A 144,179-nucleotide genomic window follows, 5' to 3' on the forward strand; every position below is an offset into this window, starting at 1 on the left:
TTAACCTACACATGTTATTTCATTGATTTTTCTACTGAAAAATAATGTCAAACCAAAATATATCAGATGGCATGTTATTATTTCCAAGACATTGCTCTTGTGACTCCATAGAGTTTTAACATAAATAAGAGTCACACTAGATTATGCCATGCAGATTCTCTCATGCATGAATGGCATGGCATGCACACTCTTCCATTAGTTATGAACTAAGGCACGTGTCTGCCTCTGCAAGCAAATAGTACTGCTTGCATAACACATCCAATGTTGTGTATAGACAGCAGTCGATGAGCTCTTAATGTTCAGCTTCCTATATAACCAAGAAAGCTCCAATGTAATGAATTATTCCCAGATAGGTATGTAAAATGGGTGTGATGCAAGTGTTTAAATAATGCTGCAGTTTGCACAGCTCACATACCGTCTATTTTTGTATAAAAACCGCAGCAGTTGACCATATGGCCGCAGCAGAGTGCTATGTGAGGCGAAACGCACAAAAGCAGACCTTTCAGTTGGAAAGAAAAAGAAAAAAAACACTGCATATGACTCCATCCAATCATGGGGCCAAACACTTGCCCCTTGGCCACAGTGCACCACATCAGTGGCCTGTTTTTCCATGACACACAGGCCACACCATTTGGAGTATGGAGAGGGGATGTGCAACGTGCAATAGCTCAGCACAGTGTACATGACAGAGTATTGCTTTTGGGGTCACAACTGTGATGATTGAAGATTATGATGAGTGTCAGATAGTCATCTGAGACTCATCTTATTTAACGAGTTGTTTACTGTGCGTGTGTGGATGGTTTGTTTTCTTTAAAACACTCTACTGCTTCTTTATACACATTGCTGACAGATTGCATGGAAACAATACACGGTTATGATTGGTAGATTACATCTATAAATACATGAACAAGCGAGTCTATATGTGCTCACTATTTATAGCTTAAAACACCAAACAAAAGAAATTACCATTTTTTTCCAGGTGTGCAAAATTAGAAAAAAAAAAAAAAAAAATTATATATATATATATATATATATTCGCAGTGATTTGGGGTCTAGCAAAGAAAAATGTGTTTTTGTTTTTGTTTTTTTTAAACGAGGAAATTTACTTTTTCATTATTGTATGGTACAACAAACGCATGCAGATGCATGCATTTGCATAAAATGATGAGAGTCGCTCCATGCAGAACATAAACTCTTATTAATATAGTTTGAACTATAGCCTGGCTCTCGCTAAAGGTTACAGATGTATTTGTAAAAGCTGTCAACCAGTTATTTTAATAATGAGATTTAAACTATTTAGCTACAAATCTGGAAATTGGGATAATTGTTTTTTTTGTTGTTGCTATTTGTTTAGTGTTGGTTTCCCCATCACAGAGGAATTCCAAGTAGGTCATTAATCAAAATAAATTAAAGTACTTGGAAACCCATTAAAATAGTGGGGCGAAGGGTTCTACTCATGTAAGTCTTCCAGTGGTTTGAATCAAGCGTTAACTTTAAAGTTCACCATCTGATGAAGTTGCTCTTTCAAAACAATTATCAATCAATTTTTCGTCTGCATTATTTATAGTATAACACTGCCAACCCCCCACGGGCATAACAACAATGCTCTAGAGCTGTTAAAAGTACTGATACCATAGACAGGAAGTACACAGAAGTCAATTGCAGTCGATGAGATCACAGGATATCACATTCCTCAAATCAAACCTCTCATGTCAACACACTGCAGAAGCTCCTCCCTGCTACCCAGGGAAGATAGGATTCACAGCACCCAGCCATTATCTGTAATGTGGGAGAAAAATCAATGTGCCCATGGAACGTTGTGAAGGTCATTGGGCCACCATTGTAGCTTGAATTAGACGCAGTGCGTTACTTCAGGCTAGACTCTATGCCTATCAGACAGTATAAGTGAGAGTTAGCTTCATCTGTGATGAAAACAATGAGATCTCATTAAACAATATTTTAGATGTTTTTTTTTTGTTTTACAATAAGTTGTCATATTTCTGTTTTCTGAGCAAATTTTTATTTGCGTGCATAAATCATATTCGCAGGTTACGGGACGCGATTATTAGTCTTAAACTAGACATCACAGCAGCATCAGAAATCATTACATTTTGTTAAACAAGCAAAACATTTTCTTCCACAGTATAGGAATGACTACAGCTGATTTATGAGAATTAAAAAGCAAAACGATTCCTTGCAAAACGGGTTTTTATTTTTCATGATGCAGTATGAAATATTTAAAAAATTTGACTTGAAATACAGATCTGACTCCCTTGCATTCTACAAAGGAGCACTAATATCAATACCGGCTAGATATAGACGGACAGTGACACTTAGCTTTGACTTCAGTAGGTCTTAATCTAATTAACAAGTGTGTTGTTACGGTTAAAAATGAAATTAAAAAAAGACTCACCATGGCCTTTCTAGGCTGTTCTCCAAATTGTAGCTAACACATTCCTCATTTTTTTCTGCATTATCAACATCCATGACTTCTCCCTCAGGTAGATCAACACAACTGGGGCTAATGGACGATAGGCATCAAGTATGCCCTTCTTGGGGATGAGAAGATTCCAGCGGGAGTGTAAAGGGAGGGCAGGCCTCCTTGGAAAATTGATAGTCTGGTGTAAATTCTATTAACAGCAAGAGAATATTGAGTAAAATGAAAAATCAATATCTTCTGGCCAATAATGTATGAAGGATTGGGGCTGAGTGGAAAAGTGAGATGGCATGGCTTTGCCCTGACGTAGATACTGCTTCTGTAACTGGTTAATCGAGTGTTTGTCTGAAATATAGATTACATTTATGCTTCCACCATTACTCATATACTCCCCGTCATTGCATCAAAGATATGCCATCAAATGTAAGTGATTATGATGTAATCAATAATAACAGTTACCCATGTTATATAGCTGCACACCAATAAAAAGATGTGTAAAATTGTGTTTTGATGCACTGTGTTTCACTTCGTCTGCACCACAGGCGTCCACACTCGGAGGTAAACGGCTAAGTGACACGCATTCAAATCTGAAAATGCAAAGCCTTCTGCCAATGGTTTGTTGCCAGTGATGACTCACTTAGTCAACCAACTTAATTTTGCTTTTCCATATTAAAAAAAAATCTGAATTTACAATTAAATAATTTATGAAACTAAAAACGCTAAAATCAGCAAATCCAAAAGGTGGCAATCCATCTTCATCTTGGCGCCTGTTGGCCATTCTTTATTAAGAACGTCGGCTACTAGAAATATTAAATTGGTGGACTGAATTTACACTTTAGTACAGACAGGTGGCAAAAGGAGGCACTACATTTGATCAGATGACGGGTTACACTTCTAACAAACGGCAGATGTGAGATATATCACTGGGATGATATCTAATGCTGGGCTAAAGAGCAGACTTTGTTGAGGTCAAATTAGGTCAAATCTTTGAATTTTTTATTCAAAGATGATTTTGCTGAATATTTTCTGATTCAAAAGCCTCCTGGATATTATGAATCATTTTGATCCCACAATCATTAAACAAAACTGCATGTGTAAGAAACTAAGAAAGTTGATTAATACCATTTGTACATGTTATCATATTATTTGTGATATCTTGCGGCGAAGCGAGCTGAGTAGATATCCTTTTTTGTACCACTTTATCACTATCATTTTTTTATTTATTTTCATTGCTTCTTTTAAATGTGTATTTTATTAACATGTTTTTATGGTGTCCTTGATTGTCAAATGCAACTCCTTGAATAAAATGTATTATTCTTTGTATCATTATTATTGTTGTTATTATTCAGCGCTCTGATGTCAACAGCTTGCCATTCCCAACAAAGTCCCACTCCTTTCATTCCCTTTTATAAACTTGAACTCTTAATGCGAGCATGACTTACAATATAAACACACGGATGCATTGAGAAACCAAAAACAGCATTAAGTTATAAATGCAGTAACACTTGTCATCAATCATATCAATTCACTACGTAAAATTTGAACGATCACCCCACGGTTTTATGGCATGGCTCCACGATCAAAGCCAGCATATTCTTTTCATTTTTATATTGTGATGATTCTTTTTGAATTTAAAAGCAGGATTTAAATTTTGAAATCTCTGATTTTAACAGGATCCCACGCCTGACCTGAAATAAGTCGCTGCTAACCTGGTGTTTTAGCACCATCTAGTGGGCAATCGTGTAAATACCATACCAATGCACAAGACTCGGTGATTATTCACTTCAATTCTGACCAATCCGCAAATTTTGCATATTGTCAGAATTCTGTGCCTCACATATACGTCTCTAGAGAACTGTGTTGTTCCAGTGAAACAGCAACTTAAACACATGCCCATTATATTTTCACTTCATAATTCAAGGCTGTGAACTGACTATTGAAAAACAATTTTGTCATTCAAGAATGTTTTTCCTTGGTGCTTGGAAGTATGTTTTAAATGTCAGAAAAATAACATATTTTAGATGTTGGTCATCTGCTGGAGACTTTGTGATCTAACATTGACTGCCATCTTTTACAAGGGCAGGGGACAGAAGAGTGCCCTCATCCTACCAAGAATGACATAACGGGAAGTGGAGTGAGAATCTGCTGTGAGTCCAAAACCTTGCCGCCTCAAAAGAAGTGGATCAAATACAAAGCCGACTTCTTATCACCACTTCCCCTGTCTGTTTGGTGGACTCTGGTATCTGATGAAACCTTATCGTGGCCATACAGTGCTGGTTCACATGTCATGTTATCACACAGGTCCTTTCCCCAGAGTTCCCACAGGAAGACTCTATTCCCAGGGCACCGCATGCCATGTATCTCAACTACCCTGTGGCAAAGGAAAAACAGCACGGTCAAGGCGGGAGTGAAATGTAAAGAGTTTCTTGGAGTTTGTTCAACACTCAGCACAAGTGAGATATGATTTATAAAATAGAATACATTCTGGTCCCAGAAAGTGCTCTAGCACATCTGATAGAAAAGGACTGGACAGTACTTCCAAAACTGGCCCAAACAATTATATAAACACTGTCCTTGTTACCCTAAACAAACCCAGTTTCAAAATGTTTTTCTGATTAATGATAAATGATTGTGTGACTCCTAAAACTGATTGCATATTCAATATTTATCACTTAACAGCAGGAAGGCTATATAAGATAGATTTTATCCTGCCCTAAAGATACCTCACCTATTGCAACTCTACTGAAGCAATGCTTTCAGAACCAAAAAAAAAAAGGGGGGGGGCAAACAGCCTTAAAAATACTTGATAAATCTAGGTAAAATTTGGAAAGGCAATGTGAAAAACACTGATTTAAAGGAAGTTCAAGTTCCTCTGTTATTTTCTTCCATTTCTCTTGGGCATTTCCCATCTGCACCCTATTGAAACTGCCGTGGCATATATTTCTGGGGGAAAAGAAATATAATGTCCTTACCAGGCAGTTTTCAATGTCAATGAAAACTGAACCTAGGAATCTTGGAGGGAAGCGTCTTTCTCACACCTCCTTATTTTACCTGCATGATTTTGACAGATTTTCCTGGATGAATGTGGTCTCTTTGTTTTCTCTTTGGTGATCCCCACTTCACAGTGCTAGTCTTATGTTTATTCCACCACATACACTGAAAAACCACACACCCACACCCACACACACACCCACACACACGAACACACACAAATATTTGCTGTGGAAATCATTGCAGTGGAATGGCAACCCCTCCGCAAAGATCATATCTTTAATTAAATGAAAAACAAGGGTTATTATAGATGATGTCTTTTTGATAACGACTGCAATAAGAAATGAAATAGAAGTCTACATCCACTTACTGACTCTTCCCTCTAATTGTTATGCGACTCCTTTGTTGAAGTCCGCCCCCACTTTGAAAACCTGTTCGTCTGTCCCCGGTTTATCCCAAGATCTTTGGAGGAAGAAACGCCTCTGGTCCTGAGTCAGAGCAGGGGAGGCGGAGGGGCCCCGGCAGGCGGGCGCGTCTCATCACCGTGACGCGCACAGCGAATCGACTCCTCTTCGTTCCTGTTTAGACTTCATGGCTGAGAGATGAACACCCCTTTCACTTCTTTATCCACTCTCTGATCAGTGTAAGTCGATATGTCCGCCCAAGGCCTGCTAAGCAGCGTGTTCTCATGTTCGCTGAGTCCCAAGATTGTCTCGAAGCGTGGGCTGCGGCAGACCCGGAGTCTGGACCCGGCGCTGATGCGCCACTATGAAGCGGAGGAGACGTCGTTTAAGGTCAGTCACCTGACGGCTTCACACTTAAGACGCATTTTTTCTTGCGCAAAGCAGGCCTTGCTGATGATAAACCATTGCTTCACGTTCATAACTCTGACGCTCTGCGTTTTTATGGGATGATGATAGAGATGGTTGCAAGAGGCTTCAGATCTGTTCTAACCTGATAAGCCTGTTAAGTTGCAGGTTTCCTTCTTCTTCTTCGTCTTCTTCCAATACTACCTATAACCATTAAAATGCTGTGAAACCCGGTGCAGTTATATTTAACTGACTGTCCAAATTTTGGAAGTTGCTGAAAGTTCCTTTGGGAGGATGTGTCCAACTAGATCTGTCACTAAAGAGGGATACATTTCCCTAAACGTATTTTTCAATTCTGAAATCAGAGTGAAAATACATTTATGTTGTTTAATTTTTCACTCAGGATGCTCACTTTTGTTTGAGCTGGTGCTGTGCATGCCAACAAACAAACAAACATAAGTCAATCCATTAACCTATTTATAGATCTAACTTGTAGAGAACAAGGGTGAGTTATAGTACACTACAAATCTTTTAAGTGGTTCCTCAAACTTCTTTTTTTTTATATGTCTGTGGAAACTTTTTTTCAGTCAGCCTTATTTTTAATTGTAGGAATCAATAAATGAATGGATTCCTTCATTATCTGTGGCCTCAAAGAAAGGGTGCAAGTCAAGTAGGTATGTAAATGTCTGTGAAGAGCAGTAGTAGCAGTGCAAGGGATTTGATCACCCTATCACACAGGTTTATGTAAGCATGGCTGACCTTTCTAAGAGAGCCAAACTGTTTGGTATTTTTTTATTGTCAGAATGGAAAGAAAAAAAACTGAAAATGTCATTTCAAGATCCGTGCTGGAGATGTTGCTGTTCAATGTTTGCGTCCCACATTTCTAAGGTTTCAGTTCATTTGAACTTTGTGCTAAAGCCGCTCATGGTAACTCAGGTGACCCCTGACCCCAACATGGTATAGTGCAACATAGATCCATCAACATTGTCAAATTGTAATGGATACCAGGTATCTCTTATAATTATCAGCTAAATTCCTGCCATTCTGCAGTTCATATCCTCTGAAATGCAATAACAGTAAGTATTTAAGAACTTGATAAGTAATGAAGACAACACGGAGTCAGAGCATATTTTTAATGCCATTAATGAATACTGGGAGTTCTTGTTAGACGTTTTTATACAGATGTAACGTCTAAAAAATAAATAATAATTATTGTCCCCACTACAAAGAAAATTGACTTTTGGAACACTAATTGGGAGAAGTCCTAGATTATTTCATTTTAGAAACTCTGGTGTGAGCACACACCATTTGAGATCCCAATCAGCTGATCCTCTCAAGAGATTATGAAGACCACACTGGCAACTTACATTGACAGTAAGTATGCACCCTGTACACAAACCCCACCCAAAATCCTTAATACAAGAATTCTGGATCTGTATGTTCTAAAAGAGGTTTATTTGGAGAGCCAGCATTGTGAAAGAAGTCAGAGTAAGACGGTTGCTCCTTTAACACAAAATATGCCTGCAGTTAAACAGAAAACATCCCTGGCTTTCCAAGACTTTTGTTTTAACGATAAGTTGTATCTTTGGAGAAATTTAAAAACGCAATCATTCACTTCATTGAATTGTTCAAAAAATCATTTTTGATAAAGATATCTACAAGATTAGCTCTTAGGTATGGCTATTGTAATGTGGAATTGTGGAATTAGTCATTTCCACTTATAAATGTTTATATATTTATATATAAATAATTTTTAGGCGATTGTGTTCTGATTTTTAGAAGATGTTTTAATAATACTAAATAACATATTGCTCAGTTTTAAGTTATTTCTTAAATATGTAGTTGTTTTATTCAGATAACAGACTAGATAACACATTGTTCAGCTTTAAGTTAGTTCTTAATTATGATGTTGTTTTAGTCAGATTTTAAAACGTGAGTGCCAATGTAAAGTAGTCATGTCATTTGGCTGGTTTGTGTCTGTGTTTTGTAAGAAAGATAATTTATTACAGTTGGTAACAAAGCAAAACAAACAAAAAAACACACGGAATATCACAGATGACATTTGATATAAAAAGACACTCTTCCCAGCCAACCGATGTCATTTTAATGGAGAGGAGCAGACAGCTGTTTCTTCGATCAGTCATCAGTCATTTGATATTGTCATGAAATATTTACCAAAAATTAAAAGAAACAATTTGTATCTTAATTTGTTCATCCTCACATATATTTTATACTCATATATGGTTCCATATATATATACATATATATATATATAAATTAACCAAAAACTAAAACTAGATAATATTGGGTACTTTTCCCATTTAAGGCATACCTGTGAAAATTAAGGTCACTTAAGTAGAAGAGGCACCTACTGCAGCTCATTGAATTCTAGGGTCACAATTTGATTGAGTTTACTGTCTGATCCATTTTTCTGCCTCATAATGCACAATGTTAAAATTATAGAATAAAATCTGGTGTAGCAACAGCGCTTTATAATACTTCAAGTTATACCATGTCTCTGATAAATGGAAATTTACCACAGTGATGTGTCTAGCCTACTATTTCTATTCAACTATTTTTATTTCTGTCCTATTGTTTACTATAGCACAGAAATAATCACATAATATAAAACATGTGATTGACATGTTTCAAATTATAAGCAAGTGAATGCTTCTTGAAATCACTGTCCGAGCATAAAAAACATGAAATTTTGTCATTTTGCAATTTGTGAAGAAGTGTGATTTGCCTTTGTTGAATATCACTGTGCCTTATAAAGGTGTTCTTACTCAGGGTCTCAGCTGACTGACCTGAGATAGAAAGCACAGGCATCTGGTTTACATAAAGAAATCCTCAACTCTTTTTTTCTCACAGTAGAGCAGCATGACTTGATCCTTGGCTACAGTCCCTCAGGCACATATTTCTTCCCACAGGAGACTGTCCTTTTGCATAGCATGGAACTAAGCCTGCTGGCTCACAGCGGCACAACTATAACATGCAATTTGTATCTGAGAAAAAGGACAAATGCACAGTGGTCAAAATGCAATACGGGGGTATAAAAGTATTGTAATAGCATTTAAAAAAGTTTTTTTTTTATTTATTTACAAACGTTTTTTTACAATATGCCTATATTTTAAGGCAGATATTATTACGGACTTTTATTACTTTACTACGTTTTGAACTTACATTTTCAGCCAGTAATCAAGAAAAAAAGAGGCATTTCATGAAGGAAGATTTTAAATAACAACCAATAATTTATTTTGATGACCTTGAATTCAGTCAACTGATGAAATTACTTTTTAGCATTTTCAAGGATACACAAGGACCCAGAATTAAACTCAGATTAACTGCATTTCAGCATAGCTCAATGACAGTCACAGCTCTCTTTGGAAATGTAGTGTCTGTGATATATCATCATTATACTGACAGCAGAGGTTATGTATTTGCAGTTTATGCATTATTTGGATTCCTCAGCACTTTCTGCATCTGTCAAGTTGCCGATGTATGATAACCAGAAGAAAAACTTATGTCCAATATTAGATCAGAACTCCCCTGAGAGACAGGTTTCCCTGTAATGGATACTCTGTGGGAGACCAAAATGAAGTAGTCAAAGTATTATAGGATTAGGCAGAACTGATTCTGAAGTGTTTTGCACACAACTGGATACACTGACTGAAGGAATGACTGCCAGGAGCAAGGAAGAGATTTAAAACCACTATGGTGATTGTTTTTCTGATCCGCATAATACTGAATGCTTTGACTAGAACAAAGCATAATCTTACAGTTATTATATTGTACAGCCTACTTTATACTGTCATGACTATCATGTGGAGGACAGAGAATTTGAAAGCACAACCTGCCTTTGATAAAGCACAACCCTTTACAGAGTTAAAAATGACTGACTATGGCATAGTCAGTCATTTTTAACTCCTAAGGGAGGAACTAAATATGAGTATGAAATATATCTTAATTAGATCAGGTTTTATATAGGAAACTTGTATATTTAAGGGAATTCTAAACCCACTGGAGACACACTTTCTCTTTTATCTCTTGCTTTCTGAAATCCTACCATTGAAAACTCGGGGAATCCCTGTAGCAGAGACTGAATATGTACAGGGAAAACAATGGAGGACGAAATTAGTCTCATTCTGTGCAGTTACAACTGGGACAGAAAACTTAAGCCCCCAAAGTGGCAAAACTGCTGTAGTTTTGTAGTTTGTTTCTTAAGATAATGGGATCAAAACCAAGTCACTCCAAACAGAACTCCATCCGAAAATGCCCTACAGCAAGAATGACCCGGTGTGGCACACAAAAACACAACATTCTCGAGGTTATAGTCCTCTTTTCTGAAACAGTTTTTTCAACCACTTTTTGATTTTGAGTCAGATTTACCAAAACTACTCTCACGCTTGACACTCTTCGTAATAAAATGGCCTCTCTGGATAAATCCCAAAAGCTTACTTCAGATGCAAAAAGCTGTGAAAGGGTTAAAGAAATTGTTATTTTGTAGGCCTTAATAAACCCTTTTAATGTGTTCGCTGCAAACCAGAAAGTATCTTGACTTTATTTGCATGCACTGTTTGTATTATTTGACTGGGGGAAAATCAAACATATTATATATTTTTCACATTGATTAAATCAAATTACCTGTAGACACAAAGCCCACCATGAATTTGCATGTGATGCAATTCAAATTTGTCAGTATGTATATACCTAGTCTAAATGCAGCACAGGAGAGAGACTGTTACCATTATAACAGACTACAAATGCACACTGTTTTTTAAATAAAGATATCAAATCTAGTGTTAGACTTTAGGGAGGCAATCACTTTTTAATATGACCTTATAGCATTTAAGCATGTCTAATAAACTGTCATCATTCACTCATCATCATCATTCAGATAGTTGGATTTGAAAATTCATTACGTCCAGACAGTTTTCATGTCACTGTTTATGTTAATCATACAGGCAAGGAAGTTTTTTTCCTGGTATAAAGGAGATCACTTTAATGGTTTGTTGTACAAGTTTTGTTTGTCTTGTTTGACAAGACAAACTCTTGCTCTTGCTAGGACACGTTGCAATAATTATATTTACATTTTCTCATGATTTTGTAATGTCATACTGGGGATGGTTAATGTTGTCAGTTTTTTTATTTTGTATTTACCTACCACCGAAATACAACCATAATTGCGTTCATTTTCCAGGCACAAGTAAGAGTAATTCGGTTGAATAGTTTGACTTCAGTCACAATGAAAAACTGACTTGTGTGAAAAATCTGAGTGAAAAGCTAGATTTATTGAGGAACAAACTTTTGAGTGTAGTGTGCTATTAGGTAGCAGTGTAGGAATGTCATTCACATTCCTCTGGGCTTCATGAATAAGGGACAGCCTGAGGGAAAAGCAATTAAGAGGAAAATCACATTAATCTCTTACAGAAAATTGCTTAATACTAGTGCTGATAGATTTTTTTTCATTTTATTTTCAATTAACAAATCAATAAATGAGAGGTTTGTACCACAAAACAGAATTTGCAGATTATCAAATCCTCATATTTCATACATGCTTTGTATTTTCGTCATTGCCTTTTTAGGGTTGTCCATCACCATAGTATCTATCCAACTGATCACTCAATAGAGTCTGGAGAAAGTTAACATAGAGATTTTAAACATGTAAAAACCACTGTCTACTGACCAAGGGATTCTCTCTGAAACTGACATTGCTGACTACCCCCTTAACCTCGAGGTCAAAGGGCACCACCAGAGTTGCAGCTGTAAGCAGTTTTATGAGGAAGTAGATCTCAAACTGTCTATGTGAAAGTGGCTTGTGGATTATATCGAGTTACCTGGGCCTGCTTTCAAGAAACAGATAAGTGATGATTTTTTATGCAATTGTCAATTCATATTGTTAGCTCTACAGGAGAAATTGAGCCACATATTGTTTAAAAAAGGTAGACATCTCTTAGGCTGATACCTCCAAAATCCAGATGCTTACAAAAATATAGCTGTGAATGAAAATGGCTCTACCACATTACTTTAGGATTTTTTCATCACTACTCTTAACAGATATCCATGTTCATCTTACTTTTGTATGCAAAACAAGTCCCTTTTTTGCTCCACAACAGAAAAATATTAATTTCTTTATGATGCTTTATGATGTTCAGTGCTTGGGTGAAAAACTATTGTGGGGAACTTGTTCTTTACAGCTCATAATTTTTTGTATCAAGCAGTGACATCAGTGTTTGTCATAGTCGGTGCAGACAGCAGCCAAAACACAATTTAATCACCACCCCAGCTACAAATATGTGTCTTATAATGCATCTTGACACATAATACATACCTACGTACACAGCATTGGAGAAGTACTGGAATTTGTCCAGCACATTTTATACTATGACAAAAAAGGGCAAATATGAATAAAATATTTTGAGTCTCCAGGGCCCTATAACTAATGTATCCATTCAAAATTGACCTTGCACTTTTGTGATCTGATATGATTCTTCCTCATCACTTGATCTTTTGATAAAAATTAAATCACTTACTGTTATTGTTGTAGCTTAAATGACGTTAGTGGCTGCTTCAAGACATACTTGTCATGCTTGCATGTTCAGTCAAGTTGATTAGTCACTTCACCTCTGGGTGATTTACAGTGCTCGGTATTAGCGATGAGAATTTTTTGAGGGGGGTGAGGGATTAGAATTAAAAGTCAAATTAATTTGTTGTTTTTTGTATTGCTTTTATTGCCCTATAAGGACATCACGACATCTTCATTATTTTTATTCATTCCTTTTCATCGGTTTCCCGCAGTACCCTTGGACTTTGAGAAACAAGACGAAAAAAATTTTCCATGTAAAACTGGCTCATCGTGTATTTACGTGCTTATATGGTCTAACCTTTGGAAGCTTTAGTTCGATTCATCAGATTAGGATATCACAAAAACTACTAATTGTGACACACAAAGTTAAACCTTCCGTTTCCTGGCAAATAGTTCAAACTTTCTTTATGATTTAATTTTTTAGTTTTTATTTATTTTAAAATTTAGAAACAAATTCAGTGAGTTCAAAATGAACTCGTAAATTAGCTTAATTGTTTGATTAGCAAACGGACCGCGCCTCTTGCTAACGTCCGAGACCACTATGGGGGTTATTGAGTTTGAGCGATGAGAGCTTCAGAGAGGAGAAAATACGTAAATATGTAGGTTTATGTGACGACTTTAACGTGTGAGTGAAACTTTCAAAGGTAAGTAGTTGCGAGTTGGGAGTGAATGAGCGCCATGGCAATCTCTTGATTTAGTTCGATGGTGGACGTCACCCTCCTCCGTCCCACCGGATCCATTTATCAGCGGCCACATTATGCACAGGCTCCCATGACGTCTCTCCCTGATATAGAAGCAGTTCCTGAACTCACTTCGCTGTTCCAGGGCGTACTGAGTTTCACACTCGGGGTACGACTGCGAGTATGTGATGGACTGTCTTTTCTTTCAGCGTTTTGTTTAAATGATAAGGGGGCTCGGAGGTGGAGTGAAGGGGGGGGGGTCTTCAAGTTTGAGCGGCGTCAGGTAGTACGGTGACGAGCAGCCTCAGTAATGGAGGACGCGCTCCTGCAGACGAGCATCACATGCGCTGTAAGTAAGACAGCTTATTTAAAATGCATGTATAAGTTCCCCTTTGTTTAGCGCACACCCCATCACTATGGCTTCATCTGCTAATCGTGGTTATCGTTTGCATGTAATTGGATGTATTGTATTTATTTTATATTACAATGCAAAGGAAGGAGCAGCTGTTTGCCCTTGCCCAAGTCTGCAGACTACATTGAAGAATACCAGGATGTGAGTCACTTGATGGGTTGCAGTTTTAGTAATGAATTTCCAAGTGAAAGGGCCCATCAACTTTATATTTGTCTAGGGTTGGGGGGGAGGGGGCACTTTTACCTTTATGTAATTTAATCCAACTAGTGAATGTGTAATCAAGGCTGTAGAGTTTAAACATTTAGACCATTTTTTGGTGAGGTATTCTCATAAGACTCCACTGAATGGTTCCCTGACCAGTGGAGGATATTCATCAACTCATTGGAACTAGTTCAAGTGTGAATGAAGTGTAATCAAAGCCTCGAATCTCACTACATTGTATGAACTACCTTGCAGGTTTCCTCTCATTGTATTCTAGGGAGCGCTGACAAAAGCACTATATGTCAACACAGCTTTTAATTGGAGTTTGATGCACAACTCAAGGACAGTACCACCATTGAAGTGTAATAGTCAATATTAGCTGACCCAATTCGTGATCCAGTTTCTATTGTTAGCTTTTTTTTAGTTTAGTTTAGTTTAATTATGTGTACATTGACCTATAACAGTTCGTGGGCAATATCACATGGATTGACTGAGAAAAAGGCAATAGCTTTTTCTGGAACTTGATTTTGTTCACTGGCTTGTTATTCCAAATGATAGAGAAGAAAAAAAAAGGTTGGTTGGTTGGTTGAAAGAGGTTGACACAAGCCAAGTACAACACTACCTATTTAACGTAACAACTGACAAGTTCCTTGAGTCACTTAATCATGAGTAATTTGAAGTTTAGAGAATATTGGACCAACTGTAAAGTTGCATGGAGTGGAGGTAGATATGATCAGAAAAAAAAATAAATGTGTACTTCCTTCCCTTAAAAACTTCTGCCCTAGATGTGTCCACATCTTGGGACAGGGCAATTAACTGGCACAGCCGAACACAATATCAAACGGAAAGCAAAATGAGATAAGGCACACAAGGAATGTTCATTTTGTAATACTACATAAAATTAACAAAAACAAACAAAACACTGAGTACTTTAAAAAAAAAAGTCAGTGAGTGCAGGAGTTATTAGATCCCCTGGCGGACATAAGGTTGGTTCTGACTTTTCTTTTATGCCAACAATGAGATAAGCACTATAAAAGTTTTCGGAAATCGTTAAAAAAAAAAGAAAATTATCACTTCACTAAATGATTTGATATCTTTTGACTTGTCAATTAATAATAAGCAATGCTGTAAGAATTATTATTCACAAAATTATTTTTTGCGTGTGATTGTGCATCAAGTTTTCAAAGGGTACAGTTAACATGTTAGAAACTCAAGACAACAATTGTTGAACTAATTTACACAAATGGGCAAATGTATAAATAAGGTAAACATTTGCATATATTTTATTCTTTTTTTGTGCTTTTGTCCATGGCTCCGCACAATAAGATAGCACATGCTAATATTTGATTTATTCAAATAAAATTATAACAATATTTATGTGAAGTTTCACATCTATGACTTAAGCCTAACATATTATTATTGGCAGTAGCGAACTCTGATGTTGAGACAACAAAAGGTGCTGTCCCAGTTGTCAAGCCTGAACTTGAAATTTTATTATGTAGTAGCCGAGACTGTTGCAATGACAGACAGACATCAGAGAGTACATAAAGTCATTCTGGGAACTGATTACCCCTTCACATCAGACAAAGAGAAATGATCCTCTCCTATGTAGTCATAGACAAGAAATGTCTCAACAATTTGTGTCCGTAATAGTTCCTAATGGCATTAACATTCTAAATAAACAAATCAATCAAACTTTATTTGAAAGGTGTGCAAACAAGATTAATTATTCCTCTTATTCAAATAGAGTTTATTGAAACATGACTTGGAATCATGAAATATAATGTTATGGACAACTGAACAATGTATTTAGCAATACCTAATGACACATGCTTGCTAGATAAAAAAGGAGCCACTGTGACCTTTATATGTTTTACAGTGTAGGATATTCAAAATGTCTGTTTTTGACAGTTATTTCTGTGTCTGCATGTGTCCTCTGTTTGACCCCTGAAAAGAAGCGTCCGAGGGAAAAAATATATTTCCAGATTAAAAAATACATTTAAAAGGGAATTTACTCTGTGCTCACCCTGATAGCCCATCTTCAGTGTTGGTTAGTTTCATCATCTCCCTCTTAACATGAATTAAAACAAAAAATATCTCAAAGAAAAAAAAAAAAAAAAAAAAAACAAAGGCAGTGGGGGACAAGGAAAAAAGAAGTTGTATTATTAAGGTATAATACAAGACAGGAGTTATTAAACAATTTAGAGGCAACAACTATTGGGATACACCAACCATGGTGAGATCGCTTCATGATTAAGTCTGTATGGTATGATCATCTATAAAGATATAAATTGCAGCAAATGTCACCTCATGATTTGTAGTTGGCATAGAGTACGACAAAGTAAAGTAACGTATGCTACTGTAGCATCGGGCTAATTCTCATTTAATGAGAGCAAACCACTTTAGTGTAAGTCTTATCCTGATAATGAGTTACTAAGCCTCTTTGGAACGTGGCTCATATGATTATCTTGACTGCACTGGATCAAGGCTCGGTAATCTCTAACATGGAGCTGCTCAAAAGGTTGAGGCTTCAGATCAGATTACTTGGCCCATCATAAGAGTGAACCACCAGATTTTTCTGAATGTACAAATTGACTCACAAAATGTTTTTTTGCACAATTTTGGTGAGATTGTATTATATTCAGCATACAGTTCACTGAGTAGACCGTGGATTGCATCAGGACAAAGAATTTTGTTATCCAATATTTATTTTTATGATTTATCATTTGTTTTGCTGCAACAACAGTTCATGTGTTGTTTCACTATTGACATATTTACAGAAGGTAAATACCTTTGTTTTCATGCTGTCTGACATTTTAAGTCATATTCATTGACTGCGTCAGAGACATAAATAGCCAATTCCTACGAACATCAAGAAGTGACTACATCTAGATTGATTCTTTTGTAACATACCAAAATTACAAAATGCTTTTATAGTACAACCTGTCTGTTTTTGATGTGGTAATGGCAAATGATTAATGCTATTATCAAGTAAAAAATGCAAGTAAAGGCATCTGTCAGTTCATGTGTTTAAAGAATCTTAAAAGGTTTTCAAAGTTCATGAACCTTGAAAGTGACAGCCATGATAGATGTGTGTGTGTGTGTGTGTGTGTGTGTGTGTGTGTGTGTGTGTGTGTGTGTGTGTGTGTGTGTGTGTGTGTGTGTGTGTGTGTGTGTGTGCGCGTGTGTATTCACGTGCATGCTTGTGTGTGTTTGTTTATACCTGTGCATGTATGAACCTTAGGGGGGCTTCACCTGGAGCAGCATGTCAGGACGCACCATAGGCCTGAAGCCCGTCCCCCTGCAAAGCCTTTCTGAGTTAGAGAGAGTACGACTCCAGGATGTGGCCTTCAGACGGCTTCTCCGGGACCGTGATTTGGGCTGCCACATCACCATCCCTAAATGTACTTAAACACACACACACACACACACACACACACACACACACACACACACACACACACACACACACACACACACACACACACACACACACACACACACAAGACCTTGAAAAAACGATAAAGCTGTCGTTGAGGCCAGTACCGGTAGTTTTTATTGTCTCATATCATGTTATCTGTCTTGGAAGAGAAATTGTGACAATACAACACAAAACTAAACAACAGAGCGTGGCATTCATAACTAATGATAATTCAATTATGCTGACTTTTAGGAATGTGTCATCAGAAAAAAAAAACATCATTGTCTGAGCATTTCCTGGTCATGTTCTTGCTAGTTGTTACTGATACTTTGCTAGTTATGTACTACTGAATAATGCGAATTCTAGTTTGTTTCTCACTGTGTTAGACATTTAGGTGCTCATTTTGAGACACTCCATTTATTTTTGCCATTTAATGCATGCCATTTTCTTTTGATCTGAAAATAACAATAACCAGATATGCATGGGAGGAATGTCACTGGATTTCTTTTTTCAGTGAAAATCAAAAACAAATCTACATGTTGTCAATGACCATTCCTGATGGGTGTCATGTTTCTATGACAACAATATTGTAAGAACTGTTTGTTTAAACCAATATACACAATTCTATTTTCTTTTCCTGTGTTATTTTGTAATTTTGGAATACTTTTTTACACTTTTTGAATGCAGTAGTAAGAAATATGTGATCGCTCAGTTCACCCTGAGAGGCTGTTTGTGGTTCAAACCATCAGAGATGAAAAACATTCATTGTTCATCTACTGCCACAAACTGGATTTACATCTGAACTCCGACTGTCATTTTGTCAAATTGATACTTCTTCTACATTGTGTTGATTACGACTATGCGACACCTCACCCTCAAGATGGACCCTTATGTTATATCTGGAAAGGAAATGTTAATTAGTTTACCTGTGGTTGTTATCCTAGTGATCATCAGTTTAGGAACACAAGACAAATACTAATTCAAGAAGTAAAACAAGCTCTTGCATCATCAATTTCCAACTTTTTTCAATCCATCATTTATGCCTCTGCTTTTTTTTCAGATGGCCACAAGCAAAGGAAGTCGCTAAGACGAAAGCTGGATTCGTTATCAAAAGACAAGGGTAAAGACAAAGGTAATGAGTCTCAATTGTTTCCATAGATACAGCTTAATGAGTCAAATTTTGCCCTAATTTTCCTTTGTTAGTTTATTAAAAGTTTATTAGTTTATTAAAACATGATTGTATTGCAATTTAGTGGGAATTTGAGTGAAAAATTGTTGCGATAAGAGGCGCTAACACATTTTCAGTGGTGATATTATTGTTAGTCTTTTCAATCCAGTGGAGATAAGCATAGTTCTTTTAAGGTTTGTGGTGGCCCCCAGGGTCCTGTCAGACTTTTATCCCTATCCAGTTTACAGTTTAGCCAGCCTCTGACACTTGAAAGATATTCTGTGATGCTTTAGGATTAGCTCCATAGATGAACTGAAGCAGACTTTCTCAGAGAGATCCTAGTGTTGTAAAGAAGTCTCAGAGGAAGCCAAACACTGCAGTCACTGCAATAGTCTGACAGGAAAGTGATGTTCTGGGTAGTCAAAGGAAATAACAAAAACAATCTTAAATAGTGGGTCATTCATTACAGAGTATCCTCCGGCATAGCCAGCCCACTCTTTCCTCTTTTCCCCTTTTGTTTGGAAAAACACATCAGTATGTGCTCTCCAACATAGAATATTGAATGTGTGCTGCACAACTTCTCTCAAGTATATCTTGAAATATATATTCTGAGCATTGAGTTCAACGTTTGAATCTTAAGGGTGAATGAACACATGTATTGGGCAAAATATTGATTTGGGTGAGAATATGTAATATTTTTACTCCTCTAGAGAATAAATCAAAAATATGAATTTGACATGATACCCATGATGTATGATGGCTCTCTTGTGTCTTGACCTCCGTCTCACAGAGACAGTGCCCAAGGCATTTAGCATACCGTTGCCGCAGGTCATATCCAACGACCTCACACTCAAGCAGCGGCACGATCTTTCGCAGGAGGGGCTCAGTGACCCCACTGAATTTATGCTATCCTTCCTCCACGTCACGTCTAACTTCAAAAGGAGCAACAAAGAGGTCTCCAGCAGCAACTCGTCCCTTAGTTCAACTTCTGAGAACCCTAATGAGTCGCCTCTGCCCAACACACCAGACGCAGCCCCACGGACACAGAGGAGGGTAGGTTTTTTTGTCATTAAAGCTGGCAAACTGATGAGTGTGACCTTTTCAGATATTCATACAGTAGGTGAGCGATGCAGTCATTAAAATGCTGCAGCACTTTTAATCAAACCATGCCCTGGTCATGATGGTTGTCACCGCTGTGCTTTAAAGGGCGGTGTGTCTGTGGATTGCATCACCGACCTTCATGAAAACCAGTCTCAGCTCTTGGAGGCCCTCCAGCTATCTCTGCCAGTAGAAGCAGCTGGCAGCAGGAAGAAGTGCCGTGACAAAAAGCTGAGTCTCAATCCCATTTTCAGACAGGTGCCCAGGGTCGTTGATTTCTGCTGCCAGCACCTGGAGAAATATGGTATACAATATCAAAGTTCAGAAGTTACTCTACTCTAGAGTCTAGAAGTTTGTGAATACATATGTGAATTGCAAACTTTGAGTCTGATTATTATTCACTGCTGTGCTAGTGCTAAGAAAATATATCTTGGTGCAGGTCTGCAGACTGTTGGAATTTTCCGTGTTGGCAGTTCCAAGAAAAGAGTGCGTCAGGTGAGATTTCAGCACATTAGATTTTCTTTGACCTTTATTGTAAAATTATGTGAAGCATTTGCTGTATGGATCATTTTGTATTTCATTTAGCTCCGCAAAGAATTTGATCAGGGATGGGAGGTACATTTGGATGAACAGCACAGTGTCCATGATGTAGCTGCTTTACTGAAAGAATTTCTCCGAGACATGCCTGACCCACTGCTGACAAGAGAGCTCTACACAGCTTTCATCAATACATTATGTGAGGAGTTCACACACCAACAGATATTAAAAATAAACAAACTGCATTTTTTTGGTGTTGGAGTTGTTTTGTCAATTGCTGGACTTTTTCTTCAGTGCTGGATTATTCAGACCAGGAGAGAGCCATCCAGCTCCTGATGTTTCTGCTTCCGCCCTGTAATAGTGACACGCTTCAGCGCCTTCTTTGCTTGTTGTCATCTGTTGCTGCACATGCTGGAGACTTCTTGGACAAGGACGGGCACGAGGTAAAAGACTAATAAAGACCCCAGTCTCGTTTCTCATAGTTGTTCCTTTGCAGGTTTTGACAAAACCAAGGGTCAACCTGTAAGTAAATGCTACTGACTTGGAACCTGAAAATAGAACATCATAGAATCACTGCTTTATATAGCAAAAGTCACTCAGACTCTATAGCTTTGACCCTATTTCAAGGCACTATCCGATGGTCAGTATCGTCAGAAATTCTAGCACATTTCCCATGAAGCCCATCTTCCGTGTTGTGTTATGTTTTTGCAGGATTGTTACTGAATGAAGATTTAAAAACATCTGTTAAAATATGCAAGAATTTCTGGAGTTGACAAGGTTACTATCAGTCATCTGACCGCCTCTGCCTGGAATGTGTAATCGTCATTGTGCAAATGGCCCGACGCTTTACTCTTACCATTAGCATTCTGCTTTTGAACACAGGCCCTGTGCGTTGTAATGATAATATGTAATCTTTTTTGCTTCTTATCATCTTAATGGACTTAAATGGTTTCCCAGGGATGTAAAATTAGTTTATTCTCGCCCTAAGCAATAGAGTTTACAGTATATACTAATGGGGAACAAGAAGACCACTGGGGCTCTTTTGACATAAAAAGGCATGTTGAGCCTTTTTAATGATGACAGGGAGGTGTACATTCTCATCAAAATGTTCCGTAATTACCACCTTAAAATAATTCCCACAGCTGTGTGGAAAGAAGCATATAGGTAAATTCATTCAAAGGAGTTCATTCCCATTTTTCCTGCATTTACCAGTTTTTGACCTGGGTAATAAAAATAATCATTGGTCTGTGATCTAAGATATTTATTTACAAAGCCGCTCGAAAGGATTTTTTTACTTACTTTTTATTTTGTCAGTGTGTTGTTTTTTTTTACAAAGCAAAGTTTTTTTTAAACTTTGCATTGTTGTAATCGATAAACTCAAACATCAAGAGAATGTATTTTGCTGAGACAAATTTCACATCTGTCATTTCTTTTGTTTAGATGACTGGGAACAAGATGACTTCATTGAATTTGGCTACCATTTTTGGTCCCAACCTTTTACACAAGCGAAAAAACTCTGACAAAGAATTTGCGGTCCAGAGTTTAGCCCGTGCCGAGGAAAGTACTGCCATCATCAGCGTGGTCCAAAAGATGATCAATACATACGACTCACTGTTTCTGGTAAGCAATCAGTATTGCAAACAGAAAGGCATTTAAACAAGAGACAGCCCTGGCTTCGTGCAAGCGATCACCTGCTCTTTGTCAAGTGTTTATGTGAAAATCTTTTAAGTTAATAAAGTAGACCCACCTAATTGAATATAAATGTTAACTTTGTAGGTTTAAAAAAAAAACTTTAATAGTTATACAGCATGTTAACTCCGATATCTATACACTATGCTGTAACGTTAAGCACATAAAAGGATATAAATGTCATTCCAGGCCTTGTTTATAGACACTGGTTAAGAGAATCAATATTCATTTAATTGTTTCTGCCCTTTATTGAAACTAAATCGTATGTACTGATCAAGAATATGTGATAAGTACCTGTATTTGAAAGCCCTAAAGCGAAACTGCTATTCTCATCTGCCTTACACCTCTGCCGAAGTGTTGATTTCATTTTGCAACTCAGCAGAGAATGTGCTTTCTCAGCAGCATGTATCATCATTGCTATCACGTAGTGGCTGGAAACCTGCAAATTGTTTGTGTTAATGAGTTATTTGGTTCATGGTGCAAACTTCATTTGCATGATTTGTTTGCAGTCAAAACACAGCAATTAACAACTGTTTACTGTATTTTCTTGTCTGGTTGTTCAGTGAGTATGATACATGGCTAAGGTGTAGTAATGTCATTTTTTTTTCAAATGCAATATTACATTCCCAATTTTTGTAATTAGCCTCATTGAAATGGAGTTCTTTCTCTGTCAGGTTCCACCTGACTTGCAAAATGAGGTGCTGATGAGTTTATTAGAAACTGATCCGGATGTTGTGGATTATTTACTGCGGAGGAAGGATTCTCAATACTCGTGAGTGTCTCCCACTGCCTGTCTGTGTCATTTGTCTTTTCAAATGTCCAAGCAAATTAAATATATCCACAAAAAACACAAGACGATTTTGTACTTCTCTACTATTCATGCTGTTATGATCGGGTTGATATAGCGGTTAAATATTTCTATCTTGAACTAATAAGCAACAATATACTAAATATCAGATATCAGTGATAATGGCCTCAAACAAAGCAAATCAGATTAGGCTTGTAGTTGGAATTGCACGATGTCAAAGTTGTAATTCTAACACAATATTGATTGTATTGATAATGATGAAATATGATAAAATCATTGAAACAAGCATTACATACCTATTTCATTGTATTCCTTTGAGCGGTATGAAAAGAGCTGCGAAAACAATACAAAGAGCAAACAATAAACTTTTTTTTTTTTTTTTTTTTATATCTGCAGTGACTCAAGCCATCATGGATTAGAAAATTCCTGTCTGATGAACAAATATTCATCCAATGACTCTATCAAAGCATCTAGTGGGGAGATGTCTCCGTATGACAACAATTCTCCTGTTCAGTCAGATGGCCTGCTGGATAAATACACTGAAGAAAGGAACCCACTCTTTGACAGGAAGTCTGCATACGCTTACAAACCCAGTGGTGAATCCAAAGAAGGATCTGGAAACACCTCCCCCACATTTTCTCCAGGTGATGTAAATAAACCAAAAAATGGTTTACAGTAAATTAGGGCTCATGTTTTTAATGGCTTCAGAAAATGAAAAAATAAGGAGCATCACTTTTCTTTGTTTTTTTACACAAACGATATATTTGGATTAAGATATTGTTATTAGAAAATGTAACTAATGATCCAGTGAACTTATGAATGTAGCTCTCCCAGATGCTTTCCCTTTGTGCTGGTATAAGGGCATTGAATTCTAGTTTGAGTTCTAGTTCAAGCTGATTGGAAGAATTGAAAATTGTCTGTCCAGATATTTTTCTGCCTTACATGACTATGTAATGTCACATACAATAGGTGAGTGGAGCTTATATGTGTATTTTTTAGATCAGTCAAACTAAACTTTTTTTTTTTTCATTTTTCTGATCATATTAGAGGCCTCTACTGATCATTTCTGGGATACCTGGCATGAACTTTTTAGCAAGGAGTTGTCCAACCGTTACGCCACTGGTAATGAGAATTTCTCAAAGTATTGCTGTGAATGTTCATGAGAGGGTGAATGAAGATTGATGCCATTTTTTTGCAGTGGAATTTGTAAAAATGCTTAATACAATGGTGTCAAGAGTTTTAATTTCTGACTATGCTTAAAGCTATTGATATTTCAAAACATTTCTCTTGTAAATAAAAAAATAAAAGCTGAAAAGGTACTGCTGACTGGAAAAAAAAACTATGGTAGAATTCAGCTAATTTTTGGTCAGATTTGAAGTCACCTAATGTTTTACACATGAAATCTGTTGCATCGAAGGTGATACAATTATCCATAGATACAGTGATTTGTTTTTTTTGGGTTTTTTTTTGGCGCAGGCTCCCTTGGAGACATGTCAGAATGTGAGTCGTGCGGATCATCAGAAGGGCTGAGCAGTCACCAAGGTAACAATAAACTGCCTGTCAGACCAGCACAAACCCCATTGGCCTCCTTAGAATACAGACCACACCTTCCAGTGACTCGCAGCAGCAGCGGCCCTCATGACCACAGACGACAGAGGCAAACAGAATCATTACATCAGGGACTGAGCGGCCAATCAGGAGCCATCAGCTCTGACAACTTGTTGGAAAGGACAGAACACCCTGTTAGTCCATTCTTTAAGGTCAGGAGAGACAGTCTGTCCCTTCTTCACTACTATCGACCTCTCAGGGAGACCCACATATATCATTCTACTCCCTCCATCTGCACATATCAGCCTGATACCCGACCTCTTCAGCAACCCCAGCAGAGCATCTCCACCCAAACTGTAGACACTGCACATGTCTTTGGACAAGACCAGGCCTCTGAAAAGCCCGACATCCCAGTGGAGAGATGGCACATATGGCAGATTCTATCAAAGGAAAATGCAGATGCCCTGCCAGAGACCCTGGTGTGACACAACTGTCACTCTGAGGATTGAAGAAGCCAAGAATGGATTCCCAGTGACAGACTGTTCTCCTGAAGGAAATTTATATCACGTTTCTATAGATGTCTTCACACTGATATTTTAAAAAACACAGAAAAGATGCTTTTATGGATGTATACATTGTAGTGGTTATCTTTCTAACTAATGCTTCCCTTCATGTCACTTTTGATGTGTTTTTGTATTTAATTTCAAGTCGACAATCTCATGCAGTGACATTTTTTAAGAAACATTGTTAATGCTTTATTGTAACCATCAAGGTTTTTTCTTTATTGGAAAGTGAAAAATCCTGTTTAAGTATTTTTTTGTACACCAATTTGTATACTTGTCACTTTAATGTTTTATTTTTCTATAGAATCATTATTATTGTTATGTACTTGTGGAAATGCTACAGTTTGTCTTTGTCACTTACTATTTTTATACATTTTTTCAGTTAAAAACAGGTGTGTGTTTTTCTAATAAATTATTACACTACTATACACTGTTTTAGACAGAGAAATTAGATGTTGGGTCTAGTTTTCAGTTTTTGTGCTGGGCAGTCGTTGATTGCGGAAAAAACCCAAAATGAATTTACGATGATAATAGAATCTTCATGCAACAAAACAAAGGATGCTTTTGTGCTGAATAAAATTTCAATCTCAATTACAATGGCAATTAAGTGATGTTGAATTTATAATCATTCAGCTGTCCTGTCAGACTCCTATCACATCAACCATGAATGACTCAGCCAGACAAAGTGGTACATTTTGGTTTTGATTGTGCCAGGGAAATGTTCATTTTATTTTAGATTATTATTGTTGTTTGTTGGTTGGTTTTACCTGGTGGAAATCACCTAAATTGTACAAAATGAATCAGCGTTTCTAACGAGATATAATAAAAAAGATTAAAAAGATTAAGACATCAAATGAAATCTCAGAAAAATCCCACAAAATTGGCAAAACATGAAAACATGAAACTTTTTCTTAAATAAGAAATATATTTAGGGATGGAATCATGCTGGGTCAGATTCAGAAGTCATTGATGCATGAACATTTAAACTAGTGTCAGAAAATGTCACTTCTTTCATGTAAAATTCAGCCGGGGCACCCTGTGGAGTCCATTGTTAGTCAGGGTCTGTCAGGAGGTCCTTGCAGAAAAGACTTGAAATGCATCAGGACTAATGTTACAACTTGACATCTTGCTCAGCACAGGGCGATGTTTTTTTTTTATCCCAAGCCCTTTTTTAAATGACCAAAGCTTAAGAATTTGAATCAAAGTACCAGCTACGTAGAAAATGAAAGGAAAAGCCCGTAGCTGCATGTTGAGTAGTCATATTCTCAAGCGCAAAACGACAATGGGACATCTCCTTTAGGAATTTTATTCATGAACCCTAATGATGTTAAAATCAAATGGTTACTTAACTGTGCAGTGCAGGGTCTCACATTAATTTCTCATCTCTTGTCAGGAACTGTTACCTCCATTTGCCACATGAGGGAAGCATAACATAAGGAAATGTTTCATAATGCTATCGCTGTCTCAAATGGTACCCATTCATTATAGACATTTAAACTATTCATCACCCATTGAATAGCTGCCTGTAAAGTCCTATTAACATTTTTCACAGTGGTTGTACTTCAAATTTTAAAGCTCTATTTCGTAGTCTGCCTAGGGCTGGTCTCCTTAAAAATAATTTCTTGTCTATTAATACTTGTCTTCCTTAATGTAAAATGAAATCTATACAATTACCACACAGTATGAACTGAAGTAATGGAGGAACATGATATAAACATGCAACAATTCAGAAAAATGGCTGCATCTGAAATGGGTTAGAGATTACAGAGCGATTATAAATATCAGTTTGATTTGTTGTCAAAGTTGTGGAAGTGATTCAAATAATTGCAGCTGCATAAATAATTCGTTATTAATTTATTAGTTTTGATTTAATTTTCCCATTATAATCTGATTAAACGTTTACATCACAATCTCTCTGGAGATGGGAACAGTTAAGCAAAAGCAGGCCTTTACCTCAACACTGCCAAAAGTGCAGTTCATGTTAAAGTCAATATCTGACAACTCGATGTGAGCGGCCTCACAACTAACTGAGTATGACGGGGTGTGTTTTACAGAGACCTTTACTTTGTAACTGCAAAATGCTCAACAAAATGGAACAGTCTGCCTTCTTTCAGTGTTCTGAAAGGCAGTGTATTCTCCTTTTGTGACCTGCATCTTTGAAGGAAAGGACCAAGATTAAATATTCAATTTCACATCTTCTCTTTGCAGCATTGATTGATGTAAGTTGATCCTCTGGCAGAGAGTTGCAACTAGTCCCAGCAGGCGGTCCATCCTGTCTGAATCTGCTCACTGGCATCAGGATCCGCTGCAGGGAGGATAGGGGAAGGTCACAGCCTAAACAGAGGCTGAGTGTCTTGTAACAAAAGCATCTTCCCCACCATGGTGTTTCAAGGTTGAGATTGATATGCAAATCTTCGCAGAGCTAAACTAGAGCTCAGCGGAGCTAATTAAGGTATCGGTTTTGTAAGTGGCATTTTCAAATCACATGCTACGCCGCACAGTCCATTTTGGCTTTTTTGAGTCAAGACAGCTTAAAATGCTGCAGGCTGCAGACGGCTTCTCAAGTATTTGCTACTTTTTCTAAAGTAAGTCCAAACGTGTTTCACAATTTTGTTACAGCATACCCCAAAGGAAAAAGTATCAAATCTGGGTGTGTTCATTTATTCAGATAAACATCTGTTCATAACTCATACAAGTATCTTTATTACCTCCATGTGTTGAATATAAACATTCCAAAGTACTCATTTTGCAATTTTTTTATTCTTTATACTTGTTCCATCTCATCATCATTCAATCCTTAGAAACTAGGACAAATTGTCTTTTTAATGGTTAGAGCATTCACTAATAATTACAAATACGATCGTTATTTCACTAAAGATATGTAAGAGATGGGGCTCATCCAACCCAGCTTCAGCTCTGGCTGCCAATTTCCTTGCTTTGATTGTCTGTTGAACGGGACATCACTGTAAATCAGATCTAGCAAAATATTGCCTGAGGCAGTAAATTTTGGCTGGTGGGCTCAGGCACCCACCACCCTTTAAGTTAGATTTCTATCAAACACGGTAATATATTCAAGTGGCTGGCACAGACATGAAACTAGAACGGGTCAAAGAGCAGTACATAATAAATAACAATTGCTCCTTGGGAACAGGTTAAATGCAGAGACCAAGTTCGACTGGACACGTAGCAGAGTTCTTGTTCTCATGCATTTTTAATGGCGCTCTTTAGTTTGCATCATATTTCCACCGTCTAACAAAACACACAAAAAGATATTGAGATGCCTTGGATCGATTGCTGTTTATCTCTCAGAGATATTGTTATCCGGTAGGCACACAGTGATTTGCAAAAGAAAGCAATAAAACTAACGGAGCACCTCACTCCAGGCTTAGTGTCTCAAACCTGCACAGGACAGTTTAGACTTGCTCCATATGAAAAATGCCCTGATATAAGTCCTCTCATTATATGGCACTAAATGAATTGAACCAAAAATAAATCATCAGAAAGCATCTGTTGTGCTGACTAAAGTCTACTCATTCATCAGCAAAATGGACCACCGCAATCCCCCAGGAGCCTCGGAGAACAGCGAGAGACTGCTGCTTGTCTGTGTTTACAGTAACAGACGTGGGGACATAAAAGCATCACAAAAACTGCAAACCAGCTGGCTCAGCAAACACTCCACTGAGCAGAGGAGCAGAGGAGCAGAGCTCCACTGGTGGCAACCAATGGTGGGTGGCCAACTTTTTCTACATCAACAAGTTATGTTGCTGCAATGTCCTCACTTATCACAAGCAGCCCCCCAAGATGCATTACTCATTGTTGCAAGCGAGGTCAACCATGAAAACTTCAGATGTGTTTCACCAATTTTGCACTATAGGGCAGAAACTATACTTGACACATGGGGAGTGCTGTTGTTTGGGTATTTTCTTTCTTTTATAGGTCAGGATAGTGGAAAAAGAAAGAAATATGAGATGGGGACCAAGAGAGCTAGACTATATGAGAGTGATTGTTTTGTTTTTTTTATTATGTAGGATGCTGTATAGTTTAATGAAGCTCCAAGTAATAGGGGACATAATTACACCACCAACCCCACTTATTACATCATAATGATAACAATCAGATTAGATTTTATCAGTATTTGAAGAGATCAGGTGTACGCATAAATATAATTAAAAGAAAAAAAAATTGTTGTGACGTCAGTTTAGCAGAAACTCAATGCATTATACTTCTGTGCTGTTGTAACTGGATGCAACAGTTACAAAATCCTACAGCTTCCAAGAGACTAGAATTATTATTCCCATAGATACATCAAAATCATCCTTCCCTGTGAAAAATATTGACAGGGTTGTTGTCCCATCACAAACATTCAGCTTCACAAAGTTGTGAAACATAAATAATCACAAGAAAATATGCAATTGCATTCTTTCGTCAAGGACTGGTGTAGATTACTGGCCAGAAAGCAAATGAAAGGGGACTTTATGATCAATTTGGGTTATTTTCAACCTGTATTTTCAGTAGAGCTCTGTCACATCATGTTACTATGGAAACTCTTACTGCAGTCTTTGACCCCCTTGAACTGTAAAAGAATAAAGTAAATAATGTAATCCCAGTTGCTAGTTTGACCAACTCTTGCTCTTTTTTTCTCATTTCTTTTTTGCACCACTAGTATTCATATCTGGATAACTATCTACTTGCAAAAAACAGTGATAGTGAAGGATCTCAGGGCTCTAGTTTGTTTGTTTTCATCATGAAGATAAGACTGTGCAGCGCTGAACTGAAAAGACACCCAGTCCTTTACCACTGTTCCTGGACAGGCAAGAAAGTTTAGTTGTGTGCACAAAAAATATCGCTGCGGACTGTGGCTGCAGACCTTCAGTTGGTTATCCAACCAAAAGTAACATAGATATTCATCGATTAATTCATTCATCATCAATAATACTTATCCTGACGTCAGGGTTATTAGGATAGGGGTGTGGTGGCTGGAGCTTATCGCAGATGTCATTGGGAAAGAGGCGGGCTTCACCGCAGACAAGTCGCCCGTCAATCACAGTGCCTTGTATTGAGACATACATCAATTCACGGTCTCATTCACACGCCTGGGCAATTTAGAGTTTTCAATGAATCTATTGCATATTTTTGAACTGTGGGAGGAAACAGGAGAAACTGGACGAAATTCATGCAGACAAAGGGAGAACATGCATTTCATACCTCTTTTTGAAATGGGGTGCATTGAGTGAATTGTGTCATATCTAGACTAAAATAAATTATTAAATGGGATTTTTTTGGGTGTGACCACTTCTATAAAAAAAAGATGATGATGCCCAACAGGGGTGCTTGAAAAACAAAAATAGAAAAAAAAAACAAGCAAAACCTGCCCTCTTGGGAACATCTCAGAAGGAAGAAAAAACATTATAATGTACTAATATCACTCAGGTTTATACAGCTGATCCCCTTTTTTAAATTTTAATGCCCCCAGCTGCCAAATAGTGAAAGGCTACCAATAATGACCCCAAATTTCAAGAATGAGCATATAAAGTGGCAGTCTCATCCATTTTTATTTTATAAAGTCATTAAAATGTTTCTGTTTACTTTGGATGGTTGAGAGAAGATTAGCAACGATTGCATTCAGCGCCGCATTTAATCATATTTAAGATAAGCTCCCAAATGATAGGGAGAGTCTGAATTATTAGGTTTCATTTTAGACTGTGAACACTCTCTGCTTGAAGCGTTTGCCTTAAAGTGAGATTTCTTAAATTTCATTTTAAGCACTCTCCAAACCAATTTACTTATATCTGATTTAAGATTACCAGAGAAACATTATCTTCCCTCGGCTTTTTTTCCACTAAGAGGTACGATGGTGGAGCGGTAGCAAAACACAAATCCAGTCGCATTCACCTCATCTGACCCTCAACTGCATTTATTTTGATATTGGTCTCTTTTTTGGCACACAGACCACATTGCACTGAGAAAAACAGTCATGAAGAGGAATTTGTAGTTTAAAAAGGAGGCACATGTGGTTGTCTTGACATAAATACAACATGGCTTTTGAGACGAACACTACCTGAAACCCCCAGACCCCTTCTTTTCTCAGGTTCATTTAATGATAAAGCTCCACAGAAAAGTTGCAAGGCTTTGTCTTGGGAGGTGAAAGGGTTCAAGCTCAGTCAATTTCAATGTGTCAGTTGTTTGGCAGGCTGGGTGGTAAATGATTTTCTGTTTTGAATTGTGCACACTACAGGAGAGCCACCAAAGGCCATTTGCATCAGTCAGTTTTGTTCAGCCTTCAAATGTTTGCAGCAGAGAATTATGTAGCCGAGGCCAGTGAAGCGTCAGAAATTACAGCAGCTCCTTGTTATCAGAGTTGTTTTACGTGACAGCTATCCTAAACAAACCCTGATAACATCAAATTCTAAGTTCCCTGTCATTTAGCAGACTATTAGCACAATCAGGGTCAAAACAAATCAATTGGCTGGGCAGTGGTGGGCACTGATGTGAGCATTTAGAGCTCAATTTATGGTGCAAATGAGTTGCTCAATGACACCCTAACCAGCTTCTAAATTTTAAAATAGGAACAAAAATGTTCTCATGTTTGAACACTTGCTTTGAAAACTTGACTTTTTATTTTTTGTATATATATATATATATATATATATATATATACATATATATATGTCCCTAATGTGGTATGATTTCAAGTGTATTCTATTCATTCTATTGTATTCTATACCAATAATAGTGTTCATGTTCCTTGCTTGAGTGAATTCAAGGAAACTGCAGTGCCTTTGACACAAACAACGTTACTTTATTTCCTAATATTGACCAAATAATCAAAATCAAAGGAATAATCGGACCATGATAGACTTGATTTGGTTGTTGTCTTAATGTCTGCAGTACGCAGCTTTTTGGGGCACCTTGACTGCGGTTATTTAAAAAGTTTAATAATGATCTAATGATCATGACATGAAAATGAAAGCTGACTTTTATATACAAACATCATATACTTATATATGCTAGAGGCTAATCCTTCCTAGACATTGCTATCAACAAGTTAAGTTGTAATGGCGCAGAGGTCACCAGCTTTAAAAGAGCAATGGAAGTGAGAATTTATAACTGCAGAGTGAAAATCTATACTGAGGTACAGGCTTCTTCTTTGTTGTGGGGGTATATGTGAATAAATTGCGTCATTTTGTATTAATGCATATATTTGAGAATGAGCAAATACTATCATTTTTATCCCTGATAATATGGGATTGTCCTTGAAGGTGAATCATAAGAATATGAGTTAGAGTAAAAACAGGGTCATTTCAGAATGTCTATATTTTTATAATAATCAGCTTTGCTTTTCTGGATTTTCTCACACACTCCAAATAAAGAATGTGTAAAACCAGGTTGTTCAATAAGATAGGATTAAAAGCATGACATAACGAAATAATTTCAATATTTTAAAATATCATTATAAATGACATTGGGACTGCTATATCCAGCAATAAAATGAGGTTGCTCCTGTGGCTTATTGATAAATTTGGTACTTTGGATGTCATCTGCAGTGCTTCAAAGACTGTTTCGGTGGATGGGAGATGAAATTCAAGCAAGACCAACTCACATTCATGATTGAAGATCCGAGAATAATCTTTGCACTGGAGCTTATCACTGTGATGTCAAGCTGCGTTTCTGATTTAATTTTCCCTTTCATACCAATTTTTTTTTTTTTTTTACCAACCTGTTGGCTTAATAACAATATTTAGAATTTGGGTGTGGCCTCACTCACCGTCTGCAGTGTTTGTCTTTGTGTGACCGCCCTCACGTTCCTCCATCTCAACCAAACATGATCATGATTAGGGGAGGGTCAGCAGGACAGCAGTGTAATAAGATAATTGGAGGAAAATTCAAATATGGGTGAGTTGTTGGTCAGGGACATCACAATTAAGGACATGGGGGACTCTAATGAGTACAAAGTCATGCATATGTACTGTATCTGAAGTTCATTCAGTTCAAGGGAGTGTGTTTTTCCGTTTTCCTACATTCGTAACGCGTCCGAAGTTAAACAGGGTTGTGAGGAGTTCCCTGGAAGGCTTTTGCATGATGCACTAAAACGTAATCTCCCGAGATGATCATCATTTTTACCTTGCTTTTGGTGCACAATGCACATTGCTGAACAGTGGCCATATATGTTGTGTCACTGATACAATTACTCTTTTAAAAGGTGCCGTGTTTGACATGTAATTATTCAAGGTCACTTTGGGTCTGGCTGAAATTCTTGGTAAATGACTTTATTCCTCCCTTAAGGGATGTACACCCAATTCCTCAAATGTGATCTCATTATTGCGAGTATAAAATTGTTTTCAGACTGACTCATTTATCTCACAGGATGAATTCTTATCTGGGAGGAGGAAAATCATTCTCTCTCTCTCTCTCTGAATAACAGGACCTTCTCTATGTTGCTGTCTGCTTGTCGGCTGCGTGGGATTCCTAAGATCGAGTTTTTTTTTCTTGTCTGCTTGCTAACTTATCCCCGTGGCAAAATGACCTTCATTCCTATTATCTGATACTAACTTACAATATATCTTTATCAGTTTCTGCCTTTTTCACGCATGTCTCTGCTCGAGATAGTGAGAAGCAATCATTCCACCATGGTTTCCCTCTCAGTAATTGCATCATTGACTGTGCCACTTACTCTGGCACTGAGAACAAGATCCAATTTCTTGATGATTTAAATGTTCGTAGCAAGAGTGGGTATTGTCTCTCTCTAGATGAATGCCAACCCACCAAAGGGTTAAGCACTTTTCTCAGGAGCTTTCCAGGCTCCTGTGTAAACCTGTAGAGCAGATGACAGGCAGTGCATGTCAGTCAGTTAGGTATGTGTGTGCACACACCCGGATAAATGGAGTGTAGGCAGACAGAACACCTTCAACCCTCTGTCTTTTTTTCTCCTCAGGGAGAGTACTAGCTGAATAACACAATTTATATTCAGTATTAACCCAGAATTCACCAGGGAGAGACATTTACCACCACAGCCATGGGGAAGCAGGTAAGATCTGATAAAGAATCATCTAAAATAATGGCACAGGGTTAAGGCATCTAATAAGTATAAGTTCAAGGTCCTATATTTTTGGAGAAACCAGACAAAGCAATCATCTGAAACAGATCATAGGGAGGACAAAGTGGAAACTATAGTTGAAGTGATTGTGAAGGCATAAATCTTCCAGCAGAAACTTAAATTAGATTCAAAAGTTTTTGTTTTCTTTCTTTTTAAATCCTGTGAATGCTAATGTATGGGACCAAATTCCTGCCATGTAAACAAACTATATATAAACACAAGAATTGCTGGACTTTCTCCATGAGACACTGGAACTGATGAATCCTTATTCAGAGGTCAAATCAGAAAGTTTGCTGTGTTCGTTGTCTTAAAAAACAAGTTCAGTCTTGCGTGCAAATTAGCGGAACATCTGCTGACATTTGAACGTACCTGCACATAAAACTGCGGCGTGGCAAAAAGCTGAGGTTTAATTCAATTTCACAAGATACAGCACAAAATTCAATGAGACTGTGTTCCCTTCTCACTCTTTTCTTTTGGTTAGGTCTGAGCAATGGAATGTTGTTCCAAGACAGAACAGAATGCAAAATTGTGCCAAATAACTTTGGATAGCGAACTCTGGTGAATTACCTTTGGTTTTTCTCCAGCATCTGGTTCTGCTATTTCTCTGAAACAGCATCCTAAACTCGGTCTATAAGGGACAGAACCTCGAGTCCTTTTCGTGTATGAACCCTTTGTGTCTCTGGTACTCTGGTTTTATTTATATTTTCAAATACACAGGAAGATATCAATTCAAATGTAATTTATATTTGACCTCTTTTACATTTTATCCACTGAGCCGTACTCTTCTTCCAATCATACATCTGTTTCCCCATCTTTGTTGTAATTAAAAACAAACGTCTCTATTGGGTCGGTAGATCCGGCTCCATCAGCAGCTGTGACTTCTCTGGCCCCAGTTGTTATGACAGGAAGCAAGCCGATGCAGTCTCCCTGTCAGGGTACATAACTGTGGGTGGAAATGGGATGCCTGCATGTGTCAGCTATGCGTCGAACAAAATATACAGTTATCATTGATTTGCAATTCTCCTCTCTGAATTTGTGTCAGATAAATATTGTTGCTCCAAAAATGTCCTTGTAGTTTGTTGTCATGGAGTAAATCTAATAGATTCCTGGAGCCAGTGCAGACAATTTGGAGAGAAAAAAAAGGGAATAAATTGAGGGTGTTGAGGAAATAAGTAGTTTTAGCAAAACATATTTCAAGAATCAAAGGTACAAGTTCTAATTATATAAAGCATCTTCATTAGTGTATTATTATTGATATCAATTTCTGATCTTTTCATTTGAGTGGGATTTCAATGCTGTGCTAGTCTTACCATTGCCGAGGCCAACTTCATTTTTAATCATTTCAAAGTGTCTGCAGAAACTTGCTTCAAATAAACACACATGGAACTCACTTAAATTCCATACTGACACCAGCATATCCCAGCATAAGCTGTCACAAAGCAATTGCAAATTGTTGGTGGAGAGTGTAGAATAAGATAAGATAAGATAAGATAAGATAAGATAAGATAAGATAAGATAAGATAATTGTAGAATTATAAGAATATCAATCATAGAATTTACATAAAAGGGCAGTGTGGCTCAGGTGGTACAATTTTGAAATATCCTGGTTCAATTCCCAAGCTCCTCCTTGCCTGTCAAACACTGAACCCCTAACTGCTCCCTTGGTGCCTGTCAGCTGCTGCTCAGTGCTCATGGGTCATCCAGGATAAATAAAGTATTAAAATTTCCCCTCAGAAAATAAAAAGAGAAAGTTTTTTTGTTGGTTAAAAGCAGCTGTTACATGTTCTGTACATGTATGATAACTGTGCATCGAATGCAGGGTTATTGGTTTTGGAAGAGGAGAGAAGAATCTTTGACAGCTTCTCTGAGAAAGACATCTTAAATATTTTGTAAGGCCAATTCCTGATAAAAATGTGACACTTTTTTTCACAACTGATCCCCATGAATCTGGAACCAATTACAGACTCCTTTGAGCAGCAAAGAATGTGGCTTGCGTTCACTGCACCCTTTCAAAAGGAGAATGTTGTAGGAAAAAAATAAAAGCCAAGGTTTTGGGTTTGTGGTGTAACTTTTCAAAGTTTCTTTTCTAAAGTGTTCAGTTTTGTACTGGGTTATTTTCAACTTGAGATGAACCTGATTCTTTTTGGTGAATTGTATTTGTTTTTCTTTTTGATCATTTCATTCATTGAATCTTTGTCATGATTTTAATCTTTTAACATAAATTTGACTTTTTTTTTTTGTTTCTCATCAGACTGAAAATTCTTAATGCTTGATGAAAATGAGTACTGGGCAATCATTTGATTTTAATATTGATTTGATTTTGAAGTTAATCATGAATGCATCACTGATATAGATGTGGCATACCGGGAAAGCTCACTTCCAGGTCAGTGCCCACAAAAGTCCTATATGTCCTGCCAACAAATCATTTAGCGCATTAAATGCATGTAGGCAGCACGTGCTTTGAGAGTGCAGTGTGTATTGCACAACAAAGTCTTTCATTCCCCATCCGAGGAGGTTGTGATGAATAATGTTATTAGCTTATCGTTGTATATTTTATGCACACTATCTTCACCACACTGTGTTGAAGGATGGTAATGAATAAATAGATAGTAGGTGTTAACAGGCCTGGCTTTTAACATGTACATTCATACGGACGTTTGGTTTATTTACTACGTCTCGGGGGTGTGAAAAGAGCACGATAACACTTTCATCTCTTTAACTGCCAAATTGAGGAATGGATGTTTTGACTGTAAAAGGTAAGAAAACAACAGCGGCTTAGATAGAGGTTGAAAGAGACACAGCAAGCAGCTGAGCGTGTGTGGTCCGTGAACCAACGTTGGGTGTTTTAGCGAAGAGCTGAAGACAACACGGCGAACAGAATGCACAAAGGCTGCGATCTGTTTGCCCCATCTGTTTGGGGCTTGGTCTCATCAATATGTGGTCTCCTGTATTTATGCAGCCTCCTTTGTCTCTGCATTTGCTACCTCTTTGTCTTATGGTCGAGAGGGTGGGGAGCTTCAGGGAGCCAGGGGCAAGAGCACAACCCCCAGAGCTGGGCTGGGGAGGGGTGGATGGGCCTGGGCGCTAATGGAGACAGCATCCATGCAATGACCCAGTGGAAATGACGCTTCCTGGGCATGTTTTACGCTCGCGTGAGCGTACGGCCGCAGCAGGGCGGGGAGTGCTGGAGATGATCTTGGGAGTTGGGATAGGCACTACGAGGGATGCTTCACATCGTTTTGTTTGGTACCTAATCCACGTGCGTTAGATATGGAGTACTGAGCCTTAGGGAGAGCTACAGCACTTGGGAATGAAACTGGATCACAGCACATAAGTCAGGGTAAGTTTCGTTGGAAGATTTCTGGATCGTGTTGAAAAGTTCTTATTATTATTTCTCAGTGTTTTGATGACCTGCTGATTTAATTGTGACTCATGTAGGAGCAGTCAGAGCATGTCTTCATATACGATGTGTTTATTATTATCTTTATAAGTGATTTTTCACGTATTTGGAAATAATTAAAGGAATCGACAGTTACTAACTGTGAAAGACACAGATTAAGGATAGCCATTTAACGTGATGACATTGCCTCCAGATGTCTGGCCTCTTAATCACCTTTGACAAAATCTTATGCTGTTTTACTCATGCGGATGAACATTAATGGAACATCATATTTCATAGGTGTTGTGTTCCAACTTCTTATTAACTCCTTTAGGGGGACTTCGCTGGCTCTCCTCCAGTGTTTTTCTCCAATTAATATAGCTTGATGTACCAACTGGCGCCAAGAGAATTGCTTCAGGCAGTAAATGGCCTTATTAAGACAGGATGAATATTCATTTGTTTTGAATAATCATTTTGACAGTGCTGTTATGTATTGATAAGGGGATATATATGTTCAATATAATGCAACTTATTTTCCAAAAGTAATTTTAGAAGGATTATACTAAGAATGCCAACATCTTGATTGCCACTTATAATAACAAATGGAAGAAAAATGTAATGATTTTCTCTGCCTCCAATCCTTGGACTTGATTGAATTGAAACTTATTTTATCCATTGGCTTTAAGTGAAGCCAATGGATAAAATTTCTTCTTTGTCACAGTTGATATGTTTTGACACAGGACATGTCAAATATTTGGAATCACACAGTGTATCGTATTTGTTTTCATTTGGATGCTTAATTGCTGCTGTGGCGCGGATATCCACAAAAGTAAAGTTCTGCACAAATTTTCCGGACTTAACGCCAGAGAAATGTTGTGTGCTAGCCTGGATCAAGGATGAGGTTTCCAGCGGGTGAGGTGGGGACAGTTCTTAAAACCGCAAGTTAGTGAAGCCCTTCTCAAGTAAAAATGGCAAAAACACAAACATTTTTCCTCTTAATGTTTATTACAGTCCAGTGTGGGATGTGAATTTAGATCGAATCATTTTCACCTTTTTGAAGCTGTGGCCACAAATGTCAGCCTGACTCTACAATCCATGTAAATGTCAATAGTTATGTGACATTTTATTATTTCGAAATGAATCTCAGTAAGAGAGTATGAACAGGCAGAGTCATTACTTTACGGGCAATTTATGGATATGCATCGCTTTTGGCAGTTGCAGTAACACTTTATTAAGGCCATTTCCCTAAATGATGGCAGGAGTACATGAGTAATGTAGTATTGCTCTTGAGAGAGTGTGTTTAACACACAGAATGGATGTATTTCTTGCTGTTTACAAATCCATGAACTTGCCAGCAATGTGTGCAAAGAGTCAGGCTAAGATTTCGTGCTGGAAACCATGCTTAATTCATCTATTGTTCCGTCTCACTTGTCTGTCGAAGGGTTTAGTCATGGTCACTGGGAGCAGAGTGACCCCTCTCAGGTATTGTTGTTACCCTAAAAGTGTCTTTACAACTCACTTTCTCTGCAAAATGCAGCAGACTTCTTGTTGGCATGGGATTCTGGAAGGAATTGGAGAGTGACAGACAGAAGGAGGCTTGACTGAGAAACAAACAAGCTGCGAAGAGAGAGCTGAAGCTTTGCCAATGAAAAGATTAGAATGGCATTTGGCTCAAGTGCAAAGATGCATCGTTGCTTTGCTACACCACCATGGCAACGGAGGCTTTCTGCTTTTCCTCCCATCCTCACCACCACCCAGCCCCTCCATGCCCCCACAAAGTGGCCAGACTGTACTAGACATTTAAAGAACTTCTAATGACCCTGACATGTCCCTAAATTTGTTGCCTCAGAGAGAAATTACATTTTGATTCACTCTGTTTGGTTCCATTTACACGTGTTTACTCATGCATTCATTTGCATGTTTTTCTTCCCAATGATATGTGTGAAAGCTGCATAAAAGTCCATTATAATGTCAACATACACTGAGCTGTACGTCGCGACAGGCCCATCCATCCCACTGCTCTCATTTGTAATGCATGGCACCTCTGTTCCCTAGTGACCAATCAGGAGTGCCTCTTTGCCACCTCATCGTCACAAGTGATTGACAGCCTCCCACAGGAAGAAGGCTTGTTTTTTTTTTACCTCTTATGTTCTCATGGGAGTAAGTTAATGATCCAAGCCAACAAAATAATACAAAGAGGGAAAGGGAAAAGCCTGAGAAGTCTGTGCCTGGTTGAACCATTTGGAGCAGTTTGGGCTTCCTTTAGAGAGGATTAGAGAAGAAGAGGCTGTGTGTGGAGTGTTTGAGAGATAGGAGGAAGACAGACGAAACAGCGCAGACAGAAGTATTGGAGCTAAAGGGAGGCTTCTGAGACAAGCTGGTGTTTTCAGAAAAATCTCTTCATTTACGTCTTCATCTGTCTGCCACACAAAGGACTGTGTGGTTGATTGACGAACAGAGAGGTAAGAGATATCTGCATTACTAATTAGTTACCCTGCCTTCTTCTGACTTTTATGGTAGCTTCTTGGAAAGTTGTGTCGCACTATTTATTTTTAATTGTGTTTATTATGCTTGATTTGGAATGTATGAAATACTTTGAAACTGGACTTGGATTATTGTAAAATTGAAAACTATTAAGATGCTGCAGTCGGGGACTACTACGCTTCATTTTTAGGGATTTACAAAGATTTGACTTTAAAGGGTATATTTGGGTATTCATTACTATACTATACTATACTGTACTATAACAATTGTTGTTTTTTTTTTTACATGAAGCTGTTATAAACTCATCAACCGGCTTAACTTGCCCGAGTATCTCGCTTCCTTCCACTGTGTCCAAACTCTGCAACTCAACTTCTAAAACTATACTTTAACCACATACTATGAGCAATGTCTTTTACACTGGGATATTATCTCAAAGTGACTCTTGGCTGGCCGTAGGTTTACGTATCATACTTAAACAAGTTCAGAGCTGTGAAATTGCTCAAACTTTGGACGACCAGCAACACCATCAGAATGCCAGCTCTGTCCCCCAGCATATGTTTGAATCGAGAACATTTTCTGCGCCGCCAAAAAGACGGGTGAACAGATGCCAACAATCGGAGAGGGTTCGCTTTCAACAGTTTCAACCATAATGAGCTCCTATGTACTTCCATTTCAGTGAATGCGTGTGCATGGACAAACAAACGCGTGTGATCCCTTTGAGAGGAAAAATGGATGAATATAAGATCCAGCATGTGTGGTTAATGTGCTTGATCCTGATCTGGGCTAATTAATATGTCAATTAACTGCAGAATGTCATTGATCGTAGTCATTATTGGCTTTCCATTCATTCATGTTGGCATTTCAAATGCCTTTGACAATCTCTGACTTCGGGTCAAGGATAGGTCTGTCTTTTTGTTGCTTTTTTTTTTTTTTCTGGTAGACAGGGCCTGGTACTCACAAAATGCTTTGTTTGCTTATGCAGTCTTGCATTCATCTGTCTCTGACTTTGTAAGCAGAATAATTGAATCTTTGTTTACCCAGAATCAATAGCAGCTGTGATTTGGCCTTTTTATGCCTCTTTTTTTTTTTTAGTAATTTTAATATCATTGGATAATGAATGTGCATTACAGTTTCATAGTATGAACGACATAATTTTATGTTCAATATGTAAATGTATGATAACATCTACTAGTATATGATGAAATTAGAACATATAGAACATATTATGTGCATGCAGCACGCACATATACCCACATCTACATATATACTAATATATATATATATACACACACACACACACACACATACACACATACACACATATATACATATATATATGTGTGTGTGTATGTATATATATATACATATATGTATAGTGAGAGAGAGAGAGAGAGAGAGAGAGAGATACTGTGAGAATAGGGTCAGACAGAGGAGGTTGATTTATGTGGTGACCTCTGAAGGGTGGAGCCGAAAGGAAAACATATAGTATACAAACTGCATATACACAGTTATTATATACATACAGTCTATGTATGCATGTATGCATATGAATATGTCTGTGTGTATGTATGTGTGTGTAAGACTCTAACCCTAACCTGACACTTCATACTCTGAGTAACAGAACTACCCATCAGAAGTCCTGCCCCTTTCAATGATTGGCTATTGCAAGTATTTGCTGTCCTGTGTGTCATTACAGTGCTATTTAGGAGTGGGAGGGTAAAAAGTTTTGATCGCCGTGCTGGATGTCAGCAGACCAGAACAAAGCTGGATGGTCAGAATATCACAGTAGAAGGGAGTAAGGAAGAACCGCTCTGCTGAAAGTTCACTCATTTGCAGTGGATCATCTTTGTGGAGTTCAGTTATCAACAGTAACTGATTTTAAAGGTGTCTCCTCCCTCTGTTGTTTATTTATGGATGTAATCATGCGGCGGGTAAGTCAGAAGGTCATACTTAACTTCACTGTTCACACAGGCTTATTTTCCATAACTGGTTTTCGCTGTTTGCAGCCAATTCACAGAGTCATCATGTTTTTACTCCTTCAGACAGGCTTTGAGGTGGTTGGGTCTTGTTGTTTGAACAGATTCCTTCATGTTTTGAGCTGTGTGATTCTTAGGGGAAAGAATGACTAAGTAGGAAGGCTAAAAGGGGTTTTTTATGATTTAAAAGCCTCAAAGAAAGTGGGAGTACCTTTCCAGCATCAAAACAGCTGTGAAGTTTCTGAAAAATATAAAACAACACATTAAAGAAGTGCTTATATAAATTGCCATCTGAAGAAAATGTAGGCAATAGATTTTTTCTTAGATTTGGTCGTTTTTTTCTTTGTCATCTATTTCTTTGACCTCTCTACCTTTTGATTCAAGCTACATGTTTTAGACAGCCAATTTCAGAATTTAGACATCATCTTTTAACCTCTGAGACCCACCAAGAACCATTAAACTCCACTGATAGGATCAAATGTGTGAACATCTCTGTCCTGCCGCTTTGCAATATGCTCTTGCAGAACATCTGGATGTAGTTCTTATTAGTAGAGTCCATAAGTAATTTTACATGAAGCTGTTGAGAGCAGAAATGGGAAATACCAGTCTGTGGATCTCAACTAATCATTATCTTTTCCACATGATAAGAAATTCTAGACATCCTCCCACAGGTTCCCTTTGATCAGCAGGGTGGCCGATGCATATTTTGCTTTGACCTTAGAAACATGTATGTAGAGGATTAAACAGAGCTTCGCTGTTTCAAGGTGGTAAGGTGAAGACCAGTGACATTTGTCCTCCCCCTGTTTGGATATCAGGCACATGATGGCGCTGTTTGACCGTTATCTGAAAGTAGTAAAAAAAGAAAAAACCCTCAGTGTGCAGTGTAGAATTTTGAAAAAGTTTATAGATAAAAAAGAACATTCACACCTTCCTCCCCAAAAATGAAAGAAAATAAATCTTGCCAGTTTTAGGTGCTGAGAGTCAAGACACATCCCCTCTTGCTGGATGTCAAAATAGCGAGAAGGTGAATGTGAGAAAAATCTCAAGTTTTCATTTTCATTGCCTGTTGTCACCTGCCAAACCACACAGAGGAAAATGAGAGCACTGCAACAGTCTGAACTAACACACAGAAAGGAAAAAAAACAAAACAAGCTTGCCTGACCTTTAGACATGGATTTAAAATTCTCGATCAGCATGAAACTCATTCGAGACACACATTGTCAGCTCCATTACGTTCTTCAGCGTAATAGAATCTAATGTGATTCATTTCAAACACTCATTTACAATGTTTATATTTGATTCAGTGAGGTATTGAATTCTCTTATGAGTCTTGAACTGAATAGCAAGATAATGACAGATGTTTTGATATTTAACCCTCCTGATCTGCAGTCATGGGCAGCGGAATATTAAACATTCTGCGACCTCACTGAGAAACATAAAAAACATTGTCAAGAAAGGCAGAAAAGTTATTGGCGACACAAAACTATAATAAACAGAGTTGTGTTCGATCGTGTACACAGTAAAATGGACAGTGAGTCTTCATCTGGAACATTCTGCTCAGGGAAGAGAAAAGGATGAAACACCTGAATACAAAGTAGTAATGCGTCATCCCTTTACCTTAGGAAGTGTTTTCCAACTAGACATGTATTTCTGAAAGAATATTACCCATGAATGCTCTGGTACTGAAATATGTTTTGTTGAGCCACAACTGTGGCTCAACAAAACATAAAAAATATGAACACCCATTTGCGAAAGACTGTTAATTTTTTTTTTTTTAGAATTTCTGATATTTTTATGCTGCTGTCTAACTTATAGTTATGTACTCTACTAGCTCTACTGCACTTTTCTGCTGGGTAAATTGAAATTTCCCACTGTGAGACAAATGAAGACGTATTGTATTCTAATGAAATGTTTAAATATTTAAGTCTACAACTATCTTAATATACTGTATGTGAAATTGCCTGCTTCCCAGCAAGAAGGTAACTGGTTCAATTCCATCAGCTGGACTTATTTTTTAGGATTTGCATGTTGTTCCATGTTAGCAAGGATTTTTTTTTTCCTGAGGACTACAGTCTGAAAATATGCTGTGGGTTCATTGGAGACTCTAAAGATGAGTAAACGGGAGAGTGAATGATTGTATGACCCAAGATTAACTAGCAACCAGTCCAGTGTGAGCCCCGCCTCTCGCCCAATACCCCATCCCCCCGTTACCCTGACTGCAGGATAGATAATCAATGAATATAAATGTCCTGAATGCAACAGTCTTAAGTGTGACTTAAATGTCCTGATGATGCTCTTATAACACCTTAGTAATCTCTCACATTATATTTCACATTATTGATAATTCATATCTTGGTAAACATTTTTTTTTTTTCAATTTCTTGGTGGCCTTTTTCGAGACAATTTTCACATGAACAACAAAATAAACAAAGAGAGTGCGTAAGCAATTGACAGAGAGAGTGAGAGTTTTTAAATGACGATTAGCAACTCACGCATCCTTGACTCTTTCTTGTTTTGATTAATGTTCTCGAAATATTCTTTTGGACACGAAGACATTTAAAACTAGTATGAAACCTCATGAGAATATTTCCTGCGAGCTGCAATGACTTCGTCACGGGCAAAAACATAAAGTTCCCGGTGAAATAAACATTTTGAACTGAGTGGGCCGAAAGTTTATAAGTATAATTACCTGGTGGCCGCTATTATTGAAATAACAGAAATAATGGATGTTGGTCAGGACCGGGGTGTGTGCGGCTAATCTCGCTAATGTGCACAGCTGTAGATCAGGTAGATTTGTCAGTGTAATCAGCTGGCTTGTGCTGCTCCCGTGGTAAATCACATTAGTCCTGAGTGGGTTGCTGCCGAGCAGGGCTGCTTCAGGGAGCAGCAACAGGCCACGCATTGGTCACAGTTACGCTACAGCGACAGGATTACAGATAATTATGTCAGGTGTCTTCCCAAGGAAAGAAGACAAAGAGTACTTATATTCACTCACTCACTAACTGCATGGATCGCAGCCATCATTAGGCAATAAAATACCATAACCAAAAGGATTAGAAGTAGCTTGAGCAATAAATAGTCTTCTTATCTTTGACAGTGCCTATGTTTAATCTCTAAGTGACCCATTATTTCATAATCGAAAACAAATTCGGAATGATGAGTCCATCTTCCGAGAAACTCCCGGGCATTTTCACCGCCAGCGTTTATGGCACACGTTGCACACCTGTCATATCGGCTCACATGCTGCGTTTAATATCCTCATTCATTATTTCTGCCAGCTGCACACACAGGTGGATAAATGCACAACCAAGATGGATCCTAGAAAGTGTGTCAAAGTGTAATGAAGCAAAAACATAAAAATAAAAGCATATATGTATTATTAGATCCATATCTGTTTTTGACCTGGAAGATCAGTAGGATGGATATCTGGATACCATTCCAGCAAAATAATCAGTACGTCAACTGAAATTCTATTTGCATGCTTAAAAGTGTTTCCAGCACTCTATTTAGAAAAAGCACTTTCAATGGAAATGATAAATCTCCATGCCATGACCTTTGAAATAGATTTTTTATTAACCTGAAATTAAAACAATGCTCTCAATTATCTGATATCATACTTGGCACTTGTAGCGCCTCTGTTTTTTATGCTGATTTTTGGTAATTTCCTGCTGAATTACAAATAATTTCATGCTTATATGGTAGGTCTTTGCTCGATTGTAATATTAGTAGTCAGTTTGTAAAATGACGGTCCATTATAAATGATCAAGGGTATTAGTAATAAGTAAAGGTAATAAGCAAAATGGCCCAATTGATGAATGAAAAAGTTGCCCCAAATGTAAATCAAAAAGCAAGAAAATAAATACATTATTGCAGCTTTGTGACGTTGCCTATTTAATATATATTTTCCAGCTAAACTAAAGAGTATATACGACTTTGTAAATTGCAGTATTTTTAATGACTGAACTTTTATGATTCATCAGGAGGCAACATCAATAAGTTGTCAAAACTTGACAAATTTATTTAATAACTTAAAAGATCGGTAGAACCATGTAAGTGCAACAGAGAATGTCAGCATTCTGTGAGCAAAGGAGAGGAAAAACTAAGAGAGATGTCAGACGTTTTTCGAAAAACGCATCTCTGTCAAATTCATTCTCCTTGATCATGCAATGCCAAAATTTGCTGTGAGTTTGGACACATAGAAGACGACTAGTCACATTTCCACATGCGTCTGCCAGCAATGTAGCTCACACCCACCGTTTTGTCTGAACTTGAGCGTGTCTTTAATATTTACTGTCACTGTCTGTCTCTGAAAGAACAGTAACTCTGGGGAATCATGTGATTGACAGGACGATTCAAATGGAGCGTAGCGGGTGTGTGTCTGGGAAGGGAGGCACATGGAAAGCAGATGGTACCTTGGTGATTTCCACTTGAGGGCCAACTAGATCGCAGCAGATGATGTTGCGTGTTGTCTGTCTTCATTTGTCGTCGGGCCTGTCAAAGAAGAGGCTTCAACTTTGGCTTACTGGTGGCTGGTTGGATTTTTGGTTGTCCATGATCTTAATTTTTCAGTTTGAGTCAAGAACTTAATTACAACCTTTACCGAACACATGGGTCCGACCAAATAGGAGGTCGTGATGGATTCCACATCACCTTGTTTAACAGAGTCTCATATCTTTTGCTCACTTCACTGATGGGTCCTGTAACCCCTCAGGCTGCCTCTTGGCTGTTTTCTATCACTGGCTTTTCTCTTTCATTCCCTGGTGGGGAAGCCAAGAAGGGCTCCAATCTACTGGATTGTTTTGCTGGGGGCAGAGGGATAGTCACGCACTCAGGAAAAACCTGAAACCGATCCTCCAGAGGCTTTGAATTTCTGAATGGGATAGACTGAGAGGGCATGAACCTGCCTGTGAGTACATGGGCTGGGTCTCTGTGCCTGCACTCTCTCTCTCTCTCTCTCTCTCTCTCTCTTTCTCTCTCTCTCTCTCTTTCTCACCCTCCTTCCAGTACTGGCCTGTACTCCAGCTGTAGGTGGAGCTGGCTTTCCTGGAATTGTCGGGCAACTTTTCCTGTTGTGCTTACTAACTCTTGCTCAATCTCTTATTCAGCTCTGCTGCAGGACTACTGGGCCATGGAGCGCCACCTAGAATCCCACTGTTACAGCATGGCTGATGCATTTGTAGCCATGAAAGTATTTTCATGATTCAGGTTAAAATTTTTCCTTCTGCAGATATGTCTCGGCAGTGCAAAGTGGGGCGAAATCCATCGGTGGGTAAACTGTATGAATGGACGAGCTTTTTGAGAGTGTGGTATATACTTGAGGCTGTAATGCAGTTAGCAGGCTCTGTGACACGATGTTATTTTTCCAAGCTTTTTGTAACTTAAGCGTACGCTGTGCCACAGACAATGACATTTGAGGATTAGTGTCTCTGTATTGTGTTTACCATACAAAGCATTTTATTCATGTTGAATTTAGGACAGCAAGCTTGAATTAGGTCTTAACAGCTGAACCTGTTTGGCAAGACCTCTGCAAATAATCACCACTACATGTTGTTCTTGACAGAAGGAATGATATGATGTCATCTGTGAATTACAACAACTTTTAGACAAGCTGCATAACTAAGGAATAATGCTCATCTTGTATCTAGAATCTTTTAATTTAGCATGTGAGTACTGTCAAACAATATCCCTCAAAAGGCTTTATTTTTAACGCAGTATGTTTATCATTGTGCGGCTTGAGTCATTGTGCTATCCTGAATAACGCTGGAAGACATCTGAGCACACTGCTTTTGTCCCGATAGAACAAAATAACAGTTGCAACAAAGGCCCACAGATGCATCCCAGTCACAAGAGACATGTGTAACAATTGCCTCTTGTCTGGTACAGTACAGCGGGATGGTTTAATGTCTGTGAGGATTCAAATAGAATGGAAAAATCAAAACCAGGTCCATAGCTCCAAGGTAATTGCGGGATCTTCACAACATCAAAAGGCTACTTGTGCCTGACTATCCTAATAATGAGCTTTTGCCCTCTTCACACATAATGAGTGGGCTAGAAAATTTCACACACACAGACATGCTGTGAGCACAGTGTGTCCACTCACAGCTGGGGTGTCTGACCGGCTTGGAACAAAGGCTTAGTGTCTGTGATAGTGTGGAGACCCAGCCATCAGCAAGCAGGCCAATAGACTTCTGCATGGCTGCGCTGTCAGTCCTTGCTGGCCCGTTGGCCTGTCGACTGCAGGAGAGGGGAACTACTCTTACTACTCTGGCCAAATCAAAACGAGTCACGGCACTCTCTGCATTGAAAGTTCAGTCAGACAGATATGATTTCTGATACATGTCATCCAGAAAGGCATAAATTACATGCAAGATTATTCGTTTTTTGTCTTGATCACTTTTATGAGTTACTGTTAGGAAGTACTGTGACTTTAAGCAAATGGCTATGTGGAGCTAGCCAACATGTTTACATATTCCTAAGTCTCATGCCATATCATGTGTTTTATTGATACCATCTTCATTCAGACCATCATTTAGCTTCATTCAGACCATTAATAATTTGTTAGCTTGAAATTTGATTCTAATTTGCTCAGCTTTTACTTTATAAATTAATATATAATTGTTTTCAACTGCTAGAAGAATCTGGGGGGAAAAAAATCTATAAAATTAACAAGAAATTACTTGTGAATTTACAAAAAATTCATAGATAACTTGAATAAAAAACTCACAAGGAATCAATTATAAATCTTCTAGTAGCACCTTATAAACACTTCAAGTGAGATTTCCTTTTGGTTGCGTTGTGTCACGTGAATTCCCCATACTGTATTAAAAATGTTGATTTACATCAGTATGGAAATGCAGGTGCCTGAATATTGTAAAATATAAGTATCAGACAACTCTCAGTAAAAGTACAGGTCAACATTTTCAAAACTTATAGCCTCCATAATGACAATTAAAATTAATCACCTCTCAAACACATCCCATAAAACAGAACATTATAGTTCTTAATGATGGATTATATGATGCTGTTATTGTTCCACATACTATATTTTTTATTAGCTGCACCAAAGGAATTGTTGATCACTTGTTTCTACCATTTTCCTCAAACTCAAACATGTCAAAGGGGAGCCCGTTCGCTCTCGTCCGAGAAATATTAAAAATCTTAGAGCGTTTTACCTCTGTTATCGTTGTCCACAGTTTGTAATCCATGCCTGTCTCATGTTTTCAGATAGCTGATCAGCTTCCCTGGATTTCGCTGACAACCCCGCTTTGTTTTGCCTGAAGATGGAAACACTGGAGTCAGAGCTGACATGCCCAATTTGTCTGGAGCTGTTTGAGGACCCACTGCTCTTGCCTTGCGCTCACAGCCTTTGTTTCAACTGTGCTCACCGTATCCTGGTCTCCCACTGCACGCCCAGCGAGCCAGTTCAGTCCATCCGAGCCTTTCAGTGCCCGACGTGTCGCCATGTCATCACCCTCACCCAGAGAGGACTAGAGGGACTCAAACGCAACGTAACTCTGCAGAATATCATTGACCGCTATCAGAAGGTTTCCCTGAGCGGACCAAACTCTCCGAGTGAGACCCGGCGGGAGCGAGCCGCCCCTGACAGCGGCGCCATGACGTCTCCAAGTGACAGGGTGCAATGCCAGTTCTGTGAGCAGGACCCTCCCCAGGATGCTGTGAAGACCTGTGTCACCTGTGAGGTATCGTACTGCAATGAGTGCCTGAAGGCCACTCACCCCAACAAAAAGCCCTTCACGGGCCACCGTCTCATCGAGCCCTTGCTGGACTCCCATCTGCGTGGGCTTATGTGTCTGGAGCATGAGGACGAAAAGGTCAATATGTACTGTGTGACAGACGAACAGTTGATCTGTGCCTTATGTAAACTGGTTGGCCGACACCGGGACCACCAAGTTGCAGCTCTGGGTGACAGATATGACAAACTCAAGGTAAGAAATGATCCGCTGCTGTAGAAACACACAACAGACTCGACCATTTTTATTAATTTTTGCCAGAAAATAATGTTTCTAATTATCTAGTTCACTCAATACCAGATGCATCAGCCAGTGACGCATGAGCCTCATACCAATAGATATTCATGCTAAAAACTGCGTATGATTCGATGAAGTAGCACACTGAATCATTGCTCCAAAATATACGTAACGTCATTTTGACATGACAAGAACTGTTTATGCATCTATCCCATTTTTATTGGAAAACAAGAATAGCAATAAATAAATAACTGACAGTATCTTGTTTCGCTTGACTGTGCGATTTGGCCCTATATTTCCTTCGATAACTGATTGAATTGGCTTCATATTGTTCAAAATGACACACGATAATCGATAATTTTTAACTTTAAATCATCAACCTTATTAACTTACAGACATTTTAGAAGACTGAAAATGTAGGAGACTATTTGGAGTATTACAAACACAAGGAATCAAAACTATCTAATGGCTCAGAAAAGCATTTTTATGTATTGCTTATCTAACGTCTTTTTCAGATTTATATATCAAATTCATAAAAATTGCTTCTGAATATAGCATTAGTCATTTTATTGAATATCAATGAGCCAAAGCTGTAATTGTTCAAGATATTCAATTATACACCTCATAACTCAAAACCATATATTTATACAAAGATATGACAACATAATGTTATGCTACGCATATACATTTCTGATTCTACTTACCGTCCATTGTAAATGTGAGCCATTTTCTGACAGAACAGTCTGCGTTTTGGGAACGGAAGTATTTTATGAAAAGACCTCGTATTAGTCATCGGTAATAAAAGGAAACCATGCGATTGAAAAAGTCTTTCATAATTTTGGATTGGACTAAGGTTTCCTGTCACTTCAGTTTTTGTAGTTCCTGTGTGTTCTTGTGGTCAGTAGTGTTTCACTGGTAAATCAGTTTTCGTCATCCCAGCTGTTCCCATTGTTTTTGTCCGCCAGCGTTATTCCAGTCTGTTATTTGTCCCAGTCTTCCTCATATTTCTTCTCCTATGACTGTCTTGCCATTATTTATGCTTTGTGTCCAGAATCCTGGTTTCTGATTAGTTTCCATAACAGTGTCTGTCCAATTAACACAAACGCAAACCTCATTCATTCGAAAATGGAATTGTTCCAATATTTCATAGAATGAATTCTATTTTTGCAATGAGTTGGACATTATTTGTCAAAATCACTCTAGACATGGGTTCTTATGTCTAAGACTTTCAGTCAGATGGATAGAGCTTTTCAGCTTAAGCAAAGTTTGCTAAAGTGCATCCTTCTACCCATGCTGAGGATGGAGAACACCGCAGGAAAATAAAATGAGGTCTGTCCTTGTTTTCATAAACACTCGAGAGTATTTCGTGCATGACTCACAGAAGGGGGATTTACTGTATCACAAGTTTCACTCAAACCCCTTTTGTCCCATTTCGTCTCACACAATGGACGGCCACAGTGGGATATGGTAATCTTTTTTCAACATTTTGGCAAGATAGCTTAACCCATCATCTGTATTTGACCCTAATGTATTGTGCAGAAATCTCTTGGCAACGTTTCTCAGCGTGGGTTGTGATCATTCACACCAACAGATAGGCCGAGCGATTCTCATCATTTTCTTTGCAGTTGTTATAGTTAGACTTGTTTTATTAAACAAAGAAGGCCTGAAAGACACTTGTCAATGACTCTACTTTCCTTTGAAAGTCAAGTTGAAAAACAACAGATTTACTGTGGTCAGCTAGCTTTTTAACAACAAAATTGTTTAATATGATATGATATGATAGCATATGTTTATGGACGTAGTGAGAGAGGATATGAAGGTAGTTGGTGTGAGAGAGGAGGACGCAGAGAATAGGTTTAGATGGAGAAAGTTGGTTCTCTGTGGTGACCCCTGAAAGTAAAAACTGAAAAAAGAAGAAGATGAAGATGATAGGATATGTTTTATAGGCTGTGATGGGAACATATAATATTCTGTTGTACATACAATTAGAATAATCAAAAACAGAGTGAATGGAGATTCCCTCATCATCAATAAAAGGCTAATTTTGTCCAATATTGATCAGTTTCGTCACCAGGAGTTCCTCATGAGTGTAAGGTGTCACTTAAGGTGGCACAACGCTATTGCAAAGGTTGGCACATTTATAATGCTGCCTGTTATACTAGCTGTAAACTGTTTCACTGCTATTAATTTCTGCCTAGCATCAAGTGAAAAGATTGAGTGTATCCCATGGGTGAAAGACAAAAAATTTGTGCTGATTATGTCTCTGACGATCAAATGATGCAAATAATCAGGAAAAAAAAACAAATGTCTCTTATGTCATTGTGTGGACACATTGTCCTTTTCTTATTCTAAAGGGAATCCTCCAGGTTAACTCAAATAAATAAATAAAAAAACATCTCGGATTTATAGATATAGACACTGAATAAAGACCAAGGATCGTTTTTGTTATTATCTGTTTACTGTCGATAAATTATAGAATACAATCTAAAGCATTGAAGACAAGGTGATTAAAAAAATCTGCAAGAATTGAATTCACAATAGAATTACTTTGAATTCTTTAATATGTTTTTTTCATCACTTTATAAAAGGTGACATAAAAATCAGCAGCTTTTTTGCAAAGTGTTTATGTGTTTGTAGCTGAGGATGATTTCCTACACTAATACCTTGGTGGGTATTGTTGTATAAGGTATCACAAAAAAAGCACTTAAAAATCCAATAAAAAATAGGGAAAAAAAAACAGTGTGGTTTCCACTACCTTTGACAAATAAAACCCAATAAGCACAATAAACAAAATAAATCCATCAATAAAAATTATATCTTGTATAGATCCAAAGAATTCTTGGCAAAAAATTCCTCAATTTTTTATTTTGATATTAAAAGAGAGGGGGAAGGGCAGGTGACTTGACACAACGGATTTTGACTCAGTGCACGCAGACTCAGACTCAGACTCAGTCTTTGCAGAATGTCCTACTTCATTTCAATCCATAGAGCTGCTGTTTACATAACTTGGAAAATGACAAGCGTTCCTTGAAGATAATTGCATGTAATTTACCTTACATGTAAAATAAACATTCAAAAACTGTGGGAAATCAAAAGTTATCTGAAAATCTATTAATTTGTATAACCAAACTCTAGAATTACTATGAATACTAAGATAGCTTACACTAATTATAGTATCACCATTTCTTCACTCAAACCTTGATTAAAAAATAGGTCACTTTGGTCACCTTGGCTCTCATATTTGGCAACAACCATGAAAAGAATAGCAATTCAACTTGATAAAATCTGCATTCTGCTCCAAAGTGGCACACTAACAGTCAATTGACTGATATGTGAGGTTTTAAATTAACCATGGCAACCAAAACATCTTTGTTAGGTTGAATGAGAGGGCACAATTTATAATCCCCCTGTAATTAAAGTAATTGGCAATTAAACTCTGCCTTAAATCTGTGCCAGTTTACAGTGACATTTAAGCATGCTATTAAAAAAAAGGAAATTAAGAAAAAAAAATCACAAAAAGCAATAATGGCAGCACTGTTTTACAAGAGTCCCAGTGAGGAATGACAGCGTGCAAGACCCTGGATTCAAGGCCATTTGAGTCCAATTCATCCAGTAAGCTTTCAGTATTATGACATGCTGTCAGATAGTGCTGCAATATGAATGTTGTATACCAGTATTATTGTGTAAATCATATTTATTTAATGTGTGTGTCTGTTTTAAAAGCTTAAACACAAGTGTGTTTCTATACTGCAAGAGCAAATGTGAAATACAATTAAAACTTCAACGTTCCTCCAAACAAGCACAACTGACAGTTGCAGAGTTCGAAGAATAAATCGTCCAACTACTTTGAAAGAAAAAATCTTGCCTGCTGAGACAGTCTAAGTTCCACGCCCTGACAGTGACCTGTCAGAACAGAGAGAGGAAGGAAGAGAGGCTGGCCAAAGCAAAGGTGTGGGACCAGAAGCATTTACATAAAAAAGGAAGCCACTATTCTTTCCTCTCATCCGGTTTAAATGATTTTAGGAAAGAGAACTCCATTAGAGGCGACTGTCTAAACACAAAAAGAGGATTAATTTTGCAGGAGAAGGCATATTTCAGGAGAATGAAGAAATCCACTTTGGCAAAAATGTTAGCTTATACTGACTCACTGTGTCTTCAACCCCCCTCCTTTTTTTTCAATTTGCTGTCTGACTTTTTTATGAGTTACTTAATTTAAAAATTGAATTAAGCATATATTTTGGCTTTATTTAGCATTAGCTGGATTACCACCGTATGTTTTTGGGCATCTATTTTGAATTCAAATCACCTTTACATGGACTTCAGCATAAGGAGTAGTTTTCATCCTCTTCTATGTCAAAGTAAATAAAGGAAAAAAGAGAAAAAACAGCCACCTGAATATAATGTTATTCCCCTCAGCAGTTCTCTTTTATTCAATTGTATATTGTTCCTCTTCTTTGAAGATTTGTAGGGTTTCTTTAATCCGGTATGCTGTCTGAAAAACATTTGAATGTTGCAACTGAGCAGGTATCACAATACACACCAGGATTAAGGACAGATCTAGACCATTTCAACTATGTCGGAATTCAAACATCTGGAAAAAAAAATCTGCAATCACTTCTCTGTGTCATTTGAATCATAACTGCACCATTTAATTGAATTCAATACCCTTAAATCTGTAACTGAAGAGAGATAATGTTTAATAATGGAAAAAAATGGTGTGCTACCACAGTATAGCGTCATTGTGCTACCCTATTACAGTCAGAGATTAGGCTTGAAACATAAGCTTTTGATCTGAGTCAGTGATTAACACAGCCAGAGTTTAGTTGTCCAAATCACTGGCAGATGCTCTGCTAAGCTCCGCGCCCTCAGCAGGCAGTATAATGGGATCTCTGGCACACAGGGACGACTGGTGGCTCCAGACTTATCAGAAACTAAATGTGACCATTCATATCCAGAAGCAGTATAGTGTCTCCTCCTGCTGGGGCAGGATGTGAACCTTATGTTTCCATTCACTTAACCCTCTTCCAAGATTTATTTGACTGTTAACACTTTTATGGGAGCTCGCGTGTGATGAAATATTCCTTTTGAATTTCTGTTTTCAGCAAGCCTTAGATTCCAACCTCAGCAATCTAATTAAGAGGACCAGTGAGTTGGAAACTCTGATGGGCAAACTAATCCAAACCTGCCAACACGTGGAGGTAAGGTTGTTTATCTGTTCCTGCTCAGGTCGGGTTCCTAACCTTGGAGGCATTTCATGGGCAATAACTCATTAAATTATTAACACAGTTTTAAATTGCTGTCTCATTAGTCTGTATCATAATAATTTCTGTTACATGTATGCAACACATGAATTAACACCAAGTACCAATGGATTATTCTGGAAATCAAGTATTAAATAATTCTTCCAAAAGCGCACAATTTATGATAGACTACTAGTCCATGCGACTTTGTGTTCTCACTATTTTCCACCCTGGAATTTTTTTTTTTTTAAAACATCGCTTGAGCAGTTTTGTCTCTGTGAAATTCATGCTGCTGTCTGTGATCCAGCATGGGCTTAGGATGAAAAAGACAAAGTGAACAAGGTCAGCTAATTGCCACTCTGTCCTGCCAGACATGACTTGAAATGACATCAGTTGCACTCTAATGTGGTTTTGCTTTCCCAAGGGATTTTTTTGGACTAATAATGGTGTCTAAAATGCATGGTGAAAACAATTTCATTGAATTTACCTGCTTTCTTTGGCCAAAAAGCATATTGGCAAAACAAATAAATTACAGAAAACACTCCCATTATTGACTGTTACTTATCTATACTTATGTTCTGTCAAGATAAATGCATCGAGACAAGAAAACAAGCTGCTAGAAGAGTGTGACCTGCTGATTAATATCATACAGCAGCGAAGACAAATCATCGCCACCAAGATAAAGGAGGGAAAGGTATTCTTTGTAATCTTTAACATCTTGATAACCTTGCCGCCTTTTACAGCTGACAAGTTAATTTACAGCTCAAACTCGAGCATTTTGTTCTTTTAAGGCTGCAATGACAAATCTGCTCTTTTCTGTATAACCCTTATATCTACAGTATGTTGCCTTCTAAAGCAAGACTATGGAACATCCAACATTTTGCTCTTTTACAAATGAAAGTTAATAGGCAATGAAAAAAACCACCATTGCTAAATGTGGTACCCTCAGGATGCTGTTACACCCTCGTCTGGTTTCTTTATTTTGTTTTCTCATGTTTTTCAAACTGTTTACACAAAATTTGCTAGACCACAGCTTTTATTGTTTTGTTTAGTCCTGTGTCTCGTATCAAACCCCAAATCTGGCATATCTTCCTCTGTGAGTTTGTGCACCACGTTTAATATCAGAATAAGATGAGCTCTGCTTTGTATAATTGCCCTCCCTGGAGGAGGACTTGTTCCTTTCCCGCCCTCTCCTCTAAAGCTGCTATCAGCCTGTATGCCATGGAGGAATCGGTTTATGAAAAAAAATTTTAATTTTCCCTGATCTCTGGATGAGGCTGATACAGTACAACCAAAATGATTGCCTTCGTGCCATCGATCAGGAGACCAATGGATATCTGCAAATGCACCTTCCAAGAAGTTTAATGGCGTAAACCTGAAGGTCAAAGCCTTATGCTCTCATGTTCTTTCCAAAAGATGAGCTAAAAACAGTCGACACAATTGGCAGCCACACTGCCCTCTCGGGAGTTACCAACTTACCATTTCTATGAGGGCAACTCTACCAGGGTGTTTCGGTTCATGCACAGCCTGAAGCCCTGATAGCTCCCGAGACCGGTTGAAATTTTGAATCAGCTTTTCAGCCTAATGCCTTTTGTTATATGAAGTCAACAGCCTCACATGTTGCTTAGATTCTTCGCCAAGTTCTTCATAAAGGGACCTTTCCTGAACATACTTCTTGCTGGAACGGTTTTGGACACAAGCCTACAGCTTCCACCTCAAATTAAAAGGCCAATGTGGATTTTGGTCACAGATGCTTCCAAGGAAAGATATCTGCCAAATACCTTATCTAAACATATGCCTAGCTCTGTCTGTTTAACTGTTTCATAAACAAATTCATGTTTTACTTTATCCACTCTTTTGCGGCTCTGCAGTGCCAAAGAGAGGTGTCCCTCACAGTTGAGCCCACTAGCAGAAGCCTCAGGGAATAGCTCACTGCACAGGCTAAAGCCTGTTGGCTTTTAAATGTACACATGTACAAATCCATCCATCCGTCCATCCATCTTCTGACACTTTTCCTGCACTCAGGATCGTTCGGGGATGCTGGAGCCCATCCCAGCTGTCATCGGGCGAGAGGAGGGGTACACCCTGGACTGGTTGCCAGTCAATTGCAGGGCCACATACAAAGACAGACAATATTCACTTATTCACCCATTCCGGGCAATTTTTCCCAATTTTTTCCAATTAACCTGCTGCGTGTTTTTGGAATGTGGGAGGAAACCGAAACCATTGCAACCTCCACACAGAAAGGTTCCCTTGCCGGAATCAAACCCACATGTATGAATGCCCTCCACAATTTGTGTTTGACATTTGACACTTCATCCATACTGGCTCTAAATTAAAAAAAGGAGGAAGTAATTTGGTATGTCTAATCGATAAGTAAGTGAAATCAAAATTAAAATAGCTTTCATATTTTTGTCCCTCAATAGGCATACATTGAAAGCATTGCATTACATGTCTGACTCTGCCAATGGGCAGGATGAGAGCATGTATGATAACATATCGCTTCAATTATAGGACAATCTCATGCTTGGAATTGCTATCTCCAGTTATAATCATTTCATGATCTCCTTTCATTTATAACAACTATTTGTACATGGTTTGAGGACATGCTCCTTAAATGCAAACTTGGACTTTGATATTTTGCATTAAAGAAGACTGCTAGATTTTTGGGTTTGTTTATTTCTTATCTGATGTGTCTTGATGTGGTTAATGCTCTGTGGTATTTTTCAAATTGCCTCTCAAAAGGAATAAAGCCCAAGTAGGCAGAAATTGCTTTTTGTAATTTTGTTATGTAGTAAAAATGCTCAAATCTAATCGAGCATTAGTCTGGTTTGTGGTAGGGAGACAGTCTGCTGGCATATTTTCTTATTTTAAAATGTTTCAGTCATCATGATCCATTGTATCTCCTTTCTTTGAATGTGTTTCAGTCCATGCGACTGAGAAAACTAGCCCAGCAGATCGCAAGCTGCAAACAGTGCATTGAGAGATCATCCTCTCTCATCACTCAGGCTGATCAATCCCTGAAAGAGACGGACCATACTCGCTTTCTTCAGACGGCTAAAAGTATATGTGAGAGGTGATGCAGCAGTGTATGTCAAATCAAATAAGCCAAATTATATTGCCATAGATAATCTATATAATTGCCACTATCTCATTCTGTCTTTCTTACAGAGTCTCTATGGCAACGGCATCGTCTCAAATCCTGTTGCCTGAAATAAACCCTAGTGACAATTTCGACACTTTTGCTTTGGATTTCTCAAGGGAGAAGAAACTGCTCGAAAGCTTGGATTACCTCACAGGTTGGTACAGTCTAATTGCTGGACACAAAGTTTACCAATATGTGAATCACTATGAAAACCTGCTTGCTTCGTATGTGGCTAAACTGGTTTTGGTTCAACTAGATTTTTTTTACACTTATATTCTTGAAATATGTTAATACAGTTTACATATGTATGAGGGGCTAAATGTGATAAGTCTGAGAAAACAAAGATTTTCCCAATTGGAGCGGAGGATAAACTGCATTTTCTGCTAAATCACACAGGTTTGATTGTTTATGCTTAGCACGGAGTGGATTCACCTCAGCATGGGATAGTTACTTCCATAGCTGGAGGATCTAAAGCCTATCATAATTACACTTGTCAGAGTAAAAACAAAACAGAAAGACATAATGCTAATTACCGCCCTGTACCAAATTGTAAGGTTTTTGTTTTCCATTGTTCAGCAGTACTGAATAGAATTGTCTAGGCTTTTTATCTTTGAGCAGCATTTGTCTTTTGTTTCCTGATTGCAGCACCAAATCCTCCAGTAATCCGTGAGGAATTATGTACAGCTTCATATGACACAATCACAGTCCACTGGACGTCAGATGATGAGTTTTCAGTTGTCTCATATGAACTACAGTATGCCATCTTCACCAGTCAGTCCAATGTTGTCAGTAAGTCTGTTGAATCAAACAAAGTTTGTTTACTATAGAAAACAGAAAAGTCATCAAGGAATTTTGAAGCAGATTTCAAAAGATCTCTAAATTATTTGAGGCTATATTACAGCAGCCAAACATAATGTAGTACTGTTTTGACTGCCAAGGAGAAATCCATGAGATTTTGGCACATTACCCGGACAGTTTTGTATTGTTTTTGGGAGGGACAAATAAACTACAGCACAGTCAAACTCAGTTTATAGCCAGGTGCACACAAAAACTTGCTGTTCTGTTGTGTTTGAAATGTGCAGCATACTTAACAGATTGTTCTACGACATACTTGATCAGACAATCTTTAATAATCCGTGTGCTTAAGCATTCTTAGCCAAGTAGTAATGTGTTGTGATAACAGTATTTGTAAAGAACGGCTTATGATTAAGCTATTTAGTTTTATATTTTAATTCAAACTGTAAACGAGTTATCTCAGCATGTTGTTTATGATGACAAATTGGTTTATTCCTAATTAGTTATGTTTGTTCTTTCTGGTTTGAAGGTTTGTGCAACTCTGCTGACAGCTGGATGATAGTACCAAACATCAAACAGAATCATTACACTGTGCATGGACTCCAGTGTGGTACAAAGTATATTTTTATTGTAAAGGCCATTAACCAGGCTGGAAACCGCAGCAGTGAACCTGGGAGACTGAAAACCAACAGTATGTGAACTTCAGAATTCATACAGAATATAATGTGTTTTACCAACTACAATTTTTTCAAAGTTTGGAATGTCTTTTTTAAAGGTCAGCCTTTTAAGCTTGATCCAAGGTCCGCTCACAGGAAATTAAGGTTGTCCCATGACAATCTGACTGTGGAAAGGGATGAAACATCGTCCAAAAAAAGCCACAGTCAAGACCGATTCACCAGCCACAGCAGTTACGGCGTCACGGGAAATGTCTATATTGACAGTGGGCGCCATTACTGGGAGGCTTTAATAGGAGGAAGCACATGGTAAAATATTAATATCTGTTTCAAATGGGATTATTTTTTTTAAGATTTGCTTTGCTATGGTTATTTCATTTTTTCACGACATTTTCCCCCTTGTCTTATATAAAGGTTCGCAGTTGGTATAGCATATAAGTCAGCGCCGAAACACGAGTGGGTTGGAAAAAACTCTGCTTCCTGGGTTCTGTCCCGCTGCAACAACTCTTGGGTTGTGCGTCACAACAGCAAAGAGATGCCCATTGAACCTTCACCACACCTTCGCCGTCTTGGAATATTATTGGACTATGATGCTGGATTCCTGTCTTTCTATGATGCTGTCAGCTCTCAGCACTTGTACACATTTGACATTACCTTTGCTCAGGCAGTCTGCCCCGTGTTTAATGTGTGGAACAGATGTGTAACAGTCCTAACAGGACTCCCCATTCCAGACCACTTAGAGGGAACAGATTACAACAATTGATCGAAACCTGACAAGCTGAATTTTTAGGACACCTGGACCTCTCTGATATTGATGTTCACATGTGTTGGCAAAAATAAAAATTGAACAAAATGCTCAGGCATGCATTCCCTGTCAGGCTTTGTTGATACTAACTGATATATTTGGAAAAAGTTATTTTCCAGCATTTCCTTGCTTTGCACACTTTTATGTACATTAGCTTGATGGATAATGATATGCATATAGTTTTAAAGTGTGGAGGTATTTAAAATGGGCTATTTTCATGTTTTTTGTGTTTATTCATGAGTCAGAAAAAAATACTGAAAACGATCTTACGAGTCTGGATAATGCATTTGAATCCGATGACTGTTGAGGGTTGTGATATATGATACTTTCACATCTTTTTTTTTTTACATGTTTTAGCACTTTGAACAGCAAAATTTGAAATACTGTCACTATAAAATGTTTCAAACTCCTTGTACCACATTGCAAAATGCCTTCCTGTCCTTTTTGTTTGAAAGACTCAATGAAAAATATGATTTAATATAAATCCACAAATGTTATATGTGTAGAGTTTCAACCTAATCTTAATCCTCTTCAGTAGCATTCTTAAAGCACTTATGTGTAACAAAATTCATTTGCTTTTTACTTTAAAAAGAATAGCAAATCCGGGCCTGACCAGAGTGATCTCCTTGATAATTTGCACCAGTTGTTTGTCTTTAATTCAATACACGTGTTTACACAGATTATCATGTTATCTCTCATTATAGCTTAACTAAACCCTGGCATAGACACAGTGAAAATAAATATAACAAAATGGTACAGACACATGTCCGTCTTGCTCCACAAGACATCATTTGAAACACTGAGCCAAAATATTACCTTTGATAAGATTTGTTCTGACATCTCTTTTTGTACTGGGTTAACGTGGCTTGAACTCCACAGCATCTCTTTTCAACTATAGTAGACAAGAGCAGGGCAATAAATAAAATGAACTTTGTGTGACCTTCCCATGAGACTCCCTGCAGACTTAGCTTTTACTGGGATTTGTGTTTAAAATGTGCATTTTTTTGTATAAACAAATACCAGAGGCCATTGCATGAATTATAATAATGGATAAATATGCTTTAGGATTTAGTGGAATTTTAGCTGGTTGACTGAAAAAATAAACATTTCATTTTTCCAGCATGATTTAGGCACATAAAAGTGAAAAGAATAACTGACAAACAAACAAAAAAACTGATTATAAATAATGCAGCCCAGCATACGCCAGTTAATTCAATTTGAGAGTTTGAGCTGACTTGGTTGGTTTGGTTTGGCTTAGTTCTGGAAATGAAGGGAAAAGTAAAGAAAAAAGGGAAAGAGGGGATATAGACGGAAATTGAATGGTATGTTGAATTTTTACACATACCTCAATTCTTCTTCTTCTTCTTCTTCTTCTTCTTCTTCTTCTTCTTCTTCTTCTTCTTCTTTCGGCTTTTCCCGTCAGGGGTCGCCACAGCGAGTCAACTCTCTCCATCTAACCCTATTCCTCCTCTCTCACACCAACTACCTTCATATCCTCTCTCACTACGTCCATAAATCTTCTCTTTGGTCTTCCTCGAGACCTACATACCTCAATTATCTGCCAAAATTTCTATCCATGGCCTCAGACCTCAGCCAGTGTGTTGGCATCACCGACTGCACCTGTTGTTTTACACTGTGTATTTTTCACAAATGATCTTAAACCATTGATATAACATCAGGAGGAAATCACATGAAAATGACATTGTGTTTATGCGTGTGCGTATGTGTTTAATCTAAACAATTAACTGATCAACTTAAAGAAAATAACCGAAAATGATCAAGCTACTCATCAAACATGTGCAAGAAAGACAATTAAAAAAACAATAACAAGCAAGTTTGGAAGAGTTTTTATCACCATTTTTATGTATTTACTTGGAAGAGGCTTATTTTTAAGAAAAACTGTGGACAAGCAAAAGGGTTAAACTCAAATTCAACTAACCACGCCCATCTTCCCGGAACAGGAAGTACCTGCGCGTTACTGCTGACGTTGTTGCTGTCTGGAGTTACGATGGCTTCCACTGAACAGTCCTTGCTGGACCTAACAGATAAAGAAACCCGAGAGAAACTCTCTTTATGGGATCGACGCCTAGACGCCATGGCTCCCCTCACGGAGAAACAGACGGACTCCGTGCTGGAGATCCGAACTGCCGCTGAGACTTTGTCCATCCCCTCCGAGGTGAGATGTTGTTCCACCGCTAGCTAGCTAGCGAGCTAACACGCTAACATACTTTGCAGCTATTGACAGATGAGTTACACCGTGTATGCACGCCTTTCATCACCTTGTCATGTCATACCTGGTTGATATTAAACTTGTGGGTTTATTACGCAGACCTAACTCTGCCTCCTCAAGCCTTTTCAGACAGTTTAGAAACAGCTAGCATGCTTTGTTTGTTTTGCAGTTACCCATTGAGGACCTGTGCAGCCTTTCGTCTCGCACACTACAGTCACCGTTTACAGCCTCCGTGCCCGCGTCCACGGAAGACGTCCTTCTTAGAGGCTTCCAGACGCTCGAAATGGAGAATGACAGAATAGAAACTGCGCAGCAGGTGACATGATTTTTGGCACAGCGAGAGTTGCTCTTGGTCTCAAATATTGCATAAAAGTAGGCATGGGTTTAACATAACGCCGATTTGCGTTGCAGTTTTTCTCCTGGTTTGCCAAGTTACAGGCGAGCATGGACCAGGGTGAGAGCGCAAAATACAGGTGCCTCAATACAATTTCGTCATATTGTTTTCATGTACATTTATTAGAAAAGGAAATGCAATTCGTTCACGACTGTTAAATAGCATTATATAGTCATATAATGCTCCCAGTTTGCTCCAGTAAGCACTATGGACAAGGGGCACATCCAACAAACACTGAACCACAGGAATGCAGAATCACATTATCAGGCAGTAGTATGTACAAAATTGGAATATAGTAACATCCTAAAAGCAGAATTTGGCTTCCTTTCTTTCAAGGCCAAACAGCCCTTATGTACAAACTCAAGTTTTACAATGACAGCCGGTGCTTTGCCTTCAATATCTAAAGAGATAAATCTGCTACCATGTCTCTGTGTATACTTTGGGTGGAAAAAAAACTCACTCATTTGCCGTTCAAATGTTGTCAGTGCCACTGCAAGGTCTTTCTGTTGGAAAGGTAATAACTGTCATGTCTACTCTGAATTAAGGCAAACCAGGGAGGAACTAAATTGCTACCAAGAACAATGTGATGCTATCCTGAGAGATGTGAGCGCGGCTTTAGAGCAGTTGGAATCCCTTCAGAAGCAGTACCTATTTGTATCCAATAAGACGGGCACGTTACATGAAGCGTGTGAACAACTTCTTAAAGAGCAGGTTTGTAAACTTATTAGTGAATTTAAGTGCACAGTGATGAATGATGGAGAGTGATAAATGATGATCATGAGTGGAGCATACATATGTAGTAATGTCTAATGAATATTTCTCAGTATGAACTTTAGTATGTCTAACATGAATTATATATATTATCCTCTCCAAAATTCCCCCTTTTTTTTTTTTTTTTTAAACAGGAGTCAATAAACTTTAATGTCACCATCATCATTTAGTCATATTAGGTATTTTGTCTCCTTGCAGGCAGAGCTTGTCGACCTGGCAGAGAGCATCCAACAGAAACTCTCCTATTTCAATGAATTAGAAAACATAAACACGGTAGGCATATTGTCTTCTTACAATATTTTTCATTAAATATTCATGGTCGGCAGTGATGCATATCAAATGTTATACTGTGGTATTGTATCGCATGCTTTTTCTATTATATAACTAACTGTGTAATAATTTTAACATCTTATATCTGGAAATTACTTGTAAAGAAAACGAAGTTATTTGTTAATCACCATGTTATTGGAAATCTGCTTTGACAGTGAAATGAAGATTCTGAGAACAAAGATTTTGTCTTTTGACCTCTCATTAGTTGCCATGGCATAAATGGTTCATCGGTTTGCAGAGTCAGAGCATTTCAGATGTTGCGGCGAGAAAGTCCAAGTTGCTATATACAACAGTATAGCCAGCATACAAAAATTAAATGACCAAAAGAATCCCATTATAACCACTATTAATTATGTGTTATTTTATTGGATTACTCAGAGGTCATTACAATACAAATTAACTGGTTTACACAAAGCATGGTAATAGGCCTGTAGTAAGTGACTAAAAAATTAACCTTAGTAACCAGCAAAAAAATTCTTAAAAATTCACGATGAAATTACTAGAAAAATAGCACAGAATAACTTGAAAAGACGGAAAAAATGTTTCCTGTTTTTATATTTTTACCTTATCATCACACTGTTCAAAACAAAGATTAAATTAAATGCGATTCTCATGTTAAAATATTCATCATTAACAACCTTTTGTGATGATCACAATTTAGCTGAAAAAATTCACCATAATGGGTTGAGCATATTTTTCGGTACAAATATAAATAGGATACAGAGAGGTTTTTTGTTAAATGAAAAGGAAAAGAGGTTGTGTAAGGAAAGAAAAAAACAGCATACAACTTTTTCTTCAGATGGAAGAAAAGAGTGCAGCTACAAATATAAGGAGGCATTTGACATTTAACAAAAGCAAAGAGTAAACCAAAAGTACATCACTTAAAAACACTGATGTAGGGAGCCTTGTATAGCTCGGGATTTCAAGCACAGCTACAGGTACTACAGGTACATGGGGCCTGATGGGATTCTTTGTGATTTATCACTCCATGCTGACATTTTTCTACCTTTGCCATCCTTTCTGTCTTCTCAGAAACTGAACTCCCCAACCTTGTCTGTAAATAGCGAAGGCTTCATACCAATGCTGTCCAAATTGGATGACTGCATTGAATATGTTTCTTCACATGTAAGTAGCTCTCGAAAAAATACCATTTTGAAGCCTGATTCAAACATGCTTTTACAAACCTGTTTTGACTTCCCTCTTTCAGATTCTGACACTCTTTAATTGCTTCTCTTACTGTGCTGAATGGATTCTGATTCATGTGGATGATAAAAAATGTCTTGCATTGAATTTGGAAGGCATAAAAAGAAGAATAGGACCATACACAAACAGCTATTTTTTCCCCTTCCACATTTTTGTAATTTTATTTCTTGCTCTGCCTCAGTTTTGATATCTTCCTTCAATTGCATTAAACTTAAATCTAGCCTGACCATAACTGACAATGTCCTATATTTTATGAAGAGGCAAAAGGCAGGACTATTAGCGACTGGAGCTGAAATCTGTAGTTTGGCATGAACAGTATTCTCAGTGATTTACAAGGACCATGTTTGAATATTTAAGTAGCCTTAAGGGTTTTAGGTCTTGAACACGATTCAGAACCTTTTATTGTCATAGCTCTATCGAGGCCTTTTCCACAAACTGCAGACTATTGAGAGAATCTGGCCCAAACCTAAACTGTTGTCATCCTTTTTCCAGTTCAGCACACAGCAAGACAATTCCCATGTCAGACAGTGAGGGGGTGTGTCTTTTTTTTGACAGCCCTTAATGCAAGCATTTTTCCCCAGTTGTTTGATCAACTCTTCAACACACTCACTGACTCTGCTAAAAATAGACCAGAAAGCACTGTTGTGTCACACTACACTAGGGTTTTTTTTTGTAGTTAATTCAGACTTTACACAAGGGAGCCTGCTGGTTTAAGACTGTTGAATGTCAGATCTGACCTATTCTAACTTTTACTTTCACTCATACAGTACAGCCCTTGTGGGTAAAACATAGATTTTCAGAATTGTTTGCATGCTTTCCCCGTGTCTGCATGGGTTTCCGATTCTCCAGTTCTTTCCAGTTCTCCGGTTTCCTCCCACAGTCCAAAAACATGCAGCAGGTTAAATGGAAAAATTGTGGTATTTGTGAAAGTCTGCTTTTCGTGTAGTGTGACCCTAACATTGTTAAAGACATTGATCAGTAGAGTATGTTTTCACTGCTCAAACATGGTAATGTTTTTTTCCGTTTGATTTTTTTCCAGCCCAATTTCAAGGACTATCCAGTTTACCTAGCAAAGTTCAAACAATGTCTTTCTAAGGCTATGCACTTCATGAAGATCCATATTGTAAACACTATGCAGAACCTCACAAGCCAGTTAACAAAAAGGGTAAGCAAGGCATGCAGCCAGCAGCAATAGATGGAGACACTAATTACTTTTTTTGGCATATCCAGTAACTCTACTTAAATATACCTTTCACCTCTTCAGGATCCAATGGGTTTGGCCAATGCGGACAATGCCTTTACACTGTATTATGTCAAGTTTAGGGCAGCTGCACCAAAAGTTAGAGTGAGTACACACTCTTTTTGCTTCAGACACTTTCTTTCCTGAAATATCAGATTATTATTCTATTTTTTTGTTCCGCCTTCAGTCATTGATTGAACAGATAGAACAGCGGGCACAGAAGATTCCAGAGTGAGTATTCCTGTTTATTCTAAATACAATCAAACGTGCACACCTTTTCCTTTATCTCCGTAAGATTCCATTTGGTTAAAGATTTAGTTCCCCTATGCTCTGATATGAACAGATACCATCAGCTCCTTGATGAAATCCATCAGTGCTACCTTGATCAGAGAGAACAGCTCCTCAGTCCCAGCATCTCATCTACCATTACTGAACTGACCAACCAAAACAACAAAGACCACTGTGCCCTGGTAAGACATGACCTGTTCAAAGCAGCACCACACCACAGGCATAGCCTGGTATTATTTGAGCACGCCACAGTACAGAAGTCTTACTCTTTGATATTTCCTGATGCATTTTATTGTGAATCACATGCTAGTTAAGCTATAACCTGTGATTATGTTTTTTTGTTGAAAATTGGGCCTTTTTTTCCCCAAGTATTTTGAAAAGAAAAAAAAAAAGGTAAGTATGTTGAGCATTATTCCTGTTGTGTGTATTCATGCAGGTTCGCAGTGGCTGTGCCTTTATGGTTCATGTTTGCCAGGATGAACATCAGCTGTACAATGAGTTTTTCTGTAAACCTACACCTAAGCTAGAGTAAGTGGACTCTGTTCAATACCCTTTTGTGAGAGCCAAAGGTTACATGACAATCTGTTTTTGTAATTCATGTATTATAACATATTAAGTTAATAGTATTATTTGAAATTTTAAGTTTTAAATTGTGTTAATCTCTGACAGTGAGCTGCTAGAGAAGTTATGTTTGTCCCTGTACGATGTGCTACGGCCTCTAATCATCCACATCATCCATCTGGAGACTCTGTCTGAGCTATGTAGTATCCTTAAGAACGAGATGCTGGAAGACCACGTTCACAACAATGGTGGGTTAAAGGTTTTTGTTGTTCTTTATTGGCACAAGGGGTGTAATTTTAAGTCTCCAACTATGTCTAATGCTACATGTGCTGCATACATGCTGATGACAGACAGCTGTATGTTTGCATTGTATTATTACTTCTGCCCCACATATGACCACATACAATGCATCGTAAACTTAAGAATTGGATGACCAAAGGACAAAAAAAATATTTTTTGTAAGTCTGAGATTCTTTGGGTCCAGAAACCAAAAAGAGATCAGTTCCAAACTGACTGTCATAGGAAGTCCAGGTTTATCGTCAATCAACAATTAATCAAAACATAAATTACATGGATAAGATTTTATCTCCTAGAAAACATCTTGTGTCAGTCAGATAGGGAAAAAGTTGTTCAAGGCCATGCTGTTTTTGTTGCTTTTTTTAAATATTATTTTATATCATATAACAAGTTCACAGCCTACTGAAGTATAGAGAACGACAATAAATACCGAATATGATACTTCAAGTAAAATAATTAATTTTCTTCAAAATACTTGTTTCTATTTACAAATCATGATCAGTAATTGTCAGTGAGGTTATCCCTGAGGGGTTTTTTTTTCCCAAAGACCAAGGCTTCCATTGTAAGTTATTACTATACAGCACATTTTAGACTGCCGTTCCCATAGTGGCTGTTCATTCACATCACCGTCCAACGGCATTGTCATTTTAAGTTAGCTTCTTTAAAATGTGAAACTCCTGTTTACAAAAGAAAAAGGAAATGTGCAGTGACAGAAGATGAAAATGTTGTTGTCCTTGAAGAGTACTGGAAAGCACATGCAAAAAAAAACTCCATAGCCATTATACTCGAGCACAAATGTGATGGAATCAAGTTAGAAATGTGAAAATGTCACAGTGACATTAAGAAAGGAGATACACAGATATTGACGGGAGTGTACAACACCATGTGAAATCGTGAAACTACATAGGCGCGATTAGAGTCTTGTCTCCTAGTTTGATGTTCAAGGACCAGTTTTAAAGTTGAAGAAAACCGGGGCGATCAAGTCTGTTCTCCTTAATAGATAGTGCTTTACTTGCTGCATTTATGTCAGTCTTACTCTAAACTGTACATTGATATCTCATCATCTTCAGCCACCACAGATAATGTTTACTTTATGGAACTAGGTTGAGTCTCTTACACGGTTTCTCATGAAAATGTCTATGAAGTGCCTTGCAGTCCAATGAGTACACACCGATATTTTTGAGGGCATGAATCAAAAAATATAACCATTCCATGGAAAACCATATGATGACTTTATGTGATTCATTTTTATGTTTTTTTTTTCAAAGGAATATTGTGTAAATTTTAGAGCAGCCGTAGCCTAAGTGCTTTTATGTAACAAAATTCATACCTCTCTGACATGCTCAATGTTTTCAAATGCTCCAGAACCCACAGATCATTAGATGCTGCTAAAAGCAGGCTTAAGACCGACGTTTTCTCTCAGGCCTTCGACGAACTGCCTAACAAGTGTTCCCTTCTCACTTGTGTTAATGGTTTGTGTGGGAGGGCAGAGGAAGGTTCCTTTTTTTTATATGTGAGCATAATTGATGCACTTTGCTCTGATGATGTGCTATGAAAAGGTTTGGACATCTCTTGAATTCAACTTTTGATGTGCATAGCTGTCTTTTAAGATTGCATTATTAGTACATTTCACTTCCATTTTGTGATCAAAAGAGAAGTCGTGTCTTTAAACATTAGCAATATTAAAAAATGCAAAGTAGGTAATTTCATAACACTACCCAGCGCTTAAAAAAAGGGATGATTAACATAATGATTTACATAATAACGCATGTAATGTCACTTCCCATCAAATAACAACTCATAACCCCAATGATTATTTGTTCAAATCATTAAAAAAAATATTGCACTAGAAGGAAAGTAACTTGCCCAACCTGTTATTGTTTTAATGGAAAACGGATGAATGTGTGTGTGTGTGTGGATTTTATCTTAATGTGTGTGTGATGTGTGCACCCTTGCAGCTTGTCAGTTGGGGGCCTTTGATGCTGTGGTGAAGCAGATGCTTGAGGATGTCCAGGAGAGGCTGGTCTACAGGACTCACATTTACATTCAGACTGATATCACAGGCTACAACCCTGCTCCGGGGGATCTTGCTTATCCTGAAAAATTGGAGATGATGGAGGTAACTTTATGTTTGAAAGGTATATGTTATATATTTGGAACATGAAAAATAAGTCCAAAGGGAGTTATATCTGCTTAATAAGGTTTACACAGCATACATGTCATGAGGGAAAAAGTAACGTTTTGAATTTGTATGATTCACACATAATCAATATATTATTCAAAACATTCAGCAACTTTAAAAATCTTGAGATAAAGTTTCCCAACCTATTTTTGGAGGTCTGACATAATATTCTAAATATGCCATGAATGCATAAATATATAATGGTGTCATAATTGAAAGAATATTACTAAGTCATCAACCAGGACCTGTGAGTGTTGGTTCATTTAATGACATGTCTCCTCATCGGTCATGCTCCCATTTGGCTTTCTAATACAACAAAAGGAATCATGCAGGCATTGGTTCTTCTCCAAAGAGGACATGTGACTCTTGAATTCGCCTTGCAGTGTTTTTCAGTGTCTTATCTCCTTGTTCGAGGAGGCATATGCTCTGATGTGTACATCATTTTTTCCTGAATATTATTTCTGATAATTTAGCCTCCGAAAACCCCAAGACTTTCCATTAAAGCAGATGACAAAAATATCTTCTGAGCTAACTCCTGCATTTCCTTTTCTTGGAAACAACAGAGAATCGCTCAGAGCTTGAAGGAAGAGCAGATAAAGCAGAAGTCACAGGAATCCATGTTTTGTGATGTTCAGCTTGAAGATGCTGATGGCAGAAGAAAGAGCAATGTGGGTGCGTGTTTCCATATTTTCTACATTGTTTTTAGTATAAAAAAAAAATTTGTGTTACTGTTATTTCCCCGATGGTTACTTTTTTTTCTTCAATGATTGCAGGGAATTTAGATGCATCACGCCTTCAGACGTCTATTTCTCCAGCCGATTTGCACGGCATGTGGTATCCTACTGTCAGGAGAACACTGGTCTGCCTGTCTAAGCTTTACAGATGTATAGATGTGAGTCCTCAATTTCCGTTATTTTGTTGTTAATTCATGTTCTCGTTTCCAAACATTTGGCAAAATGTCTGTTTTTTTTTTCTCTCCCTGTGTTTCTCTTTGTGACTTTGTTTTCTTTTTCCTTTTTTTTTTTTTTTTTTAAATCAGAGAGCAGTCTTCCAGGGTTTATCTCAAGAAGCCTTATCTGCCTGCATCCAGTCCCTGCTTAAAGCCTCTGATATCATCCTCAAAAACAAGGTTGGCACACGTGGCTAAGTCAAGTTTGTATTTCACTGAACTTTTCAGATTTTTATAATTAAAAAAGCTGGAAAGGTGCCTGTCGTTTTGCGTTGTGAATAAGCATTCCCCCCTTAATTAAAATGTGTTATATTTCATTAAGATTTCTTGGGGCAATGGCGTACTTAACCAAAGCAGCTGGGATGTCATTTAAAGTTTATTTTCATGGGTGCTTTATTATGCTCTACACAGTGCTCAGCAGACCATCCTTTATTTATGGGCCTCTTTCACCTTCAAATTTGCTTTTAATATCTGTAGTAACTGGCCCGTTACAACCTAACATTTAGAATTAATGCAGCAACATCAATTTCAGAGAATGAGTATCCTTCTCACGCTGATGATGTCTTTTTCCAATATTTTGGCAGAACAATGAATGGTTTGCAATGTCCTTTTTGTCACAGTAATATGTCCCTTCCCAGCTACGGTTGATCAGCAGTTATTAATTAGACATATGACCTTATCATCTCCAAGCTGCTCCTCTCTGTATTCTCTGTTGCTCGGATAGTCAGCATTTGCCCTTTTGTGTTGGCAGCCCGCAGTGTGGATTTAACAGTGTGCTATCATTTTCTGTAGACACGAATAGATGGGCAACTTTTCCTGATCAAGCACCTGCTGATAATGCGTGAACAGATTGCTCCATTTCACACTGATTTTGCCATCAAGGAAATCTCACTGGACCTGAAGAAAACGCGAGGTAAGATAATTAAGGGTGGAGGGAACATTGGTGTTAAGCTCCATAAAGCCAGTCATTACATTCTCATGCTCATTAAGCAACTTGTGCCTTTCGCATGCACCGGTGGCAACAATTAATGTGGAAATTATAGTGTAATCCAACACCATAATGTACATTAACTGAAGGCTCACAGGACAGATTTGCCCCTCCCATCACCCTTATCTCAGTCAAGGTCATATTTGACTCACAGCACTAGAGGGCACTCTAATTCTACAACCCACCTCTGATTTAATCTCTCTGCTCTTTGTTCAGACGCTGCCTTCAAAATCCTGCACCCTAAGGCTGTTCCCAAATTCTTCCAGCTTAACAGTCACAACGCCATTCTCGAATTCCTGTTGGAGGTTTTTATTTTTTTTTTCTCCTTTTATTAAACACACTATTCACTTGATATACTGAGCACCTACCAAGGGAACCACAGCTTAAAAGTACTAAGCCCGTTTTCTCCGATCCATAGGGAACACCAGAAATAAAGGAGCACTACATCGATTCTAAAAAGGATGTGGACCGACACCTGAAGTTCAGTTGTGAGCAGTTCATCCAGCAGCAGACTCATATCTTTGTGGGGAACCTTGAAGAGTTTCTCACTAAGGTAACTGGGAGAATGAATGCAGACATAGCCTCCGGCACTGACGGCACATCCTGACCTTCAGTTTTCAGCTTGTACCTTTTATAACAACCATTTAGAAAAAAAAAATCATTTTATTCACTGATCATTGAAGGTCTGTGTTCAGTACATTGCCACCCTATTGTGAATTCTTTTCAGAGCAGTACTTCTGCTGAACTAATTTGTTGCCCATCTTTATTTCCACCCACTACACTCCGTTTTCTAGTGTCTTTGTTCCTGATACCGCTATCTGTCTAATATAAGAGTACTGAATTGGCTCTATTGGTACTAAGGCAGTTTGACATCGTTGTATACTCACGTTGATTGGGTTCTCATGCTCCTTTGCTTTGCTCGCAAAAATGCTGTCGAAAACAACAATACAGACACTGTTTTGTTTTGTGTTTTTTGTCTGGTCTCAGGTCGCAGCGCTTAAAACTATGGCAGTTCAAGGGGGTCCAACATACACTCTGTCTCAGCAACCTTGGGCACACCCTGGTAGGTTTTCTCTCTGGAAAGCCCCCTGACATTGCATGGCAATCCATCACCACCTGTACAATGCGTGCTAGAGGGCATGTCAATGTTTTTTTTTTTCCTTAGTGCTTTTTTGTTCTCTTTGCAGTAAAGATCAACGACATAGTGATGGCAACCTACCGGGTGATGAAGAGCAAGCTGCCAAGCACTTTGCAGAGCATGTCCTTGTACTTGGCCAATAGAGACACAGAGTTCATCCTTTTCAAGCCTGTCCGGGTGGGTGTCCAGGAAAAATAGGATATCTCATGAACCAGCTCATTGCCTCGTCATTGTTCGACTCTCCTTTGAGAAATGCTGTGTCCTCGGACATGAAGGTCTATTCTGTGCGTTGTTAAAATAAAGCAATGGACAGGTTAACATGCGTCTTTGAAGAACTAGATTTAGAAAGTCTTTATAAGTCTATTGAGTGTGAAATGCTCAAACAAAGTTCTCATACATGTTATAATATTGTATATTTAGTGTCAAAAATCAACTTGTTGACTTCTACAGAGGAAAAGAAATCAAATTTTCCCAGAAAACTTCCTATTCATTGTGACAAATGATTAAGTTCCCTGCTTTATTTGGCAGTGTCTGCACCGCGTGCGTGCGTGCGTGCGTGCGTGCGTGCACATGTATATATATGTTTGTGTGTGTGTGTGTGTGTGTGTGTGTGCGCGCGCGCGCGCGTGTGTGTGTGTGTGTGTGTGTGTGTGTGTGTGTGTGTGTGTATGTGTGTGTGTGTGTGTGTGTGTGTGTGTGTGTGTACATATGTTGTTCCTTATATTAAGATTGTGCTTCACATTTAAATCATCAAACCGCTGTACAATAGAAGCTCCTTAAAAATCTGACTTTTAGCCATTGGTTGTTAACAAACAAATGAAGGCTGTTATCGCAACCTGTCAACACCTTTGCTGCCCACACCTGCCCTGCCCAAGCTCACTGATGTCACATGCTCGACCGATTTATCTGGAATAATACTTTTATTTTATTTTAGCACAATTTCTAATTGTCTGGGTGCATCTGGACATAGTGCCATATTTTGGGACCTCAGTTTACAAACCCGCTTGAGAATGTCATAGCAACAGTGGAACAAGTTCTGTTGCCTACTTAAGGCTTTTAAAATCAATTCAATATTTTAATCCTAAAGCAGATGTAGTGACCAACAACTCATGTAGGGATTGTGAGAATCAAGTGACATGATCTCTTCCTGCGACATCAGTGAGTCTATCCAGCATATGTAGGTGTGTTCTGAATTCTCCAGATAACATGGAAACAAAAGATGTAAACTGGAATAATTTCATCTGCAGCACAGAGTTAATGGGATGTATTTTTCACAGAATAACATCCAGCAGGTATTCCAAAGACTGCATGTTATGCTTCAGGAGGAATACAGTGGAGAAGACCTCCAAATCATCGCATGTCCATCCATGGAGCAGGTAAAGCACTTGAAGATTAGTTTAGGCAGAAAGAACAATAGCAATCCATTTTCCTATTGAATGTAAAAGTTAGTAAAGAACTGTTGAAAAGACATGGACATAATCATTTGTCATTGTTTTTTCCCCTCGCTTTCTTTTAGATAAACCTACTGTTATCGGTGAATAAGTAATCTCTACATTTGTTGTGGTGATGCTGTTGAAAACCCTCTGGTCAGTAACGTGATGTTGCAAATCCAGGCGACGACCTGTGTGGACTGAGTGGGTGAGATGACCAGAAAACTGCGCATGAGCTACAAAATGAAGTGAGGTCACTGATCAGAGCGCAAATAAGTGAACCAAGCCAAAGATTGCGCGGCAGAGTTTTCAGCAGTTCGAAGTATCTTGAGCAATTCATAACAAACTGACAAGTCAAGTTATTTCTTTTGGGTGCTGGGTTTAGTATTTTGTTCCACTGAAATTGGAGTTGGTGTTGCAATTAGGTTTGTATTTATGTAGGAAAATCCATTTGTGCAGGAGTGGATTTATGATCAGTAGCATCTCCTCCAGCGCTAAACTCTTTGGACTAAAAAAAAAATGAATGTGGTATGTGAGAAAGAGTGTTAGGGGCTGAGGGTGAGGATAAATGATATTGGAGTGTTCAGAACACGGCACATTGGGTGTGCAAATCGAGGGACTAGAGAGCTATTCATCAGTCAGGTAGCTAATGGCCAGTAAAGGAGTGCACATTCTGATGCCTACTTTCCCCTAGATTACTTTTGAAGGATAATAAGAGAAATATAATGCGAAACATTTTATTCAACCGTTTAAAAATCGCAATCTTTGTTTTGTCCCATATAACTCCGCTGTTTATTATCTGCCATTAATACATAAACACTCAGGTCCAACAGGTTCTCCTGATCCTTGCAAAATCCATGTACACCTGTTGTTTTTCTTTTCTTGTATGGCTTCAGTGCTTTGTTCTGTTTCCAAAATGTTCCCTATAATCTGAGGCCATAATGGCTTTTTTAAGACAGTCATGCATTTCCTTTTCCTTGAGACCAGATCCAGCAAGACTCTCATAACTCTTGACTATGCAGTGTTGTCTTTTCCTCTTAAATCAGTCAATTAGGGTTTATTTATATAGCATTGTTAAATGCAGGTAGGATGTAACACTAGTCCTTGCAATGAAATTGACATCATAATCCTCCACTCCATCCCTTCTTCCCGTTGAACAAACAGAAGACAATAAATATAAAGCTAAATAAAACAATAGACAAGCTATAAATAAATTATTAAAAAAAGGAACCAACAACCACCAAACAATAAAGCTCCCCATGGCTGTTGAAGATAAATCAAAGACTTAAGATCATACTATAAAAAAGTAATATTAATTAAATGTAAGGGGAGAAGTAAAATGTTAAAGAGAGCAGTCAGTAAGGATCGAAGTTCAGAGATATTTAATGATCAAATGACTATAAAAATACCCTCAAGCTGAATTCGTAAAACTTTAAAGAGGAAAAATTCGATGGAAGCCAGGCTGAATTGGTAGGACTTCAGTTCCTTTGTCCCCTGACTGTCGGTCTTTCCCCGGGAACGTGCATCCAAAGACAAATGCTATCTGTGGCCAAACTGTTTTGGAATTTAGCCAGAATAGTTCCTCTCTGATACGTACCAGCTCTTTTCCAAAAACCATACACCGTTCACTAACTTGGCTTCGTATGCGCTGCACTTAGTTCTACATAGAGCCCCAAGCAACAAGTCCTTCAAATATTTAACAGACTCAGGTCTTTCCATTGTTGTAGCAGAGTAAATAAAAATCTTAGGTCACAGTACCTTGTAAGATTAACAGTGTGTCAAAAACATTCATGAAACACTGGCTTACATTTTTGGGTTCAATACATTTTTATTACATACATTATACCCATTTCATTCCCTAGCTTGTGAACAGGTTTCATACCATTCAAATCATGAAACCTAGCTTTTATTTTCCTTAATGTAAACATACGTTCGTGTTGGGATAAATGCTCCTGGTTACGAAACACCTGCTCAACATGAGCCAGATGTGAATACACCTAAAGAATGACTTCTGTTTACTAGTTTCAGTTAAATAAAGAGTCAGTTTAATCCAAGATTTTATATGTTTTTTTTCTTTTATACATGTGTTGATTAAAACTTTAACTTGCAAATGATGGCTCTTTGAAGAAAGCAGTTTTGCACTGTGTATGAAAAATATTTGATGTGTACTTTTAGGGTCTTCATGCAGTAACACAGGTAATTGGGGACTACCGTTGTAACATTTGCTTTTATGTTTCCCATGTAAAATGATGTGCACAGTTCTACTATTTATGACCATTCTAATTAAAAAGAAGTTCAGCTTCTCTGCTTAAATGTCTAGTCATTTTGCGACTATTAGGGATTTCTATTTCCCCCAGAAATGAGAAGCTGCCCTTCAAGCTCAGTATTGGCTTGAGGGCGTCTCCCTGGCATCAGCAGTCACCATCTTTCCACCTGTGAGATGAGGTTTTGCAGGGGCTAAACCTTCCATGGATTGACAGTCTTTTGATGGGAAATGAGGGACTGGATGTTCTGGAGCAGGATATTGATCAGTGCACTCTTCTGCTGCAGATACTCCTGGAGCATGTCAGGTTTCACCAGCTCTGCCTTGATTCACCTGCGACAGTAACCCAATGATTTATCCTGCTCCTTGCATATCTATTGTCTTTTTGTAGGTGCTGTAAATGAGTTATTTTGCCTCTACATGATTGAGGAGCAGAGTAATGGAAAAGTTTATCATACAGGAACAAAAACAAGAGAGGGGGATTTTTTTTTCTTCCTACATGGATTCCATAATTCCCAGTGGTTGATATATTTCAGTTATGACATTGACCCATACTTGATTATTTATGATTTATTTTTGCTGCCAAAATAATAAAACTAATCCCTTTTTTTAAAAAAAAAAAAAAGAACTTTGCTTGATCATTTGCCATGTAGGGTCTTTCCACAAAGTATATTTGCTGAAATGATGCATAATTTGTGTTAACTTCTCCCATGTCATGAGATTTACACCGAAATCCGATTTGATTCCATATTTTTCCAAGACAGAACCACAAATGAAATGACAAAACTGAATAAGAAAAGCTCTAATTAATGCACGATAAATTTGCAGCAAAGTATGTAATATGTTGGCAAACTCAGATGTGTAAAAATGCAGAGCAATCCTAGACGCAATTTTGGAAGATTACAAAATATGAAAAGTAAAACGTTTCAGTAACTTTGAAAGAGGAGGGTCTGTGCATTCCTTTGCTATTGTGTTAGGAACAGTTGAAAGAGAATGAACTGGAAAATCATCAGTATTCTGTTCACAGCTTTGAAAATGTTAATTAAGATAGCCATAATCATTACAGAGGCAACGTGTGTAGGAGGTTGAGCAAAGCTGCTTTGGAATCAAACATTCCTGGTTCGATTCCGGATTCCTCCTAGTGTGTCGAAGTGTTGTTGAGCAAAACACTGAACCTCTAACTACTCCCTTGGTTCTGATGGACAGCAGCCTGCTGCTCATGGTTCATCCATGATGGGTTAATTGCAGAGAACGAATTTACCCATGAGGGATTAATAAAGTATAAGTAATTATTATTACAGCCTGTATTGGTTTTGGAGTTCATACATCACTTGAAAAAAAATTAAATTTGAAATCACTGATGCAATTAGTGACATTCATCTGATGCAATTCGGAAGAATGGGAAATGTCCAAGCAAGAAATTTCTTATGATACTACACACTGGTACATGTGCTTTATCGACTGAAAGCCTGGTTTCCACAGTGAGGGAGTCTAGTTATGCAGAATCATTTGTTTTTTGAGTCCATGTAATCATTGGCTCTATGTTTTGGCTGAGAAATTTAACATGGGCATTTTTAGCTGTGTTTTTGCTCTGTCTCATCGAGATGACCGAGATCGTATTTGATGCTGGTTCTGCTGGTTTAAATACATTTGCTTAGTATCTCTTTGTGCATCAGACAGACAAAATTGCTTGGGAGTTTCAGTTAATAATAAATACTGAGCATTGCACGTACTAAAATAGCTGTTAAGTTCTTAAGATTCAAGGACCACTTGTTGTGGACATTATCGTGCAAACGTGTGGGAGGAAAGTTATTGTCGCTAACAAGACCAAACATCACTCTAGTAGCCTGTGCAGGATCCTACATTAAAGCAACGCTTGGTTAAAATTCCAGGGAGTGAATGTCATGTACCTCATTATAACTTCACTGCAGCCCATAGCATTGATTCAAGGCATAAATATAAATCAACCCTGCAAATCACTACAAACTTGTCCTGAGTGATCACATTTTCTATGATGAATTATTTCCATTTGCCCATGACTTATCCACCCAAAGAGCATGAAATGGCTTGTTGAGCATTAAAGTGATAACCATATATAAACCCTGTTGATCAGTCTGTACCCACAGTGCTCTCTGGCATCATAACCAAGATACTAAATGAGGTAATATGTTTTGGTAAATTATATTCAGCCCTCCAGACTTCCAGAAACCTGGGAAATGTAGGTTAGAAAATACCAAATCTGTCATGGCAGTTTACTGAGGCATTTCCAAAACTAGTTATTTCTTTCATAATTATAGTGGTCACTTTGTCCAGACCTGTGTGATGTGTCTCTGTTGCCCACGCCATGTTGTAGGTGTGTTGTGACAATTACAATCAGACAATGGCAGACTTCTTTACTGTAATAGAATATGAACATTATATTTACAAGGCAAGCCGTAACCTTTATTTAAATCTTTTTTTTTGCAGTAATGCTGTTTGGGTGTCAGCTGATTGCACTGGATAATCTGTGCTGCGGGTGAAAGTAATATAGTCAAGGTCTTTAAAAGTTCAATCGAACTGCGAGACTTAAGACCTGACAGGAAATGAATGTGTTAATGTGTTATATGATCAATTAGGTCAGATTCAGGTTATTTTGTTTTATCTTGAGGCCCCATTGTGTCTTACATTTTGTGTAATACCCGAATGAACCGCAAAGGACCTCTGTGCTCGGGAAAAGTCAGAGAGCAGACAATTAGCAGTGCTAATGTAAGCAGTTCTGGCAATGAATGAGCAATCAATATGGATTAAACAGCAACCTGGTGAAGTTCTCTCTCCTGTCTTCGACGAAACGTAAGCGCAAAGCTGATCCTGACCGTGTCAAATGTGGCATCTGCTAACATGTCAACAAGCAGACCTTGAAAAAATAGTTTCACCCGTTTATGTAAAGCAACAAGAGAGGACTGCTTAAAAACAGCCCTGTATTTCATTATTTTCCCTGCTGAGGAGGATGGTTTCCCATGTCATCAGGTCAAATGCGGAAAGAAGCTGCAATGTTTACTTTAGATATGTGACCAACTTTAGATGGTACTTGTTGCCATCAGCCATGACAATCTGTGTTTACAAGGTTTTTTGTCTCTCAACTTGAATTAGTTCTATCATTTCTTGGGTCTTCCAGGGTCCAAGCTTCCCGTTTAAAAAATAAGCTTTTTGAATTCAGTTCAGGGTTGCATATTTTGAGTATCCCAAGGTTGTAGGCCTAAATTTCAGTGACAGGTGAAGACCAGAGCGGGGTTTGATTGCACAGAAAAAAGTATCTAAATCAGCAGTCGGAAACCTATAGCTCCGAGCCATATATGGCTCTTCCGGTGACGGCATATGGCTCAGATAATTTTGAGTTGAGAAAGAAAAATCAGTTCAGAACTGATTTTAAAATACTTGTGATATTTCTTCACAATACTGTGTAATTTTAAAGTAAACAGAAATTAGTTTTGAAGATAAATTTCACGGGTAACCCGTCGGTCGGGTCGGGAATCAATGGCTTCCGAGCACGTCCGGGTCATTGTAAAGGTGAAGAAATGAATTTTATCAGATAGCCAACTAGTTTATCCGCTTCAATCCTTGTTACAGAAAAGATGGCGAAAAGAAAAATAGACGATGATTACTGTGCATTCCAGGTTGCGTGGACAGAGGAATTTGAATTTGGATCTGCGGCGTGTCTAATACGCAAAGATAAAATTGCATCGATGAAATGGTCAAATGTAAAGTGGCACATCGAACAAATCCATGCAGCTCCAGAGGTCACATTAAAAGTAAGACGTATTTACTTTATCATACGTTAAAAATACTACATGGCTCTCAATGAAATATATTTAGAAATATTTGGCTTTTATGGCTCTCCCAGTCAAAAAGGTTCCTACCCCCTGATCTAAATGATCACAAGACAGGCAAGGAAACGATAGATGAGAACTTTGTTCTAGTATAAATGCATACGGACACCAAAGGGTACTTATTTCTGTATCTGTCAGAAATACGCTTCGGGCTATGGTATTGCTGGGACTGGATGTGAACGGTGAGACTGGGGCTTCATGTCAGTCTGACAGGCTTAAAAATGAGCATGGTGCTTATTGTCCAGCTAGATTCAGAGTTCTTTCCCAATAAGAAGAACCTTCGGATGAACAGTTAGCATGTAAGACTTTATCTGGCATCTAAAGTTCACATTGCTTCGCTTAGATATTTTTGTATTTAAAAGTGCAGTTTTGTCTTACAGGCTTGTCATGATGAGTGTTGGAAGACCAGGAATCGGAAAGTAACTGAACAATCAGCTAATTGTTTGCAATTTAATAAGTGTTTCTGATTTTCCTATTGTTTCGTGCATTTTTCAAAATTGAGGATAAGCAATCAAAAAAAAACAAAAAAAACAACAACACTTTTTACAGGAAATTAATATCATAATTCACCACCAGAAACAATTATGTTCAATGTTTAATGAGCTGTTCCTCATTTAAAAAAAGAAGAAAATTATTTATGAGGGGATACTACAGTGTGGAAGCCTCGGGTACTAAAAACAAAGTGCTGTGTGTAAAAACAGAGAATCTTCCACCTTGAAAGAAACCATGTTGTCAGAATCCACTTTTGTTCCGGGGAATGAGATTTCCCACTTGGCAGTTAAAACATCATCTGAAGGTCAATCGTATCGGGTGGCAGATGCTTGTTATTTATGCCCGGTAATGTAGTTAAAAGGTGGCATGGCATCAGCGATCAAAGGGTAAACACAAACTAATGAGATATTTGTCAGTGGTGGATGCAAAGGTTACCATAAACTGCGATATCTCAGTCAGTAACCTGCTTTAGGGTTTTGTAGATTCATGTGCCTTTGAAATTAAAAATGTTTCAACCTGCAGCATATCAAAGAAAATACAGCATCAGAATTTCTACTGCACGGAATTCATTTGAAAACTGTTTAATGATGGGAACTGAAAATAGACAACAGCGACCCTGACCTTTGATCTTTCTACATCGCTGCGTCCCAATCAGTCACGGTTTCCTCAGTTATCGCTGCTGCACCCTGAAGCCAAACCTCTGACAACTGCCATGTCTCCTGTGCCACGGAGAAAAAAAACTGACAGAGAGACAGAAAAAAAAAAGATGTGGGAAAAGCGCAACATTCTAAATCAATGTCAGTTTTAGATTATAATGACACTACTCTATTCAAAATATTTCATATGTGTTATAATCTCATATTTTCCATTTTTAAAGTGTAAGAAAACGTGTACTCGTTACTATGTTTTTATTTATTTTATTGCTGAAGACATTCAAAAAGGTGTTTCAAATGTTCTATAATTAATATATTTAGTGAATGATGTTCTTCAGAAATCTGTAAATCTCTGGATTGTATTTAATTAAACTACCAAGTCAGTAATCCCCCTCATTAGATCGACCGGTGATCACGGGAGACTTGAGGAGATCATGTTCCTTTATCCCTGAATAATGAAGGATGTTCTAACACAAATATGCCAGCAACTTCTTCTTCATTTACAAAATTGTTTAATGAAATACAATCGTCAACAAGTACACTACCATGCAGTAAAACTGCTGTCTTTTTGCTTTAGCTCAAATCCAATAAGGGCTCCAATGTTACTTTCAGCCATATGTTTAATTAACTACAATCTAAAAATAATCAGCAAAGCATTAGCTACAAGAATTGAATTACACATTTACTAATCCATACAAATCAGACTTCATAATAGACAAACAATCATCCAATAACATGCGCTACTTGTTCCGTGTAATCTTATTTTTAAGCAACAGCCTAAACATCGTAATTGCATTACTGAACAATGAAAAACCATTTGATACAGTCAACCGTACATCCATATTCATCAACCCTAGGGGAACACAGAGAGAGGGGATACTTTTTTCATTAATGGGAACATTTTGAAACTGATAATTCAGGCAGAAAAAAAAAAAAGGAACGCGGTGTCTTGCTGCGTGGCTAAGCTGGGATATAATATCCTAGCCAGGCCATAATGTCCTCCACCTACATGTCAGTTGACCGGTCGTCTCAACTGAGGCAACATCCCTGGATGACTCTTCCAAAGTCCAGTCAGCCGAGCCGCTCCATCATTTTAAGGTGCATTGCTTTTCAGGCCCTGTGTTCACCGTGTTTTGCAGCTGTTTTAGGGAAAACAGCTGATTTGTCTTCAGCCTTCTTTCCCCCTAGCCTCGCCTCCAGCCTCTCCCGTACAGCGTGTAAAGAAAAGTGTTCATACCTAAGATCCACCCGAGGTGTTTTCCTGGCAGCTAATGAATCAGAGCCATTGCAATCCCTGAGTGCTGGCTGAGACATCAACCCCCCCCCCCGACACACACACACACACACACACACACACACACACACGCCAATACCGCATCACTGAACTGAATGAACCAAAGAAGCCTCTTGGATGAGGGTTGAAACATCTTCAAGTGAGGAAATCAAAGTCCAGTTGCCAAGACAAGAAGATTTCGACAAGAATTCACCATGACCTGTATGACTGAGAACCTCCACAGACAATACCGCATTACCTTAATATCACATGTCACTCATATGGACATTTATCTCCAATGACCTAATTGATGCATCATCAAAACTCTTTCGTACCTTATCAGTAGATTATCGGGAAGCTAAAAAAATATCACCGATATTGTTGTTTTTGCTAAAATTCACGTTTCCCCCATTCATTCATTCATTTTTTGCCTTGTTTATCCTGCAGGCAAGGTTATTGAAGGCGGTCCCAGCAGACACTGCACGCATGCAGATTTTAGGCACCTTATTAGTAAGACTTTTTTTTTACAATTTTTTTTCCAAACAAATATCTCAACAGTACTAAGCCACTGACACCAAGTAGAGAGCACTTACTAATTGGGAATGTGTGTAGCTTATGAACATGTCATTCCCCTGTAAATTCATGCACAATACTTTAACCTAAGTGACCTTTGTTTTCGTTTATCCACCACTGATATATGAGCAGCGCACAAGATGGTAATCTCTACTTAAAAAAAGGAAAAGAAAAGAACCAGAAAAGAGTTTTGGTTCCAATGTTCCAATTACTATGGCCTAGAGCATCAGCAAGAAAGAGCTTAAGCATTCACAAAGCTCTGGGCTCTTCTCACAATCTTCATCGGCTCAGCTCAACACACCAGCCCCCCCCCCCCCCCCCCCTCCCCAGAAAAAAACAAAAAAGGGCTAAGAAAGATACATTGGGTCTGTTTCTCAAAGCAAGTTCAGTGAGAAGGATATTATTAATGAAAACCAAATGAGCCAGTTAAACTGACCAAGAAAGCAACCGCTGTCACAAGCACACTAATATGGGGGTGGAGGATTAGTAAACGCAACCTTGAATGTGTTAAATGGTGTTTTGTAAAAATGAATAATCAATACAAATCGTAATCTCATGAATTTAACAAGTCTATGATTTCACTGCTTCGAACAATGAAAAGGCTTAAGATTAATTTTTGCCAACAGGCAACAAAATCATTCAGGAAGGGAGGGTTGAGGGTATTGGCGCCCATCCAGCAAGCTCCATGGGGTCTTTTGAGAATGGCAACATCATTTTTGGAGATTACCAACCGATCAGAAGGCAGTGTTGTTTTAGAAATTGCGCTTTCGTATCTTGATCTTAACCTACTACCGAGGTGCTTAGGTCTACAGTATAAGTACGGTAACCATGGTGATACAATCCACAGTAAAGCAAATCACCTCCATTATACTTAGTTTCCTTACTGGAACAGTAATCTTGTTTCAGGGTAAAGGCTCCTGTTACACCAACATGCACAAATACATACACACACACACACACACACACACACACACACACACATGCACAGACACACGCACACACAAGCCAACTGGCCAGACTGTCTCAGATGTGGTCAAGATGTGGTCAAGCCTTTTTAGCTCACTCAATTTACATTTATGACCATATCTAAAGGCGTGTGGGTAACTAGCGAACAAGTGTGAGATTACCGGCTATAAATGAGTTGGATTTCAGTCCTCCATCGCAGTGATGCTGTTGTTTGTCACCTTGTCACCGTACCGATCCAAAAAGAACATCAACACAATCGACCCCATGCTTTTGTTAAACCTCTTTCAGCCACGGGAGTCTTTTTTTTTTTTTTTTTTGTGAAGATACATACTATGATACCGCTACTAAACAGAATTATTCATAACTTCATATCCTCTTTAAATCCTAATACTCCAAATACATTAGCCTACATATTGCGAGTGAACTACATATAAAAACATAAATATGCATTCAACAGTGTTTGTATGTGTGTAATAACTTACATATAGTGTTTGACAGGGGCTGTCATAATTGTGTTCATTGGGGGCAATCATTACACATTACATTTAATCAGATTTTTTTATCCTCTGTCACTTGAGCGGTCTTTGTTCATTTGTGCAATAGTAATTGAAAAAGAGCATATCACTGTATAAGCCATAATGTTCCATGTAAGGTTCCTCTCTCTCCCCTCCTTTAGCTCAAACTCTTCTGGCTAACTGATCACTGATCGCTGGGGGTTTCTCCTGCTGCTGGCAGCTCTCAGAGCAAACACACTGCGGGGACGCCTCTGATGAGCCTGAGCCACTGGAGCCTGGGATCCCCCCAAAAAAAGCTCAGAGCCCACACTTATGTCTTTTACTTTAATCATATTTTCTCTTTCAAATAAGCCACTCTGTCACAAATACATATTAAAACATTTCAGGTTTCGACTGCTATTTTTAAGTTCTGGCATAATTTACTACATGCGGCAGCAGAGGCAAGTTTAGACTATCTAAATGAATTCATGTTTATGCTACAGGGGGAAAGCAGCAGCTTTTGCCCTATAAATTGTCCAGATTAGTTGAAGGCTTCACGGTTTCTTCTCAAAAGGCTGCGTAACTCCCGAGCGAGTCAAGCGCTTCATTATCTGGGGATATCTCAAAGACAGACATCCTGTGTTTTTCTTCCACATATCCCACTGACAAGGAGAAACAAAGACCCTTCACATTTTATTAAATTGCTTGATGTATTATAGTTAAGCGTCTTGAATAAATCAGAATCAGTCTGTGGATATGGGATCATATTGTCTTTTACAAGATTAAAACAGTCTGACAATGTAATATTTAATTCTGTATAAATTTGTTGGAAAAAGACTGATCTGAATCTTTCTACATCTCATCCAGAGTATGAAATACATAACATAATATATAATAGTTTGGTCACATTAAATTATGCAGTCATTCCTAGATAAGCTTTATATTAGTCGATTACAGGGGGAAGGAAAGGGGAATTGTACAGACCAGATTACGCAGTCTCATTGTTATTCTGTAGAAAAACATCTTCTGGGTACGATCTGTTCAGCTACCGGCACTGAATCTGTATGAAAAATGTAGATCTTGCAAATGCAAGCGTAAACAATTCCAATAACACACCGGAAATTCTCATCTGTTCCTGGGAAATGTCAGAGATGTGCAAGTGACACTGAAAAAATATGAAATGCACCTGTGCAATATAACAATGTTACTTAAATTTTATCCTTATGAGGTATATAATCTGAAACACTTTGCAAAAGATGCAAATAACAAAATATATGTACACTACTATCAACCTCACAGATGTTTTATATGCATCGGGCATTGCAATTTTGTTTTTTAGAGTGTAAGAAATGCAGTAACAAGCTTTGCATCACCGTGTGTTTGTGTGTGTGTGTGTGTGTGTATGTATGAAAAAGAGAGAAAAAGAAATTGCCAGTGTTTCATAAGGGTATTGAAACACACACACATTAATATGAAAATTATAAAGCAACTTTCCTGTCTTAACTTTTCAAGACGAGACAACTCCATTTGGGCTCTGTCTGACTTTTTCTGAGTGACATTAGTGGTTCTTCTTTACCGCCCTCTGTGTCTTCCAGAGACCAAGATTTCTTGATGTTTCTCCCAGAGCTTATTTGCCGAGTGAAAAGGAAAAAGGAGAAAGTCAGAGTTTGAATCCTCATCTTAGAAAGCTTCAACTTATTGTGAGACAGAGAAACCGCCGCAAAAGCAAAAGACATTTGAATAAGAGTAAGCAAATAAAAAGGGCATGTTTTGCTCCATGAGTACCATGGCAACCACACAATTGGTTTTGTGGTTTTGTGGATACAAAATGCGAAGAAAACTATTTCTGAGTGCATTCAAAATCATCCTTAATATCTATATTTATAACATCCACCTCCACTCAGATGTCAGATTCATTGCATTTTGCTTAACCTAATTTCACCTAATCTGACATTAAAATCTGCTTTCAATTATTTCTCTCCTCTGTATGATTTCTGAGTCAAAAACCATGAATTTTATATATTTTTTTTCTTTTGTTCACAAAGTAGTTCACAAACTACACTTAATGATGCTCACAACAAATGATACTTTGACTTGAGAGTAACTGAGAGGGAAGAAGATGGAATATTCATTTCTGTTACACTTTCCCTCTATTCAAGTTGCTATAAAAAAAACAAAAAAAAAATGCATCTGTTTGCTTTATGATCAGTGGCCATAGCAACTCAATAATTTAGCGATTGGGGAATAACAGCAACTAAACAGTCTTCCAGAAGTTCACATGAGATAATGAGAGAAATAATACATTCCATTAGTGTGAAATGCATTGGGTTCCAGAGATGATATAAATGTCTCCATGCTGAAATTGAACTGAAGGTGCACTGAAACAAAGATTGGTAAAAGAGTTTGTCTTCAAAGAGAATTTTGATTTAATTCAACTATGTTGCACTGGTGCTTAATATTTCATTGTTGCACCTGTGCCTTTGTCATATTCCTATCCCATTTTTCTTGCCGCTTGCTGTCAGAGAGAGACGCATACCACTGCTGTCACTTAAATTCATCAAAATATAAATGTATTTAATATATAAATATTTAAACGGGTGCTTCAGGGACCTTACAGCTACTGTCTCACTTAGTCTGTTATGACAAACATGATATGCTGATATTGTTAATATCAGATGGCTGCCTTAATGTGTTACTTCTTTGACTTCAATTGTGTTATAAGTGGCGTTGTTGGCAAAGGGTACATTTTTAATTAGATCACCTTTTTCTTTTTTCCACATGTGAGTTTACAGCTTTCTGTTCACATCATGGGCTTTTCCTCCAGGGTTTACGGTTTCCTCCCGCAGTCTAAAAACCTGCAGCAGGTTAATAAGAGACCGTAAATTGCCCAGATGTTTCTGAATTAGAGAGCGAAAGGTTGTTTGTCCCCATATACGGCCATGTGATCACCCGGCTACTGGTCCGTGATGAACCTCACCTCCTGAATAGAGGTTTGAAAAAAATCTCTGTGCTGATTTTTTTCAAACCTCTATTCAGTCGACTTTTTTGATCCGGCACCCATCCCTAACTGGGCAGCGGATGTGCGTGTTTTTTCCTTTTTCTAACCCCACTTCTTGCCCAATGACAGCTGGCATGGGCTCCAGTCTCTGAGTGAAGGATAAGCGGATAGATAATAAATGAATGAATATTCATGTTTGCAATTTGTTGGGAATGCGTTCCCTAACAAACATAAACAAAAGAAACAGTTGAATCCGCAACTCTACAAATGGGGGTCCAGAACGAATGGTATAGAATGCAGTGCTTCTGCCTCACAGCACGACGGATGAAGTTTCCTGGTTGGTTTCCCACAGGGGGCTTTTCTGTGTGCATTTTGCATGTTCTCCCCGTGTCTGCCTGGGTTTCCTGCTGGTTTCCTCCCACAGTCCAAAAACATGAGGTTAATTGGAATAATTGGAAAAAATGACCAGATATGTAAATAAGGGAGTGAATGGTTGTTTGTCTCTAAATGTGGCCCTGCGATCAATTGGTGTCTGTTGTATCCGCCTCTTGTCCAATGACAACTGGGATTGCATCCAACATCCCTGCAAACCTACCTGCAGGATGGATGGATGAATATTTCTAAGGCATCACATCCACCTCTGTCGCACAACTTTCAGCACAATGACCATAAAACGAAAATACGACAAAATAGACCTTCAAAACTTCTGAATGGAAATAATGCTTCTTGTTGCTTTGACAAAGACGAGGAGACAAAGTGTTATAGACTTGGTGCAGTGCAGTCTTTCCACACACACCCGCAACCCCCCTGGCTTCAGTTCATGTTCTGTAGATCACGGTGCACTCAGGTCTCTGGTCTGACAAATTGCTCAGGAATTTCACAGAATTCAATGGGATTGGGAGAAATAAGCCAAATGATGTTTGCGCCCGGTTTCTACACCATGAGGTTGGGAGAAAGAAAATCTGATACACTGCTTGATGTCATGAGTGGCTGTAAAATGGCTGCTAAAATAAAAACAAGCCTCAAGAGACACACTAAGGTAAACATACAAGGTGTACTAGGCTGACTTTCATTAAGCTTCAATAAGTATCAACCTCAGCAACCTGTTGGAAAGAAGCAGGGAAGGAGAAGACAAAGATCGCTCTCTATGATGGGCCTTACATAAAGTTTTTTTTTTTTTTATTTCGTGTTGTTTCTTTTTCTGAAAAAAAGTTTTGGCTCAACCGGTGAGGTGATTTGAACCATGTGGGAAAGAGTAGCAAAACAACACTAGGGTTCTTGAATCAGATTGTGTCACCATTGGGGAAAGTTACATGTGCACAGAGAAAAGAAATGTTATAAGATCATATTTAATATATGAATGATCATTCAAATATTCCAAGTAGGGTAAAATCAGGGCAATATTTCATGGAATGAAAGCAGGCAAAATAATTAATGGCCATTCTTTTAATCACCAGTGGACTCCAAAAAAGGGTAAATGACAATGGACTTTGGCACAGAATTAAGACTGAATTATACCAAGACAGACAAAGGTGTGCTTTCCCCCTGATTTTCAATCTCACATATTGTCTGAGGTGATGTTCACCTTTACTGTTTATCTGCTTAGTCACTGCAGACGGGCCATAAAAGTAATGTGGCTTAACATTGCACTGATTCACAGTGCAGCGTGACAGGCAGTCCTGTATCTTGCCAAGCACAGAGTAGTTCAGTTGTATCTCCACAAAATGTCTCGCTTTTCATGCCTCTCTGGAGCTGCAGAGATATAGCCCACCTTGTTTAAAATTCATTGTGATTTTTTTTTTTTTACTTTTACATTGAAAAGCATTCATATTTATTTCCTTTGTTGCAGGCGGACATTATGGTTTATCTATATACTTCTCGTATAAATAGAGGAATGACTATATATTCCTGTTTATAGTGTATAGTTTATCTGCATGTAAACATTAGATCACATTCATTTCTACCTACAAGGCTCTGACCAAACACTGAACCTCATGCTGTGTTGATAATGTGCAAAGGTGATGTTTGCGTGAGTGTAAGTGCACGAAGAAGGGTGGGAGCTGAGACCTCCGACAGGGGTCACATTCACTCCAGATTCACCAGGGATTTGCGGCACATTCACAGCGACTAGAGGTGTGAGAACAGCAGGTTAAAACCTCTGCGGTCAGCGGGTCATCGAGGAGAACTAAAGGTGATCCATTTCCTTGAAAGAAGTCAAACATTACAGTTGGATTTTTTTCCTAAATTTATTTTACTGGGTAACTGGTTTTAAGAGATTTAAATGAATAGCTATTGCCATGCAATTCCACTGGGATGGCAGCTTGTGAGGTGGCCGTGGTTTATTGAAAATGCCTTTGATGCTAAGTGTTATGTCCTTGTCTCCCTCGATTATGTAAGTGGAGTCAGCAGCCTCCGCTGTTGAGGATATTATTATGGCTACTTTCCCCAGGAGGATAACTTTGTCTATTAAGGCTCATTAACTCTGTGCAAACCTCTTATCAAAGAGAAAAATAATGTTTACCCTCATGAACTACTTTAACTTTGTCTTTGATCGTCTCCACAGTTGGAGAACGTTACCCATTATCCCCGGTCATGGTGAGAAATTGTGTCCCACTTTAGGTGGACCTTTTTAATTTGGTCTTTCTACTTGGTGTGGGACTCATGAAAAAATGAACACAGCTTTTGTTCGCTATTTGAATCACAGAGGCTGCTCTGATATTGATCCAACAGATGTGAGCCTCATTGTGAGAGGAAGGAACTCTGACAGCCAACGCACTTTTATTTTTGATCTTAATTCAGCCTGAGGAGAAGAAAAATGAGTGTAGTTATATTGATAATTTGTCAGTGACGAGCAGGAAATGTGGGACGCATTATATTTTCATCGCTTCTTCAAATGTGTCTTGACAAGTAAGTTCTATGAAACGCAGGGCGTTGTTAAAGTTTCCTTGATGGACAGGTTCAGTATAAAACAGAGATGCAACCCAATTACAAGAGAAATCAAATAATATTTGCTTTATTTTCCTCATGAAGTGTAAGCTGGGGCAAACATTTTCTTTGGTGTGTTCAGTGCAATCAAAGTAGTAAATACTAATTTCATTTTGGACTGTATTATTAAAATGTTAGTAAAGTAAAAAGTGAACCAAAGCACCTATAGGAATATAAGTATTTGCTTATTTCATAACTTGGAAATGCAACAATATCATATCATATCATATCATATCATATCATATCATATCATATCATATCATGTGTGTGTGTGTGTGTGTGTGTGTGTGTGTGTGTGTGTATCGATTGTTCCATCTTGGGTTATTTTGTGCTTAATCTTCCCAACGAGAGGGCAAATATGTTGTTTTAAGTTTATATTAAGAGTTGTTTCGCCAACCAGAAATCCACACTAATGAATGAAATTTGTGGGATTCTGAGTCATTGTGCACTTCGCATACAGTCAAAAAACTACAAAATTCAATCAAAATAATTATGCAAATGAATTAAACTGAATTCATGCATACATTTTCATAGCCCTTTTATATAATTTCATTTCAAGGCAGGAATGTTCTGAGTTTGAATCCACCAGGTGACAGGGGCTTTTCTGTGTGAGGTTGTGTGCTCTCCAAATACCTACATGGTCTCTCCTGCCTCTTCCAAAAGCATGCAGTCACAGGTTACAGGTTAATTGAGAACTGAATTGCCCGCTGATGAAAATGAAACGGGAGAGGGACTGCTTTTGTGTCTTAACATGTGGCCCTGAGATGGTTGTGTAGGACCTGTCTTGCCCAATGATTGCTTTCCTTAAGCCCCTCCCACGGGCCATTAAAGGGGTATTGGTGATGATCAGCTAGTAATAATAGAATTATATATAAGATAAGATAAGATAAGATAAGATAAGATAAGATAAGATAAGATGGACTGGTTTTCTCGTTTGTTGAGTTTCTTTTTCAAAAACAAAAAGAAAAAAAGTGAAAGAGGTATTGGTAATGATAGGAAAAATCATGTTAAAATGTAAATTAAAATAACTTTATAATGGGATATCTTTAAAATTGGGATCCAGGTTACCCTACCACACTTTATTACACACAAACAGTCACCCATTTGGTCTTTTTATTTGTTTCAGAAGTGATTGTTCGGGCCATACCTGTATAGATGTTTGGCTCCTCTTTCACGTAGGTGTAAATGTCCACAGGAGGTGTTCTTTTTTTCAGATTGTCCCTTCATTAAGTGAACGTGTGTGGGTCGGTATGTTCAGCCCCTTTGCTGCATGCGACGCCTCAGTCCTTAAGCTCTCAGTCCTGGAGTGTAAGTGACTTTACAATCACAGATATTCGCTTATTTTCTTTTTACAGTTGCAAAAATACAAGATCAGCAACCGGAAACATCTTGGTGATATGTTTTATCTCCAGCAAGGCCTCTTCTGGAAAGAAAAAGAAAGCATCCACAATTTAAATGAATGCATGTACATTTTCAAAAGCTGATCCAAGAAGGAGAATGGCACATACAGTATGTGACACACCTCTGTATTGCCTATTCTTCTGTAGCTTCTCCCTCTCGCTCATGACAAGGGTTTACATCAATCTTTATAGCAGACTCCCCCTGCACCTATTTCACTTCCTCTGCCAGACTAAGCTCTCTCAATTATCTGTCTTGCACACAACAAAAGAGCAACACAAAGTAAATAAATAAAAATCCTGAGATTACATATTAAAAAAACCAGAACACTGTGATAGTTAATGTTGCCACAAATTCAACTGATTGTGTCTCACTAGAAAGGCCAACTAAAACAGTCATTACGTCTAATGATTTTTCTTTTCTCTCTTCTGCTCTGCTCGTGTTGACATTCACAAGCAAAACTTGTTCCCTCATAGTCAGTTTCATTTTTAAATACTTTGCAGTTGTACAAAAGGGTGACACAACTGCTTCCAGGTACCACGCTGACCAAGCAGTGTTTGTTTACAATTGACCCCTGATAACTACAGCATAGAGCATAGAGACAACCTCCGCAGCAAACTCCCAGCTTCCAATTTTAATGTCCAAATGTACTTCAATTGCACTAGAAGAATGGGAATTGCGAGTGCTGGACTTAACCAAAAGTGCCCTTTCCACATGAGGATTCTGTTTTGGCTCATTACAAAATATAAAACTGATTGGCCCACTTTTGTTGCATCAGCTGCAGCATTTTATTTTTTTGTCTTTTTTTCTATTTGTTTTCTAAAAAAATTGTAATTAAAAAAAAAAAAAAAAAGATTCAGATGGTAGCATTTTCGTATGTTAAAAACAAAGAAGCCTCTAAAAAGAACTTGGCCAATTTGTGTTTCACTAAGGAACTCTGTCCATGCTTATGGTCTCTGTCTGCCACAACCGATGATCTTCAATTTTTGCGTTGAACAGCAAGGGAGAGGAATAATTAATAATTTGACAGATGTCTCAGTCATGAGAGAGGGCAGGAATAGGTGACCTCACTATACCCCATGCTGATGACATAGCATACCTAAACAGCTGAGAGAGAAGCTCTGCTCCTCCTACTCCCAATCTGCCTGGCTCTGAGCACTCAGTATAGTAATAAATCTTCCATCGCTGCACATACTTTCATGAATTCTGGTGAGACTAGACTGTTCAGGACACAAACATAAAAAGACTGACTGAAAAACAACCTGATTTGTACTGAGACATTTTTTGTTTTGGCTTCTCTTGGATTAAAACCATAAGGCAGGCAGAACATACCTTATTTCAACGTATTTATTTGCAAACGGATGCTTCTGTCCTTCGCCAGCAGGGACAGATTGGATGCATTTAACAATTATCTGTTGAGCATTCTTGTCATCAGCCGAGTAAAGTAAAGTGCCAAACAATACAGGGTTGGTATCACAAATAGGTCATCATTTTTTCACCAAGACAGTTCAGGAAGACTCTACTCTGCCTTCTGTTGGTAGATTTGCTCATTTAAACATACCTGCATGTACCAAATGAACCAAAAAGGATTTTATGCTGTAGACCCAACTAATCAGTTCTCTTTGAAAATAACTGCAACATTCCTGGAAGATCCCGAGGAAATATGTGCAACACATTTTTCTGCACACCCCCAAGCTTGCTGGATTTGTTTTGTGTATCGTCAGCTGCAATTAATTTTTTTCTTTTTTCTGTATGACTTTGTAGAACAATTTAAACCTAATGCAGACTCATTAGAGAACCGAAACACTTCAGGAGCTGAACTTACGGAATTTGAAAATTAGTGTGTTTTCTGGTTTTAATCATGTTGATATATTTACTATCGGCTGAATCTAAATGTAGTTAAACAGCGCCATGGCAAAAACCAAATGCATGATAATGGTGTTGATTTACACCATTAGAATGCAATATATGCAATATACGAGCAACTCATTTATTTAATGGACCATGCAGTGGTAATGATAGTCAGATTTTACCATGCCATGATGAGGGAGTAGTGTTGATTTTTATCATGTAAACACTGTACACATTTCCTTCGTGCCTTAAGCTGCTTCAACTGTGTTATTTAAGCCTGTGTTGCGCATTTATATTCTTCATATTTGATGATTTGTTATGCAGCTTTCGCCTTCTCCCTCTTTGCAATTGCCCACTTCTTTTATTTTAGTGTGCTGGCAGCTTCATGGGGGGGTTCTGAATTCAAATAATGAGATGATAAGCAAATTGGCGACAATGTTTTTTAATTAATAAGTGTATATTTATTTTTTTATTTTCAGAGATTGGAGTTTATATAAAACTTGACACACAAACATACGTGTGTACACTCATTATACCCCACCCTTATACACACACACACACACACACACACACACACACACACACTGACACACGCGTAAACACACGTAGTATTGTTCTGACAGCACCCTCAGACAACAGCTTGATGAAAACTGCCTGCACCTGGCACTGACCTCATTTAGCAAACTTGCTAGCACTTGATTCCAGGCAAATATAAAGGTACATGTTATTTCCTCTTAGTTTCAAAATAAATATATTAAAAATTTCAATTAATGCCATGTTTCTTCTAGATGACATCTCCTTGAAAACGTATATTTTGTGGGGAACAACAATCAAAACAAAGACGTCACACCCATAGTTCATGTTAAATTGGTTAAAGTGCCAACAAAAACAAATATAAATCAAATCTTTTGATGCCACATGGTACTTATACGGTAAGCTAGTCATCTGGTTAACGCATTATCCAAGGTAATGACACGCTTATATAGGGATATCTATCTATGTTACTCTTCCACCAATATCATGTTGACATTAGTATGATGATGAGACCTTTAAATGGGCAACCAGCAATCGACAAGATAATCATGTATAGTGTTGTTGGTTAAATCTGCATTGCATATACATATAAATAAGTGTGTTTATTTTTTAAACATAATAGCTCCTTCTAGCAAGAGCTAGAGTCATGATGTGTTGTTAAACCACAAAGCTGTTTGGACACGTATGTCTATAATCATCAGTCCCATTTTCTTCAAGTGTCAGTGCTGCATGCCCTGACCTGTTCCTTGTAGGAATATTTTTAATCCACGAAAAGCTTTGCGTCAACCCGGGTGTCATGCAGAGAAATGTTAAAGAAAAGATAAAGGGACGAAAGAAAGTTTCAACAGGGGGTGGAGAATCCCATACTTTTACTTTGGTTGATATTTAGTTGATATGCCACTCTTTTGGAAAGAAAAGACAGTTTACTTTTGATGTATAATAAGATATACAGGAGTGTCTCAGAAAATTAGAATATTGTGATAAAGTTCTTTATCTTCTGTAATGCAATTAAAAAAAAAAACACAACTTTTTCATGATATTGTAATATTTTGAGATAGAATTTGGGGGTTTTCTTAAGATGTAAGCTATAATCAGCAATATCAAAATAATAAAAGGCTTGCAATATTTTAGTTTATTTGTTATGAATCCAGAATGTATGACATTTTTGTTTTTGTAATTGCATTACAGAAGATAAAGAACTTTATCACAATATTCTAATTTTCTGAGACACTCCTGTGATTCAATAAATCATGTATCTTGTTAAGCTAACTGACCTCTGTAGCGCCGCTTATTAGTTAGCCGCTGGACAGCTAGACATGTTAAACAAACTGCGTCACTTCACCCAACACTACACCAAACTAAGTTTTCGGGTGCCTCCAGGTCTACAGCTGAATTTTGAAATGAAATTGCCATTCATGAGAAATTCAGGCAAGAGGCAAAAGTTGTGACAGGAGGCTTCTTAAGTTTTAATAGACTGGGGAGTTTCTGGTAGATATCTCGGGGGCGTTGGGGTTCGGCATCGGTCCAAGTTATGAGGGTTTATCATGTTAAAAAGCGAGTCGCTTCACAGCACCTTGGTTAAATGGAGTTGTTTTAATATGTACGTCGTTATGTGTGTGTCGTTTGGGGAACGAGGGTACGAACTTCTGGGGACTGACCTAAGTTAGACCCTGAATAGGTGATTGTAAGATTAAGGTGTAGATTGCATAAAACAAAAGAAACCTGTTAGTTTACTTGGCCTAAGGCTCGGGGCCTGGTTTGGCTTGTGGATCTCTCCAGGTGATAAGATAAAACTTTATTTATCCCTTATTTATCATGAGCCAGATGGCTTAAAAATTGGAAAGTGAGGAGTATGATTGCACATTTGCAGGGTGCAGATGGATCTGGTATGTTTGTGTTGATCTGTCTTGGGAGTAATCTCAGCATGGCATTGTATGTAGGCGAAAGGTTGTGTTGAAAACCCCCTCTATTCAATGACAGTCTTTCCAGTTTCACAAAGATAGCTTCTCTCAAAGCATTGGTTTTCCCTGGTTGTGAACGTTGCTGTCTTCAAAGGAGTGGCCCATGTTTTTCAGGTGTATGTGGACCGGGGGTCCTGACCTGAAGAGGTGGCTCTCATATGTTGGGCCGTCTGTTTGTGCAGAGGTTAGTTTGGGTGTCCAATATAGCGGTCATCACACTCCTCATTGCGATTAATAGCATATACAAAATCAATGTGGTGTGAATGTGGTGTATGCTGTTGAGTCTATTAGAGCGGAAGGAGCCTCTCGGATAAGAAGTAGAATGTTTTCAAATAAATAACCCTGTCCAGTTGCCATGACAAGATTTGACAATAATAAACTACCACCTGGATGACTGACAACCCTTCTAGACTGTTTGTAGTAGCTGACTACTTTCTGAGATGAATTCCCTGAAAAAGATGATTAAACACCAAAACACCAAATTATGTATCTGAAATATCTCTGCGAGTAATTATAAAAAGCAATTGACACTTCAAATAAAAAGAACTGACAATATTTTTTGGCAATATTTGACCACCAGGTGAGGACAGTCCATTTATGATTTTGGTACAATAGTTGATGTTAACATTTGTTGTTATTATGATTTTCTTGGACAGAAATCGATCTCCTAGGTTTCAGTAACGTGTCAATCTCTATGGGGTGTGTCAGCACAAGGACACACCCAATACTTAGCCAATCCTTTGGATGCTGATCACATCCATTATTGTCCACTGCCCTGCATTGCCATTATTAAAAGCATGAAACTTGATAGTGAGTGCTGGCAGGGTTTGCTGGGGGGCTTTTGATGTTTGTGTCAGCACCAGTAAATTCAAAGACATCTGAGGAAGCGTGCCAGGTCCTCTGTTGGATCGGTATGAATTGCATGCCGTATCTCATGTGCCTCCTGGCACTACAATAAAGATTGCTACCGTGAAAGAACAGGTTGGGGGGGAGGAGGGGGGTCATTTCACTTTATCCCCAGACTGAGAATGTGTTTTCCTTCAAAGGGTCAGCTCAGGTCCAGCTCATAGGCAGCTACATTTTCTACACAATACAAATTCCAATAAATTGCATTCCACCCTACGAGTGTATGCCTTATTTCCCGTACAATGTTCATCTAAACAGATACATATTGATTTATTGGTCAGGTCCTTCAAGGCAGCCAGGCAATCTGAAGGTGCTGTGTCAAGTAATGTTCAGCACCTCAATTAAAATAATCAATATTCACTCCCATTTAATTATGTTATGGTCTCCATTAACAATTTAAAATTATACCTCTATCTTTTTTGCAGGCAAGAGGCAAAGTGCAGGCAAAGTGAGTCTGGATGTTGTAGTTATAATTTATGTATTTTAGCTCCTTTTGAGATAAAAACAAAACATTATCCTATTGCTATGTCCTCAGACAGAGTTTATACCAAAATCTGTGCACCCACTGTGATTGAATTTTTAGCTTCTGGCATCCGAGGGCATCCTGCAGGACTGTTATTCTACATCCGACTGGGATGTGTTCAAGACCGCAGCCACACAGGAAGACTTTTCTGTCAGTGAACAGGAGTATGCTGAGTATGTGACCGGGTAAATCAGCACTTTTGTTGACAACATCGTGCCCACCATGCGATTCAGGAAGTTGCCCAACTAAAAGCCTTGGCTGAACAGTGAAGTACGCCGCATGCTGCGTGCCCGCTCTCATGCAATTGGTCCTGCAATGAGATGGTGCACAAAGCAGCTAAGTAGCGACTGAGGAAGGTCATTTCAGTCAAGAGGCAGTACGGAGAGAAGCTGGATGGCTTCTACCCCACTGCCGACTCTTGGCGGATGTGGAAAGGCCTGCAGTACATCATGGACTACAAGTTCACCACCAGCATCGGCATCTCCGGAGACAGCGTGAAAGCTTGTGCCAATGAGCTGGCTGATGTTCTCAATGCCATGTTCAACCTCTCCCTCAGCCAGAGCACCGTCCCCTCCTGCTTAAAGAACACGACCATCGTCATCCCCCTCCCCAAGAAGAGCCCACCCACCTGCCTGAATGACAAAGGCTAGTAGCATTCACTTCGGGCGCTTCGAGAGAATGGTGGTGGCCCACATCCAGAACGATATTCCGGAAACCCCAGACCCCGACAATTTGCATACCGGCCCAGCAGGTCCACCTCAGACGCCATAGCCGCTACCCTTCACTACTCCCTCTCCCACCTGGAAAACAAAGACTCCTACATAAGGATGCTCTTTGTGGACTACAGCTCTGCATTCAATATCGTCATACCCCACAAACTAACAAACAAAATGTCCACCCTTGGCCCGCACCCCACCCTCTGTGACTGGCTCCTGGACTTCCTGACAGGCAGACCTCAGTCCGTCAGAATGGGTAATAGGACCTCAGGCAGCATAACCATGAACACGGGTACTCCCCAGGGATGCGTCCTCAGCCCCATCCTCTGCACCCTGTTTACCCACGACTGTGTCGCTTTCCATGAGGACAATATCATGCTGAAGTTTGCAGAAGACATACCCAGTGATAGGACGCATCACTGGCGGAGACAAAACGGCCTATGGGATGGAGTTGCCCAGTCTAGTGAAGTGGTGTGAGGAAAACACACTTCACCCTCACCAAGGGCAAGAACAAGGAGATGATAGTAGACATGGAGAAGAAGAGGAGACCTCGTCAGCCACTTTTCCTTCAAGGTCTTGAGGTTGAGAGGGTGAGCAGCTTCAGATACCTGGGTATCCACATAAGTGATGACCTCACCTGGTCCCTTAACATCACGCAGATGGTCAGGAGGTCTCAACAGTGGCTTGGTTTGGCATGTCACCCGAGATCCTCAGCAACTTCTACAGCTGCATTGTTGAGAGCATCCTGACCAGCTGCATCACTGTGTGGTGCGACAGCACCACTGTTCTGGATTGCAGACGCTTGCTGCGAGCGGTAAACACTGCAGAGAGGATCACCAGAATCCCATCAACCACCACAGAGTCCACAGGAGGGCTGCCTCCATCGCCAAGGACCACACCCACCCTCAACACGGACTGTTCACGCTCCGACCCTCTGGCCGGAGGTACAGGAGTGTGAAATATAGAACGACTCGGCTGAAGAACTCGTTCTACCCGACTGCCATCAGTCTCCTTAACAGCTGACACCCATTCTTCTGTTTTGCACTTTACATCCTGCACAGCCAATGCTGCGCTCACTTTGTAACTGTAAGCACTGCCAACACAAATTGCACACCAAGTTGCAATCAAATATCTTATTGCTCTGCCAAACTGTTGGAAAATAAAATATTTATAAAATGTTTACTATTATTTCACATCAATTCATATCCCAATGCACCGCGGAAAACAAAGTAGAAATTTCACCGTCCAGGGAAACACGTTTCTGCACTGTGCATGTGACAATAAATGATTTGACTCTTCTGTGTTCTGTGTGAAGTATCAGCTTCCCTGGACCCAGAGCAAGTTGTCAGTCCAGCTGTGATATAAGTTGTATTTGTTCCTCATTACTTTACAAATAATCCTGTCATGCATTCTGCTGCTGAACTGACCTAATCAACAATACTGTTTATGCCTAGTTTTGCACTCAACTGAGCGTGACAGCATGACAGCGTGAACCAGCAACATAATGAGTATCATTCCGAATGCATGAACAGGGACATTCACTTACTGGTCTCCAATGAAGTGTGTTTGAATGTTGATAAGATCGCTTAGCTGTTTTAATCTACAGAGACTTCAGATCTGTCAGATGAACAATATGATTCATTTAAATCAACGAAGACCAAGGCATTTCTTTTCTTCACTCCTATGTCTCTCAGTAGGATAGATTACATTTTTCAAAGAATAGTGTACAGATGGTCTGTTAACAAAGGCCGCATTTCTTCAGCCTTTTATTTGCTCTTTTGGGAGGGTTGGATTTTTGCATCCACTTTAGCCAAGACAGTGATCATGTAATGTTAGGCACTCTGCATGAGACCTTTCATAAAATTGAAATGAAAAATGTCAAATTAATATTCACCATTAAAATGCTCAAAATGTTAATGTTCATAAATAAATATTTTCTCTGTATTTTGTGACAAAGCAGTTTTTAGTAAAGCAGTGCTTGTAAAATAGCCAATAACACGACCTTGGGCTGGGTTTTTCTGGCTCGGATTGGAAACTTTGCTCTGTCTTTTGATGTATTATATGTTGATAAATCCACATATTTTAATATTTTGTGTGTTGGACGTGTTAGTTTGGTAAAAAAATAATGCTGGAGCTGGGAATATTTTTCGTGAAAGCCGGGTGCTTCAGAGCGAATTAAAATTCCTTTAAACAGTTCCTACTGCTCTGCACAGAACACCAGAGACCAACACCGTTCAGTGCTGACAGTTATAACTATTTCAAAACGCTACACTGGTCTCACTGTACATGAAATATGCATACACGTTTCCACACTGAAATAAACATTTTAAACTGAGCCATCCCTTTTTCCAAGGTTTAATATAAAACATGCATCTTTCTCTTCCTGGAGTCGTGCATGAAACAAGTGAGAGTTTTGAGAGTCCTTGGTTAAAGTTCAGCCAGTGTATTGGACCAGCGTATCAGCCATGCACTTTAGTGTCGCTACAAAGTGCAAACTAGTCAGCTGAACAAGACAGCTAATTTGCTCAATTTCACTCAGCAAGTGCAATTTACATTCACAAGATTACCTAATGGCAATGTTAGTTTTAGCACATTCCCAAGGTGAGGTGCCAAATTATTTATGATGAAATTAATGCTATCAGCCAAACAAAAAAGCACTCGGTTTCACCTAACTTTTTCTCCAACAGAAACAGCGATATCTTCTCTCTGAACAAACTACAAGGATGATAGTGTTGGAACATATCATTTACCCGAGTTTTCTGACCCCGTGATAACTTTCAGAGCTGCAGACTCTTCCCTCACTAATAGGGTAGATGGAAAACAAAAACCCAGGGCATCTCTCGTATTTGGAACATCTCCTGCCCGGTTATGATGCCTTTGAGGAACATCTGTATTTTTAAATCCTTGTTATTCAACCAGAGTTACATAATCTTTTGCTAACCCCGGGTTCTATGTGTTTGCCATTGAGTCAATTATATTTGTACAAGACTGATTCAAACAAATGCAATAATAAGTCTGTCTGGGGAAAAAAGTCAAACTTGTTCCCAATGGATGACGACAACATGAAAAATTGATGCTTAAATTTTCTCCACCATAAATATATGTTTAAATCTGCCCGTTAGACGACAACACAACCATGTAAGAAAGCGAATCTCTAAATCGTCACTATTATCCCACCAACAATGTCTGACCATGACTAACAATTTTGCCTCAATATCACTGGCTGTCTGAGAGCATAAATAAATTGTCTTTTGACGGCACTACCATCCAGAGACTATGCAAGTCTTTGAATACATTTCAATATTTATGTAGAAAAATGTTCAGGTGAAAACTATCCCTTTTAGGTCAAAGATGCTAGAAAACATTTCAGCCATGTAGAATTTGGATCACATTTTGAGGCTCACTTAAAGGATGTGTAAAAGTTTAGAACACCAGCATAGATGTTCTAAACCAAAAATATCTGTAAATAATTACATTAGTTTATAAGTGGATCAGTGGAACTTGCGTCACCAGTAATCGCAGTACATCAAACAACACTGTCTTGACTTCTACAAAAAAGATGATTTGAAAAGGTTGTTCCGAGCCAATGAAGCAACGATGTGTTCAAAGATAAATGATCGTATACATTATTAATATCCATTCATTTCTGACAAATTGTTTATGTGAATTTTCTGAATCAAAAGACAATATTATAATGGATGGATGTTAATAGCATTTAAGATTAAGTTTATTCAGAGGTATTTGCCAGATTATAAACACACCTATCATTTTAACTGAGACTGTACATGCAGCTACCACCACAGTAATAGCAGCTTCAACAAATACTTCAGATAAAGTAAATAAATGATTGCCATGTTCAACAACTGACAGAAACAATTATGCTCTGATGATGCCTAAAATACTCTCATATCCCTATTTGTATTTGTATATCCATCATTTTTAGACAAAAATGGAAATGCCTGAACCAAGGCCACTGAGCACACATAGTAGTTTGAAACAGCAAAAAGCAGTTAAAACAAATAACACATGATGCATAGCTCGGCGTATTCACAGGAGATTTTTTTTTCATTTTCATTTTCATGTTCTTTGTGCGCCTGTGCACTGAAGCATCTTGGTTCTCTCCAGTGAGCTCCATGCCGAGAAAAAGAATAGTTACAGTAATGTTATATGTAGAGTAACTGTGAACAGTTGACATAAAATCTGCGTTGCTTTAAGTGTTCTTTTTAAGAATACCAGTGTCTTCTCTGCAAAGGTGTTGCTGGCGGAACACAGATTTGAGTTTTCTTAGGAGAGTGGGAGTACTGTAATATGATATTAACAATGAGATCATCTGGTCTGTGCATATCTCCTTTTCCTTCAGGCTTGTCAGGTTGTCATGAATCCATTGAGGTAAGAAGTCAGTGTCTATAGGGCTCTCTGGAGAGGCAGTGGCAGTATCTCTCCACTTGGATGGAAACTGACTCATATAAATATGATATGTCAACTGAAGCATATCTCTTGGGGTTAGTCACTGTGTCTTATATGGTTATAACTATATCTTTTCATGATTGCTCACATGTTTTGGCCCTGGCAGCAGACTTCCTCAGCATCAAGTACATCTAAAATGTCACGCAGTCACAGAGAGAACACCGGGGTTATGGGATACAAGTTCTGCAGCCTCACCATAGTGTTGGGTTTTGGGGTGAAACACTTATTTTTCACAGAAATTGACAATTTTGACTGAAGAAGTGGAAACTATTGTATCATGATATCCCTACTGGAGCTCATAAAATGATCTCATTCTTTGATAACAGACAGTGCGCTTCAGCGCCATCCTTTCATTCAGTGTGTTGCATCAAGGGAGGTAATTACAGTCACCGATGACAGATTGATGACTTATGCCGACAATAATACCCCGGTCTATAAATCCGTCCCTCTCCTGGTTTCCTGCACTTACAGCAGGCACAGAGAAAACAAGTTCAGTCATTGAGATGAGCGCGCAGCTTTGTTAGTGGAAATAAGAGTTTCCGTAACATCTGAAGGTAAGACGGAATAATGAATATCTATTGATTTGTTTGTAAATTAAATTAATCCCTAACCTCAGAGAGCCTCTTCTGACTCTCAAAGCTTACATGTCGGGCTAATTATGTTCACTGTCATTTTCAATTCAACGCAGGCCTTATTTTGAAGAAATCATCAACAATGTGGACATCAGCTCTAATCCTTTGTTTGGGAAATATTCTCATCAATGGAGAGGCCAACATTCAGAATTCACAGCCACTCTCTGTTATTGAACTCTCTGTAACAGCGTCCCCTGGTCTTGAAACGGAGGGAAGAGAGAAATCCAACGACTCAATTCTTCCACCCCCAGTGGCAGGACCAAACACACCCCAACCCCCGATGTGCCTAGAGTCGGCTCAAATCAGAGACACGTTCAAATACGTCAATATTGTAGTCTCGGTTGCAGTTTTTGTCGTCGGGGTACTGGGGAACTCAGTCCTACTGAAAATCATATATGTTAACAAATGCATGCGAAGTGGACCCAACATTCTCATTGCTAGTCTAGCTTTGGGGGATCTTATCCACATTGTGATTGACATTCCAGTCAACACGTACAGGGTGAGCTTTCCAGCACCAGGTTTGCAATTTCAATGTGAAAATATGGCACTTTATCTTGTTTTTTCCTTTACTTTCCAATGGTGTCGAGGCTTCAAGTTTTCTGTGAATTGATCGCAGGTGTTATTACAGAAAATACCTTTCTGTTTTTTAACAGCTCATGGCAGAAGATTGGCCATTTGGACTGATGTTGTGCAAGCTTGTCCCTTTTATACAAAAAACCTCTGTTGGAATCACGGTGTTGAGCTTATGTGCTCTAAGCATTGACAGGTAAGGAGATAAGCAGCATTGTTCTGCGCTCGCGTGAAATTATGTTTTGCCAGCACAGGCACTATCAAGCGGCATTATTTGTTTAGTCTTAGCCTTTCTTCTTTAAATGGAAAATACAACAGTGTTACAAAGAAAAGTCCAGCATTAAATTTTCTCACTGATTTTTTTTTTGCAGATACCGAGCTATAGTATCTTGGAAACAAATCAAAGGCATCAGGGTTTCGGTGTGGACTGCAATGGAAATAACTTTGATATGGGTTATTTCCATAATGCTGGCTGTACCTGAAGCTGTTGGCTTTGATATGATAAGTGTGGACTATAAAGACAAGCACCTGCAAATATGTCTGCTCCATCCAATGCAACGAACACAGTTCATGCAGGTAGTACACCCGGCACAAAAATAAGCAAACAGATCCGCATTTGTTTGATGTTATTGCCATTTCATCTTCAATATGTTTGAAACTATACTAACAAAAGAAACAAAAGCTTTGATCCCCCCCCCCCTCTTCTCCCCCTTATTCAACAGATACGCTGTCATCCGGTTCAATGATGTACACGTGTCTCAAATGTTGATTTATGCATGAAAAGCTTTCAGATAGTAACCTCTGAACATCAGTCTGAATGTAGCTCCAAATGACTGAGGGCTTCTGTCATGTTTAATCAACAGTTTTATAAATCAGTAAAGGACTGGTGGCTGTTTGGTTTCTACTTTTGCATGCCACTCGCCTGGACTGCCATCTTCTACACGCTAATGGCCAGGAAAATGCTGAGGAATACAGAGAACACATTGAGCACCCACACTAAGCAGGTTTTAAATTACCCACTGTGATTCCGATATATTTCAAACGTGTCTTACAAAGTTTTTGCATTGGTTGTAACTTTAGCGTTTCGTTTTCTCTTTCAAGAGACGAGAGACTGCAAAAACAGTCTTTTGCTTGGTGATCATTTTTGCCTTCTGTTGGTTGCCATTATATCTCAGTAGAATATTAAAATCAACCATATATGATGAGAAAGATCCCAATAGGTGTCAGCTATTGAGGTATGCTCCAGGGATTCATAACTTTTTACACAGATTATGCCCTGCTAACTAGTTATATACTAACGTTATATCCTTTGTTTCAGTGTCTTTCTTGTCCTGGACTATTTTGGCATTAACATGGCATCCATCAACTCGTGCATCAACCCTATTGCACTATACATCGTCAGCAAAAGATTTAAGAGATGCTTCAAAGTAAGATGGAACTGCCGCGCTCTTCATTTTTTCTCGCAGTTGTTGCTTCATGTGGTACAATTCATTTCCACCACGTCTTTTGGGGGGGAAAATATTGTGATGGCCGCTGAATGAGCTGTGGTGTGTCATCGCAGATATACGGAGTAATGTCTAGAACATGGACCGGAGGCTGGAGTGAGCGAGGACCCAGCACTGTTATAAGTGAAAATTGGCCGAAAAACCCTTGTTCGAGACAGAAAGGGAGTTTAAAATCTAGGACAAGGAAAATTGTGTTCTCTTCAAATTCTTTCTGTTATATATTTTTAAATATGTCATTTGCGTCATTGCGTATTTTACAACATACCTTATGAACGCACTCTCCGTAGTGTGTAACTTGATTCCTTCTACTGAGGAACCCTGACGTCTATTATCTTTATTTGAATGAATGCTTTAATAAAGTCTCAATGCTTCTCCGGTAGATCACAATTCAAAGACAAACAACGGGCTGCATTGTGATAACGCCATTATTGCCTCTCATATAAATCTAGAAGAGTACAGTTTAGCTTCATGAGATTGATGGTAAATACATTTTGTGTGTTGGTGTGTTTGTCTGTGTGTGGTCCCTCAGGCGTGTCTTTGCAGTTGTTGTCTGCCTCTTCAAGCTGTTACCACCGATGAGGCACAGTCTGTTTTGAAGTGCAGAGTGCAGGAGCAAGCCTCAGAGCAAAGCAACAACACCAAGGTTCACAAGCAGCCGTCTGCTGCGCCTCCTTGCTGCGTTCGCGGCGCGCATGTGAAACCATGAAATCGCATTGTGAGTTCATTATAACAATTTCTGTTTTAAATCTCGCTTTAAACGTATTTCCCCTCACGGCACTGTATCTCTGCCACCTGGACATGCCTCCCAGATGTATTTAAGTGCCTTGTGAGTGACATGATGCATTGTCTCATTGTAATGTTTTCCTAAGTTGAACATCTGCTTCAGGATGAGCAACGTGGAGTCCGACTGCTCAGACTGCTCACCCCCAGGGCTTGACTCACGCTCAGCCCTTACATCAGATTTTACCTAGTGTCTATCCTGTATCGCAGTTCTCCAATCACTCAGTTGGGCATGATGTTAACCTGGCACCCATCAAGAGGAATCTTGTCACGGCTTACCACCTACATATACATTATTTGGATTCTTTTTCTGGATTCTGAAAGAAGCACGGCACCGCGAGCAATTTCAAAATTATTATGGTGGTGGTTTTTATGGTGTATTAGTAGTAGTATTAGCATATAAATATATGCTTTCATCTTCTTAAGTTCCTCAAACAGAGCAGCTCAGGAGTTTCCGGCTTTTGGTTCCTGAATCTTGAGCATCATATCAAATTGGTGCCACAAGTAGATTCTGTTTCTACCACTGAATGACTGATTGATGGTGGCCTATTTTTAATGCATTGTTAAATGTGTAATGCATGGAGACACTTTATAAAAGACCTGAGAGTGGGGAAGAAGGAAAATGAAGATGACAGAATGAGGTCAGGAGGAGAGACGGATGGGAGGGAGGGGGAAGACATGAGCACCTGATAGGTCTTGCTGTCACAGGACAAGGCAAGCACAAATAGAACGCTGTTCTTCCACTTAATACTGTATCAGTTAGCAAAACTGTGCTGGGAGGCCTATTAAAAGTTTATCTTGTGTCAGTAAAGAGCAAAGTTCTGTTTGTACGGATTCAGTCATTTGTATAAAAAACTACTTAGGGTGTTTTTGATGCTTACATAACAGAAAACTATCGTAAAGGTTTACATTTGGGTTGTTTTCTTAAGATGTTTACAACTTATAGTATACCACTGAATTTCATTTTCATGGAATTTCTAATTTTTTGGGTGCAATTGTGAGATTAACCAGGCATCTATACATATATATATATATATATATATATATATATGAATAAATGTTGGCCCATGTCCCTTTGCACATCTGGTAGTATCACTCCTCAAAATGTGAATGTGCCAAATAAATAAGCCTCAGGTTCCTTGTGATAGATTGGTTTTTTTATTGGGGAAAACTGTGAAAAAAGTTGTATAGTTGTAGTAGTTGTAGTAGTAGACTGGACTGGAATGGAAATAAAATGAAGCACCTGACTCAAAATGTGTTTACTTGTTTATGAAGATACAAAATAAAAGTTTCAACAGAATGACGAGGGGAAACTGTGTATTCCATCCCATGCAGTCATTTTGCAGGTGAATTAACAGATGGTGTTTCAGGGGTTCAGTACCTAGTGTTTTTTCACTGGAGATGAAAATTGTTTCAAAATGCTTCAAAAACTTGTTTAAGTTAGTATTTGTAGATTATCTCAACATGATAGTGTGTGTGTCTGTGGAGGGAGGGGTATCACCCCAATATCCGATTTTTCTTTTTTTTTTATCTGAGAAGAGAACCAGATCCAGAATTTGGAACTAAGCTAAACAGCAATCAGATGTGTGGTCATGATAAAACCTTTGATTCAAATCAACATATGAAACATGTGACCTAAACATTTGCAGAAAAAAACAGGCACTGTTACTTCCTTCTTATTTAATAAACCTGGGAGTAAAAGGAACCTTGTAATGTTGTAACCACTACCTATCCAGAGTTAATTGCAAATCGTTTTTATTTCCAGCCTTAGTGCACGTCTACAATAATCCCAGCATGTCAGACAATGACAGAGAGGGAAGCTCCAGTCTGCCTGCACGCTTAAACACTTTTCCTGCATTCAAAATTGTTTTCTTTCATGCTCTCGATTTAATTGAGGCCGGATTCCAAAACTATCCATTGGTATGAGTGGAATCCTAAAAATGGTTGAATGATCTCTGCTTTTCACAGATTTAAAAGACATATTTAGAATTTTCAGTAACCCATTTGCTTTTAAAAGTTGGCAAATATGAATATGAACACAGGACTCTGAACCAAGTAAGATTGGGTTAGAAAAAAGCAAATTTACTTTGACCAATGATCAGGTACACGCAGACTGGGTGGGAGGATGCAGGGCGGATATAGGCAGACCAGGGCGGTGATGGGAGGCCAGGGGCTGGCTGTCCATGTCAGGCGGGGCAGGCAGTCCACGTAGGGGGGCAGCAGGGCAGGAGCAGGCTACTGGGCAGAAGGTGCCGGCATACACCATCGAGGAACAGGCCCGGTCAGGGACGAGCAGCCAGGTAAGAGGCACTGGCTTACACCGACGGGGAGGAAACCTGTCCAGAAATGATCAGAGGGACGCTGAGCAGGAACGGTCAGGTTCCTGGTCGGGAGAAGACGGCTAGGCAGTAGGCGTTAGCATACACCGACGAGGGAGGTGCACATGTTCACAACACAGAGAGAAGTGGCGGTCTGGTGAAATGCATGGGTTTACAATGCCGGGGGAAAGGAGAAACTGGGGAAGGGAAATTGGCGAATGACCCAGCAACCAGTGAGGCTCAAAGTTCTGGCTTTTAGGTTCTCACTGATTGCCTGGAACCAGCACCAGCCATGTGCTCCCAATCACATGGCAATCCATCCAAGACTACCTCTGCCCAGCCATGACACAGCCTTAATGAAGTGAACGGCCCAAGGTTAACCCACTCCAACCCTTTAAATGTTTTATGTTTTTTTTTCTCTAAATATTTCAGGAGTCCTAATTATTTGGAACTACAATAAACACATCACAATGTGATGTCCTCCAGACATTCAGCATCTCCTTTACTTGCCTTAACAGGTGGTACATTCATCAAAAGAGTGTTTTAGATAACAGCCTAATTTCTAAGTCCCATCTGAAATACCCAACTCATATGTGTTTTTACCAACTGAGAAATACTTATTGACTTAAATGTTGTATTGCCTTTCATTTTTGCAATTGCGAGGTTTTCATGGATTGAAAAAACAACATTGCAAGGGGGCAGAGCATTGGAATTACACCTGAACATAGAAACGTGTTTCAGGGGGCCTTTCTGTGTACAGTTTGCATATTCTCCCCATGTCTGCACGAGTCTCCTCCCACAATCCAAAAACATGCAGTGGGTCAATCGAATAACTCAGGCATGTGAATGTGAGAGTTGGATGTTTGTATGTCTCTATCTGTGGCCCAGTGATTGACTGGTAACTGGTCCAGGGATAAACTCTGCCTATTGCCAAATGACTGGGATAGGCTGCATGCTGGATAAGCGGTATTGATAATAAAAAAATAAATGAACTTCATTTCGCCCAAATATTTGCTTTGCCTCAATGCCTGTCCGTCTGTTTCCGGATGGGTTTTAAAATGATCTTGTTGATTTTCAATGCTCAGCATGATGTAGCAGCACATTGGCTGAGATCCCTTGATAAGGTTCTAATAGGACTAGAGTGAAAGCTGTCAGCGCTGCCACTCCTCGGAGTCGAAAAGAATCAGGAGAGAAAAATCATTGCTTGCTTTCAAGTCATCTCTTTAAACAAATTTTTGTTTTGGCTTTTACTTAATAACTCATTTTCATCTGCCCTCTGTCAATTATTCAAATACAATAGTATTCTAGTATGAATAGCTAATAATCTTTATTTTCCCTTTAGTTTTGTGTTTGGAACAGCTGTTTTGGAAAAAAGAATACAGAAATAAAATTCTGATTTTGTTATTGGGTTTTATAATCATTCCTTTGAAAGCCCCAGGGTTGGGAACAACGTTAGTATGGAAAAATATCGAGATATGCTCTGTTAGCTGCTAATGATTTTCAAACGCTGATGACGCAGATGACAGAAGCATATATATATATATATATATATATATATATATATATATATATATATATATATATACACACGCAAAATTACATTCATGTATGTTTGTATTTGTGCATATATCTGTGTGTGTGTGGGTGTGTGTGTATAAATACTCACGACACACACACATTAGTGTAATATGATTTATAGAGGTGACAATAACGTAAGTGGAAGAGGTATACTGTGCACTGTGTGTAAGAAAATCAAACAGGAAATGCTATAAACAGATATTGCTCTAAATCTTACTCTAAAAATGGAGACGGTGACATAATTTTTTTGGGTGACTGGAACTTTTTATACTCTAATTTACAATTCCCAAACTTTCTTGAGTGACAGAAAGCAAGAAAGTTGTGAGGACAGATATATTTTCTCCTGTAGGTGTTTGGTCTAAGTACTGAAAAATGCAAAAATCACCTGAATCAAGGTTACAAATCTCCTGCAACCACTCCATGAAACACTTCATTGCCTAGATGAGAACATGTGCAGTTCTTCAATAGAAGCTCTTTGATGGTGTCACCTCTCGAAGAAACAAAGTTAGATTAGAAAGTTGTATTAGGGGACAAGATGGGTCACACTGAGCACGTTGACAACAGCAAAGGGTTTAAAATCTTACCTTTCAGGAGCGCTAAACATTCTCAACCCGCATTTCTGAAAATGATTCCTGTTGGTATTGCAATTCTCAAACTGGATTATATCTATGTGAGACAATCATGGAAATCCAATGTTTATACACTTCAGAAGCACACATTCTAAGCCACTTCTGGCACATAAGGATGTGTGTTAAATACCCAGAAATCCCCTCAGTCTCTTGTTAATGTAAATGCCAGCTGATAAAAAAAAAAAGCAAAAACAAATGGTGCCCGCCTATCATTTACCCAGCAGTAAAAAGCTCAAGTGTCAGCCGACATTGACACAATCATGCTCTAGTATCCAGAGAGGGTGACGTCAGTGTCAATATCAGGGAGAGAGCGGGTGTCTGAGACCTTCTTTAGTAATCTCTGTACACACAAGGCTGGTATAGAGCTCCCCACGGTGCTGCCCAGACTGTGGATTTAATTAAGCAGTGTGAAATTAATTAATCAGTGGGGTGGCAGGTAAAAGGACTTCTCACTGCTACTGCTCACACTACCAAGACAAGCATTTCATGTGTGCTGACAGTTATTAATTTGCTGTATGTTTTATTATAGCGTTTCTATATTGAGATGCTGAAATTCTGGAAGATTAAAAAGCTTAGCATGGGAAAAAAAAAAAAAGAAAAAGTCATGCAAATTATCAAAATAACAGCTCCCGAAAATCAAAGTGTAAACCTGTGTTTGATCTGTTCTATCAATTAATTAAAAATTTCAGTTCTGTATAATAATGCGGTGTAAATTAGATGGAAATGAGATAAAATATTCATTTAGTTATCTGGGGAATCTGCCTAGAGGGCTTTTTAGTCTTCAGTCTGACTCAAAATGCTGTCCATATGGCAATTATGTACAGTAGTGTTGCAGGAAGATTGGTCTGATGCCTACTGGCAGAGAGGAGCCTGCCTGTGACAAACTGCTGCTAGGATCTGCTGTGAGTTGAGAGAGATAATGAGGCTGTTGTAAGCCTTAAGTATAGAGCCTGCCCTGGGGGTGGCATATCTAAGCACTCAGGCTTCCTCATTGTTGCACATGCTGCTGAGGATTAAAAACACATTTACTTCATAAACTTTGTCAGTACTTCACAACTCTTTGGACAACTTTTGCTTTCATGCTGCAAGCCTCTTGACATTGCTTTGTGGAGGAACTGTTTTTTTTTCAACATTTGTAGATGTGTACGCTCGATTTGATTCAGCTTTGAGATATTTATAGCTCTTTTTAAACATTCCAACCAAGGGTGTGATGTGGGGTACATCCTATAGTGACTGAGATTTCAACAAATGTCATATTTTATTTGAGAACCTTTTTAATTTTCATCCTTGTGGCACAACTTTTCAAAAACTAAACCCGCACATTTATGTTTCTAATTCAATGGTATCCTCGGCATTGAAATGACAAGTGTCCTGCAATAATGAGAAACGCTCCGGTTGGCAAATGAAAGCATAGGATTGATGCAAATACAATAAGAAACTCTTGATGTCTGCTGCCTGCTGGCTGAATCCTCCACCACATTGTTGCATGTGCAGTTTTCTCCATGAGAACAATGGTGTGAGTCCTTATACTGTGTCCAATTTAGACCTACACCCCACTACAGGTTTTCCATTTGTGTGAAACAAGAATACCATGCAACCAAGTGCAATACAGAGAAAGAAAATCCTGCAGTGAGTGCAGAGTCGAGTTGCTCAGGAGAATAATCTTTCATTACAAAGAAAGTGCTATTCACCGATACTTAAAGCTTAGTGGAATAAACAAGACAGGCTTCCTTATAAAATAGCAGCAGCCATTTAATTCATGACCATTTGGGACTTGCATACTAAATAGGGTGAAAGTGAGAGTAGGAGAGACTCAAGTGGAGCCCCCCATCAATTGCAGGCAAACTTCAGAGACCTGCAAATGTCAGACAGAGTCAGACTTGCTGCAAGTAGCCACTCAACCATGGGATTAAAAAGTGTTTAAGCCTTGTACCCCCCACCCCCCCCCCACCCCCTTTTTTTTTTGGTCCAGCCATATTATTTCTGACCATTCAGGGGAAAAGAAAACACAAGTGTTTGGTTTCTTGGTAGCTATTGCAGGTGCAAAACTGTGGTTTGCACACCGCCAGCATCCATAAATGTACTGCAGTTTTCTCTTGCAGAAAAACATAATGAGCTAGACTAAAAGGGTTTCTATGTTCTGGTTAAGGTGCAAAATGGACTGTCACTACTGTTTATTTCATTCATGTCTGGATATAATGGAAAACATGCAATCAAATGTAGGACACGTTTACTAGAGTGCTTCACTTCACACATCTAATGTACCCCGGTCAACAACAGGCAAATTTATGACAGGCTATTGACATTTTTATTAGGAGCTCGAGTGAGTGCCCAGGATTGATTAGCACAAACTCTTGTCCAAAAAAATAAATCACCGGTTAAGGTATTCCACATGTATCGTGTAAGTGCTAAGAGGAAGGTTATGAAAAATCTTTTAATTCCGTTGTCAAAAAAAGCACCCTGCCTGCTCTTCTGGTTTTGATGGCTGATGATGAAAGCACAGGTGGATGCGAGAAAGTTCCCTTCCCCTGGCTGTTGCAGCCTCCTCGTCTGCGGTTTCCTATTAGCACAGACGTGGAGGTTTGCAGCCTGGGTGCTGGGCACAGTGGGTCAGTGTTCACAAAGCTCTGTTTGTTCCTTGGCCTGCAGGGCTCCCAGGGTAAGCTTGGCTCCAGAGGGAAGACAAACAAAAAGACACCACTGTCTCCCATTCTGAAGGTGCTCTCCATCACGTTTGTCGTCGCTACTTGAAAAGGGTATATTTTCCTCTTTGGAATGCAAAGGGAAACAAGATTTTTTAAAAACAAGGCCCTGGGATAACAAAACTGCTGTTCTTTTGCACAACTGTATGTGTGTCTTCTCTGTTTAAATGCCATTGCTATTGTTGCCTGTGGTGTTTTTTGTTTCTTGCTTTTTGCTTTGTATTCTTCATCTTCTTTTGTTGTGCTTAGACTAGGAGCTCTTGTCTTGTGGAGCTAAACCTATTTTGAGAGAAGCCCAATGAATTTGCTGACTGCAACAGGCAGGCGAGACTCGGTTTTTAAATATCAGCCGGTGCTACTAACTTTAGAGAGGATGTGCTTGCCTACCAAATTGAAGCTGGTGTGTCTAAGATAGGGCTCTCACAATTGATGATATCTGAGTTTCTCCAAAGCTCATATACGCTGTCTGCCCATGATTTTTAAAAGATGAAATAATGCTCAGGATACCCTCACAGCTGCTGTCAGGTCAGACATACACTGTTGTGCTGCAATCTGCAGCCCAAGTATAACTCCATTATTGAGGGGAGCCGTGTGACACGCAGCGGGATGATTTAGTTTAATGACCATGGCAGTGACAGTGCTGTGATGGAAATTGGACTCCCCCTGTAAATTTACATCACTTGAGGGTACTTGGGGCTCTTTTAGCGGCTGCACTCCAGAGCACGCGCCATCAGGAGGTCCTGGATATGTCATGCTTGTCACCTTCCTTTAAGTGCATCTGCAGACGTGGGAGAGGGATTAATATTATATAGCCTACGGAAGCACAGAGGACGTCTTATCAGCACCACAGATGTGATAAGCACCTCTACCCCCATGAAAACCAGGAAAATCTCAAAGCAGTGAGACAAGCATCTCTTTGTGTTGTTTCCTCATACTGCTTCAGAGTTTCAATGCGGCTTTATTGGCAGATATGGTGCAATTTCACATCTGTTGTAATTTGATGTGCCTGGATCACCCTCTGTGAAATCATCATGATCGCAACATGTCTCCTCTCAATTATTTAGAAAGTTGGCATATGGCTTTAGAGACCCTAATCAGATTTCTTTTGATTTCGAGATTCACAATAGCCGATGCCACGAGCCCAAATAACAAGCGGCATAACTAAAACGTCTCTGATGATCACGCTATTTGGTGGTTTAGCTCCTCGGTTCACCGAGAAAATAAAAAAGATTTATTTGTTTAATAAAAATGTCACTTTTGTAAAAATATTTTCCATCATTTCCACGACACTCGTCTCACATTAGTTCACATCAATGCAGATGTCAGTGCGCAAAAAATTGCGTTGCCCTCAATATGATTCTGAACTGTGAATGGAAGTTGTGGCAAACATTCCTGTCACTTCAATTTCTATCAGGAGAGATAACGGTGGAACCATGGAAACAACATGTGACACAAGAAGACATCTACATCAAGGGCAGAATATACAGAAATCTGAATTTATTGAAGGCTTTTCTGTCAGAAATGGTGCATAATATGTTGAGCCTTGATTCAGTCCCATACCCTCCATTAAGCAGTGCATTAAGCCATGGTATTACATGACGCAAAATTGCTGCGGTAACTGTGACATGATTGTTGAGAAAAGGAACTGATTGTCAGTGTTTCAGTCTTACTGTATGTAAAGAAAGACAAAATAAAACACCCATTCACATGAAGAATTTTCAGGCCAAATTGTCATGTTGGTCCTATTATATTCATATCATGTCTCAATTATATATGCTATTTACATTAAAAAAAAAAAAAAGCAAATGCAAAGAAGCTAAAGTTTGGAGACCCTTTAGGGCAGACATGGGCACTTTACATCCCACGGGCCACATCAGACCCATTTTGCGTTTTTATCCGGCCCGCCAAGCTATTTTCTTCGAATATTTTAAGTATTTTCAATCAATTTGAATTAAAAAAAATCCATATTTTTTTCTTTTGGTTTAATTTTGTATGGACAAAATAATGTTGGTACATTTATATGATCATTAATGATTTTAAAGTTGAAATAAAATGCCAAAAAATTCAAATATTTAAATTGCAATTTTCATTTTGTTCGATTTACATGACAACTGGTTGGCGCAGGCATAGAAATGAATTAAGAAGCGTGGCCCGCCAGCCAAAATAATTGCCCACCCCTGCTTTAGGTTCTGTGATAAGATTAAAGATGTGATCCTACACAATACCTAAAATACGGGCCACCCACCAGCGACAAGGCATAATGACTCTGCAAGCTAATTGGCATCCTCTGTAGTTGTAAGGCCAGGGCCAGTGGCCACGCAGAGGCTCGCATATTCTCTGGCAGTGGGTGTAGCCGCGTTGACACTCTGCACAGCAGATTCCCTGGTGGTCCAGCATGGTGTCGAAAGTCATGCCGTCCTCCTCTGCGGTCCCTCTGCTGCGCTGAAGTTTTAAATCAGCATTAATTTTGAAAGGCAAGCTTTTCTTTTAAATACCTATTCATTTGCAATTGGAAATGTTTTCACAACTTTCACCTCCCTTCATCTCAAAATCTTGACTCCACTTTTTGTAGCAATGTGAGCATTTCGTAATCAATGGGAATTTTCACTTCAATTCGCAAGATCATCAACTTCAAAAGGCAACTGTTACCAGACTGACCTGTAATTATAGTCACTATGGTTGCACTTAAAGAACAGAAGCTCATTCACACCATGAATGCAAAGACCAAATTCAGGTTAATCAATTTCCACAGCGTGTAATTCCATTTTTGTGTTAATACATTTTTAATAAGTCTGGCTCCTGAAAGATGCTGTTTTGAAGTGTTGACAAAACAGAGACGTTTCCATTCCTAATGTTTCTTAAGGGGTTGCCCGAGGGCGTCTTAAATGACTCTCGATAGTTAACGAAAAATAACCCGCCACAAGCCTCGTGTACCATGAGCAATGGCGTTGAGGGATTTGACACTTACATGGTAGGGGTTTTCGGGATTGTATGCTGATCCCGCGTTCAACTGTTCCCGCTCCTCTTCTTCCTCAACTCTGGAGGTGGCATCCCTTGTGTGACTCACCGGGTCCCTCTGTTCGGCGGCGGCATCAAACTTCTCCGTATTTAACTGCCGTTTGGCTTGTTTTACGTCCCTCTTTCTCCTCGGCCCATCTGTTCCAGTTGTCACATGAGGCAAGAGTATGAGGTCAACATCCACAAGATGCAAAACATGTCCTCAGAGCTCAATCCTACATAGCTTGATCTGTCTCAGATGCCCTGAATAATTCAATTAGCAGCAGTTATGTGAAGTTTTGCATATTTCAAGATCATTCTTTTTTAATTCAATACAAGAGAGCCTTTTTTTGGGGTGTATGTCTCTAAGTGTACTGTGTCATCACATGTGTTCTGTAAACTTTTCAAACAAGACAAGTCAATTTTACAAGCGTGCCAAAGAATAATCAGGCCAATGGCAACTGAACTTAAAATCAACTTTGAAGAATGTGAAGTCATTTAAACAAAATGCACTCTCCCCTGTAGGAAACTAACAAAAGGAAGAAACGTGGAACCTTTCGGATATATAGGTTGGAGCCAGTATATCGGAAGCTCCCCGCAGAGACCCAGAATCTTTTTGCTCAGAAAGCTGGTGTCCTTCAGCGGCTGCTGTGCAGCAACCCATATGAGGAACTCCTCATCAAACCTCACTGGCATGATTTCATCTGTCTGGCAGGGAAAAAATAGAGTACTTTGAATTACTCAGATGAAGGGGAAAAAAAAAAAATCTGTTTTAAAAGAAGAAAAAGTACTTTGCATTATACCAGGTCAAACATCAGTGACTCTTTGTTCTGAGCTCCCATGTGTGGAAGGTTTGCTTTGATTTGGGATTTTATATAGCACTTGTCTCCTCCAAAGAACCGGATTCCAGTTATTCCCTGCACCAAATCACAGAGATGCCATGTTTACACTCACAGCTTTGCCTAAGCACACACAAAGTCTCAGCTGAGGTACTTCAGGAAAAAGAGAACAAGGACATGTTCACTCACAATTTGAAAGTCATGCATCTCCATCGCTTCCTCTGCTCCACTCACAGTTTTAAATCTCTCCAGGTTGTTGTCAGAATCAATTTCCACAGAGCCCTCTCTCACCTCCCCATTGATGTTCATACTATAATGAACACTATAAACCTGGCCGTGTTCAAAGGGAAATGTTAAATGACTGGTTAGTCAAGATACGAGCAAAACAGCAGAGGGAAATAAAAAACAGTAACAAAACAACGGGCTAAATGATATACAGGGACAAAAGCTTCATGTCGCTCAAGCTAGCATAGTAATCTTTGTTGTCGCTTTTATTTTAGAAATCCTGTGTAGTTTTCGCAGCCCCGGTATCGAGCAAAGCACAGCGGGGGATGTTGCTTTGAAGAGGATTGATGAAATTTTTTGAAGGGGAATGTTTTTTTTCCCGTCAGGTGGGCTCATTAGGACTCATGTAAACATCACAATATTTCCCATACAATGGCGAAGTTAAAATGGAACATTGGATTTGTTTCTGAAGATAAATTGCCAATAGAATTAAGTACAATTCTTCATCATGAGGATTATTGATAGGGCATTTTTAATCTGAAACACTTTCAAGAAAACACAATCAATCATGTCTGAGATCACTTTGTCATCATGATTATTCCAAACAAAGAAATGAAATCCCTATTTTCTCATTTGCCGATCTTATTGAGGTAAAAGTGTACTAACTCTGACACAAGCCTCAGTCAACACTTACATTTTGATCGTCCTCTTTCCTCAGGTGGAGCACGGCCAGGGACACACATAAAGTTAACACTGCCACAACAAAAAGAACCACGGCTCCGATTTTCAGGAGACGTGGAGACAGTGGTGCAGCGGATGCGGCTTGAACCTGACGCATTTTACATAAAAAAATTAAAAAAAAAGAAAAAGTAATGGAGAACATCTAATAAGTGCAGGCTACAAACCTGATGAATTCAAAGATTGACTGCTGTCTAATTCTACTGCCAAGTTTGTCAATTATATTTTTAGAGAAAAAGCCCGTCTTACCGGCGACACGCAGTGTTCAAAACAACCCGATCCACAGGTGGTTCTTTGATATTTTTCCATTTCATCTCCCCTGATGTCCCCCATTATTCCTCCTTCAATACTGTCATCCTTCTCTTTGGGGAACCGGCTCATCCTCCAGACGGCTATTTGACATTTCACTGCGAATGACGCTCAGACATTTGTGAATTCTTTGAGCTAGATTCTTCATCTTGATGTTACCTGTGAGTCCATTCTGCCTAAAACAAGGTGGCCATCCTGTGGTATCATAATGATAACAATACTTTTGAGGCAAATTTGAAAAAGCTGCATGGACTCAAGAGGCAAAATGTCAATAATTTGTTGTGTTTATTCATACTCAGTGTCCCCTTACTTTTAATGTAAGACAACCACCTAAGAAGGCATTTCAGTAAGGTTTTTGTCAGCCAGTAATTTGAATTTCTTCCCCGTCATGAGCATGGAGGGATAATTTCACTGGTATAAAGTTATTTTCCCCTTGAATTCACCTTCCACTTCAGCGGCCACACTTGCACAATCTAATGCAGATTATGTGTTGCTGAACATGTTAGCAGATCGGAGGATCTTTACTTGCCCACGCCAAGCAGCACGACACCACCGACTTATGACAGCGCATGCAACTTCAAATACACGCGTTGGCTAACTGAATGTTTTTTTTCTGATTCATCAAAAGGACAAAGGTAGTTTGTTGGTCAAGGTTAGTTACATGGCCCCGCTCATAGTAAATAACAAGGAGAGACATAGTATGAAAATTAAGTCAAATGTGCGCTGCCAGCTGCTGTTGCTTGGATACACATTGAACTACATATTTCTTTTTTGGGGGGGGGCGTTCAATTGGTGAGTTGGAAGGCAATCAGAGAGGTGATGGGATTCTCTGACCTTCAACAAATATGTAATTGTATGAACATTTAATCAGCAATGTGGTATTTGCATGCAAATAGAAGGCAGCACGTTGTTCATGGGGAAAATGGCATTGTTTAATGTGTGCTGTCAGTTTAGAGAACCATATTTTACTTATTACAGTTCATAAGCCTTTAAGGCAAATTAAATATATTCAGTCAGCTCGGCTGAGGTTATTCTTTGTGCTCTCCAATGTGTTCTCGGAATAATAGGTTGCACTCTGCCTATTAGATTGTAGGGTCCTGTTAAATGAGATAGCTAAGCTTCTGCATGGTTGCTTTTAACTGTTTATTTGTGCAACAATGTGACAAAATCTACCACAAACAAGATCACCTTTCAGATTGTTCTTCACAGCGGAAAGGCCCCGGTCTAAATATCATTGGTCATGCCCCATAAATAATAACACATGCTCCTGAAAATTCATAATAAAATTCCTCTTTACATTGAGTCATTATGAAAAATATATTATTAATGTACAAAATCTTGCATATTACACATGATACAATGGACTGTCTCATATGAACCAAAAGACAAATATGTCACACTTCAAAACACAGCAACAAACCAATACAGATCGATGAAGATAAAACGACTGTACAGTATAAAGACAAAGTCCCTTCTGCTGACAATATGTTCTTTCAGACTGTCTTATGAATTTGTGTACTCCGGGAGAGATATTTCATCTGTCTCCTGTATTCTGGCCGGTGTCGGGGGACCAACAAGTATGTAATCGAATTCCTGGTGTTGGACTTTTTCATACACGCTCTGCAGACCGTTGGTTTTAGGTATGTGCGCTGGATAGTAGTTTTCCCTCCTGGTGTCCCGGGGAAGTGTGGCTGTCTTGGAGAACGTCGACAGATTGGGTCCACAGGCCAGGCTCGTGTTGGGCCTTGTAGCCGAGGGGCTCCAGCATCTGTCCGAGTGTCCCAACACTTTGCACTCGCTTGTGCATGCCCAGAGAGCTGCAGAAACAATACAATCCAAGTCAGTTCACTGCAATGCACATTCTCTGTAACTGCCTCTGCTTATTGCATATGGCTTTTTCAAAACACTAATTCACCGTCACATTTTTAACACACTCACTATTTGTAGGAGTTGACTCTTTTTTGTGCACGTCCCCGCTTATGTCAGAATCACTGTCATTGAAGTCACTGTCCCCTTTCCCGCTGTCCTTGCCACTGATGTGAGGGTCTCTTGCTGAGATGGTTGTGAATGAGTTACCCTTCCATATTGTTATTGGCCTGACGGATTCCTTCCCGTATCCAGGTAAAGTAGAGTAGCCCTGCAAAAGATACAGACAAAAAAAAATTGAGTCAAGGTTGGTTGGGACAAAAAAAGGGGGAAAAAAAAAAACAAAAACTTGTGCGTTTGACACGGTTTCGCTCGTCTCTTAAGAAAAATAACATACTTTTAATTTCCCCTCCATGACCCTGCTGTTGGACTCAAACATGCCCGTCGCCTGCCTTCCGTCCTCGCAGCTCACCTCTGCTGCGTTGCCACCGGCCACGGGAGGTTTCTCCGGAAACGGGTGGGCATCAAACGTTTTGCCTTTGTGGTTGCCAATCATCGAATCAATATGACCATTTTCACCATTTTCCACTTTTGGTATGTCTTCTTTGTCATCGTACCCCTCCCTTGTCTCTCTTTTCCGGCGGCTGCAAATGGTTGTGATGAGAATGATAGCCAGCAGGAGTAGAGAGCAGCTCCCTGCCAGGACAATTATGATGGCTATGGACATGTCCCATTCAAAGCCATCCTCACTGCCGTTTTGAGCCACAGAGGGTATGCTGGGTAGAGTTCCCTCTATGAAATTGAAGTGTATAATGGCTGTGGAGGTGAGCGCGGGCGAGCCATTGTCACGGACCGACACTACGACTTTAACATTGTCCGTGATATCATACGTCAGCTGCCTGCTCGCGTGCACCTTCCCCGTTTCTTTGTCGACGGTGAAACCCAGGGGTCCGCCCTCTGTGATTCTGTAGGACAGCTGTGCGTTTTCGCCCTCGTCCGCATCGGTTGCCTTTATCTGGGTGACCAGGTAACCCGCGGGTGCATCTTTGGGCAGGAAAACGTCGGCGGAGCCTTTGTATAGAGGCGGCTCGATGATAGAGGGTTGATTGTCATTCTGATCCACGATTTTCAGTCTGATGACAGCTGTGCTCTGCAGCTGGGGAGACCCCCCGTCGCTCGCCTGGATGTGCACGTCCAGCTGTTTCATCACCTCGTAGTTGAAACTTCTCAGCGCGTATATGGAGCCCGACACGGAATTCAGCGACACGAACGTGTTCACCGGGGAACCCATGATGACCCCGTCCACGAGCCTGTAGGTGATTTTGCCGTTGTTGCCCAGGTCGGCGTCCCTGGCATCCACGGTGGTGACGTACGCGCCCGGGGCGTTATTCTCCACCACCAAAACCTCATAGACGGCTTGAGTGAACTCGGGGGCGTTGTCGTTCTCGTCGCTGAGCCTGATGGTGTACTGGGTGATCTTCCTCAGCGGGGGCGAGCCGAAATCCTCCGCCATGACGGTCAAATTGTACTCACTGATCCTCTCGCGGTCCAAGGCCGCGGCCGTGACGATCATGTAGCTGTCCTCGTAGGCCTGGCGGAGCTTGAAGTGGTCGTGGCCGTAAAGGGTGCAGTGAACCTGGCCGTTCACCCCGGAGTCCCTGTCCGAGGTGCTGATCAGCGCCACCAGGCTGTCCTTGTCCGCCGCCTCGCTGACATACGCCGCGCCGGTGGTGATGGAGGTCATGGGGGTGATGCTGATCTCGGGGGCGTTGTCGTTGACGTCCGTGACGTGGATGATGATTTTGCACACGGAGGGGGTCGGGTTGGGTCCCAGGTCGGTCGCCTGCACATCGAGCTCGTAGGTGCTCTTCTCCTCGAAATCCACGGCGCTCCGGAGCGTCAGACGACCCGACTTGTTGTTGACGCGGAAAAGTTCCCGAATTTCGTGGGAAACCTGTTTCCCGAAGCCGTACACCACCTCGCCGTTCAGACCCTCGTCCGCGTCGACCGCGTTCAGGTCCAGGATCACGGAGCCCGGCGGCGCGTCCTCCGGCAAACTGACGGCGAAACTACTCTGGTCGAAAACGGGGCTGTTGTCGTTGAAGTCGGTGACTCTCACGGTGATCTTCGTGGACCCCGACCGGCGCGGCTCCCCTCCGTCCGCGGCCACCAACTCCAACGTGTAAGACGACTGAGTCTCCCGGTCCAGTTCCTTCATGAGCACCAATTCCGCATATTTAACCCCATCCGCTCTCAGGAGCACGTCGATAGTGAAGTGACTGTTGACTGAAATCTGATAGCTCTGGATGTAGTTGGAACCCACGTCCGCGTCCGCGGCCGGATCCAGGGGCACCCGTGACCCCACGGCCGCGTTCTCCGAAATCTCCGCGATGGACTCCGCGCTCGGAAACTCCGGCGCGTTGTCGTTGATGTCCTTTACTTCCACTTCGACGTGGATCAACTTATAGCGGTCTTTGGAGAAATTCACCACGTCGAAAGTGACCAGACACTGTGGCGTGTGCCTGCAGAGTCTCTCCCTGTCCACGCGTTGCCCCACGACCAGCTCCCCGTCGCTTTCCCTCACTCGGATGAACGAGTCGTTGAATTGTTTCATCATCCTGAAATTTGTCTTGGAGGTGTGGGACACACTCAAGGACATGTCCTTCGCCAGGTGGCCGATGACGGTGCCAGACGCGTCCTCCTCGTTGGTCTGGTACCGGATAGTATTTCCCTCAGATCGAGCCGGAGAGGCGCACAAAAACAGACGGATAGAGAAGATAAAAATCCACCGGTGCCAAGAAGTTAGAAATGTCATCTTGGTGGTAGGTTCTCCCAACCCCCACTTTTCTCCCTCTTCACCCCCCACGGGTGGAAGGCTTAACTGTCGCAGAAATAGAGCAAGTTCACCTCTGGAGTGGAGCTCTCCACGCAGCTCCGGCTTTTTCTGTGAGCTCAACTGTGCAAGGAGGAGTGAAAGTTAGTGGCTGGCGCGCTCTCTCTCCTCTCTCTCTATCTCTCTCTCCTTCTCACTCTCTCTCTCTCACTCTATCTCTCTCAATCTCTCTCTCCCTCTCTCGCTCTCTCTCTCTCTCTCTCACACACACACATATACACACACACGAGTGCGCGCTTTTTGCCTCGCCTTCAACGCAGCTCCAAATCCTGCAGTGGCGGGGGTTTATACAGCTCATCATGCTAATAAGACGAAGTGTGACCGACCAATCTCTCGCTTTAGAATTAAATATAAAAATCCTCTGAGCCTGTCTTAAGAGCGCATAGAAGGAAGTTGAGAAATTAAAATAAAATAAAAAAAAGAAAAAAACGAGCGCAGAGATATGACATTGCTTGAAGATACTTCCTGCTCTGTTTATCATCTTTTTGCAGCCATTATTTAAAAAAAAAAAAAAAAGAAAACCGCCTATATCTGCTTCTTTTGATGTGGAATTATGGTCTGCTGAGCGTGTGTGCGCGCCCGCGCGCGTGCATGTGGTGCTCTCCTGCAGGATTGTTTTCTCTGCATGAGTGTGTGTGTGTGTGTGTGTGTCTGTTTTGTTGGGGTCGCAGCTCATTTGCGAACAGCTTAATTATCTGGAGACATATTTCGCACGAAAGCATGCAGCTACTCCGAGGGCGAGATGAAAGGTCGATTACTATGGCAATACGTTGCCACACACACACACACACACACACATGCACACACAAGAATATTTAACGAGGTATTTTTTATAGTATCACAGAAAATAAAGGTGAGAGATGCATAGCCATGTTAAGGTCTGTGCGCCACGTCATACAGTAATTATAGCAACCATTACTGGTTTAATTTTTTCGTGAAAAATAATATATTTTGACAATGTATTCTGTTTGTATTGACAATTTAACTAACCATGCTGCAAGGATTCAGTCACAGACCATCCCCATTACTGGGATGGAGACATGGAGGCAGGACAGCTCATTAATCAAGGTAAAACATGTTGAAAGAACAAGGTACGCATGAGTTAAAGAGTAGTTAAATTAACAGAACTGTCAGATGGGTGTTTATTCCCCTCACGCATTAAGTAAGGTCTAGTCAGATTTTTTATAGCACAAATCACAATCTTGTTGTCTTGTGACACATTACATGTACCATAGCTGTAAAACGCACTCTTTAAGATAATTTAAAAAAAAAAACAGCATTTTCCCCTTGAGCAACCACTTGGCAACAGTGGCGATCCAAGCTCATTGTCCGCTGCCTTCTGCCTCAAAGTGAGAAAGACAGAATGATCTATTGCCGTTAATACCAGTAGCACTGAGAGTTACATGTTAGTGGAGGAAATAATACAGTAACAGCTTTAACATTCAGAAAAAAAGAAAGAAATGACAATGGTGGACACTTGGCAAGGCCGTTGCAGTACATCAAGCCGTGTCCCTTGGGAACCTCAGAAATGAACGAGCCCAAGGACTCAGGCGAAGATACGAGGCTACCAACACACATAGACGGGATAGCAGGAGTGGGGAGAATGTGAGTGGTGCATCATGGGATATCTCCTAGCAGGGTGAGCCAATGGCAGCATAAACTTGGGGCTAGCTTAAGCCTTAATATAGGCTTTCCTCAAAAAAGGAATTCAGTCAGGTTGGAGGATTCGGCACAGTTGACTTGATCATGCTGTAAGTTTCATCATAAGGAGACAAAGATTCAGCTTGGAGATTCCTCTTAAACATGGCTTTTCACTAAGATAAAACAAAAAAACACACCTGTTTTATACAGGTACTGTGTTTGTTGTGTCAAAATTCAAAAAACTTTTCTATTGTTATTCACCATGTAAGAATCCCAATTCGCTTCAGTTTGAGGGAAAGAAGACAAGCTTGGCTGCGTTTTGAAAATTTGGGCAGAGAAGTTGGTATATTTACCATGAAGGTAAATCTTCAATAAGCTTCTGTTTTGACTCATGACTTTCAAATCATATTTATTAGCCTTATTTTGACAGTATTTATATGTACATCTCTGCAAGGTGCAGAGCATTGCACCTTGCAGAGATGTACTACAAGGAAAAAAAATGTTTTGCTCCCTTTTACACAGCTTTAAGCTTTTACACAGGTTTAAGGCTGCTTTCTGTGTCTGATAGGCTCAGCACTTTCTTTACAGTTAAGAAAAATCAAGTCATATCAGATACAATATAAATACAGACAGTTTGCAGAAGGTCTTTTTTCTTTCATTTTTTTTTCAAAAGCAAAAAAAAAAAAAAAAATCGATGCTGCAAATAGCACCTTTAATGACCGATTGCTTTTTTCAGAGTTCTGTGAAAGGCTTAAATGTTCAGCAGAGCTTTGACCTCAATGTTAACTAACACTAATGGGATGGAAAAAAAAAACTGACAAATATCAACGTAGATAGGGTGCCGTATCAGCACAGGAAAAGTGTTTCAAGTAGAAAAGAAGTTCATTTTCAAACAATGGGAAAGCATCTGTGTGCAATGTTATTCATTCTAAATTGGGGTAAATCATGAATCTATAACTGCATTAAACCAGGTGGTGTAATGTTGGTATGTGTATTAAAGATGACAGATCAAGCAGCAAATATGAATGATCTCAAAATATGAACACAGAGATGGATTTGGAGAGTTAGTTCAGCTCATTCCAAGAACAAAATGTAAACAGAGACATTAGTTGGGAAATAATGCTTTTCTCCATTTTCCCCTGAACAAATGTGCATGAAGTCAATTCTCTAGATGAACAGCAGGAGGATTATATCTGATACTGCGTATCTTTCAGTGAGGTATAATTATGTTTTTTTGCACTTCTCAGTACTGCTGCCATGGAGACTTTCTGTGTAAGGCCTCTTCACAGTGTACCTCTGGATATTAATTTTTAAATCATCCATCAGATGTTGATTTTAAAAGAACATAGATGACAGCTTGTGTGTCTTTTCTTCAGGCGGGTTCATTAGTCAGTCAAGAAGACCTGCTTGCTCCTGTTGCACCACGCGCAATAATTATGTCAGTCCCTACATATAATGACCTGAAACATCGTGAAAAGCCAGAGATACACAGTCAAATAAAAAGCGGCAACACTGATGTAGAAGGTATTCAAATTAAAGCAAGATCCACTGTGAAAAAGTGGATTTTATCGCAAAGAGCAGAAATTAAATGATTTCTGGAAATTAAAATAAAAGAGTCATGTCTTGGATTAAGATAAATGAATCAAAATAGCCTTTAAAGAATGATTTTGGTCAAGATAACCCATAAACACTTTAATTACCCTGAACTGTGATCCTCCTAGACTTACTGTTACTGTGTAAGTCAGTTAAAATGTAATCACTGAGCTGATGTTAAGAAATGTTGACAGAAGATTCACATAGTTCAGCATCTTCCACAGCGTTCCAGCCCTAAGCAACACAAATTTAGGACATGTGTGCTTTTGTGCTCGAACTGAAAACCTTACAATTTGCACATTGCTCATCTTAAAATTAATTTATTCCGCTGCCGAATAATGTAATTTTTAAGTGTCCGGTGTGCAATGAAATCAAACATTAGTGCTAACTTTAGCTTTTTTTTCCTATTTTCTTTTTTTTCCTCTCTTTCCTTTGTGTCTTTGTGAAGGCTCCAATTCACATTTGGGTCCATGCAGATGTTTGATGTTGTCTTTAACGTGTGCTCTCATTAAGAGGCTAAATTTGGAGGCGCTCCATTGAGGTTGAGATGTAGAGGAACGGTGGCGACAGTTGTCGAGACAGATTTTTGCAGTCATGAGTGTAAAGACGGGTAGAAAATGCTAAGCTGATCTGTGTTCCTTTTATATCTCAGATCATATATGTTATTTCAAAAAAGTAGCTAATGGACTGGAAACTTTTATGTATGAGAAGAATTCAGTGCCCCTAGCTCATTCTTTTAAAAGTGTTATTTCCACATCTCTTGTATACACCCACTGAAACAATAGCAAACTGTTTTCTTCTGCAAATACGAATTAAATAAATAAAACACAATCTACAGGTTTAGAAAAACAAATTAATCCCCGTTATTTGTGAAGCGAGTTTTACATTAATCATTGAACTGAATACGCGACCATCATCAAAAAAATGAAGGTGGAAGCGACTCTGAATCGGCGTTACAATATTCTATAAGAACCTGTGTCACCTAGAAAACTTGCAAATGAGGGTGTCATAACGCATCCAGCATAATAACAGTCTAATGTACTTTTAATGAAAGCAAAGAAAGTGAGGAGACCAATGCGAATGGCTCATTAAACAGGTTGATAAACAGTTGTTTCTTATTTCACCTCAATTTAAAGCCACATGTTATGTGGGTTGATTTTTGCACTAATGAGAACAGAGGTGATTATAGATCGAGCGTGGGCAATTCTCTTTGGATTACATTAAACCAGGTCAAATGGCTGTGGTGGTAGATGGATTATTATACCACAATGGAGCATTAGCTTTAACTGGGACTCGAAAGTGTGTGCGTGTGCACATGTGTTTGTGTGCGTGCGTGTGTGTGTGTGTGTGTGTGTGTGTGTGTGTGTGTGTGTGTGTGTGTGTGTGGACCTATGATGGCTAGATGGATGTTTGTAGTTGAGAAAGGTTATTTAGCAGATGGTTCTTTTAATTGTGCCGAACATATCCATTTCTTGTCACACCTTCGTAAACATTTTACATTTACTGTATTCTTTAGTCATCTCAAATGTGTCATTTGGTGTTTTGGGGGATATATTTCTTCTGGTCATTATGGCTGAGTGACTGCGGATATTTGTGACCCATATAATTGCTCCTTTACCGATAGTAATGATAATCAATCAGAGAAGAATTTGATAATAAAACTGTGTTCTGCATCCTTGGCTTCATATCATATTCATTCGTTTATATTTGTCTTAATGTCTATGGCAATATATTGAATATTTACGTTTGATGAGAAACAAAACCCTACTGGCACCAGTCTTACGACTACCGCTACTAAAATTAACACTTCTACAATTAATAATATTATAAGATACTTATCAAGTTGGCAGCATGGCGGCGCAGTGATTAGTGCTCACAGGACCTTAGTTCGATTCTGACAGGGGTACCTTTCTGTTTGGATGTTCTCCCCGTGTCTGCATGGGTTTTCCCCCTACAGTCCAAAAACATGCAGCATGCAGTTAATTGGGAAAAATTGCCCCGAATGAGTGACTAAATGGTTGTCTGTTTGAATATGAGGCCCTGAGATTGACTGGCGACCAGTCCAGGGTGTACCCCGCCTACTGCCCGATGACTGCCGGGATAGGCTCCAGCATCCCCCGCGACCCTGAGTGCAGGATAAGTGGCAGACGATGGATGGATGGAGAAACAAAACCCAGCTATCTGAATAATCCATCATAAAATACGATTCATGAAACGGAGAGGAAATTGTGATTCTATGATCAGCATTGGACTGGCCCGCAAATGATACAAATCATCACAAACATGAGAAGCAGCTGAAGGAAAATGTGGGATAATACAAAATATTGGGAATACATTTCAAATTTACTGTGGCCCACAGACACAATTCCATATTTAATGGGATTGTAAATGCATTCAGTTTCAAGGGATTCCTTTGCATTCTAAGTTTTGTTTCTAATCACTCTGGTCCATAATATGCCTGAAGAAATGCCATGATAGTCTGCATTTGTGGAGGCCACTTAGCTCTACGTTCCTTTCCAAAGACTCGAAATCAGATGCAAATTACACTGTGTTGGAGCACAGCTCAACTGAATATTTCTCTACTGGGGGAGGCCTTGCCTTGAAGAGCTCAATATTGCATGTCTTTGTGAAGCCAAACTGCTTTGCTGTTCTATGCCTTTCTCTCCTTTCTCTCCCTGCCTCCTGTCAGTTCTGCCCATGTTCAATGTTAAAATATTCCATTTTGAGTTTCATTTCAGCACATATGGTGTCACAATCCTACTCTGGTGATCCCTGAGCGCATGTGTGTTCCAATTATTTTTTAAGTTCTGTTTTAGTCTAAATACCCCCCAGCCCCAGCCCCGGTGGACTCCAGCTGAGGCCAAGATACACCTGTGGAGGATCCTCATCAGTAGCTCAAGAGGTCAATGAATTGCTGAACATTGTAGCTCATTGTTTCCTGCTGGTTAGAGTAAAGAATCATTTGTTGGAAACTTTGAATATATTGAGACAATAGAAATGGATTTTACTTAAGAAGGATACATCAAGTCAGAGCTCAGCAGAAAGCTAACAAAATCACTGAATAATATATGGACCCTATTTCGGCACAATCCAGAGACCCAACAGCACAACACCCCTTGGTGAAAACAAAAGGGAATCAACACTTCTATCATTTAATCTGAAACATGGAGTTCATATTGACCCTGAACTACATTGTTGGTAGTGCAACCTACACAGGATTAAAATTCAACAGCCTCTAGCTACCTTAAGCTACATATTCGTAAAAAAAAAAAGAATAAATAAATCGATGAATAAATAAAAATATATTAAAAAAATAAACAGAGTATGTGTGTGTGTGTGTGTGTGTGTGTGTGTGTGTGTGTGTGTGTGTGTGTGTGTGTGTGTGTGTGTGTGTAAATATCCATCCAAGATACCTCATAAAACTGGCCCCAGACAGAAAAGGGGTAAAGGACTTGGCTCCGACTCCCTTGTGACTACAAATATATAAAAAAAGCATCTATTACAACCAACACATACTGGTACTCATAAAACATAAAGTATAAGGTATAGAGCTGCATCACCATGGGTAAAAAAAAAGTTTAAAATAGGATTGGCTGGCTCAGACATGTGGTCATAATGCACTTTGGAGAGGACAGACCATTAAATTCACGCTCCTTGGGCCTGCAGTTCACTCTCTTTGGACTGCAGTAACTGGGAAACTGTCCTCTATCTTGAGCAGCAAAATCCCATTATCCCCATGACTCTGCCTGCTGGGAGATCTTTCACAAATCACCCTCCAAATACAGAAATCCACTGCTCGTTTCTCTAACTACATCCCTGAGAATGTCGACTTTCATAACTGGGAAACTAGGAAATCTTGTTTTATCACTCACTGGACCGACCCGCTTACACAATATATTGCAATACAAAGATTAGCAAAATACAAAAAGGAACAATACATTAGCCTTTAATTAAACCCAAAGTACATTTTCTGCTCTTTAAAAGTCCAACCAGGATTTGACCCAGACCAAAGTTGCATATAAGACAACAGATCCCATATCATAATATATTATATTCAATCATATTTTTTTAATAGTACTCTTCTTTACTTATTCATTGACTAATGTTTTGCATAATGGCGCTTGCTTTAATTTGTCTGTTAGTCTACATAATGTACCCTCTCCCTCTCCTTCTCCCTCTTCCTCTCCCTCTCCCACTCCGTCCCCCTCTCCCTCTCCCTCTCTCTTTCTCTGTAATAAATTATAGCCACAATAAATTGTGTAAATGTTTAATATTATTAGTTTTACATTTGTTCTTGGCATAACAAACACTATAAGCAGTGGTGGTGATGGTAGTACAAGTGAAAGTATTGATGAAACTGGTAGTAGTAAAATTGCCATACCTAGCTTTGGATTTTATTGCACCATTTATTTTATCCTTATATTTGTATTTTGTTGTGTTGTAGTTTTAAAGTGAACTCATTGAATGTTTGCCAATGGGCTTGTTCTTTCTCCATCCTGAGCTGTATACAAAAGATGCCATATTTTGCTTTGTGAGTTTATAGCATATGTTTTCAAATGTTGTATTTTTAATAGTATTTATCTTCTACTCCTTTCGGCTTTTCCTTTTAGGGGTTGCCACAGCGAATTAACCTTCTCCATCTAACCCTATTCTCTGAATCCTCCTCTCTCACACCAACTACCTTCATATACTCTCTTACTACTTCCATAAATCTTCTCTTTGGTCTTCCTTGAGACCTCTTGCCTGGCTGCTCCAATTCCAGCATTCGTCTCCCAATATATTCACTATCCCTCCTCTGTACATGACCGAACCATCTCAGTCTGACTTCTCTGACCTTCTCTCCAAAACATCTAACATGTGCTGTTTCTCTGACAGACTCATTCCTGAGGCTCTGCCTCCTGTCTTTTCATCATTGTTACTGTTTCTAGGGCATACAGCAGCACTGGTCTCACCACTATCTTGTACACCTTTCCTTTTATTCTGGCTGATAGTTTTCTATCAAATAGTACCCCTGACACTCTTGTCCAGCGCCATTCCAACCTGCTTGAACCTGTCTCTTCACCTCTTTTCCACAATCTGCTGCTCTGGACTGTTGACTCCAAGTACCTGAAATCCTCCAACTTCTTGATCTCTATTTCCTGTAGCCTCACCATTCCACCTGGGTTCCTTTCATTCACACACATATACTCTGTCTTGCTGCGACTAACCCTCATTCCTCTCCTTTCCAGAGCAAACCTCCACCTCTCTAGATTTCCCTCAACCTGCTCTCTGTTCACACTACAGATCACAGTTTCATCTGCAAACATCATGGTCCATGGACATTCCTGTCTAAGCTCATCTGTCAGCCTGTCCATCACCACTGCAAACAAGACGGGGCTCGGAGCTGATCCCTGATGGAGTCCCACCTCCACCTTGAAGATTCTCTGTTACCCCCACAGCACACCTCACCACTGTCTCACAGCTAGCATACATGTCCTGCACCAGTCCAACATACTTTTCTGCCACTCCAGACATCCTCATATAATTCCAGAGTTCCTCTCTTGGCACCCTGTCATATGCTTTTTCTAGGTCTACAAAAACACAATACAGCTCCCTCTGGCCCTCTCTGTACTTCTCTATTAGCATTCTCAAAGAAAATACTGCATCTGTAGTATTCTTTCTAGGAATGAAGCCATACTGCTGTTCACAAATTCTGACTTCTGCTCAAAGTCTAGTTTCCACTACTCTTTTACATAACTTAATTGAATGGCTCATCAACTTAACCCTCTATTGTTGCCGCAATTCTGCACATACCCCATATTCTTAAAAATGGGCACCATCTCACTTCGTCTCCATTCTTCAGGCATCTTCTTACTCTCTCAGATCCTGTTGAATAATCTGGTCAGAAACTCTACCGCTTCCTCTCCTAGACACCTCCATTCCTTCACAGGTATATCATCAGGAGCAACTGCTTTTACACTCTTTATTCTTTTTAATACCTTCCTCACTTCACTTTTACTAATGTCTGCTACTTTGTGGTCTACAATAGTCACCTCTTCTATCTTGCCTCGCTTTCATTTTCCTCTTTCCTCAGCTCTTCAAAGTACTCTTTCCATCTTCCCATCACTCTTCTAACATCTGTCAATACATTTCCCTCTCTATCCTTAATCACTCGGACCTGAAGCACATCCTTTCAATCTCTATCTCTCTGTTTCGCCAAACTGTGTAGATAATTCTCTCCCTCCTAACTGTCCAAATGAGCATACAAGTCATCGTACGCCCTTTGTTTTGCCTTTGCTACCCTTTTCTTTACCTTACACTGTACTCCTGTCTGTTCTCTTCAGTCCCCTCAGTGTCCCACTTCTTTGCTAACTGCTTTCTCTGTATATACTCCTGCACTTCCTCATTCCACCACCAAGTCTCCTTATAATGTCCTGAACAAAAATACATGTGCAGCATGAAATTAAGAGATATTGGAGAGTTTTGTAACTATGTTAACTTGATTGTCATTCATCCATCTTGGCCCAGCTGTCATTGGGCAAGAGGCGGGTACACTGCCTCTTGCCCAATGTATGTGGCCAGTCAATCTCCACACATACAGACAACATTCACTAACTCACTCATTCATGCATTCATTTGGCACAATTTCACATTTTTTTCCAATTAACATGCTGCACATTTTTGGAATTTGAGAACCCGGAGAACCGGGAGGAAACCCACACAGACACAGGGGAGAACATGCAAAACTCCACACGGAATCAAACCAGGGTCCTTCATGCTGTGTGAGGCCGAAGCACTAACCACTGTGGCATCATGCCGCCATGTGGTATGTTAGTAGTGGTAGTAGTAGTACTGGTAGTCATAGTTGTAGAAGTACTAGCAGTAGTAGTAGTAGTAGTCATAACAATAGTATCTCTTTTGTAATCTTGTTTTTTTTTTCATTGTCTTTGTGCTTTTGCTCTCTCTCTTTCCCTTTCATCAAACTGCCCCCCCGTGTCTTACAAAAGTGTTTTTAAGTTTTCCTCCAAGTTATGCTATGTGTCACCATGTAGATTTTTTCTTTTATAGTGCTTGCACTATAAATCATAAAGAAAGAAGCAAAGAAAAGATTTGAGGCCAGCATTTCTTGAATTAACATTTCAATATGTGGAGTAAGGGCCTGAATATATAAATGTGAAAATATTGAAGGAAATCATGAAAGTCTGTACATCATTTGTAGCGTTGTCATTGGAGAGTCTGCCTTTCTGCCTTTTGAATTCTCTGGCTTTGCAAAATAGATTAGCTGAAATATCTGAATTTCTTTTAAGCTGGAAAGCACTTTTGCCTTACAGGTCACGACATCTGCCAGATAAGCAGGAAGTGGCCAGCCTGTAAGGTTCATTTCATTCTGTATCAGTTTGCAAACTACAAAACAGTATGTGGCCACTGGGGCCCAGCTCGGCCCAAATCAGACAGACAGTCTGTCTGCACAAGTCATATTTCATATGATGAATATAGAGCTATGACACTGGGTTTGTGATTGGCCGTATTGACATTTAATGATGAGGATGAGGGAGAAACTCAGAGACGAGGAAGTCAGCCTGTTCAATGTCGATAAAATTTTGTAACACAGCCAATTTGACGTTAGATGTTTTGTGTTTTAGTCTTTTTTTTTTCTTAGATTTCTGTCTCTAAGATTTGACAGTAGAGCAAGAGAACATTATTAGCTTCATAAACTGTCAGTCACGGTCAAATGACAGCAAGAAGCCCCATGACACAGAGATTATTTTCAAATTATTCGACAGTATTAACATTTAAAATGACTCATCGCAGAACAGACATGAAGGAAAAGAGTTGAGAGCATATTGCGATCTTTAATGTTCAATATTGCCTCCATAAGTCTCCTCTTAAATACTTGCATTCTAAAGAATTTATTTTGTAACAAAAGACATCTTAACATATTTTGCAACCACTTTTCTTTCAATAACAATCCTTTGTGTTTTCAAAAACATATCGATTCATCCAAAGAGCAGCAATATATATATATATATATATATATATAGGAACAGACATGAAGGAAATATAAATGAAGGATCTATAGATATATATATTTACAAGATGCCAAATGAGTGTCATGAACAGGCTAACATGAACTTGACTCAGAGCTCAAGGACTGAACGGACCGGCAGCTCTGCAATCCTGAGTCCAATAAATTGTCCATGCAGGGTTTTGCATTACAATGCATTCAAAAGTGTTACGTTTTCAAGAAAATAAATGATGTCATTAATGTTGTGGTTAGTGCTTCCACCTCACAGCAAGTGGTTCCTTGGTTTGGTTCAAACAAGGAACCTTTCTTTATGTTTTCCCTGTGTCCGCATGGGTTTCTTCAGGGCTCTATGATTTCCTACCACAGACCAAAAACACGCAGTAGGTTCACTGAAGACTTTAAATTGTTCAGAAAGTGAATGAGAGGCTGAATGGTAGTATGTCTATATGTAGCCCTGTGATTGACTGTTGATGGATCCAAGGTGAACACCGCCTCTCCCCCCGTGCGTCTGAGACACCACCCTTTGTGACCCATCCTGCCGGCACGATGAGTGGTATAGATGATGAATGAATGAAAATAAATTTTACATATCTATAGCTACAACAATGAAAAATTACATATTCTGATGGAATGTCAGGAAACATTTCAAAGTCCACACTTTAGTCCACACGAGCTTTTCAAGCGGCACTAGCTCCTTAGGCAGGTACCTGGTTCATTTAGGCCTGCGACTAGCCCAGTCCGGATGACCAGGACCAAGAGAGATAACAAAGCAATGATTAGATAATTAATGGTTGGAGCAGTTACATCTTACAATCACAGCACATTTGCGCTGCAGCTCCCATTCAAGGTCCACACCTACAGCCAAGTAATTTACACGCATATGACTGGAGGCATTAACAAAATTATAAAAAAAAATCCTTGCTAAATGTTTCAACCACAAGTTTACCATTTAAAAACATATTTTAAAAAAGGTTTCACTCTCTAACCATGACAGCTAAACTGATGAATTCATTCATTCATTATCTATCCTGCTTGTCCAGGGTCATGAGGGGTTGGAGTCAATCACAGCTGTAAGTGGAAGAGACGTTCTCTCCAGATGGATCATCAGTTAATCACAGGGTCACGCAAGAGCAATTTACTCTCCATCTACTCCTGAAGGAAGGGACTTCATGAAGTAGATGGAGACCAGTTGGAGAAGAGTTGGTCATTGACTTTGTCCACATAACTTTCTTGATGTGAGGCTACTGCTTACCTCTTCTGGCCAGTGGCAAAACTGACAGGAAACGCTGGCCCTTCAATTTTTAACCAGTCATATGGTCATATGGTCATGTGACATGACGTAACACCGGTAGCTCACGGAACAGGATTCCTTTTTTTTTTTTTTTAAAAAGACTGCGTTCCTGCGCGAAACCGCCGAAAGGCTAGCAGCTAGCCTTTCAGCTAGCCGCTATCTCTTGTACAACTTCGCTGTGCCGGCGGTGAGAAAACAGTGCGCCTAGACGGAGTTATCTTCTTGGATTTTAGCGACTCAAATTCAGTTGAATGTGAAACAGGGAAAACGGCTCTTTAAAACAACAATCCTGAGGGACTGAACTTTACAGAGGTTACTAGCCGTTTCGTCGTGCTGACCTGGACGAAAAGCTAAGGCAAACTACAGAAGTCAAGGTGGGAACCCACCATTATTTTGAGGCTATATCGCTTAAATCCCTCAATCTAGAGATGTTAAGTATGTGTTAATATGTAGGCCATCAGATGCTTGCTATTCTGTCTTGTAGCTCCAGCTATATTGTTAAACCGCCTCTACTTAATTATTGTGCTTATTTGTCTGTCTTCTCATTTATACACTTAGCTCTATGTTGTGGCTCCTGCTTGCCGTGTAGTGACTAACCTCTGTGACTGGGCTGCTGTTGGTGTCTAGTTAACAGCCCTTGTGAGTTTGTTCTTGTTGCCGTGTTGTGACTAGCACTTGCCATTGTTATCTGGCCATGTTTTAAGTGGAGTGAATTACCAAAAAGGTTGCTTGTATATGGTTGGGGTTGAGGTATAATATTTAGTATTCCCTCAGGGGTGTGGCAGCCACAGCTGACCGCTTACACTTATTTTACTTTCTTGTTTCTTGCTTTCTTTCTTGTCCATCCTTGTCATCTTCTTTGTTTTTCTTAATCAGAAATCAACATATGAATGCACAATTTTACTTGAATTATAACTTAATAAAACTGACTTATTTCTGCACATGCATTTCCTTCTTTTCTCCATTCATTTTATTGAATAACTCAACCTATGTAGTACGCCTAGTGGCTTTTAGGTGGCTCACACAACAACATTAATTCTTGTTGCAATTGGGACTTCTGTAATATTTAAAAAAAAAAAGCGTTAGGTTAATTAGAGACCTACATTTGTGAATGAGAGAGTGAGTGGTTCCTAATTCTCTATATGTGGCCCTGTGATCAATGGTCAAAGTCCAGTCCATTGTGAACTCTGTCTGTTGCCCAATGACAACTAGGACAGTGGAGTGGGAAATGGGGAGTTTGCATGGTTTCCCCATGTATGCATGTATTTTATCAGGTTCTAAAGTCCTAAGAGTGAGTGCAGTGAATGGCTATTTGTCTCAATATGAGGGATGATTGAAAGAGTGAGTGGTTGTTTGTCTGTGTGTCAGAAAGAGAGTGAACGATTTTAATTCTTTATATGTGGCCGTGCAGTCGGCTGGTTCAGGGTGAACCCTGCCTCTCAGCCAATGACAGCAGGTATATAATGACTTAATATGAACCTTGACTAACTAAAAACCTGAAGGAGATTCTAAATGAGAAACAAAGAATCTTCTTTACTGGCTCTGAGGCTGAGAAGAATGGGGTTAATAAGGAGGTCAAACGGGCAAAAAAAAGTGCCAAGCTGAAATACAAGAACAAGGTGAAGGGAACCTTTGCACAAGTGGACCCCCACACAGCTTGGCATATTCTGCCAAGCTGTGGCTTCAGTGGCTTCAAGAATATGGCTTCAGTGATCACTGTTTCCCCCCAGCCATTCAGCCATTCAGATCTCTTGGTGCAACTCAACATCACTCTGCCAGTGACCTCAACTCCTTCATATGGTTTGAGAGTGATAACAGCACCCAGCTGGAGACATCAGCCTCCACTCTAAAACTGGACATTGCCTTCAACTCAAAGGAGGTGGTAAAAGCCCTTAGGAGACCCATGCTCAACACAGCACCTGGACAGACAGACTCTGCGGGTGGACCCTTAAGCACTCAACCGAGCTGCTGGGAGACATTTCATCACCTGTCCCAAAATTCCCTTTCCTGCACCACAATGCCCCAGATTTTTGGAAGCATTCAATAGCAAGTCCCATCCTAAAAAAGGTACCTCAAAGGTTCTGAACAACCTCAGGTCTGTGGCTCTCTCCTTTCTGGTGATGAAGGACTGGGGGGGAATTGTAAAAACCACATGGCAAGATCAACTGAACCCCTGGTTGATCCTCTCCAATTCGCTTACTGAGTATGCAGAGGGGTGGATGATGCTACAATCTTTATGACCAACTCAATCCATTTTGCCCTGAAACACTCCACGATACAATCAGGCTCCTGTTTGCAGACCTCTCCTCAGCTTTCAGCCTGCAACCATATACGGGCTGACAAGCTGATCATTCATTTCCACCTCAACACCAACAGTGGATCATCAGTTCCCTCACCAACAGATCACCCTCTTCACCTACACTGGCTCAACACAAGGCTGTATCCTGTCTTCATCCTCTACTCGATCAACTGCAGATCCTTCCAACATGACTGCCACCAAGTGAAGTTTGCCAACGACACTGTCTTTTTGCCCTCACTGTCCGGTCCCTTACTCCAGCACAGTTAAGCCTCCTGCTTCAAACTGAATGTGAGTAACACCAAAGACATGGTAGTTACCTTCTTTAGCAGACAGAGGCAGCTGGCTGAGGCAGACACCACCACCATCCAGAGTGAACCAGTAGAAACAGTGAAGGCATACTAATGATCAGGCACTGTCTTTTACAACCTCCTGAGGCTCTTCTCAAACACTAAGGAGATCCTTTGGCATCGTCACCGTCAGCAGTATCTGTTCAGGAATCTGAGATCATTTGACATGAGCAGAACCATTCTGGCCATGTTTCATTCATATAAGTATAATGACCTTCTACTTCACCTGCTGGTTCTGCTCCATTACCTTACAGGACAGGAAGCACGTAGAGTGCACTGCCAAGGTCTACTCTAAAAAAATTGACCCCGTCGTCAGATCTCAAACCCCAAGGACAGCCACAGGAAACCTATGGGATTCATCCCACATCCTGTCCCCAGCTTTTGATTGGCCTCCTTCAGGTCCCGGACTCCGCTGGCCCGGCTGCAAAATCCAGAGGACAAGGGCAACTTTCATCCCCAAAGCTGCCCAACTCCTCATCTCCCAGAAGCTTGGAAAGCCCTTTCGTCACCCCAAGCGTAGTGCTGCTGGTGTTATATTAATTGCATAAATGCAGCGCGCTGCTACCAAATGTAGTTTTTCTTCTGCCCTTTGTACAGATGTACAGTTATTTATAGATGCACAGCCACTTATACAGATGTGCAACCATTTACACTGACGTACAGTTTATTTACAGATGTTGGGGTTACTTCACTTTAGCTTTCATCTTATTCTCACTTTATTTTTATTTTACTTCATTTTACCCTTATTTCATTTATTTATTTTTGTTATATATATTTATAGATGATGGATCTGCTCTGGGTTGCTATGCGACCCTTTGTGCTGTCCGATTGCCCCTCAGGGACAAATTCAGTTTCTCTGATTCTAATTTAAAATAAGTAAATGGATGGATGGATGGGTTTTCCAATGCCTTCAAATTCCTCATGATATTTTTGATATGAGAGTGAAAGCACTGCTGCAAAATAATAATGTTTGTTTGGTGTTTATTCAAACTTTACCTCTATTTATTGCATCTTGAGATGTGAGGTTGGGGAAGAAATTGTTAACTTTTCTGTTCCCCTTTTATTGCTTTTTGACAGAAAGCAATTTGAGTGTCAGTCGCTTCTGTTCATACCATATTTCTCTGTCAGCTATAGTTGACATAGTTTCCCATCTAAAAAAAAGTTTAAAAATATGATGACTTCCAAGGGGTACTGAATGTATCATTATGACCTGGTTTTTGATTTTGATTTTTGTCAATGTAATTTTGAGTCTTTTTTTCATTCTGCAAAAGCAAAAGGGATTATTATTATTATTATGATTATTGTTGCTACACAACCGCATGATATTTCTAAAAATTTCATAACTTTCATTCTGCATTTGATGTAGGATGCTATGTTCAAGAGGAAGTATGTGTGAATATAACAGCTTTAAAGCACATCACAGTTTGGGCTTTTACAAACTACTGGCATCGCATGCCTATTTGTGCTCCATCATCTAATTACTCTTAACAAACAAAACAGCCAGAGAACTATGAGGAAAGATCAAATGTGCAATCTTGTCACTCAGACAAAGTGCCGCTCACTTTCTCTCTGGCTAAGAGAAGTAATCCAGCAACTGTAGACTTCTTGCACTGGGATGGGCCAGTCGTGGCCTCGGGAGGTACAGATAAAGAAAGAAATTGATTCTTTTGTGTCTCTTCGTAGGGAAAAAAGCCACTCTTGTGATTGATTAAGTATGAAACTGCTGGTAAAGAGTTGTGTGTGCTGTCCCCTCCAAAATAACATCACCAAGATAATAGTGATAATGGTTAGATGGAAGTTGTCCATAGAACATTTGGACAGTGCACAGAAAGACCTCTGACATCTTACATCTTGTGTTGCAAGGAAAGCAAGGAATATTTAATACTGCTTAACACAAAAATGAGATTTAATATGTTAAACGTGGTTTCATTGTGCACAGTATTTATGAAAATGCAGTATACAAAAGGCGATAGAAATTAAAATAGGTCAGAAGAAATTACATCAATCCTCACACATGTTCGATACAATACAAAGAGAATTTTAAATATATATCATGAGACTTAATAACACCACATTATCTTTTTTTAAAACTGACATCTGCCTGCCTGTTTTACTTCATTTTGTAGACACTGTAGATACTTCTTTTACACAGACCACGCCTGAAACATATGTAAAAGCATGTAAAAATTGTGTGTAAACAAAGTGCAAGCACTTTCCTACCATTATTTGTGCAGCCAATGGTAAAAAAACCAAACAAGTAAAACAACTTTCTTGTATCACCTAGATATTACTGTAATGGGGTCACAACCCCCTCCAGCTCAGCGCCATCCTTTGTCTTTCAATGGTATCTGCGCGTCATAATTGCCCTATTGTGTTGCTGTAAGTGACAGCGGGGGGTTAAGCCTTCTCATGAAAAGCGTTGTGTGATAACGTGTAGCCACGGGGTTATGTGAGTCAACACATTATTTTCATCTAGCACCAATGTCCATTTTTCACACCGAAGGTTCTGAGCAGTAGATGCTTCATATTTGAGGTTGGGGGAGAAGATTCCTCCACTTTCCAGGAGGAGATATGAGGGGACTCTATATTGTCATAGCTTATTAAAGGCTATTGGAGTATTTTCTTCAAAACCTGCTTTTAAATATGGACTGTAAAATCTCAGATGGCCATAAATCCCACAGGCAACATCAGATCTTTTTGTTCTGAAGATACTCTCTGCTGATTAATTCAAACATCAAAATAAAACGCTGGTGTGTTTTTTTCTGGCAGGAGTAAAGCCTACCAAATCACATGAGGCTTCAAACCCCATCAGAATCCTTAAACTCAGAAAGAAGCCAATGTTATGTTTTATTGATTCTTCTGGAGTTTAGAGACAATAAAGTGGGCGAGCATTTCATTTCTTACTTTATGCCTGGGAAAAGCTGAAGCTGTCTTTATAAACATGTATGGCAGACAAAAAATATAATATCTCATGAAGAAAACATGATCACAGTATGATCGGAGTGTCATATAATTTGTAATAGAGAGGAAATTAAAAGTAATCTACTCTGCCCATTATCGTTCATGTGACAGATGCCCTCTAGTGACCGTAGCAATAATGGTCTAACAAAAAAGTCCTCTCCTGAAAGACTTAAAGCTGCTGTGTGATCAGCGTTGGTATCTAAACCCCCCTTTGAGCGACATCTGTCTCCTACAACCTATCTGTGCTTTTATTCCTTTTGGATTTATTTATATATCTGCATCTTCAAAAACCAACCAAGACCTTAAATCCGCTCATCTACATATCACAAAACAGAAGGATTTTCAAAAGACATTTTAAATGATGATGTATGATGATGAATGATGGTGATAGTGGGTTGATCACATCTGCAAGTTTATGATGCATTTCAGAGGGAAATCCAATGCTTGGAGCTTTGAAAGAGCCATCAGAGGATATCTTCTGGCACCTCAGACTGTCATGCTTCATTATTCATTTGATAAAATACAACATTGTTTTGAATGCTACTGTAGAGCTTATGCACTCACACCACACTGAGACTCATCTTGAAATGTGCATGTAAATAATGTGATAATTTATGTTTAGGAATTATTTTGAAGACTGTGGGTTTTGCATATTGAAGATGGCTCAACTTAAATGTATACAGTCAGTACGATGCCTTGTAGAAATTTAGGTCATCTTTCTCAGGGTGTGAGATTTTCCCTCTTTGTATGTTTTAAGAAGTGTGATTCACTGGGTGTGTGCGTGTGTGTGTGTTCATATGGGGGGTTGGGGTCATCCGTAAAGCAGCGAGACCATCATTTTTCATACGAGGCAGATGGAAGAAATGGTTTCAACATTTTGTGTTTCCATGCCACAAATGGCTGTTTCTCCTCATGCTGTTCAGCGGCGAGCGACATGCTGTTTGAGGCATGTGCTTCACAGGACTGGATGAGGTATAATTATGTAAATTGCATTCAAAGAAATCAGCAATAGCTCATGTGGAATGGATGTGTCAACAAGGTGTTCACGTACACTGTGAGAATTTGCTAATTAAACATGACACCATTTCGCTCTCAACACATGGGCCCAGTGAGACACTGTGGGATTTAAAAAAAAAACTCTGTTGAATATTGTGTTGCCTGCTGAAAAATAATCTTCTTGGGAAAAAATAGGTTTTCATTTTGCCTGTGGAAGTGTAAAAAATGCACCCTCAAGTTCACCACAGGACCATTAAACTTTGTATACGTTGTTGACATGTGTGTAATGAAAGTGCCAAAACTTCAAACAGCTCGTCGGCGCGGCTTCTCCGATGCTCGGCTACACAATAAGGGGTGAGTTATAGCCCAGGTTATTTGTCTGGCCCACTAAATGCTTGAATTCTGCTTGACAGCAGGAATAGATAAACTACTTTGCCTCAACGTCTGAGGAGCACTGTATCTAAAAAGCAAAGATGAATCAAGGCCATTGGGAAACAGGCAAAACTATTTTTTTTCCCCCTTTTTTTTTTTTTTTTTTCCTGTGCACTGTCTCTCACCAATTAATGCCACCTCTGTTCCATTCCCATTGTGAACTTTTCAGGATAGGGGATAAGACCGGGGGGGATGGCCGAGTCATAACTTCTCCTGACGGTTCTCATGTAGGCGTTGAGACAATTAATGAAGGACAAACGAAGTGCTCACAGAGCTTGTGAATGACGCTTGGCTTGAGCGAGGGTAAAGGGATGAGAAAGTGACTTGGGAAGTTTTTTTTTTTTTTCCCCCTCCACTCCTTCCCCTCTTGTGTTTGCCCAAGATGAATTGGCTTTTCAGATTTAAGAAAGTGCGCGGGTGAAATACAAAGGGGGGCTCATCTATCAGCTGTGGAATAGTGATAGAAAATCCGACGGCTATGCGATGGAGGGGCCGGGGGGCCAACGGGTAGTGTGTTGTTGGTCCCTGATTAGATCCTCGGCAAGTTCTGCTCAGGGGCTTCAGCGCAAACATCAATCCTCACTT

The 144,179-nt window shown here is 39.2% G+C and overlaps 6 protein-coding genes and 1 long non-coding RNA gene across 12 annotated transcripts; 4 read left to right on the plus strand and 3 right to left on the minus strand.

Moving 5' to 3' along the window:
* The first annotated feature begins 5,965 nt into the window (after positions 1–5,965).
* Positions 5,966–25,789, plus strand: LOC147234928 (rho GTPase-activating protein 6). Of its 2 annotated transcripts, none has more exons than XM_086145628.1 (13): positions 5,966–6,222; positions 17,361–17,520; positions 18,598–18,669; positions 19,496–19,758; positions 19,912–20,107; positions 20,243–20,298; positions 20,389–20,539; positions 20,635–20,783; positions 21,781–21,960; positions 22,704–22,801; positions 23,234–23,481; positions 23,885–23,959; positions 24,314–25,789. In XM_086145628.1, exons 1-13 carry the CDS (start codon positions 6,082–6,084, stop codon positions 24,868–24,870), a joined length of 2,346 nt encoding a protein of 781 aa, XP_086001754.1. In that variant the 5' UTR covers positions 5,966–6,081; the 3' UTR covers positions 24,871–25,789. The 2 variants fall into 2 exon arrangements, with proteins under 2 accessions (XP_086001754.1, XP_086001755.1); XM_086145629.1 differs by lacking the exon at positions 5,966–6,222 and adding an exon at positions 13,777–13,852.
* An 8,046-nt stretch (positions 25,790–33,835) lies between these two features.
* mid1 (midline 1) lies at positions 33,836–60,576 on the plus strand. 4 transcript variants are annotated; one of them, XM_086145632.1, is made up of 10 exons: positions 33,836–33,973; positions 49,106–49,827; positions 54,972–55,067; positions 55,696–55,803; positions 58,037–58,185; positions 58,281–58,408; positions 58,900–59,043; positions 59,579–59,740; positions 59,825–60,032; positions 60,138–60,576. In XM_086145632.1, the coding sequence occupies exons 2-10, from the start codon at positions 49,162–49,164 to the stop codon at positions 60,484–60,486; spliced, it is 2,010 nt and encodes a 669-aa protein (XP_086001758.1). In that variant the 5' UTR covers positions 33,836–33,973; positions 49,106–49,161; the 3' UTR covers positions 60,487–60,576. The 4 variants fall into 4 exon arrangements, with proteins under 4 accessions (XP_086001758.1, XP_086001759.1, XP_086001757.1 ...); XM_086145633.1 differs by lacking the exon at positions 33,836–33,973 and adding an exon at positions 37,366–37,382; XM_086145631.1 differs by lacking the exon at positions 33,836–33,973 and adding an exon at positions 41,534–41,836.
* LOC147234930 (uncharacterized) lies at positions 42,844–49,182 on the minus strand. The gene is made up of 3 exons (XR_015106061.1): positions 49,054–49,182; positions 46,294–46,372; positions 42,844–42,954 (listed from the first exon to the last, which is right to left on the minus strand). It is a non-coding gene; the product is annotated as an uncharacterized LOC147234930 (long non-coding RNA).
* A 1,960-nt stretch (positions 60,577–62,536) lies between the features above and the next one.
* On the plus strand, positions 62,537–76,831 carry cog3 (component of oligomeric golgi complex 3). Of its 2 annotated transcripts, XM_086145634.1 has the most exons (23): positions 62,537–62,704; positions 62,928–63,074; positions 63,170–63,231; positions 63,698–63,863; positions 64,122–64,196; positions 65,286–65,378; positions 66,496–66,621; positions 66,721–66,801; positions 66,884–66,927; positions 67,040–67,166; positions 67,421–67,512; positions 67,654–67,793; positions 69,801–69,961; positions 70,588–70,696; positions 70,798–70,916; positions 71,064–71,153; positions 71,766–71,886; positions 72,178–72,266; positions 72,380–72,514; positions 72,949–73,024; positions 73,149–73,276; positions 74,377–74,475; positions 74,616–76,831. In XM_086145634.1, the coding sequence occupies exons 1-23, from the start codon at positions 62,537–62,539 to the stop codon at positions 74,643–74,645; spliced, it is 2,478 nt and encodes an 825-aa protein (XP_086001760.1). In that variant the 3' UTR covers positions 74,646–76,831. The 2 variants fall into 2 exon arrangements, with proteins under 2 accessions (XP_086001760.1, XP_086001761.1); XM_086145635.1 differs by lacking the exons at positions 74,377–74,475; positions 74,616–76,831 and adding an exon at positions 74,190–74,215.
* A 22,680-nt stretch (positions 76,832–99,511) lies between these two features.
* Positions 99,512–107,126, plus strand: ednrbb (endothelin receptor type Bb). The gene is made up of 10 exons (XM_086144523.1): positions 99,512–99,651; positions 99,780–99,925; positions 104,137–104,579; positions 104,734–104,846; positions 105,022–105,226; positions 105,514–105,654; positions 105,752–105,885; positions 105,969–106,077; positions 106,685–106,849; positions 107,025–107,126. The coding sequence occupies exons 1-10, from the start codon at positions 99,512–99,514 to the stop codon at positions 107,124–107,126; spliced, it is 1,698 nt and encodes a 565-aa protein (XP_086000649.1).
* An 8,609-nt stretch (positions 107,127–115,735) lies between these two features.
* Positions 115,736–119,298, minus strand: cnmd (chondromodulin). Its single transcript, XM_086144647.1, has 7 exons — positions 119,211–119,298; positions 118,918–119,052; positions 118,188–118,328; positions 117,963–118,076; positions 117,714–117,867; positions 117,131–117,318; positions 115,736–116,604 (listed from the first exon to the last, which is right to left on the minus strand). The coding sequence occupies exons 1-7, from the start codon at positions 119,292–119,294 to the stop codon at positions 116,377–116,379; spliced, it is 1,044 nt and encodes a 347-aa protein (XP_086000773.1). The 5' UTR covers positions 119,295–119,298; the 3' UTR covers positions 115,736–116,376.
* Positions 119,299–120,399: 1,101 nt separating this feature from the next.
* Positions 120,400–124,090, minus strand: pcdh8.2 (protocadherin 8, tandem duplication 2). The gene is made up of 3 exons (XM_086145636.1): positions 121,534–124,090; positions 121,209–121,407; positions 120,400–121,087 (listed from the first exon to the last, which is right to left on the minus strand). Exons 1-3 carry the CDS (start codon positions 123,949–123,951, stop codon positions 120,774–120,776), a joined length of 2,931 nt encoding a protein of 976 aa, XP_086001762.1. The 5' UTR covers positions 123,952–124,090; the 3' UTR covers positions 120,400–120,773.
* Positions 124,091–144,179: the final 20,089 nt, after the last annotated feature.

The sequence above is a fragment of the Fistularia commersonii genome, chromosome 4, assembly GCF_037954325.1.
Source record: "Fistularia commersonii isolate RoL2024-O1a breed Wild chromosome 4, RoL_Fcom_v1.0, whole genome shotgun sequence".
Classification (NCBI taxonomy): Eukaryota; Metazoa; Chordata; class Actinopteri; order Syngnathiformes; family Fistulariidae; genus Fistularia; species Fistularia commersonii.

Excerpts from the sequence above, each read along its gene's own strand:
- LOC147234928 (XM_086145628.1), top strand. The coding sequence starts at position 6,082 with ATGTCCGCCCAAGGCCTGCTAAGCAGCGTGTTCTCATGTTCGCTGAGT. Across the intron at positions 6,223-17,360 it reads CGGAGGAGACGTCGTTTAAG|GGGGGCTTCACCTGGAGCAG; the intron begins GTCAGTCACCTG and ends TATGAACCTTAG. Across the intron at positions 23,482-23,884 it reads CTCCCCCACATTTTCTCCAG|AGGCCTCTACTGATCATTTC; the intron begins GTGATGTAAATA and ends TGATCATATTAG.
- mid1 (XM_086145632.1), top strand. The coding sequence starts at position 49,162 with ATGGAAACACTGGAGTCAGAGCTGACATGCCCAATTTGTCTGGAGCTG. Across the intron at positions 55,804-58,036 it reads CCAAGATAAAGGAGGGAAAG|TCCATGCGACTGAGAAAACT; the intron begins GTATTCTTTGTA and ends AATGTGTTTCAG. Across the intron at positions 59,741-59,824 it reads TGGGAGACTGAAAACCAACA|GTCAGCCTTTTAAGCTTGAT; the intron begins GTATGTGAACTT and ends TCTTTTTTAAAG.
- cog3 (XM_086145634.1), top strand. The coding sequence starts at position 62,537 with ATGGCTTCCACTGAACAGTCCTTGCTGGACCTAACAGATAAAGAAACC. Across the intron at positions 67,513-67,653 it reads AAACCTACACCTAAGCTAGA|TGAGCTGCTAGAGAAGTTAT; the intron begins GTAAGTGGACTC and ends AATCTCTGACAG. Across the intron at positions 69,962-70,587 it reads AAAAATTGGAGATGATGGAG|AGAATCGCTCAGAGCTTGAA; the intron begins GTAACTTTATGT and ends TGGAAACAACAG.
- ednrbb (XM_086144523.1), top strand. The coding sequence starts at position 99,512 with ATGGAGAAGAAGAGGAGACCTCGTCAGCCACTTTTCCTTCAAGGTCTT. Across the intron at positions 104,580-104,733 it reads TTCCAGTCAACACGTACAGG|CTCATGGCAGAAGATTGGCC; the intron begins GTGAGCTTTCCA and ends GTTTTTTAACAG. Across the intron at positions 104,847-105,021 it reads TGTGCTCTAAGCATTGACAG|ATACCGAGCTATAGTATCTT; the intron begins GTAAGGAGATAA and ends TTTTTTTTGCAG.
- cnmd (XM_086144647.1), bottom strand. The coding sequence starts at position 119,294 with ATGGGGGACATCAGGGGAGATGAAATGGAAAAATATCAAAGAACCACC. Across the intron at positions 118,329-118,917 it reads GGAAAGAGGACGATCAAAAT|GTTTATAGTGTTCATTATAG; the intron begins GTAAGTGTTGAC and ends GAACACGGCCAG. Across the intron at positions 117,868-117,962 it reads AGTCACTGATGTTTGACCTG|ACAGATGAAATCATGCCAGT; the intron begins GTATAATGCAAA and ends TTTCCCTGCCAG.
- pcdh8.2 (XM_086145636.1), bottom strand. The coding sequence starts at position 123,951 with ATGACATTTCTAACTTCTTGGCACCGGTGGATTTTTATCTTCTCTATC. Across the intron at positions 121,408-121,533 it reads TCATGGAGGGGAAATTAAAA|GGCTACTCTACTTTACCTGG; the intron begins GTATGTTATTTT and ends TATCTTTTGCAG. Across the intron at positions 121,088-121,208 it reads AGAGTCAACTCCTACAAATA|CTCTCTGGGCATGCACAAGC; the intron begins GTGAGTGTGTTA and ends TTGTTTCTGCAG.